We start from the raw sequence: 144,179 nt of genomic DNA, 5'->3' as shown, positions 1-144,179 counted from the left end.
GAAGAGCAGCTCTTCACCTCTCCTGTACAGTGATTCATAGAGTCACAGAGGCTCACACTAGAACCACTCACTCTACACTCACTTATTTGCTATATCTGCATTTCATATTGTAATGTAATAGCATTACAGTATGGGATACAGATATTGCAAGTAAGAGTAATGCATGCAGCAACTCACAAGCATTTAATAGAGCCCAAACATGAAACACTTTCTTGTAATTCTAATACCTATCCTATCAATACTAACATGGGTGGTGGGTGGAGCCCCCCCTTTGGAGATGCTAGCCCCTGGCCCCGCCCCTTTCACCTGCACCCTCCCCGTGGCTGAGGAGCCCTTACCCCCGTGGCTGGAGCCACAAGCCCCTGCCCGGAGAGCCCCCCTCCCCAGTCACAGAAGCCCCAGGCCAGCAGAAACCCTGGCTCTCCCCACCACCATGAACACTAACCCACAAGTGAATGAGACAGATTCTAGCTATGTATCTGTCAGTGTCCAGCTGAGACATGGGGACCTGGGCATGATCTACCAGTGTCACACACATCGGTAATATTAGTACCAGACATATTCCAGAATTGCTTTGTGTTAAAGATTCTCAGCATCAACTGGCCTGACTTTCTCCAGGACCGAAGTTCTGTTAAAAGTACTAGTTGCTGCTGTTATCCTGAAAGATGTGATTTGGATGAGACCCTGCATAAAAAAAAAAAGAAAAGAAAGGGAGACCACAAAGCTCTAATGACTTTTGAAAGCTGGTAGATTATGTAGCACAGTAATATGTGGTTAACTGCAATACAAACAATGACAGATTTTGTCAGATTTAATATCCCAAAAAGTCAGTGTATGTCTGATACCTTGTTCTGAGAAAACCAGTGTAATCAGTTTGAGGACATGGGGTGGAATCCTGGCCTCACTGAATTCAATGGCCAAACTTCTATAGACTTCTAGGGGGCTTGAATTTCACCTATGGATTTTAAGATAATTGGATCAAACCAAGGGTATTAAGGACACAGGAATTGCTATATTGGATTGTCTAGCTAGTCATGTACCCTGTCCCTCACAATGGCTAGTACCATAGGCACTGATCCATAGGTGCTCTAGGAGTCAAGCACCCACCAAAAAAAAAAAATAGGGGGTGCTCAGCACCCGCACGGCCGGTTTAATCTTTTGTGGGCTCCCACACCTGGACCATGGCCTTACCCCCTGCTCCGCCAACATGCTGCCCCCAAAGCCCCCCCTCAGCTTCTTTGCCCCAAGGCCCCACCTGCTACTCCACCCCAAGGCCCTGCCCCCACTAGACCACTTCCCCCTAGGCCCTGCCCACAGGGCTGGATTAATTTTGTGGGCCCCAACACCCTGACCATGGCCCTGCCCCCCATTCCATGCATGCTCTGCCTAAGGCCCTGCCCCCAACTGGTCTCTTTCCCCTGAAGCTCTGCCTGCAGCTTGCACGGGGGAGGAGGAATGGAGGGGAGCCCCCTCTGGCAAAACAAAAGTCAGCACCTGTGGCCAGTACCAAATATTTCCAGGGAAAGTTCAAGAAACACCTGCCTCAGCGTGATAGGGTGTCCACCCCAGCCCCTGAAGGGGTTACGGTGGTGAGCTGGGCCAATAAACCACCTAGGCTACACCTGGAGGAGGAGCCCAGGTGCAATGAGGGCTAATTAAAGGATGAAGCTCACCTGGACAGCAGCAGGTAGGGCTTGGATAAAACCAGGTAGCTGAGGGCAGAAATAGGTTCTAGAGAGGCAGTCTATAGTTATTCTCTCTGAGGCTAGGAAGTAAGAGTATGCTCAGAGGTGAATAGAGCAGTAATCTGATAGAGGTAATGTAGGAAGTGGTTTGGGGAAACAGTAGCAAGCTGTGGGGCAGTGCAGACCTTAACTGCTGGTTGTAGAGTACCTGGGCTGGAACCTGGAGAAGAGAGTGGGCCTAGGTTCCCCTACCAGCAGTACTACTGAGGGGGAGTGAATTGACAAACTGCCTGAGATGGCTGGTATAGAGAGACTTTGGTATGTGAACCCTCTTGGAGGGGAAAACTACAGTGATCTGGCTAGAGGGCCAAGCCACAAAGAGGAGGCAGTTGAGGTGTATGTGAGAGAGACACACACACATGTAGTGAACACAGGCAGAAAAGGGTGTCACACTAACAGAACTAATCCCCAGTTGTAGTCACAAGGAGGTGCTCCAGGGGTGAATAGAGCACCCTGTGACACTAGGGGAAGTTTCTTTTTAACCCCTGTGAATTAGAAACTGGCTTATGCTTTTAACCTGGAAGCCTTATATACTTCTAAAGGTCTTGGGTGTTTTTTATCCTACTATTATAACTACTTATAGTTTTGTTCATAAAAATGTCCAGTTTTTATTTGAATCCTGATTAAAAATGAAGTCAGGAACTTACCTTGTGACCATGAATTCCACAGGCTAATTGTTTGTCATGCAGAAGTACGTCTAGTGCTATCCCACTGATGCAATTACCAACGGTTTAATTCTTTGCTATAGAGGACTGATTGATTTTTATGCAGTCAATCTGGGTATTACTAATCACCACTTACCTTTCTGACTAATGTACAACATGACTAGAAGCTAATTTTATGCTTATTAAGAGAGTTTTTAATAAGCCAGGAATGATATCTTAAAAGTTCCATTATTGAAAATGTTTTAACTCTTAATAAGTGAGTAATCCTATTGATTTAAATCAAACTACCTATATGCATAAAGTTACTCCATGTAGGATGGAATTCACAAAATATTTAGGTACCTAAACATCAGACAGTGCTAAACCTGAAGTTTTAGATGCCTAAGTCCTGGTGTTAGGCTCTACTGTGATCCAGGAATCTCCCACAGAATATTTTAGGTGCCTAAACTCACTTAAAGCTTCAATTTTCAGGGTAAAAGTGGCCTAGGTTTCCACCTCTGAGCATGTGCACTGGTGCCTCACTCCAGCCATCTAGATGTCCTATCACCTGCCTAAGCCCCAGAGCAATTCACAAATGGAGGGAAGATAGGTGTCAACCTGCCTAACTTGCATGCAGGGCCTGATCTGGTAGGCAACCCCTAAGCACACCTATCAGAGTGAGTCCCATTCAAAATCTGAATGCTGCAGGAGAATAGGCATTACCACTCATTTTATAACTTGCAATTCAGTGGTTAGAGCATGTACCTGGAATGTGGGAGACCTAGGTTCAATCCCCCCACTGTCCAGGTGGAGAAAGGATTTGAACAGGTGTCTCCTACTTCTTAAAGTGCTGTCACTGTGACCTATTGTGAGGTGGGGCTCTCCATCTTTCCTGTTAAAGTTGTTTTGCTTTGGATTAAATATTTAGTCAGTGGGCTAGAGAGAGTTGCCGTACCCTAGTGGTTAGGGCACCCACCTTGGGGAGACAGGGTCCAGATCCCTGTGTTCCAATGACTCTTGAATTATTTATCCAAACTGGAACAGCTTCAACAGCATTGATTGTGAGGGAGCCACATCAGAATATCCCGGTGATTAGAGCATCCACCCGAGAGATGGGACACTTGGTGAAATCCCTTCCCCTCAGGCAGGGGTGGGAACTGAACCTGCATCCCCCACATCCCGGGTAAATGCTCTAACTACTAGGCTACAAGTTATAAGCAGCAGCTCCTCCTCTGGCTGTTTTGTGTGGCAGCAGGCACCTTTCTAACTCATTATCACATGAAATACCTTAGATGCCTAAGCGGCCTGACTCCAGGAGGGGGGTCCTGGTTGTGGATCACTAACAGAGATAGTATCAGGGGTAGCCGTGTTAGTCTGTATCCACAAAAACAAGGAGTCCGGTGGCACCTTAAAGACTAACAGATTTATTTGGGCATAAGCTTTCGTGGGTAAAAAACCCACTTCTTCAGATGCATGGAGTGAAAATTACAGATGCAGACATTATTATACTGTCACATGAAGGGAAGGGAGAACCAGTGTTGACAGGGCCAATTCGATCAGGGTGGATGTAGTCCACTCCCAATAATTGATGAGGAGGTGTCAATTCCAGGAGAGGCAAAGCTGCTTTTGTAGTGAGCCAGCCACTCTCAGTCCCTGTTCAAGCCAAAATTAATGTTAAATTTGCAAATGAATTTTAGTTCTGCAGTTTCGCTTTGAAGTCTGTTTTTTGAAGTTTTTTTGTTTAAGTATGGCTACTTTTCAATCTTCCTGGACATTCTATAACAGATTGAAGTGTTCTCCTACTGGCTTTTGTATGTTACCATTCCTGATGTCCGATTTGTGTCCATTTATTCTTTTACGTAGAGACTGTCCGGTTTGGCCAATGTACATACCAGCAATGCCCCTCTGCCATGTACATTGGCCAAACCGGACAGTCTCTACGTAAAAGAATAAATGGACACATCGGACATCAGAGAGAGGTGCTTAAATCCAGGTTACAGGAAGATGCCTATCTCTGTCAGTGTGGCAGGATTTAGCATACATGCCTGTCATTGGCATCTCCCATTGACCAGTTTAGGTAGCATTCTGGCTTTTGTGGGCTGCAGTCTAAGGCCCCTATCTCTCCCCATTCACTGTATAGGCTTTGTGAATCAGTCTTTTTTTTTTTTCCAGTGATTTTTCTAAGTGCCTGAAAGTTAGGTACTGACACTGAACGTCAAATGTCCTAAGATCATTTGTGAATCTAGCTTGTAGATAAGTGTTTACAGGAGTGGGTCATTTGTTTCACTTTGTAAAAACCATAGCAAATTGACTAATTTCATTTCAAGTTTTTCAGTGTTGGGTGACTGGGCAACTTAATTTGGATGAGTGAAATGTGTGATGGGGTAGAGGTAGCTAACAGCTGGTCAGGTAAGGTTAGATAGTGCTCGGGCTCCCACTAAACTCCAGCTGAGGCTCATAAAGCAGTAGACTGAAGACGGACATAAGTGGTAAGTTGGAATGAGTTGAGTTTTTCTGTGGCAGGAATAGCTTCCTTCTCCCTGACTTGTAAAAATAAGAAATCCTACAAGAGCAGGCAGACTATTTTGGAACAAGATCAAATCAACTGAAACTGCTCTTTATGCATGCTTGGAGAGTGCAGGGTTTGTTAAGCCCCAAATCTGGACATATGGTGTATGAAAAGATGGAAGACAGTATATGCTGCTAGCATAGACAAATTGGAAGTGGAAGTAAGCTGGGAGAAGACCACATCTCCTGTAATTGCACTGAAGAGAACATATACAGGATGGTGAAAGTTGTAGGGGGAAATGGACATGCTACCTAATTTCCCCTGCACTGGCTGTGTTTGTCAGTAATCAAACGTAACCTGTAAGGATACTTTTTTCTTTTTTTAAAGCCTGTTAGTCTCAAGCCTGCATAGGCCCTGAAACTTGATAGAGAAGGAATCCCTGAGATCAGTACCGGGAAGGAGGAAATTCTTGTGTCATGTCCAAGATGCATAGATTTTTGTTTGTTAAATACTAAAGCAAAGTACTAAGGCAATTACTCTGAAACTATAAAGTTCCTTCTCATTGGGAAGGAAGGATATAATGTTGGCTCATTTCACAGTAGGAGAGTATTGAAGCACTCCAAATGGTTACTGAAGACTGAATAGGGGCTTGGCGATTTTTGAAGACTCAGCTGGCTGAAATATGCTGCTGCCTGACAAAGTTCTAACATAAGGTAACTGTATAAAATTTTCATATAGTGGGATGGGCACTGAATTTGAGGAAAGATGAGAGCATTACTGGGTAGCATGGTAAAGATAAGAGCATGATAGACGTCTGCCCAGTATGCCAGAACAGGTAAAACAAGCTAATAGAATTTTGAGCTGTATTAAAAGGGGATCGAAAAATACCTTAATCCAGAATACATTTCAGTGACTTTGGGTATATGTAAAAAACTGAACACTCTTATATGGAGTCTTTTATTCTGTCATGATTAGCTTTTGTAGCAGCCGTACCCTTTAAAGGAAGAAGGCAGTTAACCACACTTAACTCATGATAGTTAAGTGTGGTTGCTCTTAATTCTTACACTTAAAAATCACTTCCCCAGTGCTTCACCAACACATAGCCCCTAGGTGCTTCAGAGCAGGGAATGCATCCAAGGGCAAGATCCTACAAGAAGCCCTGTGTATGAGACACCTACTTCTGTGTGAAACCCCACTGACATCAGAAAGGCTCCACAAGGGGGCAAAGTTCCATCTTTGTGGATCCATTTGCAAGGCCAGGGCCGAAGACAAGACACAATGCAATCATTCAGGTAAAAGAGGCCATGGGAAGCAATAATTGATGACTGGGATTCATGTAAGAAAAGTTTGCAGCAATGACTTGAATGCTTAGTGTGTGAGACTGCAAAACCCACAATTATTTAGCTCTGAAAAGGAAAGAGCTAGAAGGGATTTAACTAGGATGTAAGATTATGAAGGGTATAGTATAAATAATACTATCTTCTTTCCTGTTGGGCCCACCAAAGCTATTGGCAGGTAAAATAAATAAGAAGAAATGCTACTTAACACAATGCATTACTAGCCTGTGGAACTCAAACAAAAGTTGTAGGTGGCAATAAAAAAAAAAAAAAGGTTGATAATGCTATGACTGTAGGGATGTTTTGAATCACCTTAAGCGGTGGGAAGTCTTAAGTAAACTGCCTTCCCTGGATCCCACCATGCTGGCTTGTAGATCCTTGAATCTTTAATGGGCTAGAGCTTGATCCACAAAGGTTACAACACTTAGGTGCCTGCTGTCTACTGAAATCCTCCACCCTGAGTTAGGCATTCAGTCTCTCTGTACAAAGCAAGATAAGAGTTAGGCATCTAAGAAAGGGATTCACAGATGCCAGCAAGCTGAGTAGGGGCAGCCCAAGGGTATGTCTCCACTTCAAGTTGGGGGCGTGATTACCAGCTCAGAGATGTGCTCATGGTAGCTCTGACTGGGCTAAAAATAAAATGTAGCCACCCTGACAGTAGGGGCTAGCCATCCCAATATATGCCTCTTGTCTCATAGACATAAACCCTAAGCTAGTCAAGAGGAAATGCCAGGGAAAGGGCTCTGACATAAGCATTGCCCCTCAAAGGGAGGAAGGAATCTAATTCTGGGTGGGAGGGAAGTACCTCTCTCTCTACATCCATGAACCCTCTCCTGGTGTCAGACATTTAAGTCAGGTCATGCTGCTCCCATGAAACATCAGAACGAAAGAGAGACCCCCACACATTATAGCACTGTAGTTGGGGAATTCACCTGGCATGTGAGCCCCCAAGTTAGAGTCCCTGCTCTAAATCAGGAAGAGTGGAGATTTGAAGACCAGACCCGCCACATCCCAGGTGAATGGCCTAACCACTGGGCTATTGGGTATTCAAGGACACAGCCCCAGCCCACAAAAATCCCCAATCTGGCTGCCTCTGGCTATCCTTTCGGCAGGTTAGGCATGCTCTGAACACACCTACCAGACAGGGCTCTGCAGGGAGGAGAGGCAGGGGAACACCTGGTTTGAAAATACCACTGGGATTTAGGCATGCATGAGGGCTCTGAGCAGTTTAGTGACATTAGGACTTAGGTTTCAGAGTGGTAGCTGTGTTAGTCTGTATCATCAGAAAGAATGAGGAGTACTTGTGGCACCTTAAAGACTAACACATTTATTTGAGCATCAGCTTTCGTGGGCTAAAGCCCACTTCATCAGATGCATACCGTGGAAAATACAGTAGGAAGATACACACACAGAGAACATGAAAAAATGGGGGTTACCATACCAACTCTTAACGAGAACAATCAATTAAGGTGGGCTATTATCAGCAGGAGAAAAAAAACCCCACCTTTTGTAGTAATAATCAGGATGACCCATTTCAAACAGTTCACAAGAAGGTGTGAGTAACAGTAGGAGGAAAATTAGCATGGGGAAATAGTTTTTAGTTTGTGTATTGACTCATCCACTCCCAGTCTTTATTCAAGCCTAATTTAATGGTGTCCAGTTTGCAGATTAATTCCAGTTCTGCTGATTCTCGTTGGAGTCTATTTTTGAAGTTTTTTTGTTGAATAATTGTGACTTTTAGGTCTGTAATTGAGTGTCCAGGGAGGTTGAAGTGTTCTACTGGTTTTTGAATATTATAATTCTTGACATCTGATTTGTGTCCATTTATTCTTTTGCATTGAGACTGTCCAGTTTGGCCACTGTACATGGCAGAGGGGCATTGCTGGTGACTTTTGTGCATGCCCACCAGCAGAATCTTAAGTGCCAGGGGAATTTAGGCACCTATAGGATTAGTTGACAAGTGAGTGGGGGTTTTGAGGATCTCAGTGGTCTCTAACTGCTGGACTTGAGTGCCTAAGTGCCTTTGTGGATCCTAGCCCATAGTCTGAGGCCATGCAGTAGCTTTCCATTTGTTGGTTTTTTTTCTTTTGTCTGGACAGAGTTGCCTGCCAGTTCTTTCTGAAGCTGAAAGTGGCTTTTTAAAAATCTAAATCAAAATACATTTCCTGAAGTGTTTTGAATGGCAGCATGTTAATCTGTTTCAAATACCCTGTAGTTTCACTGTCAGTTCAGAAATACAGCACTTGGCAGTTTAGCAACATATCCCCAAGAAGCAGAATCTTATAAAAATGGAAATTGCAATAGGTTTTATTCATCTGCTTCAGTATTTTTCCAATAGATTTGCAGATTATGTGGTTTAAACTAAATTCTTGACTTCCTCTAATCACAACTTCTGCTGAAGGCTAGGAGGCTTATAACAATTACCTAGTGTTACCCATAATGTTCTACCTGGCCAAATGCAGATAGTTAAAACACTTGATGGCATTGTGATGATTCTTGGGGTCCCCAGGACTGAGTCGCTTTGTTACCCCGCCTCTACCCCCAGTGAGAAGACTTGTTTGAGCGTACATGGATGCCAGCTCCCTAACACCTCCAGTCTATTAGCCACCCATTCTCTTCTGAGCAATCCCAGACCTTCTCAGCTGGCATTGAGGGTGTGGCACTGTGGGCTTTCACCTGCCTGCCCTGTAACCCGGGGTGCTTCTGTGCTACGCAGCTTTGGTTCAGTGCGCTGACAGACTGCTCCCAGCAAAATGGCCTCACCCTGTTTTCCACTAGCCTAGTTACTCCTTGCAGGGCATCCTCCAGTCTGGAGTCTCCCCTGCAGTGTCCAGTCTCTCTCACCGGGCCCTCTCAGAAGTTAAGTTGGCTGCCTCTGCAGAGACAGAATGCACACCAGCCTGCTAGGTTACCTGAGGACTTTACCTTTCAGTTTAATACACAGCACTGAGATGGTTCTACAATAAAACTCAAATCCATTTATTAACAAAACAGATATTTAAGTGATACAAATAGATGAGACAGATATGCTTACAAGTTAAACAAAATACACTTTCTAGTGACAAACTTAATTTTAGCAAGTTACAATCTTTATCTACACCTGTAGTCTGTTTTCATCTCTCTTGCCTCCTGGGCCAAAAGGATCCATTTGTCATGAACTCTAGGAGACAAAGGAGAGCAGCACCCTCTGGTGAAGGATGCCACCGAAGTCTTCCAGCAGTTCATCTTTCTTTTCAAAATCAGGAAGTCTTTGTGGGTGTCCACCAGGGAACTGATACCATGTTAATTTTGACAGTCTCCTGTGAATATTTTTTTTTTGCAGTGCAAATGATCTTTCTATGATCCTCAGTGCAAATATATTCCATTGTTCTTGGCCACAGCTGGCTTTGTTTGTGATTCAGTCCAAAACTCAATGTGTTGGCTGTTCTTCTTTGTCTGGAAAAAACCTGTTTTGCCTTCTCTGTCTGTTTATAGACTCCAAAACATAATATCAGAGAGTAGCCATAATTTCACATGTAGCACACATGTCACACTGATACTAATGATAAGCTTGTTATTAGCTTTCAAATGATATTACAAGACACTATGTTTACAAGGTGAGTAACTGGTTGGGGGGTGATGTTGTATTGAGTATGAATGTTAAGGAGAGCATTATAGCTGTTGGCTCTACTTTTGGGATGGAGAAAGATTGTCTGTCTGTCATTGCATTCTAGATAATATAGACTATGGACAGAAAAGGGACCCTCTGTACATGGATAATGTAAACAAGAAAACATTGTATGAAACACCCTTAGCAGTGTTCATTCCGTGAGAAAGTCTGTCATATCAAAGTAAGCAGGAAGAATACACTGAGGCCCAGTGATGGTCATGAGAGGTGGTTGATTTTATAGCTCTTTTAATTCTTTTTACAACCTTCATAGGTTATTTACATTCAGTAAAGATTGCTTATATTGGCCAACAGGAAATTAGACTGAAAGCTGACCTTTTGGTTAAGGCTAACCTCATGTCAATCCCAGTGGCCTGTCAGGAAGGTTAACTGAGCAGCTACATTTTGTACAGATTGGTGAGAGTAATCAGCAAGGCCTGAGAGGAGGAGGCTATTGTAATCAAGAAAGGAGATAGCTAGAGCTATCATTCAGGCTCTCTTTGAGTGGCCAGAATGAAAGGATCAGATTTTAGAAATATTATGGAGGAAGGAATGGCAAGATTTGGACAAAGCCCAGATGTGCCAGATGAGGGACTGGGAGGAGTCAAAGATAATCCCCATGTTATGGGTATGAGTGCCCCAGAAAAGGGTGGTGGTGTTGACAGTGATAGAGGATGGGGGAATGTGGGACAAATTGGGAGCCTAGTTTTGCCTGTGTGAAGTTTAAAGCTGATTGAGACATCAAGAGGAGATGTTTAGAGACAGGAGGGAATTGTTAATTTCTTTAATGTACTAGGCCACTGCTTGCTAGAGTGACTGGTATGAGGATTTGTCAGGGGCCTATTTTTAAAACTATTTTCCTGGCTGGATCAGAGTGCAGTTAAAGTGTAGTCTTGCCAAGAAACCAAATGAAATTGTTTCTGATGCCCTGGACTGACCAACCATCATCATATGGGACCAGATCAGTGAGTCATAGGACTTGCCCTTTCTCCTTGATATATCCGCAGTGGTGAAAGTAAACCAGTTCGGTCAGGTATGCTATACAATTAAGACATTTATTGCTGGTACACCATACTGGAAAAAGACACTTTCAAGAATGAATTGTAGAGCCATCCATGGATACAAATGTCTATTGGTGGATGCAGATATCTGTGGATAGAAATCAGTATCCACTGAACTGCAGGGCTCTCCTGCTCCTTTTGTCGCTGCAGTTCCGAGAACCTGGGGCTGCCACTCCCAGGAGCCAGTCCCCCATGCCCGCAGCTCCTCCTACTGCCCCCAGCACTTCCATGCAGCCACATCTCCTGTCTGGGATCTGTGCAGCCCCGCTGGAGGACAGGGCTGGGGGCAGGGCTGAGGGCGGTACTGCAATGCCAGAGGAGCTGCCGGCACAGGGCACTGGCTCCTGGGAGCGGTGGCTCCACATTCTGCTTCTTTTGCAGCTGTGGTTCCTGGGACAGCTCTGTGGTTCAGCAGATACCAATTTAGATTCATAGATATTAAGGTTAGAAGGGACCATTATGATCATCTAGTCTGACCTCCTGCACAATGCAGGCCACAAATCTCACCCACCCACTCCTGCAATAAACCTCTTGCCCATGTCTGAGCTATTGAAGTCCTCAAATCATGGTTTAAAGACTTCAAAGAGCAGAGAATCCTCCAGCAAGTGACCCGTTCCCCATGCTACAGAGGAAGGCAAAAAACTCCAGGGCCTCTTCCAATCTGCCCTGGAGGAAAATTTCTTCCCGACCCCAAATATGGTGATCAGCTGAACCCTGAGCATGTGGGCAAGATTCACCAGCCAGATACCCAGGAAAGAATTCTCTGCAGTAACTCAGATCCCACCCCATCTAACATCCCATCACAGGCCATTGGGCCTATTTACCATGAATATTTGAAGATCAATTAATTGCCAAAATCATGTTATCCCATCATACCATCTCCTCCATAAATTTATCGAGTTTAATCTTAAAGCCAGATAGGTCTTTTGCCCCCACTGCTTCCCTCGGAAGGCTATTCCAAAATTTCACTCCTCTGATGGTTAGAAACCTTCATCTAATTTCAAGTCTAAACTTCCCGATGACCAGTTTATATCCATTTGTTCTTGTGTCCACATTGGTATTGAGCTTAAATAATTCTTCTCCCTCTCCGGTATTTATTCCTCTGATATATTTATAGAGAGCAATCACATCTCCCCTCAACCTTCTTTTGATTAGGCTAAACAAGCCAAGCTCCTTGAGTCTCCTTTCATAAGACAGGTTTTCCATTCCTTGGATCATCCTAGTAGCCCTTCTCTGTACCTGTCTCAGTTTGAATTCATCCTTCTTAAACCTGGGAGACCAGAACTGCACACAGTAGTCCAGGTGAGGTCTCACCAGTGCCTTGTATAACGGTACTAACACCTCCTTATCTCCACTGGAAAAACCTCGCCTGATGCATCCCAAGACCACATTAGCTTTTTTTCATGGCCATATCACATTGGCGGCTCATAGTCATCCTGTGGTCAACCAATACTCCAAGGTCCTTCTCCTCCTCTGTTACTTCTAATTGATGCGTCCCCAGCTTATAACTAAAATTCTTGTTGTTAATTCCTAAATGCATGACCTTGCACCTCTCGCTATTAAATTCCATCCTATTACTATTACTCCAATTTACAAGGTCATCTAGATCTTCCTGTATGATATCCCAGTCTCTCTCTAAATTGGCAATACCTCCCAGATTGGATCATCTGCAAACTTTATTAGCACACTCCCACTTTTTGTGCTGAGGTCAGTAATAAAAAGATTAAATAAGATTGGTCCCAAAATTGATCCCCGAGGAACTCCACTGGTAACCTCCCTCCAGCCTGACCGTTCACCTTTCAGTATGACCCGCTGTAGTCTCCCTGTTAACCAATTCCTTATCCATCTTTCAATTTTCATATTGATCCCCATCTTTTCCAATTTAACTAATTCCCCATGTGGCACCGTATCAAATGCCTTACTGAAATTGAGGTAAATTAGATCCACTGTGCTTCCTTTGTCTAAAAAAATCAGTTCCTTTCTCAAAGGAGGAGATCAGGTTGGTTTGGCATGATCTACTTTTTGTAAAACCATGTTGTATTTTGTCCCATTTACCATTGACCTCAATGTCCTTAACTACTTTCTCCTTCAAAAATTTTTCCAAGACCTTGCATACTACAGATGTCAAACTAACAGGCTTGTAGTTACCCGGATCACGTTCCTTTTAAGAAAGGAAAAAAGAACTATGTTAGCAATTCTCCAACCATACGGTACAACCCCTGAGTTTACAGATTCATTAAAAATTCTTGCTAATGGACTTGCAATTTCATGTGCCAATTCCTTTAATATTCTTGGATGAAGATTATCTGGGCCCCCTGATTTAGTCCCATTAAGCTGTTTGAGTTTTGCTTCTACCTCAGATGTGGTAATATCTACCTCCATGTCCTCATTCCCATTTGTCATGCTACTATTATCCCTAAGATCCTCATTAGCCTTATTAAAGACTGAAGCAAAGTATTTGTTTAGATATTGGACCATGCCTAGATTATCCTTAACCTCCCCTCCATCCTCAGTGTTTAGCGGTCCCACTTCTTCTTTCTTTGTTTTCTTCTTATTTATATGGCTATAGAACCTTTTACTATTGCTTTTAATTCCCTTTGCAAGGTCAAACTCTACATGGCTTTTGGCCTTTCTCACTTTTTCCCTACATGTTCTGACCTCAATAAGGTAGCTTTCCTTGCTGATCCCTCCCATCTTCCACGCCCTGTATGCTTTCTGCTTTTTCTTAATCACCTCTCTGAGATGCTTGCTCATCCATCTTGGTCTACAACTGCTGCCTATGAATTTTTTGCCCTTTCTTGGGATGCAGGCTTCCGATAGCTTCTGCAGCTTTGACTTAAAGTAATCCCAGGCCTCCTCTGTCTTTAGATCCATAAGTTCTTCAGTCCAAACCACTTCCCTAACTAATTTCCTTAATTTTTGAAAGTCAGCCCTTTTGAAATCAAAAATCCTACTCGCAGATTTGTTTGTCCTTCCATTCAGTTTGAACTGAATTAGCTCATAATCACTTGAACCAAAATTGTCCCCTACAGCCATTTCTTCTATGAGGTCCTCACTGCTCACCAAAACCAAATCTAAAATGGCATCCCCTCTAGTCGGTTCAGCAACTACTTGATGAAGGAATCGATCAGCTATCGCATCTAGGAAAATCTGAGCCCTATTATTACTAGCACTTGTCCTCCAGTCTATACCTGGGAAGTTAGTCTCCCATGATCACACAATTCCCATTAGTATTTACATCATAAAAAACATTAAAGAGGGCTCTATCCATGTCCAAATTAGATCCCGGCAGTCTATAGCACACCCCAAGCACTATCACAAGGGAGGCTCTAGTTTTCTTCCCCAATGTGATTTTTGCCCAGATGGACTCTATCTTATCCATTCCATTGCTTCTTATTTCTTTACATTCTACCTCATCATTGATATACAATGCTACTCTACCACCTTTACCTTTATTTCTGTCTTTCCTAAACAGCTCATACCCTTCAATACCTGTAGTCCAGTCATGACTACTATTCCACCATGTTTCTGTTATCCCAATAATATCTGGTTTCACTTCCTGCACCAGTAGCTCTAGTTCCTCCATTTTGTTACCTAGGCTCCTCGCATTGGTGTACAAACATCTTAATTTTTGGTGTTTAGCCTCGCTCACATTCTGTACCTGATTAGGCACAGTCATTCTACAGCCAGTATGACCTATTAGACAGGTATCCACACTGCCCTTCCTCCTTCTGTCCATTCTCCTACCCACGGCTGTATCTTTTCTTACTTTTTCTTCCCTCTCAATGCTAAAATCAGTCTTGGAGATTACCTGGACATCTCCCAACCATCTCCCCCAAATTCCTAGTTTAAAGCTCTCTTAATCAGTTGTGCCAGCCTCCATCCTAGAAGTCTATTTCCTTCCCTACTCAGATGAAGTCCATCCCGAGAGAACTGTCCTCTGTCCATGAATGCCTCCCAGTGGCCATACATCCCAAAGCCCTCCTTATAGCACCACTGCCTAAGCCATCTGTTGATAGTCATAATCTTGTCACACCTTTGTTGCCCTTCTCTAGGAACAGGCAGAATCCCACTAAAGATCACCTGAGCCTCGATTTCCTTAAGCGTCTTCCCCAGCCTAGTATAGTCTCCCTTGATACATTCCAGCGAGAATCTACTGGTATCGTTTGTTCCCACATGAAGGATAATTAGGGGATTCTTTCCTGCTCCCTTTAGGATCCTTTTCAACCTCAGGTCTACATCCCATATCTTAGCACCTGGAAGACAGCACACCCTTCTATTCTCTGGATCAGCTCTGGTTACAGGCCTGTCTATTCTTCTCAGTAAAGAGTCCCCGATCACGTAGACCTGCCTTTTTCTGGTGACTGTGCTATTCTCCAGTCTATCCCCTGTTCCCTCTGGGTGCAAGTTCTTTCTATTCCTATTCTCCCTTGTAATTCTCTTCAACCTATCCTGTATCCTCCTGGGGCTCATATTTGGTGTAATCCCCTTTTCCTATAGGACTAGCTGCTCTTCTCTTCTTCCTTGCCCTTCCACTTTCAGTGACCACCAGCTGAGCCCTTTCTTCATTTTCAAACTCTGCAAACCTATTCTTGAGCTCTATTTCTCCTTCACTAGCCCGTCTCTTCCTCTGCCTGGTTCTTTTAGTCACATGCTTCCACTGTCCACTTTCCTCACCCAGCAGTCTCCCCTCAGAATTCCTCAGTCCTGCTTCCATCTGCAAGTCTGAGCTTTTCCCTTCAGCCTCCTCATATCTTTGCTCCGTCATCCACTCAAAACCCCTTCAAATCTCAACCAGACTTTCCACCTACATCTCCAGTCCTTGGATCTTTTCCTCCATCAGCTCTATCAGATGGCATTTCAGGCAGACAAAACTCTTACCAGATACCCCTCCAGGATCATGTACATACCGCAGCTTCCACATCCAGTCATCTTCATTGTGTCTTCCACTACATGGGTCACTCCCACTGCTGCCTCTGTATCTGTCATCGCCTTCCCACCTAAATCCTGTTAATCTGGGAAACACAAACCACACCAAAACACCACCACCCACAGCAAAACCAAACCCCAAACAAGCACCACAAGACAAACTCCCCTTTCAAACTCCCCACTGAAACTTCCCTGTTTACAGCTCTGTTTACTAGCTCCTGTGCCGCTGCCTGACTGGCTGGCTACCTTTATAGGACCCCTAGTCAGAGAAGCCCTGTCCCCTAATCAGGGCTCAGCTTCCCTCCCAGCACAAAGCCCCTACAAGCCTCGACACATACAAATACAAAACCAAATACAAATACCTTCTCCTCCAACAGAACTCCCACTCAAACTCCCCTGTTTCCAGCTCTGTTTGCTGGCTCCTGTGCCGCTGCAGCTGTCTGGATTTCTACCCATGGATATCCATGGATATCCACCTCCGTAGGTATAAATTTGTGTCCGTGCAGGACTCTAGTCACGGAACACTTCTTGTGAGGGGGAGGCCGGGTTGTGGGGTCAGTATCATACTGGTAACAGTTAAAATCTACTTGTACCACTGTATATCAACCTTATTCTACTGTCAGAATGCACCATAAAAGCAGCCTGATAAAGCATGAGGTCATCTACATAGAACAAGTAAGTTAACAAATAGTTTCAACAAATATTTTGTTGGCATAAGCAAAATCTGAACAAGCAGTTAAATCTCAGAAGACCAATGGGAGTACTTTGCTGGCTGGAATATTCTGCTTGTAACTTTCTTTGACAAATTTACCTTTCCTAGAAACCAAAAACGTTTGTGAAAAGCTCTACATTTTCCAGTTCTTTGTCAACTGAAAATGTCTAATTCCCCTTGCAAAAAACCCCTAAACTATAAATAAGCAATCATTTCCTGTGAGAGGAAATAACCTCTTTTTTTTTGGTTGGGGGGTTTTTGTTTTTGTGTGTGCCATTTTTGACAAGCCCTAGTAGAGGGAGAGAAAAGAAATACTGAACATATTGGGGACCCATTTCCTTGCTGCTGCTTTGTATTCTTTTTCTCTGTACACTGCCTCTATCTGCAAGTGCATCCCTGCTTATCCAAGACTGATTCCTAGATTACTTTGTATATCCAGCTCCCATTTCAAGATCCATCTCTTCTCCCTTTCCTACCCTCTCTAATACACAAATCTTCTGTGTATCTACTTTTCTCAGTATTCATTAACCCATTCTCCTAACTCTTCTAATTAGTTAGGAACACTAGCTTCACATTTTAAATGCTGTAAATGTCTGTCAGTCTATTTTTCATGTTAACAACACATCTACCTTGTTTTGCTAAATGCTGTTGGAATCTTTCATAGATTTTTTTTTTTAATTAAATGCTTGGAGACTTGGTCTTTAGCTTTTGATCTTAATAAAAACAATCATTTCCAACTTCAAACTGTTTGCATTAAGAAAGCCCTTATCCATTTTTCTCACAACAACTTGACCCAATATTCTTTATACTCCCTCCAGAATTCATCTGTGCTGCTGCAGGTGGTATTGGCATAAATCTGTCTATTGTCATTCCACAATCACTGACTTACATGGCTTTATTAAACTTTCATCATGTTTAACATTGTTTAAATCAAACTGGCATTAGAAATTTGACTTTGGTTAGTCACCTGGGTTGTAATCCATGAAGGCACTAAATCACTTTTAGGCACAAACCACAAAACTTCTGCTCTGCTGTTGTCTAATTCTGTAGGCACTTAAACTCATTCAGTGCCTAAGTTTTTCCACTCTGGGCACATGAACTGCAACCTCATGATAGGTGTCTGGCTGCCTATCTCTTGCCTAAACCTCAGAGCAATTCACAAACTGGGAAAATAGGCATTTGGTTGCCTAAATTGTGTGTCGGTGTCTGGATCAAGTTTGTGGCCTGTAGGTGGAAGAATGGAGGGAGGGGGAGCCCAGAACATGGAGGACAACCTCTGGTTAAAGTCCACCTCCTTCTGAGGGGGAGAATGGATTTGAAGAGGGATCAGCCAGCTCTCAGGTGAATGCCCTAAACACTGGGCTACAGAATCATTCTAACTGTCATTGGTCCAATTAGTGTTTGTTTAAAGTGGAATAACTTCAACAGAATTCAGAGTAACTTCAACAGAAGAGACTGAGGGAGACCCATACCAGGATATTCCATAGCTCAGTGGTTAGAATATTCCCCTGAGAGGTGGCCCATTCCTTTTCAAATCCGTTCTCCTGCCTCAGGAGGCGGGGGAACTCACTGGCAGTCACCTACTCCCACCTCCATCTGCTAGGCTAAAAGTTTTACAAGGGAAGTCTTCTGCCTTCCTGTGCCTCCAGCTGGTTTGTATCAGGCCCTGAATGCAATTTAGGCAGCCAAACACCCATCTTCCCCTGGTTCATGGATTGTTGGCAGAGAGAGAGGTGCCTCCCTGCAGAACAGACTTGCGCATCAATCTCTGTGAGAGGGATGGGGCTTACCATGCACACCTTTGGTAGCATCTCCCATTGATGAGTTTAGACAGCTCCCTGCCTACCCTGCTGGTTTTGTGGATTGCACTCTAAGGTGTCTATCTCTCCCCATTCATTGTAAAGGGATCCTGGGCACCTAACTCAAGCTTTGTAGATTGCAGTGTTCCTTCTGTGATTTTTTTTTCTAGGTGCCTGAAAGTTGGGCACTGCAATGCTTAGTGGCAACTCCCATGTCCCTTTGTGGAAATGACCCCCTGAATGCCACTCCTGCTTCAATAGATTGATGGATTCCAAGGCCAGAAGGGACTATTATGGTCATGTAGTCTGACCAACTGTAATAACGCAGGCCATATCATTTCCTCCCAAAAATTCCTAGAGCAGAGCTATGCTCTCAGGCATATTATAGGATATAATAGTGCATCTCATTTCCAAAGACCCTTTAGAAAGTGCTTTGTAAAAATTCTGAAACACCAATATTTCCTCAAGAAAACTTGAACCTGGTTTAAAATGATCTTGCCTAGTCTCGTCACTGCAGTCACAATTCCTGTGAAAGCTTCATTATGTGTCCTATAAAATCACTCTAAACTGTTCTTGACTACCTTAAAGATAATTTGCCAGATTATTTTAGTTGCCTAACTGCCATCAGAGACGTGAACAGTCTATATATCAGATTGAACATCTAGATTATAAATCACTCCCTGAAAACCCCCAGATATCCCTGTTTTCTTGTATATATGCAAATATTCTAAGCAAGTTCTGAGACCCCAAAACCCCCAAAGTACAAAAAGCGTTCACTGTATTTTCAGCCACTATGGCTTCAGTTTAGTTTGTTTGAAGCAGGAAGTTATATTACATTTTACATGAAGCAACTTCAGAGACTTGCAAACAGGACTAATCAAGGTTTCTACTTACCATTTGGTATCAGATCTTGTCATGCTTTCCCTCTTCAATAGCGTTATGAGGCTTTGTAATTCAGCAGATAGAGTAGATCATCCCCATGAAAGGACCTGATTTCCCTGGAACAAGGCTTTCCCAAGCAGGGGCGGAGAGTTGTATGGGCCTGTGTTGCCCAGGCTCCAGCAAATTCAGGGCCTGGCTTCACCAATATTCAGGGCTGGGTTTCTTCCCCCGGCCTCACCTGCTGCCCCTGCATGCCTCTTCCCGCCCCAAGCGTCCCTGCCTTCCCTGTGCAGCGGTGGCTGTCCCCTGCAGCTCTATACTGCCCTCCCTTGCAGGCCACTACCGTGGCCGGCTACACGGGAGTGGCACCGGAGGTAGTCTGAGGCAGCTGCTGCAACTGCAGAGGAAGGAGGTGCTTGGCAGCCCCCCCGGCAGGTGACTCTGAGTTGACTCTGGTGGGAGGGGGCTTATCCTGGCTGGACCACCTGAGCAGCAGCCTGGGGGGCTTGGGTGAGTGTTGTTCCAGAGGGGCCCCTTCTCCCCTCTCCCTTGGAGCTCGCTGCTGCCGGCAGGGAGAGGGCTGGGATGAGTCCTATTCTCTGGCCCCTAGCCCCGGGACAGCCTGCCTGCACCCCAACCCTCTGTTCTAGCCCAGAGCCATCACCCAGCACCCAAACTCCCTCCCAGAGCCCACATCCCCTTCTGCACTTCAACGCCCAGCCCAGAGCCTGTACCCAGCACCCAAACTCCATCCCAGAGCCCGCACCCCTCCTGTGCACACATTCCCTCCCAGAGCCTTAGGCGGGGGCAGGGGACTTGGACCTGTTGTGAGCACCACCAAAAATTATATAAACCTGCTGCCCCTGTTCCCAAGCACAGCTTCCATGGGTCCTAAAAAGAGAGTTCTCAATGTATACCTTCCAAAAGGCCAAAATGGCTGTAAGCTACAGTTTTCAAATGTTCTTTGTAAATCTAACCACTTGTCCCTATAATTTTTTCAACCAATGTCTGAAATTCCTTGTCTCCTTGTGATTTTTCTTTCATTCCTGATGATCACCTAAAAATATGCTACTTGACTTCAAAACCCCATCTCTTCCTTCTGCTGAGCATATGATCTGTTCTGAAATTGTTCCTGAAAACAGTTTAAGAAAAAGTGCTACAAGATTTAACTAAATATTGTCCTACACTAAATAGGTAATGCCTGGACAAATGCACTGAAATGTGTCTACTTTATGAGAAACTCTTTCCCCCGGTGATATTTGATCAACTGGTTTTTAATATCATACAACCATTTGTCTCCATGTTTGTGTTTAGAAATCCGTTACATGAGGAAACAGCAGCTCTCTGACTCTTGCAAAATGAGATGAAGTTCCTTATGCCAGAAAGGCTGGAGGTATTCTTTACCTGTTACAAAAAAAATCACTGACTTAATTCTCCAATGCAGTGCTGCAATATATAAGAAGCCATTGTTCCAGAGCTCGGTAAGGGAGAGCAAGAAGGGGACCTGCAGACTTTTTAAACTATATTACAAAAAGGCAATTGGGAAAGGTTTCAGAGTAGCAGCCGTATTAGTTTGTATCCGCAGAAAGAAAAGGAGTACTTGTGGCACCTTAGAGACTAACAAATTTATCTGAGCATGAGCTTTCGTGAGCTAGAGCTCACTTCATCGGATGCATGCAGTGGAAAATACAGTGGGGAGATTTTATATACACCCATTGTTTCATGTTCTCTGTGTATATAAAATCTCCCCACTGTATTTTCCACTGCATGCATCCTATGAAGTGAGCTCTGGCTCACTAAAGCTTATGCTCAAATAAATTTGTTAGTCTCTAACGTGCCACAAGTACTCCTTTTCTTTTTGCGGATACAGACTAATACGGCTGCTACTCTGAAACCTAAAATTCTTGATGTGTCTCTGGTGACATCATGTGGCATATCTGAGCGTAGTGTTTTTTTGTGTTAGGGGAACAGTTCTGTCTCAAATAAAAATTACCTCGTAGAAGAAACCTACTCAGTGGTTTATTTGAGCAGCAGTATATTTTAGCTAACTCAGTCCTCTAAATCACCAAAGTTTATTTCACAGAGGAAATGCTTTTCAGACTTGATCTCACTTTAAAAACAAGCAGTTTGAGTTACTAGAAGTGAGGAATAAAATATGTTTAGTTTGAGGTGCTTTTTAGCATCCATTGAATAAAAACAGGATTGAAAGATGACAATGCACTTCTTCATAGTGACTTAAATGGAGCCAGAAGAGTACCCAGAAGTTACCTACTCCAGGGCAGGCTGAACAGAGAAAATAACAGAACGCCACTAGCCGTCACCTTCAGCCCCCAACTAAAACCTCTCCAGCGCATCATCAAGGATCTACAACCTATCCTGTAGGACGACCCATCACTCACAGATCTTGAGAGACAGGTCAGTCCTTGCTTATAGACAGACCCCCAACCTGAAGCAAATACTCACCAGCAACCACACAACGAAAACACTAACCCAGGAACGTAACCTTGCAACAAAGCCCATTGCCAACTGTGTCCCCATATCTATTCAGGGGACACCATCATTGGGCCTAATCACATCAGCCATACTCTCAGAGGCTTGTTCACCTGCACATCTACCAATGTGATATATGCCATCATGTGCCAGTAATGCCCCTCTACCGTGTACATTGGCCAAACTGGACAATCTCAGTGTAAAAGAATAAATGGACACAAATTAGTTGTCAAGAATTATGACATTCAAAAACCAATTGGAGAACACTTCAATCTCTCTGGTCACTTGATTACAGACCTAAAAGTCGCAATATTACAACAAAAAAACTTCAGAAACAAACTCCAGCAAGAGACTACTGAATTGGAATTAATTTTCAAACTGAACACCATTAAATTAGGCTTGAATAAAGGCCGGGAGTGAATGGGACATTATACAAAGTAAAACCATTTCCCCATGTTTATTTTTCCCCCTACTGTTCCTCAACTGCTGGAAATGGCCCACCTTGATTATCACTACAAAAGGTTTTCTTCTCTCCTGCTGGTAATAGCTCACCTCACCTGATCACTCGTTACAGTGTGTATGGTAACACCCATTGTTTTATGTTCTCTTTGTATATAAAATCCCCCTACTGTATTTTCCAGTGTATGCATCCAATTAAGTGAGCTGTAGCTCATGAAAGCTTATGCTCAAATAAATTTGTTAGTCTCTAAGGTGCCACAAGTACTCCTTTTCTTTAAATGGAAAAAGGCTTTCTGTTTTTATTTCCACTTTCAGGTTCTTTCAGCAAAACTTGTAGAATGATCACTTTAGGAGACAAATATCCATATACAGGATTCAGGTTTAATTATTAACAAATACAAAATAATATCAAATGATCTAAACACATTCTCTTAAAAGAAAACACCTTACATTTTCTATTGCAGTAAAAAGTCTATTGCCTTGCACATTATGCTCCAATAATCCTGGACAGTATGCCATCCCTATCTATTTGAGCGTCGGTTTGTCACTGATGTATCTGTGTTTTTGACCAACACATGATATATGCCCCTGCACCCAACATAAAACCTCTCTTGACAGTTTACCATTGAGAATATTGAAGAGGCAACGAATAAGGATATTGAAGGGGCAATTGGATTCTCTCCTGCTCAGTCTTTCGGGTATAGAGGTGGTCTATTTTTTTTTCTAGTGCTTTCCCCACTGGAAATGGCCTTGCTCTTAAATAGAAAATCTTGAAGGGAAAAAACTGCATGTTATATTTTTGCAATGGTGTTGTAGAGATGTTGGTCCCAGGACACCTGAAGACAAGCTCCACGTAGTTTGAAAACTTGTCTCTTCCCAACAGAAGTTGGTCCAAAAAAAAAAAAAAAAAAAGATGAGAGATTGGGTGGGTGAGGTGATATTTTTTTAAAATATATGTATGTATATTAAATTTATTTTTTTAAAGCTTCCTTTCCCCCCCCCCCACCTTTTTCAGCCATTTTTGAAAATCATTTTTTCCCCCAAAGTGACTGGTGCCTTAAGAACAGGAAAAGTAGGAGGGAAGGAGGTGAAGTAGAGTGAGGGGTGGGGGGACTAAAATGTGATCAGTGAGAACTTGTTTTCATCCAGCAGGGTTAAAACAACTTTTTGACCCAGCTTTTTGTAAAGGCTTTCCTTACATTCTTTAAAAAGAACAGGAGGACTGTGGCACCTTAGATTAGGTGGCATGTTCCATTCTGTGCATCCAATGAAATGGCTGTAGCCCACGAAAGCTTATGCTCTAATAAATGTGTTTAGTCTCTAAGGTGCCACAAGTACTCCTTTTCTTTTTGCGGATATAGACTAACACGGCTGCTACTCTGAAACCTACATCCTTTAGATACCTTAATCTGTATCAAAACTGTTCTCCATATTTCTTAAATGGTACTTTCTTCTTTTAGTCAGTGCTACAAAAGAGTTATTGAAGTGAGTTACTGAAGTGAAATAACTTTGATACAATAAACTGGATATGGGTACAAGCTGTAGAAAATGAATTCTGACTTAGAACTAAGCTTGGCTAAAGTGCAGACCCATTAATGGCATATATGGTGAAGTGCATGTGCTGTATACTCTCAGAAAACAGGAAAATATTTGAGTATGAATCACTTTCAATATAAAAACACTGAGTCAGACAATTTACTAAATGAATAAACTTGAGAGTTTGGTTTCTGTGGACATGACTTCCACCTTTCAGTACCATTTTCTTCATTCATGTTAACAAAATTGCTTTTGGGCTTTGATCATGAAAATAAAAATTAGCTTAATACTACATTAGCCCCCAACTAAAACTCAGGGGCCAGATTCTCCACTGGTGTAACTAAACCTTGTTTTACTGACTGCAATGGAGTTGGGCTGGTTTGCATAACACAGCATCTGGTCCGCTGTTCGTACTAAAATTAACTTATGACCTAATTCAGTCCTGGCATGGATGAATTTGACCCATTATGTGTCTTTTTAAAAAAACAAAACACATTCTTAGTTAATAAAGGCTGGCTAGCTTCAAAATAAACTTGTTTTCCTGATGTACTTTTAAAGAACCCCTAATGCAGTGGTACCCACATTTTTTACCTCATTCTTCCCCCCCCCCCAGCTATGGCCGGGAGAGGGGATGCAGCTCTTGGTGCAGGGGAGGTGGATAGGGGTAAGGGGGCCCCGGGTGCGGGGCTGGGAGCCGGGGCCCCGGGTGCGGGGCTGGGAGCCGGGGCCCCGGGTGCGGGGCTGGGAGCCGGGGCCCCGGGTGCGGGGCTGGGAGCCGGGGCCCCGGGTGCGGGGCTGGGAGCCGGGGCCCCGGGTGCGGGGCTGGGAGCCGGGGCCCCGGGTGCGGGGCTGGGAGCCGGGGCCCCGGGTGCGGGGCTGGGAGCCGGGGCCCCAGGTGGAGCTGGGTGGTGCTCCCTCCCTGACCCTTGGGGGGGCTGGCCCTGACCCTTGGGGGGGCTGGCCCAGACCCCATCCACGCCCCCTCCCAATATTCAGCATGCCCCACAGTTTGGGGACCTCTGCCCTAATGCTTTCTTTAACATAATTATGGAAAACATGTTTTTCAGGTAGTGAATCTCAACCTTTTTGAGACTTGAAGGCCTAGTCCTTCTAGTTACTCAACTGTTCTCCCCTAAACACAGGAATAATACCTTTTGGCCACTACTTCAAATGACTCAAATCTTGTCCTTTGCTATTTTTGTTGTATAAAGAGCAGGGAGTTTTTTCTAACTCTATTAAAGTTTTAACTTCTCTGCCCTGAGTCATTTGACAGATCACTAATTTTCCAGAAGTAAATGAGACAGGTTTGTGTAGGACCAAAATAATACTGGTTCTAAAAGATTGGGTGTCTCTCCAACAGAAGTTGTTCTAATAAAAGATATTAACTCACCCACCTTGTCTCTCTAGACTTCGTCATCAGAATGTAAGAGGTATGCTAGAAATAATAGTCATAGACTTAGTAGATTTCATTTATAATACTGACTTCAGCATTGCTTATGTCCAATAACACATAACATACGTGATAATGTACCCAGTAAGAGCTTAGTATGTAAATAGTAAACTTAATCAGTAAAAAGCTCAGGCAGGCAAACAACTGCTTCCTTTCTGTGTCCTTTCTGATGTGATAAGTGGGCTGAAAAACTTATTCTCATTGAAAGCTCAACTGTAAAAAGTATGTAAAAATGCAAAAGATGTCACAATAACCTATAAAATCAAATGTTGATGGGGAAAAGGTGTGAAAGTGAGACAGGCTAAATTAGTCTAAACAAAAAGGCCTGCAGCTATAACTCAAGGACTGTTATGATCATGGTTTGTATAATAAGAAAATGTGGGTCCAAAAATTAATGAACCAGAATTGGTGGACAAAAATGAGGGGATGGGATATTCTACCCATCCCTCCCTTGTTTTGGGTCCATAGACTTTTTTTGTTTTTGTTTTTTGAAAGGGGAAGAACCAGATGAAGGCTACTGAAGCGAGCTTCACCATCATGGGTGTCATGCCCACCATATCCTGGGACCATGGATCTTCTTCATTCTGATCCTAAGAGAAACTAATACAACAGTCCGCAAAGGTGTCAGGTACTCTGCGATGAGCAGGCAAAAGGTAGGGGCAATGGCCCTGTTTGTCATCCCAACCCCACCTGGCCCATGGTACTGGCTGGTTACAGGTAAGGTAACAGTATGCCCCATCTTGAGGTTCAGTGCAGTATGAACACATCCCTTTGTTCAGGGATGGTCCAGCAGTAGCTGTGCTTCCAGAAGCACAATCCCTACCAAAGCTATGTGGCTTTACATTGCTCCCTATTTGTGGCTGTGCCTAAATGGCATCAACTAACTCATAGTCATTTGGGTAAGTCAGGTACAGTGAGACACAGAATGCTTTTCAGAAGCACTATCAGTGCAGCTAGGTAACTGGGAGGGAGATCAAAACTCCATAACCCATGTAGCTGTAACAGTAGATTCAGGATGTAGCAACGTGGAGTTTGGAGGAGCTACCAAGAAGTCAGTCTGTGTGCACATTGCTGGAATGCCAGCTGCAGTTGCAGCATCTCAGTAAATAGTTTTTAATAAAGAGCCAGTTTAGTTTAAGGAACGTGGAGCCCTCACATTATTGTTTAGCACATGGTATATGAACCATGGTGACAGCAGTCATTTTAGTGAGGCCCACAGCAAGGGAAGACAGTATGATTAACAGGCATGGAGGGACACTCACCACCAGGAATGCTGGATTTCCAGATGAAAAACCTTGCACCAGCAGGGAAACGGTGGAAGCAAGAATTAAGTCTGTATACGTATCTGTCCATGGGGGGGGATAAAGATGTGAAAATGAAAGTAATGCTTTTTTTATCATCACATTGTGGGGGGAAAGGATGAGAGATGAGTTAGACACTGTTGCCTGGAGTAATAAAGGTGTTTGAGTATTGTGATCCCAGGCAGAAAGAGATTGTAGACGGATACTGTTACTTCATCCAAATCCAAGAATCAGAAGAGGGAATAGATACTTAAATTACAGAGCTGAGAACTGACATCCACATGTAACTTTGGAGACATTAAAGATAGGATTGTTTGTGCACCATGTCATTCCAGTTCACAGGACAGACTGTTAGAAACAAAACTACCCCTAGAGAGATGCTGCCAAATAGCCAGGGCAGCTCAACTGTCTTGAAGAAAGGATCAAAATAACAGCCACTAGTGCAGAACACGCACAGAAGCTCAAACTAATTAATTTGAAATATCTTCATGTATTACTACTACTCTAAAGTCAGCTGCTCACCTCTGGATACCCCAGCTCTACCACTCAACAGTGATCTATCCAAATTATTTCATTCTGCCAACCCAATAGAAGAGGAATGGCAGGCTGACTTACTGATACCTGTGATCTCACCCTCCCATCTCTCCACAATGAGCTATTTATGGGGGAAGTAGAAGGTTGGGGAGGAAGAAAAGAGGGAATGGAGAGGAGAGAGTGGTAGGTAAACTCCATCTTGCTGAATCTACTGATTTTCCCTCTTCCCCAGCCCCACCCCCATAGAACTAGTAAGATGTAAAAATCACTAATTTTCTTTACTAGTCTATATCTAAATTCAGTATAAATCTCAAACCTAATATGCTAGTACTCCACCTTCTATAGTATGTTTTGTGTGAGGCTCTCAAAGGACTTTGCAAATAGAAATGAACATAATATCCTTGTGCAGTCTCATCTTGTATTGAGGTACAGAAAGGTCACACAACACTTGCCCAAGGTGGCAAGTGGCAGAACAAGGAACTGATCTTGAAACTCCCAATTCTGTGCTCTGACCACTAGAGTGTTCCCTATCAATAGTACAAAATAACTTTTTGCAGTTGTTCAGATGTTTCCTAACCCAATACTCTGGAAACATCACCCAGCTGTATGTTGGAAGCGAAAAGTAGTTACCTAATTACTAATATACTTACAGAAGCTCATTCTTAAACCATAAAGAGTCCCACATTGACACAGCCTACAGCTGAAGCTTCCCACATAGATCGTAACCTCCCTCCCACCTTCACTGTACGTGGGAGTGCATCTTTACTAGAAACAGTAATTACAAAAATGACCTTCATACTTACTGAAATTTGTGGATGGTGTCGCTGACTCATGGATTTGAGCCCAAATATTGGGTAATGGCAAGGTTCTTTGGTATGGCCTTCTCTACCACCTTATGCAACTGCAGCAATGAAAGCCATTTTCATGTCAGAACATCTTATGTGAAATACCTGTCTGGTTAATCTAGGATTTCTTTTATGCCAGAACCTAGGGAGCTCCAAAGACTGTGAAGAATCCCTGCCCTAGCTCTCCCCTGGCAAAGGCTGCCACAGCTCAGTTAAGTTAGGCATTAGAATGATGGCCAGCTTTATGGGGATGCTTTTGGTTTTAGAATAGCAGAGCTCGTATCTGTTTGAAATAGAAGTTGCCACCTATGTTCTGTAAAGATTTTTTGCCTCCACAAAGAATATTAAGGATCTTCTCTAGCCTTTTTTTATTAGCTGTAAATGCTTTACTTTTATTGTTCATCTGTGTTGTACTTAAATAGGAAATCCCCTTCTCTAACCCACTTGTGATGAGTCAGTGATGCTGCTCAGTTTGAACTAAAGTTTGAACTATCTCCTAAATTGCAATAATTGCTAAATATAATCCTGTTTCTTTGCTTTGGGTGTATTCCGCAACTGGAAAGAGACTTTAGCATTTGTCGGGTAAGTAATTGGTGTTCTCACTAGATTTGTATATTAAGTCTGGGATATTGATTATTGCCTCAAGGAGTTAACAGCTTTATAAGGGTTCAAATAACAATTGGGATTAAAATATTACTCTGAATGTATGTAGCACTTGAATATAAATTTCTGTATAAACATGAATTGTTAATGTATTCCTAGTAATGGTCATCATTATAAGCCAACAAAAGGCACATTTAAAAGCCAAATATTTTTAAAATATCTAATATTGGCATGGAGCAACTTGCATATTTTTAGTCTCTCCCCACATTTCTCTTGTCCATAAATATGCCTATCATCACCTCTGCAGAACTGCTCCTACAAGCCACCACCTCTTCTCAGAGCTTCCTGCATCATTTTTCCTCCATCTTGATTGCTAACTCCCTTCCCTACAAACTCCCAAATTCACCCTCTCCAGCATGTGCAGAAAATCAGTGCTTGCTAGAGCTGGTCAGGAATTTTTTGATTGAATGTTTTTTGACTATATACCAATTCATCAAAGCCAAAACTTTTTGCAGAACTGTATCTGTTTCGATTAAACTTTTGTCGGGAATCTCAGTTGCAGGATGGGGGAAAAGAAAGAAACTCCCACCCTAGAATAATCAATATTGTAGTGGTTAGGACACTCATAAGGGATGTGGGATATCTAAGTTCACAGCCCTGCCATGCCTGATTTGGAGCAGGGTTTAAATCTGTCTCCTACATCTGAAGCCAGTGTCTTAACCACCAGGCTACTGGCTATTCTGGGGTTTCTCTGGCCCAATGTGTCCTAAACCAGCAGGCTGCAGAGTCAGTCCTAATCTCTCTCTCTTTGGCCAAATTAACATTTAAATAGTATATAAATTGGAATAGAGGCAAGAGTGAGAGACCCCCACTGCAGGTCAGTGTGTTGACCACTGGGCTACTGGCTATTCTGGGACAAGGAACTCTCTGGCTGTATGTTTTCAAGTTTTCAACATCTGGTTCCAATGCAAGTTTTTCACTAAATAGAAAATCCATTTTTGACAGGCTCTAGTTCAAGCCTTCTCTCACACATGGAGAAGTATAGACACTTCACCGCGATCATTAAACAGCTTCACATGCTCATTGATTTCAAGATTTTTCCCTTCTCATTTGCAAAATTCTCCATGGACCTGCTTGTGACTCTCATCCTCATTTCCTCCATTCATCTACCACCCGCTTCATTTTGTATCATTGGCAGACTTTGCCACCTCACTGTTTACACCTTTTTCTAGATCATTTAGGAATATGTTGAACAGCGCTGGTTCCAATATAGATCTGTGGGGGATCCCGCTACTCATAGGTGCTGACTTCCCCTCTGTTCGGTGGGTGCTCGATCCATGCCCCTGCCCCATCCTCACCCCACCCCCTTTCCGTCCTCTTTCCTCAAGTCCTTGCCCCTGCCCTGCCTCTTCTTCACCTCCTCCCCTGAGCGCGCCATGTCCCCACTGCTCCCCCTCCCTCCTGGAAAGTCCTAAGTGCCACCAAACAGCTGTTGGGCAGCAGAGGAGCAGGAAGCGCTGGGAGGGTGGGAGAGGAGCGGAGATGCGGCACACTTGGAGAGCTTCGCTGCCAGTGGGTGTGGAGCACCCGCTAATTTTTCCCCGTGGGTGAGCCAGCCCCAGAGAATCCACGGAGTTGGCGCCTATGCTGCTGTTACTTCTCTCTATTGTGAAAACTGAAAGTTTATTCCAGTCCTTTGTTTCCTATCTTTTAACCAGTTACTGATTCATGAGAGAATGTACCCTCTTATCCCACGACTGCTTACTTTGCTTAAGAGCCTTTGGTGAGAGATCTTGTCAAAAGCTTTCGGCAAGTACAAAATACAGTATATACAGTGGGTCACCCTTATCCACCTGTTTTAGACCCTCTCAAGGAATTCTAATAGATTAGTGATGCATTATTTTCTTCTACAAAAGTTGTGTTGGCTCTTCCCCAGCAAATCATGTTCATCTGTGTCTGGTCAATCTGTTCTTTACTATAGTTTCAACCAATATTCCTAGTACTGAAATTAGGCAAACTGCCCTGTAATTGCCAGGATTGCCTCCGGAGCATCTTTTTTTTTTTTTTTTTTAAATCAGTATTACAGTCATCTAATACGGAGGCTGATTTAAGCAATAGGTTACATACCACAGTTAGTAGTTGTGCAACTTAATATTTGAGTTCCTTCAGAACTCTTGGGTGACTTTGTCTTGGTGATTTTATTACTCTTTAATTTATCAATTTGTTTTAAAACCTCCTCTGACACATCAGTCTGGGACAGTTCCTCGGATTTGTAAACTGTAAAAGAATGGCTCAGGTGTAGGAATCTCCATCCCATTCTCCTCACTGATTGTTTGGCAGGGTTTCTGCTTCTGATGTACTAACAAAGCTAACGGCTTTTTTTTTTTTTTTTTTTTTTTGGCCTTTTGTTAGTTGCTCTTCAAATTTCTTTTTTAGCCAGCCTAATTATATCTTTACACCTGACTGGTCAGAGTTTGGTCCTTTCTATTTTCCTCAGTAGAATTTGATTTCCAATGTCTAAAAGATGCGTTTTTTGCTTCTAACTGACTCTTTTACACTGTGTAGCCATTGTAGCATGTTTCTGGTCCTCTTACTGATGTTGTTTTGTTTTTATTTGGGGTATAGATTTCATTTGAGTTTCTATTATGGTGTTTTTAAAAGGTTTCCATGCGGTTTTCAGGTATTTCACTCCTGTGACTGTTCCTTTTCGTTTCCATTTAACTAGCTTCCTCACTTTTGTATAGTTCCCCTTTTTGAAGTTAAATGCGACTATGGTGGGCTTCTTTTGGCTTTTTCCTCAATAATGTTAAATTTAATTACAGTATGGTTGCTATTACCAAGCAGTTCAGCTATAATCACCTCTTGGACCAGATCCTATAAGCCACTTAAGACAAAATCAGGAATTGCCTCTCTCCTTGTATGTTCCAGGACTAGCTGCACCAGAAGCAGTCATTTGAAAATTCAGCAGCAGACTAAATTATTTTGCATTTACTCTGTAAGGTATATTGGGGTGCAATGTATGTGAAAGACACTGTAGTAAAGCAAGTTGTATCTGCATTCTTTTCCTTGTTGAGTTGTGGCAGTGGGAAACGGTGGAACTCAAGTCTACTTAGGTAGGATCCTGGGGTTTAGAACACCCCAAAGTTAGGGCCTGAGTTTAAAAAGAATCCCACTACTGATTTTACAAGTGTATTGCTGCAAAGGAAGTTGTCATTAAAAGCCACAGAGATGTACAACTTCCCATACTCTTTGACTAATCCTTTTTTCTAAAAGAGCATTTTTTAAAAAAATCTGTGACTGCACAGGGGATTTCCTTAGATATATAGATATATATATTCTTAAGGGGCCTATTATGAACCATAGAAGTCAATGGGTGTTTTGCTTCTGAAGACTTTGCGCTGATAAACACAATCAATATTGGTTGTAAACATGAGAGGCTAGTAAAGACAACAGGCAGTATTACAACAATCCAGATACATGGCACAGCATCTGCATTTGTTTATTTGTAAAGAACTCACTTAATATTTTAAAAACAATTCTAATGGCATCATCCTGTATGTAGAATGAGCCTGTAACAAGCTAACTTTAAATGCTGTGGATCATTTATTAAGAGGAGCTACACCCAGGCTGCTCATGACCCTGATATTCTGTAACCTACACTTGCTGCTTATCAGCTACTGCATTATTGAGGGGAATTGGTGCCCTCAAGAAAGGAAGCTGCTAAGGATAGGAGCTTCCAGGAAATCTCACCAGATCAAGGAAGCTGGAAGGTGTGCTCCTGTGGGGAGGAGCTCCCAGAGATAGCAGCAGGACAGAAGCCTGCAGAGCTTCAGCTGGCTGGAGGAAGTGGCTGCAGGAAATAAAGTCAGGGCAAGTCTACACAATGGTGCTACATCGGTACAGCTGTGCTGCTGTAGTGCGTCTGCAGGCTTCAAGCTGAAGTCTGAGAAATTTGTGTATAGACAGACAGAAGTGGGGTGGAGGGTTGGGCTCAAGCATGAGTCCGAGTCTGGGCTTATATTGCAGCGTAAACATACTCTGAAACCCTGCAAGGTGGGAAGGTCTCAGGGCCAGGTTCCAGCCTAAGCCTAAGTCTACACTGCTATTTTTAGCCCACAGCCTTAGTCCCATGGGCCCGAGTTAATTGACTCTGGACTCTGAGACTCGGTTCTATGGATTTTTTTTTATTGTCGTGTAGACATACCCTCTGAGGCAGCTGGGTGGGAGTGGGTCTCAACCCCCTGACAATTGGTCTTTATAGTTTTATTTGGTCTGAATAGTCACATGGACATTTCATTTGGGTTCAATCTGTTATTACTTTTGTGTGTTTCATTTTTACAAAGCCCTGAGAGATGCCCTATAAATCAAAATAATTAAATTATGCTGAACAAAATTAAGAAGGTTGTTACCAGATGCTGTTGAGAAGAATTCTGGGTTCTAAGGGAAAGATTACCAGACTACTGTATTTCCTAGTGTAGTTAAATACTGCCTTATAAATAAAATGGATGGATAGATACAGTAATCATTTAAGAGCCTAATTGAGAGAGACTTATTCCTAGTGTGTAAAATAACTTGCAGTACTTAAAAAATATTTTTTGTGGTTTTTAAAGGTCGTGGAAGTATAAAAATCTTTGCTATGCTTTTTAGTACTCCAACCAGTAGTAAAGAAATGGGAGCCCCCTATCCAAAACTCAGTGAATGTGTTTTCCTTACAATGTGCATAAAAATTAATCATTTTACAGCCTATTTTACAGTTCTAAGTATTTATACATTTTTCCTAATTGTTCCCCAGTGCTTAAACACTGCCCCCTGTAGATTTTTTTATTAGTAAAATCTAAAGTTCACATGGGTGCTATTCCCATTAAATGAGGGTCATGTGAGGTGGAAATAAGAGCCAAAGATCAGGAGTTATTTCACTTTTATAGTTCTTTCTAGAGGAAACAGGAGCTTTAAGGCAGTTCTGTCAAAAAATGTACACAGACATTTGAATTTTAGACCAGTTTTCTAGTGAAGAGGAGGAGCTATATTGGAAATACTGCATCTTTTAAATTATTTAACAGCCAGATCCAATGATTGAGAGTTTTCTTATGATGTGGTTTTTAACATTACCACACAGATCTTGTGCAGATATACTGTAATGTTGTAAACTGGTATTATCCTTGATTCAGAAAGAAGGAAAAATAGATTCATATGTATTACCAACAGGGTGGAAGCACTGCTTATTATGGTAATATTAGTGGCTAAGAAGGGAAAGTCTCTAAAGGTTCCACAAAGTCATCTGGCAAAGTCTTAGAGATTACAGTTCTCATCCGAACTTTTGTGGAGAAGCCTGTTTTTTCAGTTTCCTTCCTTCCTTTCCTCTGCTCGCAAATGGCTCCTTTCTTGTTGCTATCCAGCCAACTGCTTCACCAGCAGTCACACAACCTTCCCCAAGTGCTTTCTCCATTCCCATTCCTCTTCTTCAGTCAACTTTACATCCTGTTCAGTGTACTGTCTTCCTACTTCATCCCACTGTCTGCGCCTGCATCAGACACCAGACCCTACCTCTTTTCTGCTTTGAGCCTAGGCTCCTGCATTCTGAATTCTGCAGTATTTCCTTTCTCCATTATTGGATGTGTATACACAGGATGATAGTGATAGCAATAGCAGACCGGAGCAACAGCTGGTTCAACCACTTATAACAAGGATATGCCATGTAAGGACACTCAGCATGACATCGTTTGGGCTGCTTTAATGATCTGCCTGTAATAGAACAGGTTCAAAATCAAGGGATCTCTCAAACCAAATAGTACTTTTCTTCTAATACAGACTATTTTGGTAAGGAGTCCCCTGAATTCTTTGTACAGAAATGTTATAGTACTAGTAAGTGCGTAAGGCACAAGAGCAGGTAAAGTGAAATGTGAATGTTTACACTAAGGAAACAATGAGTAGCTGGATTTGGGAGACAAATTATTTCTTTTGGAATTTACTTCCATTTTCTCCTCACCTTTTGTCAATACACTCTAATTTTGGTATGTATTCTGGCCCCAAGTGGATTCATGAGTCTGGACTTGTGTGTTGCCAGGAAAATCTCTGAAAATTACAAAATACCTTTTCTTATTGCTAAAGATTTTAAAGTTGCAGACTCAGGGCTTCCCAAGGCTAGAAGCAATGCTGTATCCTGCTGGAAATCTAGCATTCTTGTTTCTTGCTCTGCAGAGACACTAGATAACACTTTAATATGTCAGCAATTTGAAGTGCAGAAAAGTAGTCATGGATACAAGACTGATTTATTTCTCCATCCTGGGTGTAATGTATGTATGTTTGTTTATTGGCAGGAGGTAATTCTATATTTGGGGGCACGAAGAAACATTCTAGAGCTGTGTGGAGAAAGGGAATTCATTTTATGAAGGATTTTGATATTTCAAAACTTGATTTCATTCTGATTTGAAATGAAAACCGAAAATTTCAAAATTCTCAGTGAAAGAGAGTGGAGTCCTAGCTCCTGGGCAATTTGTCTGGCAGGAAGTTCCAGAACCACAGATCCTGAGAACCAAGGGGTTGCCAACTCTGAGGGAGTCTTGCAGGCAGGCTGCTTAGGAGCCAGGCAGGGTCACATTGACCCCATATGCAGTGTTTTCCCCAGGAACTGAAATTAAGCGGGGTGTTCAAATTTACAGGGGAGGAGTCAGGGCCGATGGGAGGTGAAGGTGGGCTGTATGGCACCATAGTAAAAACTGAAAAATGTTTCATGACCATTTTATTAGATTTTTTAAATCATCACACAAATTAAAGTTGGCTACTCAAGCCTTCTATGAAATGCTACAACTACATCCTTCTTGGTTTCTTCTTATAATTTTGCACAGCTCTGTTAATGAACTTCTTGAATGCAATGCATTCATCTTTGGTGGCTTCTCTTGTGTCCGGTATTTCCATTCCTTCAACTAATATACTCATAAGTTCATTCACATGATCAGGCAGAAGGCGACTTCTTTCAAAACACAAAATTCTATTCAATGATGAAAAAGAATGTTCAACTGTAGCTGCTGTGACTGGGAGTAGCAAGAGAAGAATTCCTACTTCTTTCAGCCCAGGAAACATAGCAGAAAGATGTAGTCGAGCCACTATTGATGATAAAAAAGAAGTTGAAGTCAAATCTTCATTCATTCATCATATGATATGCCACTCTGTGTTCAAATTCTCTATTCTGTCCTGTTTAATGACCCAAGTGGTTTCAACAGTAGACTTATGAGAGAGAATGGCAATAGTCTTCTCTGAATGTAGTAGCAAAAGTAATCCACCAGGCTCGCTACTTAGATCTATCCTATCTTGGTAGATACTTTCCAAAGCCAGTAATAATGGCTGGAGTAATTTTAAGACAATAGCCAAGGATTGCTCATGAGAAAGCCAGAGGGTTTTCCCAGGTTGGACTAATTTGAACGTCAGTCCCAGTATATCTTCTATATTTTCCAAGATATTCAGTCTTTTTGGACTTTTGCTGAAAAAAGAATATAATGAAGACATTAAATTTATAGCTTTTGTAATGTCTTTTGAAGAGTCTGCAGCTCGTACTAGCGCTAGTTGGAGTAGATGGCCTCTGCAGTGTGTATAGGAGAGACTAGGGTTACACTTTTTTTTCTGAGCAAAGCTTGTGCTCCACCATGTCTTCCAGAGAAGTTTGCAGCTCCATCAAATGCACAAGCAACCATCTGTTTGGGGTCCCACTGACAAGCATTTAACTCTTCTAAGATGTGGGTTGTCACAGATGCAGCCAATGTGTCTTCTATAACTTGAACATCTAGAAATGCATCTACTGGCCTACCACTGACATCAAAATAATGTACACAATGACTTAATACTTGGTGACCATTTGCATTGGTGCATTCATCAGCCATGTATGCAAATTTTTTTAATGTGGTGAGAGAGTTCTTCACTTTTTCAACTGTTGAGTCTTTCACTGTTGCACCACATACCTCTAGCCAGTCAGTTGAGTTTCTTGCAGAAAGATAGTGAGTGTTTGCTGGTCTTGTCCAGAACCAGTGTTCAGCTTCAGGATAAACAAGTGACAATGCACTTACCACACACTACAAACTGGAGGCCAATGTTATCTCTTGCTTAAATAGAAAGTGTGATGCCACGGACATGTTTGTTCACATGAACTGTGTTGTGTAACAGCCTCATTAACACTCACTGGTGTTGTCCTTGGTCAGTGGAGACTCGGAGTTCAGAGGTGCTTTCACATGAGTTCATCTCCCAGGTGGGGGGTAAGAAGACACCTTGCTTGTTCCTCCAGCTGCTCACTGTTCGCTCTGACCACTGTTGTTCATTGTGCCACTGTTCACTCCATTGCTCTGTTGCCGATGGCCCTGCGCTGTCACCTTCTGCTACCACCTGCCACTCTGACCTCTGCAAGTTGGTCTCTTGAGGTTCCACCCAGCTCTCAGTGATTTTAGCTGAGCTCTCAGTGGGGGAACCTCACTGCTAGTGCAGACTGGGCCATCTCTTCCACAGAAACACTGTCCCACAGCAGGTCTAAGCACTTAGACCTGATTCTCAGTGATTTCAGCTGTAGTGGTCACTTAACAAAACAAAGACTGACTATGGAGCCTAATCAGCTCTGTCTTTAAACAGAGGAGAGGGGCAAGTCTAATAGTACTTGTGACTCAGGCAGACCATCAAGCAAAACACCTGTCCCTACCCTCTCTCTTGATGCCCTCAATCAGCCCAGGCTAAGTACAGTTCTACTGCCCTTTACTCATACAATAAGAATAACAACACTTCACTACACCTTCCTCCCCGCACCCTGCATTCAAGTGATTTGTAACCCAACCCCAGCCAAAATCTATCACTTGGGCAATGCAGCTCTGTTTGCTGGATACCTAGGTAGATTAGGTGTGAATGTAAATACAATCTGGTCCTGAAGCCTTTCCCCCCAGCTCATCACTAGCTGTCAGGGAGAGCTAATTTAGACTTTGCTTACAAATCATAATTTGAAATTATTAGGTTGACCAACATCACTGAAATGAATGCACTGACACTGTCATAAACAGCTGTACAAGGAAGCTAGTCTGTTCATACTTTTCAAATCTATTATACTTTTTCAGATACATGTATTTTATCATACACTTTGTATGCTTTTAAAGTATGTATTAATGTTTCAATTTCAATTCAATTTTCCAAACAATCACTAAATTGGCAACACTGCATGTAACTAGTTCACAAAACTGGGGGCAGGGCGGGTGTTGGGGAAATTCAGGAGGGGTAAACACCCCCGGGGGGGTGTGTGTGTAGGGAAATCCCCACCCCATAGCCGGCGAATTATGAGCCTGTGGTGCCCATGCTCCATCAACATTCATGAGGGTGTGCCCAGCTCCACCAATGTTTGGGCTCCAGGCCCCGTGCTTTCGAGGGCCCCGCACTATGGGTCAGCAATGTGGGGCGCGCTCACCTCGAGGGTGGCTCCCCCGCCTCCCCACAAGCAGCTCCCCCAGTCCCTGGAGTCGCTGTGTGCTGCAGAGAGACCCCCCCCAGCACTGACCCAGCTCACAGCCCATTGGCTGGGAACCCCGGCCAATGGGAGCTGCAGGGGCTGGTGCCAGAGCTGTTGGGCCATGCCTGCACAGCAGGGAGGGGGAGGGAGCCACAGGCAGAGAGAGCAGCCGGAATCTGTCACTGTCAGACACACAGACACAGCCGGGGGGTTGTGGGGACAGATAGATGGAGCTGTGGGGAGGGGAAAGGAGCAGCGATGGGCACTCTGGGGCTGGCATAAAATATACAGTACATAGGGGGCTTCCTGAGGGGGGTATAGCAATACCCCCTGCAGAGCAGACCTGGGCTGTGGCTGGCTCCATCCATCACTTCCCCCCACCCCACAGAGACCCACACAACCCTCTGCCTCTTCCCGAGAAACCGCCAACGGCCCCTGTGCCCCTGTCAGCCCTCTCAAGTAATTCAATCTACTCTTCCTTTCCAAGCAGTTTGTGGCTTTTCTTGTAAGAAAACTTACAATTTCTTTGCAAAGAAGTCCATTTATAGTTTTTTCACTTAAGAAGTATATTTTCTGGTTGTTCATAAGTTCATTTATTTTGTTAACTTGGTTTCATAGGCAATTTAAAAAGTCACTTGAATTGTACCTGCTTTTTTCCATTGATCCAAAAACACATGGAAGAGGTGCAGATTTTTATTTCTGTGGGCCAAACCACCCTGTGTAGAAATGTAAATGTCAGAGCTAGAATAGCTCTGCAAGGGTAAGGGTCCCTTCAGGAAATTGTCCTCAAGTGATTCATTCTTCTGGGCATTCCATTCTATTGTTCCCTCCTATAGCGATAGTGATCAGTGTTTCCACCCACGGGGTCTTCTTTCTCTGGAGCTTCTCATGAAGTAAAGTCTGTCATTACAGGTTCTTATCTCTGTAATATATTTAATTTTGATGTATTGTTAATTAATGCACTATGGGACTCCCCTGTAGCCCTCTGTATAAATTGATCCTCTTCTTTCCATATGTTTTGCCTGTAGGGTTTTCTGCAGCCCTAGGGCAGCCAACAATAACCCCTGTGCCTTTGCAATGGAGTGAGGGACGGGGATCATGGGTTCCCTATTTATGTGATTTGCAAGAAGTGTTATCATTACTCAAGGTACCAAAAGTGTTTAAATGATAATTGCCTTGTAAAATCCCAAAGCAAGCTCATTTTCATTTCTCATATCATCTCATATACAGTACACACATTTTCATTAATTATGAGTTGAATTTATTATTATTATTTTATTTATTAGCTAGGTTACTGGGTTTTTTTTTTCAGTGTGGCAAAATGTGTGCTATTTTATGGGTTGAATGATTGAATGACATAATACCCCACACCCACCGCCAACGTCCATCACTAAGTCCGGTAATTTTGTCAAGTGTTCGTCGCACAACATGGTGGTTCCTACCCCTGCCTTGTGCTTCAGGGGGTCATGGGGTCCAAGGCGGCCTGGGGAGTTAGTGGGGGGCTTGGCACTGGCAGCAGCAAGTGACCTGGCCCCAGCCCACTCCACTCTACCTCGCTGGCTCCCGGCATTGCTCAGGGGCGGGGGCTTCAGGGAAGAGGTGGAGTGGGGGCAGGGTGGGAAGAGGCGAGGCGGAGCAGGGTTGCTCACTGCTGTCGGCGCCAGGCACCACGCTAACCCCCCAGGCCACCCTGGACCCCGCGTCCCCCTGAAGTGCAGGGACCGGGGCGATTGCCCTGGTCCATTCTATGGATGGGACAGATCCACTTGGCACCACCAAAAATTATACAAACCTGCCACCCATGATTGACCCCTGGGTTCTATCGCAACTTTATAGAAGTGAACAGTCTCCACAAAGCTGTTTAAATTTCAACAAATCAGTAGTTGTTTTGTTGGAAGTTTTCTGGCCAGCTCTAAAACAAATTTTGACAGACTGACATGAGTTTTTAAATAACAAGTTCCTGAAGCTGCTGATTTTTTGGTGTCCTAGACAAGGCCCAGAGATTTTTTTTCAACCTTCCTTTTGGCAGAACCAACTTCATCACACTACGTCCTCCCAACATGATTAGTCGTGGTTGAAGTCCACGGCAAAACTCCTAATGATTTCCAATCGGGCTAGGATTTCATTCTTAGTTTACAAGTTTGGTGAGTTTGGAGGATGTAGTATGGGAAAGTGGGTGCCTGAAGGCTGGAATCCTTAGGTGGGGCAGAGTTAAGGTTGCAATGCATGGTCTCTGTTTCAGTAATTGAATTAATGGTGAGATCTGTAGGTCGAGGACTAGAAGGTATCTTAATTTTTCTTTCCCTTCCTTTTGTGTCATGCTTGTTACATGTGTAGCAATCTTAAATTATTTCACAATGTCATATTTGTATATTAAGAGTTGTTATAAACTGAAATGTCTGAAGATCTGGGGGGAGAAAATAAGAACTGAATGGAACCTTCATCCACATTTCAAGTAAGTAGTTATAGCCTTTAACTTGCTAGTTTTAAGTAAGGAACAGAACTTCTGATGTGGGTGGGGGCTGCAGAGGAAGTCACCAACAACCTCTCCCCTTCATGTATGGGTGCAGAGTAAGCCAGTGCAGCCCACAAAAAGATTGGCTGGGAGATGCATTGGTTTTAGTACAACTCATAGCAGCCTCTTTTGAGAGGCCTTTATGGAGCCCAAACTGTGGCTTAACATTGTCCTCTTATGGTGGAACTGTGGGTGAAGTCGAAAAGTGGAATCGCCTACCTTCCCTCCCTTGAGGGTGAATCACCATTCTAGTACAGCTGCCTGTGCAAGGACAGCAGATGTTATTTGCACTCCCTTTTGTCTGGCCCCTGTTCTTTAAAGACCCCAAAATGCCACCATCCGTTTGGTAACTTATGTGAAATATGTTTGTCCCATTCCTAGTAAGCTTGTGTCCATACCACAATTTACACCCTTATGAGCAGTTGCTGTCTCAACATAGTCTGTCATAGGGGTTGTATACTTCTATCTATCAGTGTTGTATCTGAGTGCCTTCACTGCACTATTTGAGCACTTGAGGTCAATAAGAGGATGGCCAGGGAGATTGATGCACTCTGTAGGGCAAGACTAGGGCACATTGGAGAGGCAGTGCAGAGAGGCTTCTGCTGTGACTCTTGTGTGGATGGATACAATAGAGGCCTCAGTCCTGCAACAAAGTCTACAAACAGAGACTCTTGCACCCACAGTTATGTCTGTCAAACTCCTTGTAGGCGCCAGGGTCTTCTTTCAGATCCTATTGCAGAATTGGGTCCTAAGACATCAATCTTCAGTACTATTATAAATATTTATATTCAATAATAAAAGTTAAAAACCAAACACATAATTATGCCAACAAATTAAAGTCCATATACTGCATATGCCTGTAATTGTTAAAAGTGCATATGCCAAGGATTATAGAGGGGCATGGTTTCAGAGGCATGGCAGCTGGACTGGCTGTTGCCCACCATTACTTCTTGATTTGGGGCATGTGAATTTGTAAAAAGAGCCAACCTATCTATGATAGAGGCAAGCAGTTCTTTGCAGCATGACAAAAATGGAAGTGTGTGGGAGTAGTTCTCCTCAACCCACTGAAAACGGGACAGCTGTCGACAGCTTGTATATAACAGTTATGCTGGAGAATGGGAAGCAACAGGCGTCCTTGTTACCGAAGAAAGAATTTTTGATACAAAAAGTGCAGGATCAAAGTTTTAACTTTTCCAGAGCTAAACTGGAAACTTCCTGAGCTGCAAATCCTTCTCCTTCAGCTTTCTTTCCAGAATGCATGGGTCCCAATCTGTTTTTAAACACAGTTTCTGAATTGTTCTGTTTTTCTTCCCAATTTCTTTTCCTCATAGTGGTCTCTTCTCCCTACTCTAACACTTAAATTGCAATTAAGTCATTTGCAAGCCACTCAGGATCAAGTATTTAAGCTGTTATCTTCAAGCTGTATTAAATTTTCTCTAACTCGTTTCCTTATTTTTCCCTGATGGAAAATCTCCAAACAAAAAGCTCTTCAGTGAGCAGTAAAATAATTTGGATGGCAGACATCCAGTCTGTGCTTTCTGAAGATAAGTGGCTTGGCTATGTCCAAAAAACCATGAAATGTTTTATTGTCCAATTATAGTTTACAGTGGTGTAGCCAAAGGGGTTTTCCTTTTTTAACTATATGGATGGGAGACCCAGGATAGCAAGATGCATATGTGAATTCTGATGGATCCCCACAGCTATTCCCCTTTAAGTCAGGAGAAAGCATTCCTCCTTCAGTTTCATGAGTTACTATTCTCTACCTCTGCAAAATGTTTTGCTCTGCCTTCTTTTCTGTGATGAAAATGTTATTACTTTCCTATTACCAATGTTTAGAGAAGCTTACAATGAAATAAAGTAATTGTTTGAATCAGGATGGCTGTTAAAACTCAATTTTAATCGGAAGGAAGGAGAATACATTTTCACTTTCTCTTCATAGGACTTAACAAGGCCCATGTTCTGTACTGGGAATTTTAGGGAGAAACTGCTGTTCATGACTGATGCTCAGTGGACGGAATATCTGCTCCTCAGGGCAACCCTTTGTGCATGCATTGTGAAGTGCCTTAGGGTGTGTCTACACTGCAGTGGTAAGCCCAGAGTTCAAACTCAGGCACAAATCTAACCCCCCTTCTGTATACGCACAAATTGTGCTTACCTAGGGTGCCAGGACCCCATGGGAGTGAAGGGTCAAATCCTGAGTTAAGCTGGGACTCAGGGTTCAAGCCCACACTGGATTCATGCTTTGGGAGTCCACCAAAAGTATTCCACAATCCCATGGGATGACTTCCTTTGTCCTCTGGACAGTCAGATTTTGTTGGGAACCAGGTTTCAACAATTCCTAACCTGGGCTTACAAATGAGTGTAGACACTCAAGTCCTAGGTTAACAAACCCAGGGTCTGCTAACTCAAGTTCTACTAACCCTGGACTTATATTGCTGTGTAGACATACCATTAGGTAGCTGGCAGTAGTTGGTTCTGTAGCCTGCAATGTGCAGGAGGTCAGACTAGATGATCACAATGGTCCCTTCTGACCTTAAAGACTATGAGAAGATGTATATTGCAAAAACGGTTTCTGCATATTTGTTCAGATTCCAAATGGTTGTTCAGTTCAGACATTTTGGTGGTGATTTAGCTGTGCTCTGCCAATATTTTCTAGCAGAAACTGGAATATTGATTCATTTCTAGTCATGGGGAAAAAATCCATTGTTCTAATAGGAACAGTAACTAAAATTTGTCAGCAATCCCCATTTCTTTACTTGCTAGCTGGACCTCCTTTCACACAAACACTCAGACACAGAGATGACATTCTGGCCTTGTTGAACTCAATGGCCAAACTCCCACTGATTTTTAGGGTCAGGATTTCATGCACTGTACATCTCAATTAAGTAATAAGGGGTCTAACTCAGAAGCATGTATGGGTAGCAACTGCTACTCTCAAGTTTACAAACTAGTTTCCATCCTTGCACACTGTTTTCACAGGCACATAACTTTCCAAACTATTTGCCTTCCTTGCTTTGCATTTGTCTTAAAAATGAAGTTTATTTTTAATTCATCTTTTGTGAAGACTTGAACACAATCCCTGTACCTATTTTAAAGTTAGGGAAGGAGAAACACATTTAGACTAGGTCCTTTGAGGCAGTCCATTTTTTCATTATATGTTTTACACAGTGTTTAGACTAAAGCACCAGGTCCTCAAGGAACTATAGCAAAGAAATGATATGGGAAAATAATACATTCCGTATTGTAAAACCTGACCTTTTTATTTAAAGTGAATAACTCCTGAAATGACTGACTTTTGAAATGTTTAAGTCTGTTTATATAGGCCTTTCTAGTTATAAAATAACACAATTATGGTCACTTGCAAATACAGGATTGAGCAGCTGTAAGGGGTTTTTTTTTGGGGGGGGGAAGGAGGGGGAAGTGAGGAGGGTGAAAATCTTATTAGAACAGTGAGGCCAATAATAATCACACCATTAAAGATGGCAAAAATCTCCTCAAAGGTCAGGATAATTTATCCCATTTGGAGCTAAATTTGTAAAAACTTGTTTGTGAGATTTTGGTGTCATCGAAACTGAAACCTGTGCCTGAAACAGGCTTAACCCTGAACCTCAACCTAATTCAGGGGTTACTATCTCCTTAACCCATCTCTAGTTAACAGCATGACTGTGCTACCTTTTATCAGCAGCTGAGAGACTTATTAACCAGCCCGTGTTCAGGGAGTTATATCCTAAAATGAATTACTATAACTGAAAAGAATATCACATCACTTCTTGTCAAGCGTAATGAACCTGTGCAATGGCTGCCTTTTCACACCCGTCTTCCCCTCAGAAATAAAGGAATAAATCAGCAGCTTTAAAGTGCCATTTATTCATCAGCGAGTGGGTGTTGTATATCCTTTTTGATAGAGACCATATGAATGATAGAATCTAGCTCTATCTCTTTAGAGAAACCAATAATGAGATGAAACCAAAGTAAAGTGCATTCTTAGAAATGGTTCGATGACCTATGTGGTCCTTACAGTAAATCGTACCACTTCTAGATTAATATTTGTGTTTATACCTTTATTGGGCTGATATAACTTTTCCACTGTGTAGGCTGTTGCTTTTCCCACAGAGCTCCCTCCGGCTGAGTAGGTGTATTATTGTGTCACTGTTCCATGGTACCCTGAAGAACGAGGGAATCCTCTGTGGTCTTTCATCAGCACTGCTTTCAAGTAGATTTACGTGGGTTGTATTTATATGAGAGATTAATATGTTCTCAGTGGGAGAATGACTTTAAGAAAGGGGTTTCCCTGAGCATGGGTGGATTCAATGTTGAGATATATATGTGTCTCCAAACCACTTACTTATCATTTGATTCAGAGAGTATTCTTGAGCCTTTGAGACTATAGCATTCTAACTTAGCAGCACCCAGAGGCAACTCGCATAAAGAATGGTGAGTAATCAGTGCTTTATTTTTAATCGTATACATGTCTAGCCTCCAAAAGAAATCAGCCAGATTTATCCCATTTCCTTTCCCTCCCCTCCCCCACCCCAAAAGTCTCACTTTGTATTTAAAACTTTCAAGAAAATTTATAACTTTTTCATTTCTTAGTAATTTGCAGATCACCTTTCTCCACACAGGGCTGCATAGCAAAAAGATATAGTTAGGTGTATTGCCAGCTAAAGCATTTATTCAATATCCACCAATATAAGATGCCACAATCTGTATAATGTATCCATTCTGTGTCCCAGCATATACTCCTTAACAGGGTAGAACTCTTATTGAAGTAAATGAGCTGGATGGTGCTCATGCTTCTGGCCCTTTTGGATTCAATTGTAAAAGTTCATTGACTTTAACAGCAGCAGAAACCATGTCTTTGTGTTTAACTATGGTCTACCATTACTATCAAGTGGGGCTTTTTATCCTTGTCTGCTGGTGTTTATGGCACTTGAGGATGTACCAGGACTTTGGGGCTCATTATTTCACTGCAGTGATAATGTTGAATTCATTTTATTCATCTTATTTAAAGATGTTATGCCTGGTGGTGGTAAGAAATGTACAATCAGGTTATGTACACCTCACCTCTGAATATGGGAACATTTCAGAGCCATAATGTCTTTAATTCACAGTGATACATACAGTGTTAGTAGTATAAACGCAACCAGCTGTGAGTAATGTTGAGTTACACTGTGTAGGGGGGAAGGGAAATAATCCACCAAATACTTTTTCTGACTGTTTTTCTTTTGAATAACTACTAATTTGATTAAATTGTTAAGTTGCCCCAGTTAATACAGTTTAAGTGCTACAGTATTTGTAATATTACCCCCATTGACTCTGAGAACGAGTATTTCCTGATGTGAGGTGAAAATGCTTTTTGCATTAGGGTTAACGGTAGGAACTCCAGACCCAACTAGCTCCATATTGTTAAAATTAAGTAATAGCCACCAAGACACCTGTGAGGGTTAACAAGCAAACAGGCTAGATGCAGTGGGTGGCAGACATTCCTCAAAGGTCATCCTTTCTCTTATTCCCAGACCTGGCTGCACCCTGGGGTCCTGATTAGTATGCAGCTTGGTTCTGGCAGAATTCAAATCTTTAGCAACAGTGGTCAAACATCATATATAATCCCGGTGTGTCTGTTTATATTCCTATATATACTTATATGGAAAGTAACAGTTTTCAATCTAGTTGAGAGAGATTTAAAATTGGAGCTCCTCCCTGCAGCCATGCAATAGGATCTGTGCTAAGCTTATCTCAAATGATCATGTCAGCCATGCCCTCTGCCCCCTCCCACCCCGCCTGTCTGCAGTCTTGCCATTGCTTCCTCAGCCTACACTCGGATATCAAGGTGTTAAATATAGTGCACTAAAAACAAGTGAAAGAGAACTGAGTTCCTCATCAAACTCAGGCTCTTCAGCCTTGCCCTTAAGGCTCTGCACAGTGCTGAGCTTGTCTACATCTTACCCCTTATCTCCGACTGTACCCTCTTTTGTGCATTACTCTTTGCAAAGTATGCCCACCTTTTTTCTCCTCTCCCAAATCCAGTGTGTGTGTTTTGTTTTTTGTTTTACTTGCATCCCTCCCAGTCCCTATACCTGGAACAACCTCCTTTCCCCTCATATGCTGAACAAACTCCTTATGCCCCAAGTGTCTGCTCCAAAACCCCTTGAAGTCAATGGGTTCCAAGTCCCCTCTAAAATCTTGCTCTATTTTTGATTAGCATTCCACCAGCCACTTCCCATTTCTGCTCTCTCCCGTCACATCATGGCTCTTTTAATGTAGCTCTCCTTATAATTTGAAAAGTAAAACCACCTTGTGCTAAAACGGCATCTACTAAACTTGACTGACCACCTTGCTTCTACATTGCTTCTCTTTCCCTTTCCACTGTCTGTCTTTTATTACTGACATTGTAAAGAGCTATGCTGCCCGTTGACCTTGTGGTGCTTTATAAATAATAAAGCACAAGTTGTTCATTGCATAACCTGAAGTTTACAAAGCACTAAACAGTTACTTCCTCCTTCCCTCCACCCCACCCTAAAAAAAAAAAGCCCTAACGGTTTTTTATATGCTAATGAATATTAAATATAAAGTATCTTGGCAATGCCGTTGGAAAGATTGTTCTCACAGTACTAATCCAACTGGAAATACAGAATACGCTCAGAGTAAGGTCCAGTAGAATTCTAGGCAACATCACCAGAACTGGAATGTTTGTGGTTGCAAAAAAGAAACAGTTTGTATAGTCCTAAAATAGAGTGTGTATTCATGTTTTTAGAGGTTTATTGAACTTTATTAAACAAGTTAACCAAATTATGTGCTCGAACATTGTTCCAGCCTCATAAAAAACAGTATGAAATGCATGGGCCTAAAGTGCTGCTGGCTCAGCCCCCAAATCTGCACATCAGCATTGGCTTAATTAAAACATAGCATGCTCTAGTAAACAAGTGAGCTCTTGTAAAACTATCAAGCACATGAGAGGATTTTGCTACAATATATAAAATGGACTGATAAAATGATTGGTTTGGGGAGTCTCCTCAGGTCTAAGGGAAGGATTATTAGTAGACATGCATGCAATATTTGCAGAGAAAGGGGGAACTCATCTAAATTTGAGGGTATTTGTAATTTGTTTCTAACTTAATGGGATCTATGACTTCTGTTTTATTTTGGCTTCTGAATTTTAAAAAAGTTTCCTGTGACTGTTGTATTTTTATGGAGAGATGAAAAGTTGGGGTACTTATTTGAAGGTGAAAGGAAAGGGCTGGGTGCTCTTGTCAGAGGGGCATTGTAAGTGGGTTAGACAGCTTGGCGATACTTGTTTGTACCTTTTTTTCAGTCGAACCGAAAGTATAGGGCTGATACTTCTTGCACTGGACTCACATTTTAACCACACAAATTAAAGGCCTGAGGCTGCATTAGGATTCACTCATACAAAGCTCCATCCAAATATGGAATCCCACTCACTTCAATGGAGTTTTGCACGGGCACCGTGATCTGTGTGAGCAGATCCCTATGTGGGCCTGGAGCCTACGTTTGGTGACACTTCTACTGTAACCCCTTGTTTATTTCTGAGGAAGAGGGTTTGTAATCACACATCTAGAAATAGTTGTTGTAAGTTTAAATTTGGCTCTCCAGGAGAGCCAGGCAAATAACTGATTTTTTTTCGTGGGGTGTGGGAGCTGTGGGAGAGAAAATTCAGATAACCTCAAATGACTTTTTATATTTTTTCCCCCACAGAACTGCAGAAGTGGAAAATAAATGTGATTTGGGTTGAACACATTTTGTTTGGTTTTTTAGTTTAATTTTTTTAATGAAAAATCATTTTGACCCAAACTTATGAAATGTTTCAGTCAACCTGAAACTGTATGTTTTCTGCCAAAAGAAGTTTTCCCTGAATAATTTCGCCCATCTCTACTCTTGAGAGCTCAGATGTGAAACAAATGAAAAACAAATCAGTTAAATTAATTCAATTTTTAAACTAATTATGTATGTGCCTAAAACTCCAGTTTGGTCCCCCCCCTTTATTATAGTCTATTTCTAATGAGATTCTTTGATTTTAAAATATAGTTACACCGATAATGCTACCTGGACAAAGTATATAACAGTATTAAGAGTAAATGCTGAATAAATGCAAGCTTTAAGTTCCATTATTAAACATTCCCAGACAACCTACTACTGGGCTTAAAGGCCCCAATCCTGCAAAGAAAACCATGCAGTGGCCTCCTTGTGTCCATCCAAACCCCAGTGCCTTCAGTGGGTTAGGATGCCCAGAAATCGTGTGAAAAATCGGGACAGGGAGTGCGATGTAATAGGCGCCTATACAAGACACAGCCCCAATACGAGGACTGTCCCTATAAAATCGAGACATCTGGTTACCCTAGTGCAGTGCTACTCAAAGTGGTGGTCTGCGGACCGGTGCTGGTCCGTGAGCCATCGGCTGCCAGTCTGCATGCACATTGGAAAAAAAAATGTCAGTCCCCCACATCAGATAGCTTGAGAAGCACTGCCCTATGGGTATCTGTGCGAGTGTTGAGAGGATTAGTGCATTTCCTTTTGCTGGATTAGAATCAAAGGACTTGTATAGTACAAAACCGCAGCTTCTGCTCCTCATCCTATGTGCTATAATCCTTCCACACTATTCCATAGTGGGGACTGCAGGATTGGGGCTTTAATTAACCTTCTGTCTGGTGTCTAAACAAGTGTGTTTCTTTTCTGCATGGTCTGTTGAAAAGATTTGTGTCTCTCTAAACAGCTCATCTATTCGCTTTTAGATTCAAGTGCTCTGTGATTGCAGGATCTTCAAGGAGGGATTTTTGTATTTTGTTTTTTTTTCTTGTACATCTTTCAATGCACTGTTACCATAACAAATGATAAAGAATCATACTCTATATAAGATTAATAGTGAGATCAGTTAAATTTTATTCCAGTACCTTAACACCATTCAGGAAAAAGAAAAGGAGTACTCGTGGCACCTTAGAGACTAACAAATTTATTTGAGCATAAGCTTTTGTGAGGTACAACTCACTTCACCTGTAGCTCACAAAAGTTTATGCTCAAATAAATTTGTTAGTCTCTAAGGTGCCACAAGTACTCCTTTTCTTTTTGTGGGTACAGACTAACATGGCTGCTATTCTGAAACCATACAGGAAGTGTATCAAATATCTTTTTACATGTATCAAGTTGGGTAACAAAATGTTCAGGTGTCTATAATCACTATTCACTTCTGAAAATCTTGACCTCAAGTTTTAAAATGTTAATCAAGGACTCTACATAATATGGCATTTTGAGCACTGGATCAGGAAGAAACAAAAGCAGATCCAGAAGAGTCCCAAGATTTGGTAGTTCGTGTGCATTTCGGTGTGATCTTTCTACTGCATTTAAATGACTATGCTGAGTCTTCAGTGAAGAGAGGCTGATATAAAAGCAGACAGACACTTATGGCTAGTTCAAGGCTAGTCTTGTAAAACACTTGTGGAAATATTACTATGATGAAAAAGCCAAACCTGGAAATGACTTTCTAGATGGAAATAGATCACTGAAGTATTAGTCTTTAAAATATGACTTCCCCTGAAACATGACGGGGAAAGAGTCTTGAAGGCTTTATTTCCCCATCAATTAGTTTCGGTATGTGTAGCTTAGAACTTTTTTCTCACAATACGCTCTACTCTATTGCTTTTATATTTTGATCACATTTACAGTAACAGCCTATCTCTTCCTCCCTCTCCTCCAACTCCTCCCACAGAACACCCACACACCACTTACACTTACCATGACCTACAGGCTTGTTTACCAATGGCATTCGTGACTACAAGAGTTCCACTAAGTTTGGGGCTGTGTTGTAATATGTGTACTACTTAGACATGTGTCTCTCTTATCTCATCATTATATGAATCTGTGTTGTTTAACACCTGTGTCTAGGCTGAAAAATGTGCGACACTGAATAGCTTCTTTCTGAGTTAATACATTTTGCATAATTTGGTAACCTTATATTCAAGTTTCACTCACTCACATATTTTCTCCCTAAAAAAAGCCACAATGTCCCTTCTATTACCCCGTGCTTTTTCTCAGTTTTGTTGGTGAAACATGATGGTAATTTCATATTAACTTCCTGAACTTGGTAACTGAGTTAAACAGCTAGGTGACTGAGAGGAAGAGTACAGTTTCTCCTGTCTTTTTTTGTAATGGTGGGTTGCCTGATCTTTACAATAACAACTACCTGTTTAATGATGAGAATACATAGTTTAAGGCAGTGGCTCTCAAACTGCTATAAACTGTAAACCTCTGGTGATCTGCAGAATAAAACATTTGGGAAAAGAAATGGTTTGAGGGTGTTTGGGTAGAATGTGTCCTATGAGAGAATCTCTATCGTCACATGGTATGTAGTTTGGAAAAGCTGGAGTATCGTTGATCTAGGGTCTAAATCTGCATTTTATGTTAACTCTAGCATTAATAAATTAGTCTGAAAACATCTGCTTTAAAAAAGAAAAAACCTCCCTGTCTTAATAATGTGACGTATCACCCCTTGTGTCGCTGCTGGTACAGACACTTACTGCAAGCATTTTATTTCTGTAACCTTTCTATTGGGGATCAGACTCTTCTGGTAGGCTAGATTCAGTGTGGTATCCAGAGTCCCTTGTTAAAATTTGTTTGCCTTGAGCCCCCACCAAGAGCTGTACTCAAACTAAGCCCATTTAAATCGAAGTGGCCCCTCAATATTTTTCCCCTCACAAACATGTGCAGGGGGCTTGGTAACCTAGGGTCATAGCCAAATTGATTTAGAAACCAGAATAAGTTGCCTGTTGGTTAGAGCCCACCCACTCCAAACTGGGCATCTCAGGAGAAGCCTCACTAATTGCATTCACAAATACAGTCCCATCCCAACTCAGTCACTAGGCAATTTATGCCTACTAAATTCTAGATCAGAGTGGCCCACTCTCCCCGCACTGAATAACCCCCATGAATTCTCACACACGCACATTCTTTCACATCTCCATAGTTACACAGCACATTTAATGGAGTATATGAGTTTGGAATATGGGGAAACCTCAAATGGTATAGCTCTCAGCACCTTTTGAAACTCTTCTAAGTTGTATGCAAGTTATATCTGTCAGCAGATAGGGAGCACCCTCCGTTTTCCCTTTTTGCCCACAGGAGAAGCCATAAAGCAGCATATGCAAATTCATTCCCCCCACAATTATCTCATTTACCTACAGAGAGAGAGAGAGACAAAGAGCTTCTATTCCCATAAGCCTGAAAGCCCTGTGGCTTTCATTTCTGTATGATTACCTGTTTCTGTTCTTGTGACTTTTATGTGTATGCAGTAGGGGCAAATGCATACAAATGCAGGATTTGCATTAGAAAGATGCACATACATAGAAATTTGGTGGCGGAAAGAGTAAGAAGGAAGAACTAACATTTCTGATCTTCTAAAATTGCACTGCACATTCCTAATCCAATTTCTAGATTTTACCACTGTGGCACACTAAACAATACCATTCTTAATGGATTGTTGCAGAGCAGTATTTTGTCTGAAGGAAATAAAATGAAAACTTCATAGGAATTAATTTACATAATATAGAAACTTGCTAACAATATAAGAACTTTTCTGGGCTTCTTAACTTGATGAATACAGGGCTGGCTAGTGTCATTCAACTTTCTGAATGACAATTTATTAGAGATGGTCAAATTTTGTCAGTATCTTTTCAATGAAAAATGCCTCTTTAACCAAAATGAAATCTTTTGAGAAAAATTCTCATGTTTGGTCAATTTTCTAGCTTTTTCAATAATTAAAACAAGGAAAAACTGTTTTTTTTTTCTGAAAACATCTTTCAAAAACTGAAATATTTTTGGTCATTTATTGGAAAAATAGATTTTTTCTGTATGTGAGAAATTCTGGAAAAAATTGAAAAATGCTAATTTATGGGAATTTTTTTCTTTTAACTGGCTCTACACTTTATAAATATGTGTCAAATTCATCATTGTAACTCTGTTGTTGTCTTTAAAAGCCCTGGAAATAGCCAGACACTTTCTGTAACTCTCAGTAGTTTTCTACCTGAACATTACAAACCCATATCCTTCAGAGACTCCATGACTTTTTTTTATTTAAAGTAGCTGATTTCTCCAGTATCTTAAGTTTAATTTTCACAATTAATAATGAAAAGCCCTGTAAATAAATGATATTGTGCTGTAAAAATCAGTTATTACTAGAAAAATATTAGTACCGTGCACAAATACCATAAACATATTTGTCATAATTGGCTTAATCATTTAGATTCGAACTTAGCACTCTGTTGGGCTGTTTGTGTGAATGAGACTCAATGTGGCAATTTCCTTGAAATGATGCCTTAAAATAGCTTCTCACTTGCTGTATCCAGAAACTGAAGATCTGAAAAATAAGGCTGCCAGTGCTACTCTCTACAACATCCCCCGATACCGAAGAGTTGAAGTTGGTTTAACGTTTACCTCCTTCCAGAATGCCCTCCACATGTGTGGCTTTAGTGCACTCACCAATGTGTAATGTAGAACACATCTCTCATACACATCATTCTGAATTTGGCTCACTGAGTCTGTGAAACAGCTAACAGACATGTATAAAAAGGTGTCAAACTTTATTTCCCAGTTCCTGAGTATCTAGAGTACATCCACTTTGACTCCTTTACACGTCAATAAGTAAATGTAATGAGGTTGAATGAATTTAACAAGTACCATCTATATTTGGCCCATTATGTCTAGATATTTTGACACATGCCATAATACACAACATTGCAGTAGTCTCAGCTCAACATGCTGTACCTAGGTCCAGCAGGATGAATTAGAGTTGGAGTGGCAATCTGAACTCTGGATTTTCTTTCCTTGAACCACTAAGGCCAAGTTTCTTTAATTTCGTGGATTTTTGTTTTTGTTACATCTGGGTCCAAATTTTCAATCTTGATATCTAAAATTAGGCACCTTAACCTAAATTCAGGCACCTACGTAAGTGGCCTAATTTTCAGAGATACTGAGCACCCACAGCTCCCATTGAAGCCAAACTACTACAACTTTAAGCATTTCAACACATTTTTGTTACAATTAAAGACATTTGTAAAACTCGGGAAAGCTGGAATCAAGTTTCACCTGAAACTGAATTGCCATTCTTTTCTAATGGGATGCTTGTAATTAGTGATTACCAGATGCATTTAAAATGTGTGAAGTGCCTGAGGATATGGGAATTTAAGGGAAAAAAAGCCGAACACCTCAGATCTTACCCTGGTAACCTTTTATTTTAAGATTTTTGTGTGCACAGGTGTCTATTAAATGTTTTGCTGTGGTTTGAATTTGTTGATGTTACTAATACATATAGTTACCGCTAATTAAAAACTCATTTGGTTTCTAACAATCTTTTTTTGGTCGTGGTGACTTCCCACTTTATTTCATTGTTCACACTGTTATCCTTCCATTTGATATTCTGAAATCACATAAGTCACAATAGGTAGGTGGAGATAAAGCTAGTGTTCTAAGAGCAGCAATTACAGTGATGCAATTGTTCTCCAGTAGTTAGATCAAAGTAGTGAGAATGAGGATTTCTGGGTTTCATTCCTGGATGAACCAGTGACTCCCCACAGGGCATGGAACCTGAGCCAACACACAATGCCATCAATAGAAAGAATCTCATGAATTTCAATGGGCATGGGATCAGGCTCTTAACAGTTTAGTGTCTTAGTTTCCCCATGTGTGTAATGGGAATAATACTTCATACGGGTGTTGTGAGACTTAATAAATGTATGTTTGTTGAGGTTTTTTTAGTTCTTTGGCTGCATCTATTTAAATGTAATTTTTCCCCCAGGTAGTAGTGGTTGTTGTTCTTGATGGAATCTTTGCTTGAGAAGGTTTTTCTTGGGTTCCACTCCATTTAGTTTCTTTTTTTCTGCTTTTGCACATTGGAGACACACAGCCATATGGTGGCTGACCCATACGCAGGGAAAGGGAAGAGTATAAGGAGGCTGCCCCATCCTTGTATCTCCTACACATCTCCTGTTGGAACTGCACTTGTTCAGCACCAGTGAAGGCAGGAACTGTCGACTCTCTCTATCCTGTGATTGCCCAACTCCTCTCCTCTGAGCCACCTTGCCCAGACATGCAACCCCTATTCATTTAGAAGCCTGAGGGGAGCAGACTTGGTCCTTCAGAAAGAATCTCTCACAAGCCACTCTTCCACTCCTGCCACCATCCTGCATTCAGAGTTCTGTCACAAGGAACAATTCCTATAGAATATAATAGAAAATAGTTTTTGAACTATGCTATGGAATTTACTAGGGATTTCTAGTCCTGAAACAGAATTCTGTAGAATGGTTCAATAAACCTATAGACTGTCATTCTGTGTAAACTTCTGTAGTACTTTTTTAGAGTAACTCTGTCAAACATTACTGCATTTCTAGAGACCCTTAATGAGTGATTTAGGTCATAGTTTGATGTTCTAAATTACTTCCACTTGTCTTATTAAAGAATACAAATAATCTCCAAATATATCTTCAGTGTGTCAAATTCAGTTCTCCTGCTCTGGGCACAAACACTGCTTTGTGCTTGGACTCAGCTCTAAACACATGAGATAATATTTGGATCCTTGAGGGAGGCCTGGGATTGCTGGAGCTCTGCTACTGCCCCCTCTCACCACCAAATCTGGTGCTATTTATGGCGCGGGGGGTTGGGGGTGGGGCATGGGTTGGAGGTAGTGTCATCCTTATGTCTCTGCATAGAATATCTGTATTTAGGGTCCAAATTTCTGCATAAACTATGGTGGTCTTACAGTCCACCAGCCAGCTGCAGCTAATGATAGAGGAAAAGGAGCAAGATAGAGAACCAAGTGCTGAAAAGTATCTTTCAAACTGTTCTTTTCCTCAGTGTAACTTTTTTCCTTCCATTTCTGACAGATTCATTGTGGACTGCTCAAAAAGAAGAAGGAAGATGCGGAGAATGCTCTAGAGCTGTGCACCAATGAATCTGCTGAGAATGAAAGGTATTAATTAATTCATCACAGAAAATTTCTCCTTTTTAAGGCAGCAGACACATTCTGTAAATACTGAAAACTTACGTATAAACAGCACTTTCCATGCCATAGAACTGAACACCACTCTTTCTCTTGTTGTTCAATCAAAATTTTGTATGCCAATCTGTGTTCCCCAAAGTTGGAATTTATCCATCTCCATAGCTCTCATTCCTAACTTCCAGCCATCCCTCAGAAAAACCATATCTGCAAATTTGATCAACAGAAATAGGTTAAATTGCTGAGGTTACATATAGACCTTGCTCACACTAGAGGGAAAGATTTATAACTGACTACAATTGCAGCTCTACTAATGGCAGAGCTTATAGTGCAGGTTGGACTCAAGTATTTCCCTCCTCCCCTCCCCCATCTGACTCTGCTCGGTGTAAAACAGGGTGAGTAGCGGCTCCTAAAGTTCCTAGATTTGCCAGTACAGCTATAAAGTGCCATAAAGAACCATGCTGCATGTTCCAGTGAATCCTGTAATACCTAATCAACATGTTAAACTTTTGACAAATGTATCTCTCTAGCTAGAGGTTAACAAATTAAAAGTGGCTTTAAAAAGAACTGAGTATGCTATCTTTGTCGGAGAGAGAATGCAAGGAGACAACATTCAAAAGCTAATTGTTGGTTGGATTTCTGAGAGGATTTAAAAAAAAAATAAAAAGGCATTTTTCTCCTTAGTGACTTTAATCCTTGTGAATTGCTGGGTTGGATATCCCTGGAAATGGGAGTTCGCTGTTTATCCAAAATGTAGCTACAGCACGAGCAGCCAAATTCCAAGCTTGCCCATATCATCCTGCTAATGTAGCTCAACTGTGACCTGGAAGAACTACTTCTATGGATCTGAAAGGAGTTCAACTTCCATGACATATGCTGATGATGGCACTCCTTTTGAGACAAGAAGCCAGTTAATGGCAGTATGTGGTGGTGGTTCTGTGATGTGAAATCCTGACCAACAAGATTCCAACTTGTCTTGTGCAGGCACTGAAATATAATAACTTGACCAGCCACTACTGAGCTGGATTTGAATTGGTAGCATAAGGTGAAAGAGTGTATTGCATTGCCAAACTTCCCTTTACCAACCACTCTAAATTTCCTAGACTAACTCTAAATTGTCTCTTCTTTGTTGTATTTTATTTATATTAGAGATGGCTAAATCTGAACTTGTCTGGTTCATATGGGAAAAACAGACCAAGACATTTTGGGCTAGATCATTAGTTGGTGTAAAGCAGCATAATCACACTTACTTCCATGGAGCTACACCAATTTACACTAGCTGAGGTGCTGGAGCACTGTTCAGAAGGCACCAATAAGGGTTAAAGCTGGTAATAAATCTAAATATGGTCTTGGAGTGACCTAACATGTAAAAGGGAGAATAAATATTCATTGTGTGTTTCTTATTTCATTTATTATGCTAATTCAGAAAAAGAGAGAATGCCAACTGGCGTTATCAAGTTGAAAAAAGAAAGCTGTCAACTCCCAGTTGGGTGCTTTCAGAATTATTCAGGCAATTAATTTAAACGTTCAGACAGTTGAGCACAGGTAGAGCGGCAATTTTAAGAGCAGTTGGGTAGTGTCTGAGCATTTTTGAGGCTTTCAGAATGCTATTTTTGTGCTTTCAAACATAGATTTCTAGCCTATCAGAAAGCGATTTTATATTCTTACTGTATTGTACTATGGACTCCTCCTTTCCTTGTCCCACATAACCATTTCATTTCTTTCCCTTGATTCTTCCTGCTTGGGTGGCATATAAGAAGAGATCACACTTTGTGCATTCCTTGCCCATCAGGATTAATTATAAATATCCAGCCATACTTCTTCTGATGGCTGGTAAGACTGCTGAAATGCAAGTACCAAAGTTTATCTTTTGATAGAAATGTGTATACATATATATGTGTGTGAGCGCATGATCACGCGCTCTCTCTCTTTCTCTCTTGGGCCATCGCAGCCCCACCCAGCAGTGAGAATACAACATCTTCTAGAAAGATGCCGAGTGAAATGACAGGTTATTCCACCTATGTTTTCAGCTACCCTACTGATAATAGAGTGTTTAGGAGTTACTCCTGTGGCTGTGATGTCCGAGAGAATACCTATGTTTTACTGGTGCAAATTGGTTTCTGCAAATGGGTCAATCGTGCCACACTTGTTTGAAAAGGAAGTAATTCTTGGTCTGCTTTGAATTTCTGTATCTCTTTTACTGTCTCCGGTTTCACTTCCATTTTCACTGTCTCCTGCCCCCTCCCCTCTCATTAGCTTTCTGCATTTGGATTTTTAAGGAGACCATAATTTGCCGATTCCGAAACTTGCATGCTGTTTGAGGGTTCCATTTGGTTGAGCTTGCCGGTCAACTGAGTAATCATTGATTTGCATGGCAAAATGTCGACCCTCTTTCAACCAGTAATCAACATGCAGATAAAAGATTGCTGAGTCATGGTTCTGGGTGAGTGTTCACTTTTTCCCATATGGGTAGCGTTCATAATTCTCGCTCTGACTGTTCCAAAGTCCAGTGTGGTTAGTGAGTCCATTGACTTCACTGGATCCAGTCTCATTCTTGCTCAACAGGAATGTTGGATCAGGCTCTTTCTGCGTTATTCAGGCAACTATGTCAAGCAAACAAAGGAGACATTTTATTGTCCTATCTGCAGGTGATATGATATAGAGGTAAGCAGGAGCTATATGTCACTACAGAGATTCAAGAGAAAAGGAACCCCGAGAAAAGGGAAAAGCAGAACATAATGGGGCCAAGCCCCTTAGCACTTGACATGTATTGGCAGTCTTCTTTTTTCCTCTTCTTTCACACATATGCTATAAGGCTAATGTAAGGACTGTATGTGATATTGTATATTTCTAAATGCCACCAGGCTGATAGGCTTACTCATGTATCATTTAGCAAAATGCAATGGATTATAGGTGTGGCTTCAGTTAATTATTGGGATCTTTTTAGATGTGTTTCTATCAAGAACATGCATCTCTCATTGTTATGATTTGTATAATTCTGAAAATTAAGCAAACGTATTAAAGAGCAATTGTTTCTGTTCACGTTAGCAGCACACTGCTTCTCCAGATGTGGCATTTGACAGCCAAACAGCTGCTGGCTATTAAATGTGCCTTAAAAGCTCCACTCCTTTGTCATAAAGGGAACAGAAATATAGTGACATTTATGGGGTGACAGGCAGATGTTTTGGCTGGAACAATATAGAGTGAAAGTTGAAGTGATTTCTCTATTAGTCTCAATACACACACATTTTAACCCCCATCATCTACTTTGCACTGTGAAGCCCTCTTCTCAAGAAGGAAAAAGGATTATTTCAAAACATTTTACCTAGAGACCTTAGGCATCCAAGTTGAAAGACTCTGCATTTGTTTGGATGTCATTTTTGAATGGATCTTACTTAACTTCTGTGAATTTAGGCTGGATCTTCCAGCAATGTTTTCAAAACAACTGTGGTAAATTTCTATTGTTTTTCTTTGTACTTCTGAATTTGCAAAGCTTAATGAAGTAAAGTGAATTACGTTGGAAGTCATTTACAATATTTATTCTTTTCAAATGAAAAATATTGGGGGTGAAAAAGGGTTATTTTTTTTATGTCAAACTATAGATTTAATCTACCAGATAGGCTGGTTATTTATGTGTAATAGAGTGTATTGCATAGACATATGTACGGTAGAACAGACGTGAATTAGTGGAGTTGAAGTTCAAAACATTCAACCAAGAATCTCATGAGGGCCAAATACCCATGTGCTGTAATCTTGTACAGCTTCATTGACTTCACTGGAGCTGCACTCTAGAAGAGCTGCACAGCTCAGGATCTGGCCACTGATATTAATTAAAACTATCAGAACCTCTTAAGGCTGCAAAATTAGACTGGAAATTCATGCAAAAACAGGTTTTCTTGCAAGATTCCTGGTTCTTCCTGCTTCCAGTTGGGTTGGAAATTCCCCATGTAAAGTCTTTGTCATGGTATTTTGTCAGTTTCACATCTGGTCTTGGTTGGATCAACCTGTAATACAAAGGTCCTAATATCAGAGAGTGAAATCAAAGGTTTTATAGAAATTAAATAGTATTATATCAGATTCCTGTAGAACCCTATGGAATTTAAGAGAATAATATAGTTTCTTCTACAGAATTAAATAGAGGATATTGCTTTTGTATATATTTTTTTAAACAACATGTAGCATTTAATCACCACTACAAATTTATTCCTGCTGCAGATAGGGTTAAAAGTTCTGGAGAAAGAGCCTATTCTCTATCAAATTATATAGACCATTTCCATAAGGGAATGAAGCACTGAGGCACATAGAGTGATAAATAATAGCAGGAAATGTTAACTAACCTTTTCAAATATATAAAATGGTTTGTTTTGGGATGTGGCAGTTTTCATTTTATCTGAGACACTGCATCCATCCCTAATACAATACATAAATCTATTTCTTTATATGGCTCTTTCCTCCACAGAAGATGTAGCCAAGCAGGATTCTCATGTCCAAAATGGCCACCCATGGGGAAGAAGCATGTGATTTAACCCCTAGACTCTTGGATTCATTTCCATTCAGAATATGGCTCTGTGCTGGGATCTGGCTGTAAATCCTCTCTATAAAGCCCCTTGTTTACAATTGCTTATGGTGTATTTCATAGTTTCAGTAATCATACCTGTGACACAAGCATGGTTGACATGTTAAAATTACACTGAATAGCATCATGTGAATTAGAGATAAAATTAATCATTTAGAGACAGTTAATGCACTGAGAAACATAGAGAACAGCCCCCAAAGACCTGTGACTATGCTAATTTCTCTGAGTCCCATATTCCACTTACATAGAAAACCACTTACAGGGAGCCAAGAGCTGGCAAATGGTGTGCTAGGATGGCCAAGAGGAAGAAGCAGTGTGCCCTCCCATCTCATAATCACATAACCCCAGACTTCAATGGAGCTATGACCATTTTCAATTATAGATGACCTGCCCCCGGTCTCTGTTTCCTTCCAATGTCCAGCAGAAGCTTGGTTGTGAAGTTGTCCTTGAGACTTTACTGCTAGTTTCAGAGTTTCCATGTCTCGTATGTCCATTCTGGCTTTCCTCACAGGCACAGGATTTGCCCGATAGCACCAATCCTGCCACAAGGTGATTTCACACTAGCTTGCTAGTTGTTTGTCCAGAACTCTCTCTTTATAAAATTCAGCTTGCTTTATTGGATACAGTAGTGGCACTCCAGAATAACCATATGAAGAGGAAGCAATGTGCTGTGTAACCAAAGTAAGCTTTAGTTAATCCTGGCTCATTGATTTGCACAGCTGTTTATAAAAGAAAAGAGGGACTGGATGTCATTACATTCTGTCTCCAAGTTAGAACAACATAATTTAATTGGAAAAATTGGCAAAGATTAGGCAAAAATGTGTAAATAAAGAGCATCAAAGGGCCATTTAACCCTATAGTTTCTTAACAGTTTGGGTGTTAAAGCCAAGTGCTTAGAGAAAAATGTGAAAATAATTTTTTGAAGAAGCCTATCTGCAGTTGACATTTTTACAACTTGACCATACATGAGCATATGGGAGAAAGTGATATGATCTTTATCCAGGCACGTAGTTAACCATTAGAATTGAAAAGAACAAATGACGTGGCTACATGCAGCAGTGAATGTAGAGACACAAGCAGTTTTCTTGATATTAAGGATGATATGACTGAGTCAGAATTACTCTGATAGCTAGCTTTAAGTTCTCAAATGTATTCTTTTTAGATGTAAGATGCGAATGAAATTTTTGTCCTCAACCGGGTACAGCTCTGGATAAATGGCTAACTTCTTTTCCACGTTTGTACGTGTGTGTGTGTGTGATTAGTTTTGTTTTGTTATTTATTTCCACAATAAAAAAGCATTTAAAATGCTAGGCACAATTCAAAGTCTTTCCCTTATGCAGGTGGGAGGGGAGATTGATTGAGCTCTCTTCATCCTGATGGTTCCCTAAGCCCCATACTGTCTCTGGGCTGCTACATGTACTTGTCCCTTCACAGTACACCTGGAAAAAGTTAAGAAATGTCTTTTTCCCCCCCCCCCCCATTTTGGTGAGGGAAAATGGAAAATACTCAATTTTGCTTCAAACCAAACCGATCTTTTTTTGTTCTATTTTTCTTGTTCAGCCTCCAAACTGAAAAATGAATTATTCTCTCAATTCTTCTTTACAGCAGGGTCTGGGTAGCCCCAAGGGCCAGTATAGAATTTGCGGGCTGTGACAGAGTAGTGGGGTGTTTATCTTAGGACTTTAAAATTCTTCCTTTTGTATTCTACCTCTCGCCAACCTTTTCCAAGGACCAGAGTCCTGACAGTCTTTCCATTTAATTCAACAGGCTGTGGATCAGGACTCATTCTTGCTCAGCAGGAATATTGTCCACCCATCACAAGATCCTGTGTTGTAAAAGTATTAAGTGTAGCCCACTGCTTATAAAAACAAAAAAGGGTTTGCCAAACCTCTCTTCCAGAGACTTGTAAGAATTACATCCATGATTCTCCTGTTACATGCTGGCTTGGAAATCAAGAGACCAAAAGTAAATCAAACTCAGATCTCACCCCTCATAATACTCATGATGTGCTACTATTAGGCTATTGCACAAAACCAGTGGAAGACTTGTGCAAATACATTTAAACCTATAGCATGTTGTGGTGGGGATGTGAGGGTGGGTATAATGTGATAAAATTTTCTAAATTTGTGTTCATCTTCCACTTTTACTTAGCAAGCAGAACTGCTCAGGCAGCATAGCTCTAGCCCAGAATTTCCTCTGTGATTCAGTTTTATGACTCCCCAGCTAGGGTAAGTAGTCTTCTAATTGCATCTAGGCTGTTTGGTGAAGAGATGTTCTTGCACACATCACTGATTTACCTCACCCACCTTGTCTTTGTCACTAAATATAGCTTGTCAATCTCCTTCATATATTTGGTGATATGTGTATATATACTATGGCAGTGTTGCCTGGTGAATACAGCACTGGACTAAAACTCAGACGACCTGAATTCTGTTCCTGGCTCTGTCACAGGCCTGCTGGGTGACCTTGAGCAAGTCATTTCACCGTTCTGTGCCCCAGTTTCCCCATCTGTAAAATGGGGTTAATGATACCCACCTCCTTTGCACAGTGCTTTAGGATCTACTGATGAAAAGCACTAGATAAGAGCTAGGTCTTCTTATTTGTTGGGTGTGTACGTACACACATAACCTCTGAGGTTATACATGTATAATTAAACCTCTGAAGCAGCACCACATTAGAGTAGCATTGGGCCATTCCAAGTCATAGGATATTACAGTATGAAAATTGGTCACCGTTTCTATAAAAGAGCAATATGGGTCTAGCACTGTGCATTAACTAAATCTCAACATTAAGTTTATCTGGTGCCTAGATTGTATTTGAGATGATGACGAGGGATGTATTATATCTCAAGATAGAGCTGACAACCTAATTTAATGTAAATATCCCATTGATGCTCTGTGTGCTTTCTTGTTTATCGTGGAAAAATCAGATGGGTCAGGGTTGTGGAGCATAGAAGTTTTTACCTCTAGGCCACCTAGGATCAATCATGATTGGAAGTTAGCATCTGTTGGATGTTCACTATCCTATATGAAATAAATTGGTGGTCTTAGTCCGTTTTCAAGATGCCAGATGTCAGATATTACTGGAGCAACAGGGCACTCATGTGGGAAGCCTCAGTAAAAGGAGTAAGAACAGAATAGCCATGGAGACTAAGCTGCTTTCTCACCCCTACCCTGATTCAGGATGAAACACTGGCAGAGAGGTTTGGGGGAAAATATTGCTGCCTTTGGTGTACCTGGTCAGTGGATAATTTGAGTCTCCAGGTCTGCCCTTCTTCTAGAGCAGTTACATGGTCACTAAACTCACTCTGGAAAAAATGGACTGAGAGTCAAGCAGCAATCTGAGTCAGAACTATAAAAGCCTAACTCAAAGTGAAAGTACTCAAATCATTCTCTTTCACACACCATTTTTTTTTATTTTTGTTGTTGTTAATGCTCCAGCTCTCCTGTGATCTCTGGACATGAATTATTTGCACTGTATGGGGCTCTACAAAAAAACTGATATTTTCAAGCTTTTTGCGATGCATGTTGAGATTCAAGCTGGGTTGGCTGGTGGTATTTCTCACATGGCCAATGTCACATCGCACTTTTCCTGGTTTCTTGATTAGCTGAATCTATTCTTTGTGTTCACAAAAGCGCATAGAAGCCATTTTCAGTCTGTCTTCGTTACAGAGTTAACATGAGTGATCTGCACCCACGTTAGCCTAGCCTGGGTGTGAGCAGCCACACTGCAAAGCTGTACCTGAGTTGTTGTGTCCTTGCTAGTGCTGTGCTACCTGCATGTGTCACTATGACCTGTGGGGGCATGTCCCATGGTTCTTTGTGCTGGAGTAAAGTTGAGACACTCTGATTCTTTCCAGTTAATTGTGAGAAGGCATTGGAGAGCTACTAGTGCTCAAGTGATTTACACTGCAAAGTGCATGTGCGAAAGCAGCACCTGGGCTTTAGGCTTTATTCCAGGATGGGCTAGTTATCTTGGAGTGAAAGCATCACTAAACTGGGGTCAGAAGTTTTTGTGTGTGGATAGGAGGAGGTTTGGGGAAACATCTGCATCATAAACTGGGTGAACTGTGAAGTAAAGACATACCCTTTGACAGGGGGAGAGACTATATTTTTGGGGTTTTCTCAAAACCAGTCCAAAAAACCTAGTGTCTGTCTATCTGATACAGGTCTCCACAAGCCTATGCTGCTAATTCCTGTAATTCCATCACTGCATAGGCTGTGAAGAGATTCATTTTTTAGACATTTGAGAATTTTCAAATATTGATTCCATTTTAACAAGGGCACTGCCGTATGAGACACATGAAAATTCTGTTCTGTTGTTGCATCAGAGGGCAAGTAGCTCCATGTATTTGGAGCCTGATCTCCTGTAAATTACTATCCCTAAATATTTCTTCATATATTAGGCCTGGGAACTGGTTTGTTTGTTTTTCTTCATTATTTTGAGATTCTTTATAAATACCTCATTAATATACTGTTCTATAAAGACTTGATCCTATATCCGTGGAAGTCTATGGCAAAGAGCCTGTTGACTTCAGTGATACAGGATCAGGCTCTAAGTGAACAAAGTAGTCAAACAATTGCTAGGTTGTATAAGTGAGGGAATATCAAAGGCAGTGTGCAGACCTAGGCAAACGGGCACTAGATGCAACAAAAGAACAGTCTTGATCTTTCTCAGAGGACTGTTGCCTTGCAAAACAAAGTCAGGATGATAATAAAATGGTGATTATTTGGAATCCCATATCTTTCCCTCCCCCACTTTTTATAAGGTAAGGCTGGCTTTTGATAAAAAAAAAATGGAAAAAAACATTTTTCTTCTAAAAAATATTTCCCAATATAGAATTTCAGCAAAATTTCAAACTAAAGTGACATTTAAGAACATAGTTTCCTGCAGGTAAGTGATGAAATTTTAACAAGCACCACCTCAAAATGTACAAGAGATTTGTCCATTTTTTGACAGCTCTAATCAGATTTTTTTGCTTATAAAAGTAACACTTAAATTACAAGAAGGAAGTACTATGCTCATCTTACCTTTGTTTGCTTCTGCGTTCAGCCTGCTATATATTCATAATCTGGATATCTTTCTCACATCACAGATGTTGATATGCTTGCATTGTGAAGATATGGAAAGCAAAGACTTTGTCCCATTAAAAAAAATACAAGCATTTCCAATTTTTTCTTATCAATTTTTACAAAAGGGAAAAGCATAATATGAACTATCAGAACCTCTAATAGAAACTTGCCACTTCAGTAAATGTAGATGTCATCTTTTCATTGTAGAGCCAATACAGTGATATCTGCCAGTTATTTTAGTAACAAAAGCACAGCTTAAATAGTCCAGAACACGATGCCTTAATTTATTAACGTTTTTCGTTCAGTACAACTTTTAAGTTAAGATTGTACAAAATGCACCTTTAAACTTTGTAAAATCTAATGTGGTTTGTGTGTTTGGGAACATTACTTTCTATGACAGCTAAATTCTGAGTGCCGTCCAGAGGTCAATAGGAAGAACTGCTTCATTAGGGCTGTCTAAAATTACAAGAAACTTGTCGCACAGAAACCTTCTGCACTCTTCAACAGAGCAGAACATTACATTTGCTTATTTTCATGCCAAATGCAATGAATTTCTATGGTTTAATGTTTTATATACTTCACAGTAAGTTCCATATACTGAATTAACAAAACTTGACTTCACTCCTTTAATGAACAGGAGCATAACATAATGAAATGGGTCAAGAACAAGCAATCCAAGGCAATGTATTATAAGACTGTGATTGGCTAAAGTTCAGTAAAAGGGAGGCTTAGGAAATGGACTGAAGTCCAAACCTGTATTAGTTCTTTCTGAAGGGTGGGAAATACTGTACTGCACGTCAATTAGTTTTATACTATCCACTTTCAAAATAATATGTTAGTAGAATGAAATGAGGAGTTAAGTTTGTCCTCATGAAAGTCACCTCCCTCCCCTCCAATTTCCCATATGAATCCTCTGGGAAATCAGTTAGGAAATGCACCCAGAGTATTTGTATAAAAAGGAGGGAAGGCACTAGGAAGCTTTTAAATATATTTTATGGGATTTCCAGTGAGAATCTATGTGTTATCCCAGTGCCTGCCTTCCTGCCTGCTATCTTGTTATGTAAATAACCTGTACAGTGCAACCTGCATTGTCTAAATCTCATTTATGCAAAGCTCTGTATCTGAACCAGTCATGCTTAATTTTACTCCCTTCCCATCAGTGCAGTAGTCCTTCCTATGGCTGGTTCAGGTCCTACAGGCTGGAGTCTCTGGCATTTACATTAGTTATGTGAATCATGACATTTACATTAATTATTAAAATAATATTCAGTATACCTTTCCCTAACTGTGCCAAAATGACTGCTTTGATGTTGTAATTTCTGAATACTTCCAGATGTTATCAAATGCATTTAATTTTACTGCATAATGTGTAATAAATTTTGTCATGTGGTATAAATATATTTCATACAGTAGGCATATTTGCAGGCCATCTGGAGGAGCTGAAACAAATGTTTTTTGGAGGGATGTGGATAAGAGAGCATGGGTATGTAATAATGCATGTTACGGAGTCATTAAAAAGTCCTAATTATGTGTTTGTTTAAAAACAGAGCATACAAATTAATGCACTTATGAATAATGCTGTGCAACAATACACATTTCAAGTATCTTACAAACATATGTTGCTAACATGCAGCTTGTAATGTCTACAGTGTTTTTGAAGTTTTATAATAAGAAAAGTTAAGGAAAAGGTAGAATTTCTTTTTTCCTTTTTAAATTTTTTCTTTGTGTATAACTTAGCAATGTTAAAGGGATCAGGGTAGTCTAGTGACATTGTTTACTACCCTTTTTGTAGTAATTTGCCTGTCATAGCTGAAGGCACTGTATTTTGTGTAGTTAGCATATAATCCTCGCTTTGCATTCATATTTGTTGAAATGGCTTGCTTCTGCTCATTTTAGGTGAAACTCACCCTGTACAGAAGGCCAGCCCATGCATCACTTAATTCCTATTTATAGTCTGAAAATAGGGCTTAAATGGAAGTTAAGAAGCATAGGTCTTTATGCTGGCACTGTGCACAGGGTTAAATTTCATTTTCTGAGTCCAATCCAGCAAGGGGCCAAATACTTCCCCAAACTGGGCCCTTTGTGATTAAACTCAACCACACACCAACTCATGTACATCCTAAATTGTCACTGGAATGCCTGTTGCCATTATTTGTGGCACCTTCAGTGTTGTTAGGGTATCTGCAGTGGCATAATTTAGTGCAGAGTCTTTGTCGGGAGGCATTGCAATTTGGATTGTTTCACTAGGAGATCTGGAGCTCCATAGTGCAACAAGCCATGTTGTATAATTTTGATAGTCAGCTTTTTAACCTAATTGGTGAGTGATAAGTTACCATACCATGTTAGTAGCAGTTCCCTACTCAGTTTTCAATAACCCACCTTCGTGCCAATCTTTGTTATGCAGTGCCATGTAATCACTCTGGACTTAGATGCCTAACTAAACCAGTACTGTTTCTCATTCTGGAGCACTGTATAACTTGAACTTTATCCAAAGTGGCAAGGGATTTAGACATTGTCTATAACATCATTTCACTGTCCAAAGCATCAAAGAGACTGAACATTTCTAGTTGAAAGTTACAGTAATTTATATAAAACCTCTCCCAGTTCATACATTTTGTGAATGACATACAGTTAGTGTTAGCTCCAGAATTAGTGGTAGCTCTGGGATCAGAACTCAAGAATGTCTGTCTCATAATCATGGGGTCTGACTACTGGACAATAAACCAAATAAAAAACTTTACCCTTCCTTATTGCCAACTTTTTTATTTAGTACACAGGGGAAAGAACAAATGCTGATGGAAAGAGAAATACACACAGTCCCTGTCTGTAAAAGCACAAAATAGAATGAACTGTTCTGTTGTCTGCCAAATTTTCGCTTGCCTAATTATAGCCTTTATTTTTATGGGGGAGACTGATGGATTTGCTATATGGATGAACTATGTTCTTAAATACATTTTTAAATTGCCTGGAATAGGCCCCTTTCTGGATTGTTTATATAAACTGAAATAAGTAAAGCTCATAGATAAAATATTCTCACTGCCTATGATTTTCCTGATAGCTTCAAATGGAGAAATTATTAACTAGATCTAGAGGAAAAATGAACACCTATTGTGGTTTAAAATAAATAAATAAGTTCAAACAGACCTTTTTTAAAAAAAGTGTTTTTAAAAAAATCTGTTTTTAGTGATCAGAAATGTTATTGTAAACATTACCGGAGCCAGGTTTTCAGTCAACCGTTTTGATAAAATTTTTGCTCATGTTTGATATAAAATATCTGAAAAAAATGGGAAAAGGCACATTTTTCACAAACTCCCAAAAATGACTCATGATTTTTATGCAAAAAAATTTTCATTTTAAGGAAAAAAGCCATTTTACAAAAAAAACTTCTTGTTAGAAAAATCTTATACCAACTCTAACACAAACTCTTTATTGTTCCATTTTGGGGATTCTGAAATTCTGTGATTCTGCTTTACTCTTCTGTGCCTGTGTGCAAGGGTGAAGCCTGTGATAGGTACAGAATTAGCTCTTCCACATATTGTGCCACATAAGGAAATGGTTGACCAGAAAAACAGCTCCCTAAATTCTTTCCTGTATGCTTTGGCAATATAACCCTACCATTTCCTTCTAAGCAGGTGTGAAAGCGTAGAGCTTGATGATGAAATAAGAAATCTGATAGAGAAGAACAGTATTTCACAGTGCCATGAGAACTCTGAGTTCATTGCCCAAGAACTTGTGCTCAAACAGATGACTTCTTGTTCCCTGAAGGTAAGCAAATGTTTCTTTTGCAACAGTTTGTCTGCAAGGGAAGAAAACTGAGGGGATATCTCCTGTTGTATTAACAACTGTGCACAAACTTCCTTGATTGATGAACACATCATATGCTGAACACACTGTAAATTCTCTCACAAAGCCACTTCCTGTGACTAGGGAAACTGTTTAAGTGAGGTTTCAGAGTCAAAGCCGTGTTAGTCTGTATCCCTGAAAAGAACAGGAGTACTTGTGGCACCCTAGAGACTAACAAATTTATGTGAGCATAAGCTTTCGTGGGCTACAGCCCACTTCATTGGATGCATAGAATGGAACATATAGTAAGAAGATATATATATATAGATATATACACATACAGAGAACATGAAAAGGTGGAAGTAGCCTTACCAACTGTAAGAGGCTAATTAAGATGAGCTCTTATCAGCAGGAGAAAAAAAAACCTTTGTAGGGATAATCAAGATGGCCCATTTAGACAGTTGACAAGAAGGTGTGAGGATACTTAAGATGGGGAAATAGATTCAATATGTGTAATGACGCAGCCACTCCCAGTCTCTATTCAAACCCAAGTTAATGGTATCGAGTTTGCACATTAATTCAAGCTCCGCAGTTTCTCGTTGGAGTCTGTTTTTGAAGCTTTTCTGTTGCAAAATTGCCACCTTTAAGTCTGTTACTGAGTGACCAGAGAGGTTGAAGTGTTCTATTATTCTAAATGGACACAAATCTGACATCAGGAATCATAACATTCAAAAACCGGTAGGAGAACACTATATGTATGTGTGTGTGTGTGTGTATAAATATATATATCTTCTTCCTATATGTTCCATTCTATGCAGCTGATGAAATGGGCTGTAGCCCACAAAAGCTTATGCTCAAATAAATTTGTTAGTCTCTAAGGTGCCACAGGTACTCCTGTTTTTTGTTTGTTTTGTTTAAGTGAGAAGACATTTTTCTTCAGCAGTTTCCAAAGCCCAGCTAGAGACACTGAGAGTACATCTATACAGGGATAAAAACCATCAGCTGGCCTGGGTCAGCTGACTCAGGCTCATGGGGCTCAAGCTCCAGATCTGAAAAATTGCTGTGTAGATGTCTGGACTTGGACTGGAGCTCAAGCTCTGGGAATCTGCGAAAGTGGAAGGTCCCAGAGCTTGGGCTCCAGCTCAAGCCAGAATGTCTACACAATTTTTAGCCTCGCAGCCTATGCCTTTTGATCCAGGCCAGCTGCCGTGGCTCCCCTTTTATCTCTGTGTAGACATATCTGTATTGTCCAAAGCAGCATTCTGATTGGCCAGTTGGACCTTTTGGATAGTGATATCTAGAGATGCATGGCTGTGACCTTAAACAAACACAAACATCTCTAGACCCATTGTGTTCAACAGTTTAACGGTGAAAGGGGAAGAAGGGAAACAAAAATATAGCTCCAGGTGAAACAAATCCCTGCTACCAGGATAAGTTAAATGGCAGCTGCTCCAGGTCAATTAAGACACCTGGGGCCAATTAAGAACTTTCCAGAAGGCAGAGAGAATGCTAGGTCCCCTTGTGCAGATGGGAGGGGAAGTTGGTGAAGTGGGAATGAGGGTATGAAGAAGAAAAAGTGATGGTTTAGATGCAACTCTCCGTCTGGTAGTGAGAGGAGAGGAAATTCCTCTTTCCTGCAATGAGGAAAGGAAGGGAAAACAGAATAGTGCACCCAGGCTGGGGAGAGATACTGTTAAATTATTCATTCCACCACCTAAAAGGAACAAAGTGGAGACCCAATTCCCTTCCTTTATGACATCATCATGAGGAAAAGGATGTGGCTGAAAAGCACAACTCTAAGTATGTTTCAAGGAATTACCAGGAAAATGAAAGAAGATGTTACTATGATGAATCAATTTACAGGTATTTCACAAGTAAACCATCACCTCCAGAATGACTTGCTGCTACAACTGCTAAGGAATTTTTCAATGAAATGTTTTTTGTCAGAAAATTCCCATTTGTTGAAACTGAAACTTCTTCGAGAGTTCCACACCTGGGCAGAAAAAAACAGTTATCCCCAGAGACAGCTGATAGTCTAGAAAAGCAGGAATACCAGAACATGTTAGGCCTGTCTATTAGCTCACTGCAGATCCACCTAGCAGCAATCACTGCCTTCCACTCTTGGGTAGAGAGCTATTCTATTTTCACACACCCAATAATAATCAAATTCCTGAAGGGTCTCACTCGGACATTCCCACCAGTAGTGAAGCCAACACCTCAATGAAACCTCAGTCTTGCACTGTCAATACTTATCAGGCCACCCTTTGAACATCTAACCATGTGCTCAATTCCCTCCTGTCTATGAAGGTCACCATCACATTGGTCAGGAGGTTGAGCAAGCTGAGGCCACTCATGGCCAACCTGCCATATATGCTACTTTTCAAAAAGAAAAGGTATCCCTTTGCTTCCACCCAAAATTCATTCCCAAGGTAATTTTTGAATTCCACATAGATCAATCAATTCACATACTGGTATTCTTTCTAAAACATCATGTCTCTAGTGAAAAGCAGAGGCTTTGCTCTCTTGACATCAGAGGAGCTTTGGTGTTCTACCCACAAAGAATGAAACCAATTCGAAAAATGTCTACACTATGTGTTGCTACAGCAGAATGAACGTGGGGTTAAGCAATATCTATGCAGATCCTCTCCAAGAGAATTCCTGGCTGCTGTCAGTTACGACACATCACTCCTTGGACAGGATGAGGGCCCATCCACTGGAACACAGGCAACCTCAATAAGCATCTCTCCAAGAAGTACCTGTGTGGGATATTTGTAAAGCATCAACCTAGAGTTCCATCCACACCTTCATGAAGCATTAAGCTTTAATCTAAGCCTCTTCTGCAGACACAGCCTTTGAACAACATCAGTACTGCCTGCACCCTCATACCACCATCTTCTTTGACTACTGTTTACCAGTCACCCCCATTTGGAATATATATAGGGACCAGCACTTGAATAGGAAATGGAGTTTACTTACCTGTAATGTGACAGGTCCTGAGATGTATGATCCCTATCTGCATTCCTCTACCTGCCCTCCTTCCCTCTGCCACGGATCATGACACTATTAGTGGTAGAAAACAGTCTGCACCTCCCCATATACCGTGGTGCTGAGCACGACAGGCTTCAGGGCACAGACATGGACCAATGGACACCACTTGAAAGATTTTTCCATTCTCCCGCATGTAGTGTGCGTGTGTACCCATGCATGGAATGCACATAGCGACCACACATCTCAAAGTAAGCTGTTTTGTGTGCGTGTGTGGAAATGCATCTGTTTTGACCAAAGCTTCGCTGGAAAAAATTTCAGATCCCGGATGGAATTTCCGGGGGGAGAGGAAGAGACCCCAGAATAGCCCATCAGTTTCCCAGTGATTTGGACACTGGGCAATGCAGGAGAGCCAGGATTAAATCTCTTCTCTGACTCAGGCAGAGCAGGAACTTGAACCTGGGTCTCCTACTGTGTACCACGTGAGTGTCCTAATAGCATTACTCTCTCTCCCTTTCCAGTGGAAGAGCTATTCCACTTTGTATAAATAATTAAATATTCACTGGAGCAGAAAGAGAGAGACTGACTTTGTAGCCCTGTGGTTAGGTGTGAGTCCAGACCAGTTAGAGTCCAGACCATTTGAACCTGGGTCTCCCATATCTCAGGTGAGTGCCCTAATCACAGGGGTATTGGCTATTTTAAGGTGGATCTCTCGCTCTCTTTGTAAAAATATTCAAATCGTCTAGTTTTTATTCTGATGCGGACTGAACACAAATGTCAAAACCTTGGATATTTTTCAAGGAATTCTTGTTTTTTACTACTACTTGCTGCCTACAATAAGATTACAAAACAATAAGATTAAGGGAAAATGTCACAATTAGAACAATGGGATCAGATCTGTCACAAAAGGGAAAAAATTCTAGATGGATTTCACATTACCATTGAAATCCACAAAAATCTCTCCCTCTCCTCCCCTCCCAAAAGTGGCGAAACAAAAGCAGCATCAAGACCACAAAAGCAAGTAGCATTAAACTTCTCACTTAATACACAAATCAGCAAAACAAAAGTTGGTGATTGTTTCAGTCAGCCACTAGATGTGATCTTCTTTCCAACAGAAAGTTGGGAATGTAGACAGGGATTACTAGGGAAGAGAACAGAGAGAGGGTCGTTTTTAAAAGGAGTGGCTCTTTTACTTGGTCAACTATTTACTTGGATTTTCAGTAAATGCCAGCTGTGATAAAATCCAACAATTTTCAGTGCAGGTGGCTTAAAATTAATGTGTTGGGTTGTATAAGTTGAATATCATCAGGGTATCCTTGCTATGCTAAAGAATACTCTTCAGATGTAAGTGATTTACAATGGTAAAGAAAACAGCCACGAATGTCGGTTTGAGTAGACTCAGAAGCTGGTTTGAGGGGAAATCTTTTACTTAGTTTACACCTCTTCCTCTATCCCTATCTTATGCTTCCTCCGTGGCTTTGTGCGTCCTTTCAGACAAGTCAGGCACAGACTTGTTCAGGTACAGAATGTTTGTCAGATTTTTACAATGTTTGAGGTAGCAGTATTGCCAACCCCAGATGTTCAAAAATCCTGTCAGACACCAAAAATCATGAGATTATGTAAAAATAATAGATTTGGTATTCTTTTTATTTGCCTTCTGCTGTTTGAGCCTTTAGAGTGCCCTGGGGTCACATTTTGAAGCTTTCTCCACAGCCACAAGGGCTAGAAACTTAAAGAAACGGTAAGAATGAAGGCTGAAATCATCACATATCCATTTGACTCCAGGGGCTTTAAGAAAAAGTCATAATCATGAGACCAATAACAAAATCTTGAGAGTTGGCCACACACAATATCACCAACAGCAAACTGGCATATTCTAACTACAAGGCTCTAGTAAGACTGTGTTTCTGGAATATTAATGTAAAAAAATTCCCCTTGCTTCCTTCCCTTTTTTTCTTTATGTAAGCTAAGTTCTTAATAAATTAAAAAACATCTAAGGGCTGAAAGAGGCCATTTGATAGAGGTAACCTGGATATCCGGAGTGAATAGACTGGACTCCAAGCATCAACTTCATGCCCTGATCACTGCACGTATTATAGTTTTTAAATTATGGAATGTCGTCATGCTGTGTTACCCACAGTCCTGGGGCATCTTGGTACTAAACCATGGTGGCCCTGCATGGAAAGTCTCATTTTTAATCTTCACCATGTTGTGTGAGAAGAACATAGTGCTTGACTGGCTTCAAAGAGAGTTTGAAGGCACAAGAAATGCATGAAATGGACTTATTTCCATCTGACCATCTGATCAGTCCATATATGGGCAAATGGAAAGGGCTGAGTCCTTGTATTTGAATTGCACAAGTGAACTAAATACACATTTCATCTGTACATACAAAGGGACAAACTCAGAAGTGTCATGTGGTGTGAATTAGACTTCTTGCCCTAGCTCAGACTCCTTTCCATTTACTGTAATGGAAACTTTTCCAATGGACTAGAGCTGGGCAAATAATTTTCACTAACAAAAAATGGGAAACATATTATAAAAGTGGTTTCAAATTTAATCAAGTTTTTCAACCATCTCTAACTCAGACCTATGTTATTCTTCAAAAGGGTCAGAAGTCTAATTTGTGTAAGTTTCATATACTGAGGTATTCTAGCTAACACTTTCTTCCCCATTGTTGCAGTGTGTATAAAAAGTCTAAATGAGTCTAACATGCACTCCCCTACACACCACCTTTGAGTCTGACACAATCTCAATAAATTAGAATAATCCTCAATGTGTCCCCAGAGAGGTATCCCCTATTTTATAGAGGAGGAAACTGAGGCACAAGTCACTTGGCCAAAGTGACGCAGGAAGTCAAAGCAGCAAATAGAACCGATCTCCTAAATCCCAGTCCCCTGCTAGAACCACTAGCACAGCCTCTGTTCCCAAAAATTTACATAAAAAATTATTAAACATTCCTATTGTAACAAACTAGGCCAAATATTATTTGTCAAAATGATATATTTTCCACATTAAATAATTTTTTATATACAGAGTATTTTAAATATATCATATCCATGACATTCATATGAAATCTGATTCATTTATATTTTACATGCAAGTAGAAGGCAACTTTTCCATATAGGGAAGAATAGGCCCAAATAGGAAGGAACGAACAACAACTTAAAAATATTATTTACATTCCAGCAAAAAGGAAGAGCAAGGAAAACATTTGGTTCATGGACTATCACTCGTTCGACATATAGATCAAGAGTTACAATAACTGTTCTGTACATGAAAATATATTCCTGAGCAAACGGATCATAGCAGTTCTGGCACTGGATATAATTACAAGAAGATTATGATTCACCAGTGGGTACAGTGTGATATACACATACTAAGTTTCACAGTATCCTTGAATTTCCTCATTCCTATATTATTTTTCTTAGTGTTTCTTTCTAGTGCCTCCTTGCTCTCTTTTATTCCAGTTTAACTGTAGATTCATGAAGTAGGTATTTAAGTCCTGACGGCAACAGTTTGTAAACACTTACGCATATAAGCAACTTTGCTCACATGATTAGTCCTGCTGAAGTCAACAAAGAACAATAGAAGGAAAGCTTGAAGCAGAATATGTGTGTACAATATTGTTTACTCTGATGAAAATACATCTTATTTTATTCAGTGCCTAAGCTGCTATGGTTCAAATACTGAGGAACATACTCTCATCTGAACACATGTACATACAAGAATATTGCAAGTTTCTAGATGAACATTAATACATATGTCAAAAGGGTGTGTTTGACATACTCATTTTTTCAGGAAAATCCCCTCCTTACACATTTTTCTGTCTGGGTGAAGCTTCTATGCACAAAGATCAAATGTAGACAGGAAATAACACACTCTCTTTCCTGTTTAAAGACTGACTGTATTTCCCAGCTGTAATTACCTTGCTGTTCACTATTTTACTGCACCAGACTGGGAACAGAAAATAGCTGCCACTCTGTACCCCAAATGTCTCTTGCTATCATCACTCTTTTCATTATTTTGAAATGATCTTTTAAATTAAGACTGAAACAAGCCCTACTGGTACAATAACAGTTGGAGAAAAACATTCATATTATAGGTTTCAGAGTAGCAGCCGTGTTAGTCTGTATCCGCAAAGGAAAAGGAGGACTTGAGGCACCTTAGAGACTAACCAATTTATTTGAGCATAAGCTTTCGATGCACCCAATGAAGTGAGCTGTAGAAAAGTCCTCCTTTTCTTTTTATTCATATTATAAAACCCTATTCAAAGTGTTTGGGTGGAGAAAGTCTTCAGAGAGTCCGAGAGAGACAGAGAGAGGCGTGTGCGCACATACACACATATGCTACACACAAACCAGCAAATTCTTAGCCTAAATAATCTTATAGTGAATATGGCTTATACTATTCTGCCACTGAATAGTATAAGTTTATAAAGGCAATCTAACTGCAAACACCGGCTAAGTTAGGAGTCATAGAATGAAGTGATTCTATATTTTACCTGGTTTCAGAGTAGCAGCCATGTTAGTCTGTATTCGCAAAAAGAAAAGGAGGACTTGTGGCACCTTGGAGAAATTTGTTAGTCTCTGAGGTGCCACAAGTCCTCCTTATATTTTACCTGTTATCTGCATCATCAAAAAGAGATTGTTATCCAGCTCAGCATTTTAAAAGTCTTTAGTTTCATTAGAATTAAGGAAGATATAATGACCAAGATTTCCAAAAGTGATTGAGTACCTTAATTTCTGAATGCCCAATTTACAATACATAAAGGGGCCTGTCTTTCAAAGGAAGGGTGCTTAGCATTTTCTAAAAATCAAACCATTTAAGATATCTCGAGTTGGGCACCAAAAAAACAAGACATCCAAAATCACTATATGTGTTTGAAAAATTTGCCAGTTTTGTTAGATATTCACTAAAGCATAATTTCTGAAGTTACTGTAATTTTTATAATTTTAAGATGGAAAAATCATTCTTTTCTTTCATGAGTTATACCATCTAGCCACATATGAGGGTACATAGGGAACAAAGAAGATGAAAAGTGGGGAAGGAAAGGAATAAGGCATACTAGAGTAGATCTTGGTAATGAGTAAGTCTAAGATTTTGTCATGCAATTTGTGACTTCCAGAGACCTTTGTGACATTTTCTGCTTCAGCCCCAGGGCAGCAGGGCTGGAACTGTCAGTTGGTGGGGGCCCTGGAGTTCTGAGCCGCTGTTGGGGGAGCCCTGCAGCTCTCGGCTACCGTGGGCAGTAGGTGCTGGACCCCTCCTCCCCCCATCCTTTCCTGCAGCAGAGCTCAAGCTCTCATCTCCCCCCCCCCCCCCCATCAGCCCCATTTTGTCACAGTTATTTTGAATAAAAGTCACGGACAGGTCACGGGCTTCCGTGAATTTTTGTGTATTGCCCGTGACCTGTCCGTGACTTTTACTAAAACTAACTGTGACAAAATCTTAACTTTAGTAATGAGATATCATAAATGGTAACTGAATCTTAAAAAGAAAAGGAGTACTTGTGGCACCTTAGAGACTAACAAATTTATTTGAGCATAAGCTCTCGTGAGCTACAGCTCACTTCATCAAAAGCTTATGCTCAAATAAATTTGTTAGTCTCTAAGGTGCCACAAGTACTCCTTTTCTTTTTGCGAATACAGACTAACATGGCTGCTACTCTGAAACCTGTGAATCTTAGAAATTAGAAATGAAAAAGACCTACAATATTAAGTATACTAAACTATCTCTCTTCTGGTGCAGGATACTATCTTTTAATACACCTTTTCATACTTTGGGCAGTCTTTTTAAAAGGTCACACTGCAGCTGAATATTAAAAATGTTACAGCGGGAGAGAAGCAACAAAATAGTTTGTGCCAAACAAAGACAGAATACTGTGTGTGTGTGTAATATATATATATATATAAATTAAACAATAATGACCCAGCAGGGAACTCCTTTAGCAAATTTCCTGAAAAGAAATATCCAAAGCCCACCAATGCTCCAAAAAGAGAGTAAATGCTCTTGGTGATTATGTTGTGACTCAGACTGAGAAGGAAGTCTTCCCTTAAATTAGAAAGCTCTACTTAAGTCAGGACTGATTCCACATGGAGTTTGTCTGGTCAGTTTCCCATTGCTGCCACTATTGTGTTAAAATGAACAGAGAAATTAAATTATATTTAGGCTTGGCAGAAATAGACTTTTATTTTATCATTTTGACAGATACCCATATTTATTTTAAGCATTTTGAAGATATTGATTTTACATTTTCATGTGCAAAATTATGGGGTCTAAGCAATTTTAAAAAATAGTTATCAATGTAAAACGTTGACAGTTAAGGGAAATTAGGAGGCAGCACACAATGGGGTTGGGGGTCAGACAAGAATTTGACAGTAGCTGTTGAGATTCAAAAAGTTAAATCTTTATAACCATTAAAATATAACTTGCCAACTTCTTGTGCCAAAATATACCAATAAATATCCTTAAATCAAACACTAATAAGTTCCCAAGTAGTACTTTTCTTACTTAGCCTACCTATAAACTTTGATTATTATCAACGGAAATATTGTTTCATCAGTTTGTGTGTACAATGAAATCGCTTACCTGCATTTACCAATCAAATCAAATCCTTCCAAGCCTAATCACAGTCAATGTTGGTTTAGTGCCACAATTACATGTCAGAATCCAATACTAGGAGATGCAGCCTAAAGAGCAAAACGGGGTCCTGCTCTCATTGGAGGAAAGAGGGCACATGCATGGCAAGGGCAGGTCTGAAAATATGCTGGAAATAGAAGGAAGGGGTGTAATAATGAAAAGTAGGGCTTAGATGAATGAAGAAAAGGAGTGTTTGGGGGCATGTCCTACACAGTGTTAGGAGCACTGGTGCCATTTGGAAGACAGTTTGTTTTTATTTAAATAGATATTTAAAGAGAATATAAAACACATGAGTTCATTGTAGACTTTGATATGGCTGTGTGCGTTCATGTGAATGGCAGAAGTTAGTGGTGAAGCCCTGTAAGGTCATCAAGTCTGCATCCTCCCAATGCAAGATTGTTCCCTGAGGTATATTTTTCTGGTGACTTTTATAAGCACACCCAATAATGCAGAGCCTGTCATTGCACATATTTGTCCATTTAAAGAAAAAGAGAGAAATAAAATAAAGATGTGAGATCCCATGCAAGTTAGACAGCAATTTACAGCTCTTGCTGTGCTCGGCATTACTTTTTTTGGCCTTAGCAAAAAATGTTTTTGGAAATTTTGAAATAATAATTTCAGAGACAAATTAATCAACATCCAAATAGGCAGGGAAAGAGTTGGGGGGGGGGTCTGTGTTTTTTGTGTTGGGTTTTGTTTTTTTGTCTGAAGAGCAAAACGATACGCTTCACTCCCCCTTTAGTAAAGGAGGCAAAATAAATAAAATACTAGTGTAATGATGGAGAATTCCTTGAAGAATGGACTGAGGATTGCTCATTGTGTCCCAATGTGCTGAGGCTGCATTAGCATTATCCACCGAAGCTCCAGGCCTATGAGAGCTAGAGAGGGACTAGTGCCCAAAGTGGTTACTACGCTGTCATATCTTGGTAAAACCCCTGTAGAGAAGAGTGAAATTTAAAGTCAAGAAAGTGAAAGGAAATGCTTGGTGTGGTCTGTCCTGTGTGTTATGACACTGACTGCATTCTGAGTCTTGATACAGAGATCCCTCTTTGAATGTTCTTCTTTGATAGCAGAGCTGGCTGAATGCTAGAACAAAATAGAAGAATAATTATTCAATAAGTAATGGCAATATTAGTCAAATGTTGTATCTGATTAATAATAATATGAAACCAATATGAATTACAGAAATTGATATTGGGAAACAATGCACAAAAACATTATTCTAGAACTTTTCTTCGCGTTTTAATTATGAATTTAAGTTGCCATATTTAACAAGATCACAGTTTTAGCCCTTCAGGTGCTAAAATAGCCCTATGTGTATATGGAAATAACCCTCAGAATAACAATACTAATTCTGAGGGCTCTGAACTGAGGAACAGATACCCAGTAAACATAGCTCCTATCATTCTCTTCTGCTCCACTCTGAGCCTCACCTTCTTCCAGATTCCTTCCCCTCTCTTTAATAAGACCTTTCTATGACATTCTGGGATGTAATCCAGAACGGTGTCACCCTGGCCTGTAACCTCAGACGCCTCACAATGCTTTGCTGCTGTAGCTCCCACCTGGATCACTCATAAACAGCCTGTGAGCAGGCAGGTCAAACACACACACACGCTTAGTGTCTGTGTGTAGCCACAGCTCTGGGCCAGCACTTCTCATCCCAGCAGCCTGTCACCAAACACCAGCCACACACTGACTTCCAGAAGCCTTGGTTACCACTTGCCGGGTGACCCAAATATGGTCCCAGTCTCAATTTCCCCTCCAAAATGTGTGTGCTGCACTATCCAGCACTCTCCTGGACAATTCAGACATATTAGGTCCATTGTGCCTCTAAGGGGACCAATATACAACAGTTTGACACCCTAAATGAGTTACCCACACAGTTCACAACACTGGATTAGTTTTGATTAAAGAATAAAACAAGTTTATTTAACGACAAAGAGGTTTTAAGTGAGTACAGGTACGGGGCATGAAAGTCAGAAATGGTTACAAGAGAAATAAAGTTCCTAGGACTAAAACTTAACAAGCTAGGCTTGGTTCAAGATAAAATTCTTATCAATGCTCCCAGCAACAGGGCTGGGCAAATTTCAGGTCAGAATCTCTCTCAAAGTCAAATGGGCTGGTCTCTTTTGTCTTCGTAGGTTAAAGAGCAAGAAATGGATAGGGAGACATAACTTGGGGTGTTTTTGCTCCTCACTTTTATAGTTCAGTCACCCTTTGAAATTCATTTTCCGACAGTTTACCCCTAAAATAAATTCCTGCTGTGAGGTTGGAATCAAGGAGTCTGGTGGTGAAAGAGGTTCCAGACTGACTAGTGAGTTATTAGTTTTTAAATGATACCTCACAAGGCTTATTTTCACAAGGCATAGCTGATACCTCACAAGGCATATTTTGTACAAAGATTGTTACAATAGTGTGTAGAGTGTGAATGCCGAGATTCATTCGGTCTCACTTTCCTACCACTGTGATCTGCCAAATGTGGCTAGACCTCCCATCCCCACCCCATGAGGCCTGCTTTATTTTAGGTCAGGGATTAGAATTACCTCAAAGAACTGTCATGCTTGCCGTTACCTGATGATGGAATTTCATGCAACTCATATCTGTTTATCTATTCCTCTCCCCTGCCCCCCAACTGCAGACTTACCTCAGAGCCACCTTGGCAATTTCTCTCCTTTGACTGAGACAGTTGGTGGCTAACTTTACATGATGCCACTCTGCACTATATGCCAGTTCCTGCTTGCCCTAGCCTGTCTCCTTGACATGCTATCTGCCACTACCCCTGCTGGTTCCCAGACTGAAGAACTCACAGAACATAGAACTGGTTTAAATTAAAATAAGTTTGTTTTGTTTTTTAAGACAAGAACTTCACAAGAATTTTTTCAAATTTGAAATACTTAATATTGCACAAAAGTTGAAATCTGAAAGACTTTGACCAGTTTTAGCAGAAGAGGGAGTGGGGCATATCTGCAGGGTGCTGTTCTGAGCATGGGGGGAAGAGGTAGGGTCAGTTGAAACTCACTGCAGCCTCATCTTCCAGCTATGAGATAACACACCTACAGTACAGTGTACCCTAGAAGTCTCCCCAAAGCCCTAATTAAAATCCTCCAAAATGAGATTGACACAAATGTATTAAATACTAGGGGCTTAGTCAGCATCCTAAAGTTAACCCAACTTTCCTGGAAACTGGTTTGAGCGAAATGATGGTAACAATTGTATGAACTCCAGCATGTTAATTTCATTTCCTAGCTGAGTTTATTTCAGTGCTAATAGCATTAACATTGAGCTGGGGATTTTTCAATTGCACTATTATCACTATGAACATGCACTACCAGTGTGCTTAGCATTATATAACAGATAAAGACAGCCCCTATTTCCATGAACTTATAGTCCATAACAGGTATGAGAAGACACACTGGGAGATGATAAGATGATCTTATTAAGGGACTTTCCCAGTTATTTGTGTGTAGGGAGACTAGAGCTAGTTGGAAGAAAAATTCCAGTTAAATGACTACTTGTTTTGAAACTTAAGCTAACTAGACTGAAAAAGGCTCACAAAAAGATGGGGAAAAAACAAACCCCAAAAAGTTTTGATTAGTCCAAAATAAATATTTTATTCCCTTTTTTGGTTTGTGAAAATTTGAGATTTTGACCTTTTGTCGTGATCTGGGATTTTAACAACATTTGTGAGGCAGGAAAACAGTTTCCCACATAGCTCTGGTGGGACCTTCTCCCTACTCCTTGTCCCCTTCTTTCATCAAGAGATCTGTTTCTTGACTCTTTTTTTAAAAACTTGTCCATGAGGAAAACTACTACTTCCTTTCTACAGGAAGCCATCATGATTAATGCATCAATGCCATGGTAAGCATTCTGATGCCTTCTAACTATCTGTGATAGACAGACAGGCAGACCACAGGTCTACGGGACATGAGATTTATTCAGTAATATACTGTGTGACCTAAGATATTCAATCACTCTGTTGCTCTATGTGTAAAGAGGGGATATTACCTACTTTTGTAAAGAGCTTTGAGACCCTCAGATAAAAGAAGCCACAGAGGTACAAAGTCTGTGATTTACCTGGTGATTTACCATTTGATGTATGTCATCTTCATTTTGAGACCTGTGGGGGGTGTTTCCTTTTCACCACCACAGGAATCTCACAGTTAAATCATTGCTGTCGTCTTCTGTCCAACTTCAAACTGGTGTGAAATATTTTTGTGGAAAACCAATTGCATTTATGCATACTGCAATCCTGTAACTTCCTGTGATATATCTGCAGGAATGTCAAAACCAGTGGCACGTATTGCCAATTTTGTGTGGTTTTCCAATTTCCCTGGTATTACAGCTACTGACAATACAAGGCCAAATCCTGCTAGTCTTACTCATAGAAGTAATATTGTTGATTTCAATGGGACTACTTATGTGAGTAAACTGATCAGGAATTGAGCAAGCTGGGAATCTTCTTTGCTTCCTCCCTCTCCTCCTCATTTAGTCTGTGGCTGAATCCTATTTCTTCTTCCTCCACAACATCTCAAAAATCCACCCCTTCCTTTGTAGCCTGATGGCCAAATCCATAACCTAGTCATTTGCTGCCTTACCTACTGTAATCTCTACTAAGGTTCTGTTGTAGTTAAAATTAGAAATTGACCTAAAGCTGGCCCAGTGCCGTGGCTGGTGGAACAAATAATGTACTAATATCCTGGGATGCTAGGCTTAGAAACAATATGATGTTCACACTTGAACATAGGTGAAGTCTGAAGGTACTAACACAGAATTAGGAGGCTAAATTAGTTCTTCACTATAGCTTCACCAAAAAGTTGTAATTGTAATCCTAAGAACTGATCTTTGCCCAAAAGATTAAGTAAAAACGGCTCAGAATGAAGGAGGTCATCCCAATGTTAGCCTTTGATTGAGTCAATATTTCAAGTACCTTCTCCATCAAAGAGCTCTCAGGCCCCTTGAAATATTCTGTTCACGGGTCATAACCAGATGTCTAAAGCTCCATGCTACAAACAACAACATAATCCTGAGACAAAATTATTCTAAAATTGTGATCATTAATAGTGTGCGCACTGTAGCTCTAGGAGAATTACTCACTGACTTGAATTTTAAGCAAAAAAATATACTTTCACTGCTCCTCACTTTACAAAGTCCTTTTTGTCATTCTTGTCATTTCTATAAACCTCTATTTATTTATTTATTTATTTAATTTGGTGGTCAGAATAACTTTTGTGTACAATCCAAAATGTCCTTATCAAAATAAAATCTTTTTCCTAATACCTTGATTGTACCCTAATGGATCCCTGACCACTTTAACAAAGTTGGAAAACTAACCTGTTCAAATGGGCAAAACAAGGAAACAAACCAAGATTTCAGGAAAAATTGTTTTGCTGTTTCCTAGAAAGTCATTTTATTGGTGAAGATTTTAATCAAGAAACTTTGGTTAGCATGCAGAATTTTGTACATGGTTCAACATGTGCCAAGAAAAACTAGAGGGGGAAAAAAAGCCCTTGAGACATATTCCAGAGAATATAAAGTTTAATCCTGATGATTGGATCGTAACTGAAGTGCAGTTATTGTTTGTGGGAAGTTCCAAATGGAGCCTGAGATTCTACAATACAGAAATTGTTTCATCATAAATTACCAAGCTGATGTCTGGAGCTTAACTGTAAAAAGTCCACTGTTTCACCAAAAGTCTATAGTTCGTGTAAATCTTTTTTTTAGTTGCAGGTTTTTACAAGGAACTATGTTGTCTTAAATCAATTTTCATATGATTACATTTGTTCCTTTCCCTGAGAAAAACCTATTATCTTCCCACAAAAAGGAAAAGGGTTTTTTTTCTTTTAAATTTTCCCTCCAACACCATCATCATTCAGAATTTTTAGAAGAAAAAAAATTGTACTTTGTATTTGTCTAGTGCTTTCTATCTAAAAAACTCAAAATGCCATAGAAACACTTAATTGTGTGTCTCATTTGTGAGGTTAGTTATGTATAGTTATCCCCATTTGCAGATGGGAAACTAGACATAGAAGTTAACACTAAAATGATTAAACTTGTGTACCTTAAGCTAGGCATCTAAATCTATATTGAGACAACCTGATACATGACAAGAACTGGAAGGATCAGGCCCTTAAAGATAATAAGAAAAACAGCGTGTTGTAACTCTGTACTTTGCACAATTATAGAACTATTTCAAGGGGAAAAAACCTCACCCTCCGGCTGTAAAAGTGTGAAATGCTGCGTGTATATTTCACTGTACTTATTGTTCTTTTTGCGGGGTGTTTTCTTCCCTATAGTTTTTACAGGCATTATTGGTATTCTCCATTAAGTGACTCAATTTCTCTCTTACAAGGAAATACAGTAAGTCTTAATGTCATGTCAGAAAATGTTTATATTCAGGCAAGCCAAAGGGCTTGGTTCCAGTTGGAAACAGATCTCTCTGGTACTGGGGAAAAGAAAGCCATGTCCCTAGAGCTATTCACTGAAAGTTTATTTTTCCTTCCCTTATCTTTGCTAGTTCCTCACCCAGAGGAGAATCAACCAGTAAAGGAAGGGATTGCAATTTACATAACACACTAAACAAAGCCTTATCCTGTCTCATACATTAGTCACAGACAGCATGCTTGAGACATTCTGGGAAGCCCCTGTATAGAAGGCAAAAAAGGTTTAAATCAGAGTTCCATCACCTTTATCTTACTCTGTGGTGCTTCCACACACGCACAACTAGTTGGGAACATTTTCTGTGAAGTTTTTGAGACACATGTTTTAATAGAACTTTTTCCTTCCCCCTCCTTTGGACAACCCCACCTGCTTAAAGTACGTATTTTATTTGCCTTCTTTTAAAGACCTGCAGTAAAACAGACATCCAAAGCCACTGTCAACTGCCACAGCCAGGCATGAATGGCCCGGAAACTTCAGCAGACCAGTCACAGGTAAGTGAGCATCTCTGATGGGGAGCAGTATCAGTGGCATGTTGTTTAATTAATGGAAATGTGCAAACTAATTAGACATTTAGAGCTATGATTTTGTGGATGGATCATTATAGGCTTGTGCATTAAAATAGTCTTGTCAGAATGAATGTATTCTGTTTTAATGTACGAAGGTGATACTGGAATGCTATAGATCTTTAGCTCCTTTTTTTAATCTTTAATTTTTTTCTCTAAGAGGCTGATCTTGGGCGTGGCCAGTTGCCAGGGTAACAAGGCAGCTTCTTGAGGCACTGTTAGCTATTCCCAGATTTGAGCCACGGGCACCGGGGTGTTCTTTGAATTTACTAGCATTGTGTTTCTCGACTGGAAAGTGTGAGCTGTGACTTTTAAAGCCAATCACAATTTGTCCTTAAAGCTGTCTATATGTCTCTATTGAATAAAAAAGAATTTGCAAACTATATTTGATAGCTTTTGAGAATTCTGCGTTAGGCTGCGCTTTCCTTGCCTGGGCTGACACACTGTGCTGTGGGCTGACACGTAGCGCATGCAGTACAGCGGGACCGTAGCCGCTGGCAGGAGCGGAAAACTCCACCAGCGGGTCAACTCCATGGGCAGGAGGCAGCCAAAGACAGATTGCGGGCATGGGGAGCGGGAAGCTCCCCCAGGCCAACCTCCAAGGATGAGGCAGTGGCAGTGAGACACAGGTTAGGGAGGAGTGGCAAGGGATTGGGTCACAGAAGGGTGAGCAGGATTGGGGGGTAATTAGTCCTGGCAGCTCCACAGAGGAAACAAGGTAAAGAAAATGGAATCTGGGCCAGTAACTAGACCCTTGCAATCCAACTGGAACTTGACAGGGTCCGACTACAAGTGTCGGGATTGGGTCAGGAATGAAAACAACTTGATATGCCTGGACTTGAGTTCAGGTTTGCTGTGGTCTAGATGGATTCAGATCAGGCTTTAAAATTAGGTCCTAGCAGACCTCTAATTGACAGTACAGTTTTGGTCTGAAAACCAGGCTACTGACTGGATATTTGGTGGGGGTAGGGTGACCAGATACAACTGTGAAAAAATAGAACTGTGTGTGGAGGGGAGAGGGGTAATAGGCACCTATATAAGAAAAAGCTCCGAATATTGACACTGTCCCTATAAAAATGGGACATCTGGTCACCCTAGGTGGGGGAGGAATTAAAAACAACACTTTCAATTACCAAGCATTTGACATAGCCAATGTGCTTTTCTGTGTTATGTATATTTATTCCAATTACAATTCTGTTTCTACATACAGCTAGTGTGCATCATGGTTTGTTATGAGAATCTGTGACAGCTTCTTGGAAATTATGATCTATTGGGCTAATAATATAAAAATGAGGATTTGCCTGAAACTATACTGGCTACAAATTACCTATGAAGTATATTTGAACCCATTATGGGTCTAATTATGGGCCCACTCCTGAAAACACTTACTGCTGGAAATAATGCTTACTGTACTAGTGCCCATGAATGAATGGGACTATTCATGCCTGCTAGCATGCCTAGTGGTCAGTGTTTGAAGCACAGGACCTTTATTAGTTGTGAGACAGGCAAACAATTCTTTAATACACAGTATCTTTAAAATAAAAAGCAAAATATGAATGTAGAAAGCTGAAGAAAATCATTAGGCTTTTGCTGACTTTGCAAACTGCTTTTTTAAACAGTTGCACCCGTAACACAATATGATACACAATGGGCTAAAATCTCAGCTGGTGTAAATTGGCATATTTCCATTGACTTCAGTTGGCCACAATTCTCATTTTCGCCACAGAGTAAGCAAATGTTAAATTGAGTGTAAATTACATTTTTGTTCAATTTAAGGCCTTTTTGCCTTACCAGGGAGATTTCAAGGGACAGTAATATAAATATAGCACTTAAATAGAAATTTCCCTCTTCAAATTGCTTTATAAACATTAATATAATAGACATGTAGGGTAGATAAGTGCTGTATAGGATAATATTGAATTTGGGGGTATTAATTAGAAGGATTTATTTTAAATATTGTTTTTTTCTCTCCTTTGAAAGTGTACGTTACTGACAAAAAAGAACAACATACCAACAGATACCCTTGAACAACAGATCAGAATATTGGAAAGACAGAGACAAGAGGTAACTGATTATAGTATTATGTAATTATAAATTTTGGTCTCCCAAAGCAGGAAATCAAAGGGTTCAAATTGATACTGTTGCTCACACTGATTAATATTTACTTCTCTAGCCGTTCCTCTGCAGTCAGTGGCAGAATCAGGGCCATAATTTTCATGTGGAATGCTAGTCCTACATTCTGGAACCAAAATATTCTTGCCTCACAGTTTGTCACAAACAAAGGTCCCAATCCTTCAAACACTTATGTGTATGCTTAACTTTATGCATGTGACTAAAGCCATTGGCACGTTTCACATACATAAAGTTAAGGAAGAACATACATGTTTGCATAATTGGGACTGAAAACACAGTAATAATGTGCTGATATAAGGTGGTGTAGCCAAGCTGAAGGTTAATGATTTCTTGAACCCTGAGTAAGGATTTATAAGACATTAATGCAAACTTTATTAATGCTCATAGTAATTCCAAGGGGTAATGTTGAGCAGCAACAGATTGCTTATTGGGTGTCTGACTCCTAGCAAATTGGGAATGTTTCTTTTTGTGACCATCCTAAACAGTGATCCATGTGTGTCGGATCTCAGGGTGCTTCCAGGGGGCATATCTGAAGAGTGTAAACCATTTGTATTGGTTCACTGCTAACTTTTTATGTGCCAATTACATGTATGATTAGGGCCCTACCAAATTCACAGCTGTAAAAAATACATCACGGACCGTGAAATTTGGTCTCCCCCTTGAAATGTGGTCTTTTGTGTATTTTTACCCTATACTATTCAGACTTCACAGGGGAGGCCAGTGTTTCTCAAACTGGGGGTCTCAATCCAAAAGAGAGTTGCAAGGTTATTTTAGGGATGGTTGCAGTATTGCCACCTGTACTTCTGCACTGCTGCCTTCAGAACTGGGCAGCCGGAGAGTGGCAGCTGCTGGCTGAGGGCCCAGCTCTGAAGGCAGCAGCGCAGAAGTAAGGGTGGCAAACCCATACCATGGCCTCCTTACTTCTGCGCTGCTGCTGGCAGCGGCGCTGCCTTCAGAGCTGGGCTCCCGGTCAGCACTGCCGCTCTCCGGCTGCCCAGCTCTGAAGGCAGCAGTGCAGAAGTACGGGTGGCAATACTGCGACATCCCTACAATAACCTTGTGACACCCCCCTAGAATCCTTTTGGGTCAGGACCCCGACACTTACCAAATGGTGAAATTTCAGATTTAGATATCTGAAATCATGACAGTTATGATTTTTAAAATCCTAGGACCATAAAATTGACCAAAATGGACCCTGAATTTGGTAGGATCCTATTTTGATAAAAGCCAATCCCTTTTCACTTTATATATGGAAATAGTCTTGCTAAACTCAATGGCACTTTCATATGAGTAAGGCAAGTGGGGTTTGCAACATCTAAAACACCTATCATATGTACCTGGCAAGATATAGTGAACTGTAAACAAGGAAAAAAGTGTGTGTAACTTCAGAAAGAAATTGGGAGTGGTAGTTTATTTGCATTGCTACTGTGTTTAACATGAGTCACCTGCAATTTACTGCATATCAGAGAGATGTAAATGTCCCTCCTTGCCCAACTACTTTGTTGTGGATGGGGAAAGCTCAGTTTATATCTCCACCATTACTGTATTCCGGAATGCAAATAGCAAAGAAATGAAAGACATGCCACAAAGGTCGACAACCTTTGGACTTTCTCTTCTTGAATGTAAATTGGCCATAGATAATGAGGAGATTCTGAACACCTCTGTTACCTTCAGGATTAAAAAATTAGTCAGTTTAAACTATCTAATAATGCACTTCAGGCAAGTGTTGCTCACTGAGAATTACTGGTTGATAATTGCAGCTGCTGGAGGTGAACAAGCAATGGGATCAACAATTTAGAAGTATGAAACAGCACTATGAAAAAAAGGTAGGTTTGACTGTTTCTATCTGGCTCTAAAAGTGCCACCAGCTGACAGCAGCCCCATCCTTAAATACAAACTAGACTTACAGGTATAACTTGAAAAATAACATTAAAACATTTGCATTCTATGTCCACCCCCACCCCTCACGTAAAAGAAAAATTGAGAGTTTGAATATAAAATAGCAAGTAACATGCATATGGGTTTTCTGGCAATCAGTTACTGGAGCTGAGGTTCAAAGTGGTCTTTGAAGTCCTGTGAGGATTGTTGTGGTCATCAAAACAACGGTCCTCACACCCTTCACAAGATCATGAAAACTGTGCCCACTTTAAGCCATTCATCTACAGGTGGGCAGTATGTGCCAAAGCCACTGGAACTGCACAACCACAGCCCCAAATGCCCCTGTGCCATCCCCTATGCTCTGTTCTAGGTTGGTTTATGAATGACCAGCATGGAGATCCCCTTTTTGGTATGCAGGTAGGGGAAGCTGAAGTTGCTCCACTAGCCCTAATACGTGGGTGGATTTTACCCCATGAGAGGCTATACGGTATAAGGAGCTCCTGTTCTTTTATTTTAAATATATACTGTTACTACTTTTATTAAGAATTTTGTTAAAACAAGTGGTAGTCTCTTCCTCCCTCCTTTCACATTTCTTTTGAAAACACCATAATTAGTTAGTTAGCAAACTCAGCTGCCTGAGTGTGGTTTCTTCTTTTAAGTAAATAATCATAATTTCCATCAGTGTCTGCCTCTAACTGCCTTATAGGAAAAAGAAATTCCCATTTGTCTTTGGTAGAAAACAAAAATAAAATGTTAATTCCCCCCCCACCCAGCTCTATTAATAGACCACACGGTTCTTTTCTGAATTGCTTATACACAGAGAGAATACACATGACTTGTCTCCATCAGTGCATGATCATTTTACCCCCAGTTGGATTATGAGGCACATCTTTGCAGAAGGAGCCCATGATAGGGAAGAAAAAAGAGCATTAAATGTGGGAAAATCTTTAGAGGGACTGCTCCTTAACGGATGTAAATTGGCAGCTAAATCATTGGAGCTAATTGGATTTACAATAGCTGAGGATCTGGCCCAGGGCCAGAGTGCTTAAAAATTTCCATTAGAGAGAGACAAGTATGATTTAGGAAAGGGGGGGGGGTGTTATTTACGTACAAACGGTTCTGGCTCCTTCTCTGTGTCTAGCTGCGTGCTGAGAGCAGGAAGGTTTTGAAGGAGCCTTAGGGATACTACTCCATTCAAGTGTCCTCTGACTCAATCACGCCCCTGCTGTGAGTGTGTGTGATCATTTTACAGCTTGCAGAAGTGAAAGCGAAACTGGGTGCATCACAGAGGAGTGTCAGCGAGCTGGAGAAAGAAAGGCAGCAGAATCAGCAACAGTGTGAGAGGCTGCAAGCCTTGGCCAGAGATGGACTGCTTCAGGAAGCGGTAGGAGGATTGCACTTTACCTACTTGATTGTGTGTGTCCATAGAGTTGCATGGGGTTTGCTGTAGTAAGAGATACAGCGTGGGATGAATTACACCAGTGAGATAAGAATAGAGTATCGGGGTTCCTTGTCTGGTGGTGTTATGCTTCTGAGGAGGCGGTAGATCGGAGATCCATCTCTAGAAATGCAAGTGACTCCCAGTGGCTGTGTCACTCCAAAAGTTGGCAGAGGGCTGATGAATAGAGCAATAGAGCTGGGCGGGGGGAAGCATACTGATATGATTGTACGCCTGTCCCCTCTCAAACAGATCTGTAAGTGGGTGAATTTTCTTTATGCTCAATAAAAGAAAATGCTGAAAATATTCTCTCCAAACTGGGTGACTGGGCAACAAAATGGCAAATGAAATTCAGTGTTGATAAATGCAAAGTAATGCACATTGGAAAACATAATCCCAACTATACATACAAAATGATGGGGTCTAAATTGATTGTTATCACTCAAGAAAGAGATCCTGGAGTCATTGTGGATAGTTCTCTGAAAACATCCACGCAAAGTGCATCGGAAATCAAAAAAGCAAACAGAATGTTGGGAATCATTAAGAAAGGGATAGATAATAAGCCGGAAAATATCATATTGCCTCTATATAAATCCATGGTATGCCCCATCTTGAATACTGCCTGCAGATGTGGTCGTCCCATCTCAAAAAAAGATATATTGGAATTGGAAAAGGTTCAGAAAAGGGCAACAAAAATGATTAGGGGTATGGAATGGCTGCCATATGAGGAGAGATTAATAAGACTGGGACTTTTCAGCTTGGAAAAGACACGACTAAGGGGCGATATGATAGAGGTCTATAAAAATCATGATTGGTGTGGAGAAGGTAAATAGAAAGTGTTATTTACTCCTTCTAATAACACAAGAACTAGGGGTCACCAAATGAAATTAATAGGCAGCAGGTTTAAAACAAACAAAAGGAAGTATTTTTTCACACAATGCACAGTCAACCTGTGGAACTCCTAGCCAGAAGCTGTTGTGAAGGCCAAGACTATAACAGAGTTCAAAAAAGAGCTAGATAAGTTCATGGAGGTTAGGTCCATCAATGGCTATTAGCCAGCATGGACAGGAATGGTGTCCCTAGCCTCTATTTTCCAGAAGCTGGGAATGGGCATCAGGGGATGGATCACTTGATGATTACCTGTTCTGTTCATTCTTTCTGGGACACCTGCCAGTGGCCACTGTCAGAAGACAGGATACTGGGCTAGATGGACCATTGGTCTGACCCAGTATGGCCATTCTTATGTTCTTACTGTAGGAATTTAAAGGGGAGCCTTAACTGCTAGATACATACACAAAGTGCTTAAGGATAATTTAGGGTAGTAAATATATGTGTGTGTTTAACAGAGCACATGTTGTCAAATACATATATAAATATTTAAAGAGCTCTTTAACTTACTACTGTTAGGCCCAGTCCTGCAAACACTATCTGGTATAGTGCTGACTACTCTGAGTAGTTCAATAGTAAACACACTATGCCCTGTAATATGTGTTTCCTAGCTCAGGCTCTAAGGGTATGTCTACACTGGAAACTTCCAAGTGCTCCCGCGGCAGCGCTTTGAAGTGCGAGTGTGGTCACGCGCGAACGCTGGGAGAGAGCTTTCTCAGTGCTCCTGGTAATCCACCTCAATGAGGAGCCTGTTTACACTAGCACTTTAAAGCACTCAGACTTGCTGCGCTCAGGGTGGTGATTTTTCATGCCCCTGAGCCAGCACGTTAGAGCGCTATAAAATGTAAGTGTAGACATACCCTTAGACTTGAAGTCAGGTCACGGTTCTGTGTTCTTCATGCAAAACATGATGACATGAGACACTGACGCAGTTGGAGGAATGCATCACTTCCACTTCACCTGTATTAATGTTTGCTATTGGCTGCCATAAGATAAATTCACATCTTTGTATGTAAAGCTTTTCATCTCCTCTTCTAACGTTTCATTGGTAGTCTGTAGTCTTAGGCCCTGATTCAGGAAGGTCCATGAGAGGATCGTTCTCTGATGAAGTGGTCCAAAGAATGAAAGAGCTGGAGAACCATTGGATTAAAGGATGTACAACACAGTATGACAACTTGGCAGCATCCTTCATACAAACCTCAGATAGTCTGCAGAGTTAAAATAAAACATACATAAAGTTTTAAATAGATAGTGGAAGGAGAGTAGCATTAAAAGGGTGTTATCCAGGGACAAAAAGATATATTTTTCCAGTGGGATCTGAAAATGGATAGTTCAATAAGGCCAAGATTTGAAAGGCTTTCCTAGATAACCAACTGCTGCAGAAAAGGTTCTCAGAGCAACAGTGGTGAGGGTGAGTGAAGGGACAGAGAGGAGTTCTGTGTTTACATGAGAGAGAATGTGAGAAGAAGAGCAGGGAGAGGGGTAGGGGACAGTGAGTTGTTCTGGAGCAAGTCTATGGAGGGTTTTAAAACAAGGATGGCAGTTTTGAACTGGAATCCGAACTGACTAGAGAACTAGAGGAGGTTGGTTAAATGAGGTAGTGATATGGTTGTGTTCTTTTGTATGTATCAGAAGGGGAGACCCAGCATTTTGCATTTGTTGGGATTTAGGAATGGGTGAAGCCTTAGAAATAATAGTAATTGTCAAGGTAAGAAGAGATTAAAACATTTATAAGGATTTTTAGGAGTTTTATAACTTAAAAAAACCCAAGCTCCAAGTTTACTCATGTATCTGTAATCAGGAGATGCTCTGCTAAAATTTACACACTTTTTTGACGAACTAATTTGGAGTATGGTGATGGAATGTAGCCTCGTTATCAGGAAATGTAAGCCTGCAAAGTGCTTTTTCAGTGGGTGGATGTGCACATTAAGATTTATCCTTTTTTTGTGGGCATTTTAATACCATATAAAACACAGCAGCTGACTGCACTGAGGCACAGCTGTTGTACATAAGAATGGGTTTTATGGCCTGCAGTGTGCTTAAACACACTGGGTTTAGGTTTGTTGTAGTTTGTTTCATTATTGCCCAAAGCAGCAGACCTCAGAAAATCTCTTAATTTTATTTCTCCTTTTGTACAAGAAGTCCCAAGTTTTAAAATTAAATTAGAAAAATGTCAAAATGAGTCTGATCTAACTCAGTCTGACAGAAGCAGCTAGTGAGGAAAGTTTTAACCCTTCAGAGCAATGAGGAGAAGCTTGTACAGTACTGTCACTCTGGGAGTTGGATACTGATCTCACCTCCATTTAGCTGTAAATCCACACAGTAACTGCATTGAAGCCAGTGGTGTTTTACGGTCAGACATCAGCAAGACTGTAGATGTAATGTGAAAACAGAATTGGACTGTATGTTTAATGTGCCAGTCATGTTAATCCCTACAATGCTATCTTAAAAATAACATGGTAAAAGTGCTGTCTTAATTAGGGATACTTTCCTTAATTGAGTAATAGTTAAGTGTGGTCATGCTCCACTCTGCACAGCTGGGTTGGTGGTAAAGGTAACTTTAAGCTACTTTGATGGCTCCCTGATCCTGGAGCAGGCTGGGTGCTGATTCAGCCTCTCTTGCAATGTAGAGCAACCTCAAGTCTGCTCTTAATTGTCACCTGCTACAGGAACCATTTCATTAGCCAGGATTGCTGAAGCACTGCTGCACTCCAGCCTGTGCTGGGGATAGGGTTGCCAACTTTCTTCTTGCACAAAACTGAACACCCTTGCCCGGCCCACTTCCCTGCCCCTTCCTCACCCAGTCTCTGAGGCCCGGCCCCCCACTCTCTCCAGCTCCCTTCCCTCCGTCGCTTGCTCTCCCCCACCCTCACTCACTTTCACTGGGCTGGGGCAGGGGGTTGGGATGTGGGAGGGGATGAGGGCTCCAGCTGGGGGTGCTGGCTCCAGGGTGGGGCCAGAAATGAGGAGTTCAGAGTATGGGAGGGGGCTCCGGGTTGGGGTAGAGGGTTGGGATATGGGAGCGGGTGCGGGGTCTGGGAGGGTGTTTGGGTGCTGGAGGGGGTTCCAACCTGGAGCAGGATGTTGGGGTGCAGGGTCTGGGAGGGAGTTAGGGTGCAGGAGGGGGTTCCAACCTGGGGAGGGGGTTCAGGGTGTGGGCTCCGGCCGGGCAGCGCTTACCTCAGGCAGCACAGTGAGGCTAAGGCAAGCTCCCTGCCTTCCCTGGCTCCACGCTGCTCCTGGAAGCAGCCGCCATGTCCGGCCCCTAGGCGGAGGAACATCCAGGAGGCTCTGTATGGTACGTGCTGCCCATGCCTACAGGCGCTGCCCCCTGCAGCTCCCATTGGCCATAGTTCCCATCCAATGAGAGCTGCGGAGGCAGTGCTCGGGGCGGGGGCAGCATGTGGAGCTTCCTTGATCGCACCTGTGCCTGGGGGCTGCAGGGACATGCCGGTTGCGTAGCCAGGTCAGGCAGGGAGCCTGCCTTAGCCCCGCTGCGCCGCCAACAGTACTTTTAACGGCCCAGTCAGTGGTGCTGACTGGAGCCACCAGGGTCCCTTTTCGACCAGGCGTTTGGACGCCTGGCAACCCTAGCTGGGGACACCTCCTGTGCTGGGGACTATTATGGGGGACTATTATAACGTAGAGCTGGAGTAATAATCTCTCTGCAACCTCATCTGTTTTGATGCCTGGCTTCAAGGTCCCTTTGTGCAACCCGACTACATGAAGGGGTCAGGATCTGGGCTGGTATGTTGTCTTTTTTTCTCATCGTGTGAGTAGGCAGCACAGCGCAATCTCAGCACATTTTATAGCATCAGGCTCCAGCGACCTATTGTTTTTCCTGCTGCTTCTCCTTCCAGTAGTTTGGCACAATTGTTTGGGATAACAAAAGTGCAACACATCTGTCAGACAGCAGATAGTCTGAAAACATACTTGAAATTTTTTTTTGTCTGAACCTTATCAACATTTCTATATGTTTTTACATTTCAGAATGAAAAAGAAATCCTAAATGAAGCATTGAATGAACTGAAGGAAGAGAACAAGCTTCTGAAGGAACAAAAAGCTTCAGTGACCAAAAAGAAAGAGTACTATGAATGTGAAATAAGTCGCCTCAACAAGGTATAGACAGAGAAAGGTGTCAGATGGGAAACATTGCTTTAATATTTTTTGTATCTTTGACCTGAATTTATTTCAGGGGACTTTGCTGTTGGATAATGCCAAAGTGGAAGACCCTGAATGTTGAAAATCGGGCGCTCTTCTCTCCTCCCATATTGCTCATCTGCTGTGTTGCTGTGGGTGCACAGCAGTGGAACGCTTATCACTACTGTGGGGAGCTATGGTTAGTGGAGACAGGAAAGGGATTATCTAAGCCCACCCTTACAGCCAGCTGCTATTGACAGACAGTTGCACTAAGAAGGGGAATGTAAATTTTCTATAGGCCAGCTTTGGAGGAAGCTTCGGCTTCTCACACACAATCTTCTGTGCTTCAAATTCCAAACCTGACTCAAGCACATTGTGGGTTCCTAGTCATCCTCTTGCCTCAGCAATGTTCATTTCTCAAATTCTTCTATCTGACATCGGCAGTCTCTTCTCTCCGCTCTCTCCTCTGATCCCTAACCCATGTCGCCCCAGACATAATCCCATTCCCCCCCTTGCAACATTACTCCCTTCCCTGCTCAGCTTTATAGGGTAGAATCCTGGCTCCAGTTGAAGTCAATGGCAAAGCTCTTTTTTACTTTATTTCACCACAACCTTTCTCTCCTGGCACCCAACCACCTTCCTTCTCTTGCCTTACAGCTCAGAATCCAAATCCTTTACACCAGACAGCGCCCTGTGAAATGCTGTTTTTAAAAAGGGGGGAATGTAGTAAATGTTGAATTAAGAGAGCACAGAAAGCAAGATGTGTTTTCTAACAATGTACCTCTTGGTAAACCACAAAAGCTTCCTGAGGAAATATACTGCTCTTAAAAATTACTGTGACGTAACTTTGAGTGATGCATAGGCTAAATTCAAAGCAAGGAAAATGCATGTTGCCTTGTAAAAAAATTTGACTGAATTTGTGGTCTCTCTAGCTGTCTCCGAAATGCATTGACCGGACTCACACAGGAACTTTGTGTGACTTCAGCTCCGAAGGTCTATTCATAAAATAATTTACTGGAACATATTGTTCTGTTTTGCTAGGGTCTTGTAGTGTGGTTGGGACTGAGGAGGAGGGTGGGAAATATACTCATTTGGGAAGAGCTGTGCTGCCAGTGAGATACCTGTTGCTCTATAATACAGAACTCACTGAGTGAAAGAGAGAATTGTTCTTTCTGGCTTACCTTGTATTTGGGTTCTTCTATAACTATTTCACTAATGTACATAGAAACTGTTGTCCACAGTATTACCAGCCCAATGGATTCAAAAATTGAGTTAGACTGCCCCAAAATCATGAGATTTAAATAATAAATGTTCTTTTTATTCGCTTTATGTTTTTTCAAGCCTTTAGAGTTCACATTTTCCAGCTTTTTCTCCACACAATGATGTATAGAGACTTCAGGGGTGGGGGGAAGCTGAGATTCTCACATCATCTCGTGACTCCAGGAGCTGGGCCTTTAAGAAAAGCACCCAATATCATGAGATTTGTTCTAAAATCACAAGAATTGGCAACTGTTCATAATTAGAAATAAAGAAATTAATTGATAAACAGAGAAGCAGAGACTTGTTTTGCAGACAGCATAAAAACAATCCTTCCAGATGGCTTGAGAAGCAGTGTTGCCGCATATTTTAGATTGTAGCTTAATACATAAACAGTAGATTTCTTCCACCCTCCTCCTCCTCCAGGTACTATAAAAATGAGAACTGTTGAGGGCCACAGAATAATCTGTGAATTCTCCTAGTGGATCAGCACAAAATTATTTACAGCACACGTGTATAATTCTGATATACTAGGAAAATTCACAATGTTCTTCCAATTCATCTCCTCCCCTTCCACCTGTGTTTGTGGTGAGCTGATCTGGAGCTAGCACAGATCTGTGACATAAAGTATGTTGGAATTGTTGCCACCTAAAAAACTAATCAAAGTTTTTATTTTAAAGGTGTATATAAAGTCAGCAGAGTTAAAATGGATATGACAAATAAGCTTTATAAGCTTGGTGACTGATTTATAAAAGGAGACAGAATGCATAAAAGTCAGTGCAAAAAAATCAGAGAAATGGGGAAACAATACCTCATCAGGGAACAATGAAATAAGGTCATCTTTGAATCAGAGAGCCTGAACCACTGTGTGCAACAAGGCACAGGTGGATACCACATGCATAGGGGGGAAATAAAACCAGATTTCATTCACATTCATCCCAAGCATCTATGCTTAACAAATCATACGTAAAAGAACGGGTTTGACTAGGCACAGACCAGGAGAGTGTTTTAGCTTTCAAATGTGTTGTGATCCCATTAAGCTTTACGGAGTCTCTTTTCTGCCTCCCTCAATCCCACCCCCAACTTGTAATTAAATTTTATTTTAACAGGAGTATATCTTGCAGAGAATTAGGACATACTGCTCCGCTCAGGCTGGGAGTTGCCATAGATATTTGGCTCTCCATTAATTTTATTACTTGTACACAGCAGCGAAATATCATTGCAGAAATAGAATGGTCCAGAATAACACTAACTCAGAGGGGCAGGCTGCCCCATGAAGTGTGATACAATATAGAGAATCTACAAGTTGACCAGCTGCATATATTTTTATACTATCTCATCTTTACATCCAACCTTATTCACACAACCGTGCACATATATTGTAATGTGCTCCTCTCAAACGCCACAACTATTAGGACAGTACTCAAGGTAGCTCAACAGTTTGGATTAGATTAAAAGTCCTCTCTCCTCTTTCAGTTTCCTCCTTGGGAGGCTATAGGTTATAACTATAGTTTTACTCTCACTATTTCATGGAAGACAAGGCACATAATATTAACCTTTGGGTTACTATGGCCATATGTGCTTTTGGAATTCCTTGTAACTCCTGCTCTGCCCACCCTTTGTCTCTCTAAATCGGTCTTCCCTCCCTTATGACCTTGTATGGGAGCTGGCCAACAGGAGGTCACTTCAGATGGACTCTACTGAGCATTCTGAGAAAATTCAGACACATCCACATTAGGGAGTGGTTCCTCTGTGGACTCCTGGGGAGCCTTTTGATAGTTGGCTGTTTGATGGTCACTCTAAACAGTTCAGACAAGGAGAGAAGTCTGAAACAATTACCAGGAGTTATATATTTTAAAAATGCATAATGTTGAGCATGGTCTCCTCGACAGAGGTTGAGATGGGCCGACACCAAATGGCAAATGGCCATGTCAGCATAATAAAGCAATCTGACATTTGTTAGCTGGTGATAAGTCATAGAGAGTGAGGAGAAACAATAGTTTTAAGATGATTCCAAACCCATGAATAATTTGACTACAGTAATCTCAAAAAAACAATGTAAGGGAAGTAATACAAAGTATCATAGCAGGGTTGGACTGAAAAGCAGAGCAGCAGTAATATACTGGTGTAGTGTGTGTAATCATGACTCCCTCTAGTGGCTGGCCATAGGGACTACGCAACCTCCTGAATGCCAAGAGATAAAGGAGGTGGAACTCATGCTGTACAAATGTGTACTTTTAGTGCTTAAAGGTCTTTGGTTTAGTCCATGCTGTAGCCATTATTTGCTAAATACTGTAATGGCTAAATGTTTTTTAAAAAATGTTTAGTTTTGGGAACCCATCTTTAGGAACCTACATTTTTTTTTCCCCAAAATTTTCTCTAGGCTTTCTAAAACTCTGATTTTTCATTGGTAAATGTAAATTGGATAGACCTCCAATGGCTCGATTTGAAAGTGCAAATGCTACTTATGAATGAAATCGAAGCACCGAGTCTCCCAGAATGATAGTGTCCCAAACCTAGAAGCTGGAATGTAGTCGCTTTGAAAATTTGGGTAATTAAATATTAGTCGCACAGTTTATATACCACATGAACTCTGTGACAATTATAAATGCAGTCAAAAGCAATTCATGACTTGCTTGAACCTGTTCAGTCAGAGATGCCAACACTGTAATGATTAAAAAGGAATTAATCTGATGTGGTGAATCCAAGTCTGCAGTTACATGTTGTTGCAGGCCCTTCTGGATGCATTGCAAAAGCAGTGCCCGTCCTTTCTTGTGCCTCATTTGGATAAGGCTGACAGGAACTGCACCCATGAAGAGATGAGGACCCAATTGGAAGTTCTCAAACAGCAGGTGAGAATGCCTGGAAGTCAGTCTGAATGAGTTTAACACTGTACTATTTTCCCCCCTTTCTCCTAAGAACTGTGTTCTGGTTAACTTGTTATCCTTATTTTGAAAGGAGGAAGCAGTCTGCCTTTAGTCCAGATAAAATGATGCTTTTAAGATCCTGTTATCACAGTGGTATGCATTGTCATTGGATGAAATTCAGTCCTGAGGACGAGCACAAGGTCTATGACCATGTGGGGATGGGGATGTGGGCAGTTAGACCTACTGGTCAGAGCCAGGGTCAGAAGCCAGAAACAAAAGCCAGAGTCAGAGCTGGGATTTGGATCACGCCAAAAGTGGAGCCAGAATCAGTGTCAGGAGTCACACTGAGGGTCGTGACTGGAGTCATAGTCAGAGAGCTGTGCTAAGGGTCAAGCTGAAGCCAAAATCAGAGCATAGTATCGAGGATCAAACCAGAGTCAGGGAACAATGCCAGGGTCATACCAGAGTCAAGAGTTAGGATCCAGTTCAGCAGCAGATCAGGAGTTTTCTCAGTTGCTCAGACAACTTCCTGTGCTACTTCTGGCTTAAGTCATGTGTTTGGTCCAATTGCTGGAGCTGGACATCTGCTCCAGTCAGGAGCTTCATGAGCAGAGCCTCTAGTGGTCCAGGGTCCTGTTAGCCCCCATCCCTACTAGTTCTGGAGTGCTGTCAGTTAGCGGCCGCTATCTGGGCAGTGCTTGGGGACCTGCAGGCCCAGGTTTGAGATCTTCAATCCCTCACAGCATCACTTAAAACATCACATAAGGCTTATGTCAGATATAAGAAGGTCATAGGCATTGTGCTAGCTATCTGTACAGGACTGAATTTTACCATAATGAATTATATATTTTAAGAGTTATTGATTAGTCTGATATTGATCTCTTGCATTCTGCCTGTCCTCATTTCTTGTGAGCTGGCACTGTATTGAATTGTATAAGAATCCTGTTCTTGGAAAACCAGGATGTCGCACATCTTGGTATTCTAGTCTCTCAGAAGAATGATGCAGCACAAGCAGACATAAATCACAACCTGCATATTGGCTGCAGAGAAAACTCTGCTGTTGTTAGAGAATCTGGAGGTAATCAGTATTACAATCATCATTTTGAGAAATGGATATGATTTTCTTTGGTTTGTTTTCTCTCTATCTAGGAATAGGTCAGTTTAAACTCACCTGAAAAGTACCTAAATTTTTAAATTTTAGGTCTGTCATCCTGTACAGTGTTAGGCAAAGTTATTGAAACACAAATAGACGTGATCAGAAGATACATGGGATAAAATACTTGTTTCTGTCATGTTTGACCAGTTGAGCCAGACTTGACTCTCTAATATAGTGTATGCAACATGCTGGGGAGCAGAATCTTGTACTTCATTGTGCTGTAATGGGTTACTTCATTCTGCTAGACAATAAAATAGTGTACATCATTTCTCAAAATCCTCCTGGGGGAACTGAAATGTAGCCGGTCAGTTTTATTAATGTATGTTGCTAGTTGTCAGTATAGTCATTCTGGACTTTACACAACATGAAGGGGGACAGAAGAGTTGTGTGGAGGAGGATCGGGGATAGGCATCTATATGATATTATCATCTCCATTGCTTAGCCATCTTTGGCCCATCCCTGGCTGGGACAGAAGGGCTAAGCTCTGAACAAGAAGAGGGTAGGGGCAAAGGAAAAGGGAGAAGTGGGGTGTGGTGGGAATACACAGTCTATGTAACACCCCCTCTTCAGGGCATCAGAACTTATAATGCAAAGGGGTATCATAAGTCACTCCACTGTGAACTGTAGCACAATCTGCTCTCCCAGAGTTTTAACAGATCATGTGGTTACCTGGCTGTCAGGCTGAAGATGACAGGACCGACTGCTATACAGCTGGTGCTGTGGAGGGGTGATGGTTGATCGTAGATGGGCTGAAACATATAGGACATGGCTCTCTGCAGGAACGCCTGCTGTGTTCCCTCCCAAGGTGCTACAAGCTGACACTGGGCATGCCTCCTTGAGGGGACAATATGGTAGAGCTGCTACTCTGAAAAGGCCTTTTATGCATAGCTTTATGCAGGAAGAGAACCGATAGGCCTCCATGCACTGGCAGAAGTGTCTAAAGAGCATTGCTGGTGTTGCCAGCTATATGTAGGTAATGCAGATAGTGATTTACAAGTTATCTTGTTTCATTTTCTCTGGTTCAGTTGATGGCATTTCTTCACTGAACCAGAGAAACAGCAGTAATATTAACTTGTGACTTAAGTGCTGCATGTATAAAAATGCTGGCTGGTTAATAGCAAAAACATTTTTAATTCATGGTGCATCCGGTGAGGGATCATTGAGATGCTTCGTGGGTCCCAGCTTACCTCTGGCCTATCATTCTGTTTGAGTGATAAGCTCAGTTTTATATATCCTCATGTTAGCATTTCTGGGACTATCCCTTGCAAGGTCCTGAATACCGCCTGCATGGTAAGAACCAGCAGATCCAGCAGTGGAAGTTGAAGATGCTAATCATTAGAGCTCGTTGGAAAATTGGGAAACTTAAAATATTTGTCTCTTAAACCGGCATTTGAATCATCTTGAAGAATCCACGCCCTTAATATTTGGAATCTTAGTGCTAATCACGTCTAAGGCAGTTCCCAAGCAAGCCATTCAAATATAGCAATATTCCACAAATACTGAGATTGTGAATTATTTGTGAGTGGGATCACATGCAGATAAACAGAGTAAGCAAGTGTGACTAAAGCTAGGAAAAGCATGGAAAAAATGTTGAAGGTAGATATATAATAGAAGGGATCAGTCTAAAAAGTGCTCTGTAAATTAGCAGTTGCTTGTCGCTTAGTTTGTAAAAATGACACAGGAAATGTAGAATTCCAGTGAGAGTTCCCTCTTAGGATGAATTCTGTATGTGTTTGGAATGTGTGTTTAAAAAACAAAAAAGAGTAATGGAAACCTTGGATCACTGTAGCACTATCACAATACATTTCATAAATAACATTAATAATTTCAGGTACAGATATATGAAGAAGACTTTAAAAAGGAGAGATCTGACCGAGAAAGACTTAATGAAGAGAAAGAAGCACTGCAAAAACTTAATGAAAGATCACAGTCCCAACTGAACAAGCTGAATTCTCAGGTATGATTGAAAGAAAGTTGCCATTGCCAGCACATGTGCATTTTATTTTTATTTTCTGATTCTCCATACAGCCCAAGACTTTTTGACTTCCTTTAATTGACATTGGATTTTATTTGAGGTCACCACGTGGGATGAAATCATTCTGAAGCAATGTTGTAAAGAGATGAGAAATTATGAGAGACTTCTTCCAAATTAAGTGGATGGAGTGTCTTATTAAAAAGGCTGTTCAGTATCCTTAAACCACAGTCCTTTTGTCTCTCTCTTTTTATTTGTTTTGTTGGCATGCACTTGATATAAGAAATGCAGCCTCATCCCCAAACTTTGAAATAAAAAATGTGTGGCCCCAAGTCCTGCTCTATTACAGAGATCTGAGTGTCGAGACAGTGGTGTTACTCCAGAGTAACCGAGAGCAGAATTTGTCCTCATTCCGATTAATAGAGCAGTCTGAACTGAGTCGTTCCGTTTGCTGGGAAATCCTTTTTTATCTCCAGTGTGATGTCAGTGTTCTGAGACGGGAGAAGCTGAAATGAAATCATGGCACGTACAAAATATTGAGCTTTCACAATCTCCTCTAAAAATAATGAAACCGCAAGACTTCTCTGTGACAGAAGTTGAGCAACATTTTGCAATAAGTGGCAAGTCATTATGGAATGTACTCTGCTGTACTATCATCCCTCTGGACTTCCTTATTTAACCACAGAAGTATTAGCTGATTCTTAACCAACCCACGCAGCAGTACTGTAGACACTGGATTTTACTGGAGCATAAGAAGCAAGGGATTGATACCCGATAAGGTACTTGAGTGCATCCTGGAGAGGTGTTGAGTGCCCATGGCTCCCGTTAACTTCACTGGGAGTTGAGGGCATTTAGCCCTCCCAGCAGGTGTTCAGCATTGCACAGAATAAGGCCCCAAATGAGAGAATATTATTAAAGATGTATGGCACAGAAGGCAGCATTTCATTTTAATGCAAAATTGCTAGTGATGCTACAAGTAGTTTCAGAGTAGCAGCTGTGTTAGTCTGTATTCGCAAAAAGAAAAGGAGTTCTTGTGGCACCTTAGAGATGTATATAAATCTCCCTGCTGTATTTTCCACTGAATGCTTCCGATGAAGTGAGCTGTAGCTCACGAAAGCTTATGCTCAAATAAATTTGTTAGTCTCTAAGGTGCCACAAGTACTCCTCTTGCTACAAGTAGTGCCATCCGGGGCATTCAAGCACATGGGAATAGCATGGACATCCTTAGTATGCTACCCACCCAGTAGACATTGGGTATTTCTGTGGAGGAATGACATTTTAATCCGCTTGGGAATGTTTTAAAGAGTTCAGGTAATTTTAAAGCCATTTCTCTCATTGATATTTGTGCTATGGTAGATCCCAGCCGGGAGTAGAAATGGCTGCATAGAGCTTCCTTCCAATGGTCAGAGGAGGGTGTGCCAGCCCTTCACTTCAGTGTTGGGAGATCACTCTAAAACACCAATATGTGGGGGAGGGGGAACCACCTACTCCTCTCCAGTGATGTGATCAGGGATAGCAGAGGCATTCTTTGTCATGCACACACAAAGTAGTTTCTTGTAGATGGCCCATGAGCCAGTGAGGATCTCATCATAACATGCACATACATGAGAGTTGTTCCAGCCCCAGTGCTGTAGAAGCTCCAGTGTATGTGTAATGCGTGGTGTCTTCTGTGATTAACTGACAGTTGTGTTGGAAGCAGCTTTGGGACAGGCAGTCAAGATGGTTTATCAAAGTGAAAATTGTATTTCTCCACAGATAAAAGCATGTTGGCGAGAAAAAGAACTTCTAGAGAAGCAATTAAAGCAACAGGTGTGTGTGTGCCTCTTCAGTACTTTGTGTTTTGCATTTACATTAAATGTTTCAAGGCTTCTGTGAGCTAGTAGAGTAAATCCCTACTTCTAAACTACTCATCTTTCCTCGTTAAGGGCCAGATCCTTCAGCTTTTATCTGTGTTATACCACCAAAGTCACTGGGACGATACATGAGAGTAAGGGCTGCAGGATCAGCTCTGAAAGCATTCCATAATAATAAACTCTTTGCTCCCCATAGAAAACTTTCTCTACACATATGGCGGTTGCTACAGGCATGCTATCCATTGAGCAAGTTTCACTACATCAGAGTTCACTAGGGATTAAATTCACTCGTTTGCAGAGGCTCAGCACAATGCTTGTGTACCCTGAAAGCACCCTCTATAAACATGTTTCACTGTATTAACTCTGGCCCAAATTCACTCAATAAAGGGTCTGTGATTGATTTGATAATATTTGTGAGGGTGCCTGACGAGTGATAGGTATATCAGTGCAAAGTACTTATTTGATTGGGCCAATTTGTGAGGTGCTGACTCCAGCTTTTACTTTTTTTTTTTTTTTTGGCTCAGTCTTTACCAAAGCATATTTCCATTGACTTCATTGGGCTTCAGTAAAGCCTGAGCAACAACAGACCAAAAACTGTGAGGACCTCAAGATTTGGCTCATTACTATCTATATTATTTATTAACCAGGTTCCATGTTAAGCAAGTCTGCATGTGGTTAGTATTGGTTGAACAGTGAGTGCTACTACAAGAGATAAAAATGTCAGTTGGTGCCAGAAAACAATGTTTGCAAGGTAGGTATCAAATACTTGATCCAACTGAAAAATTTCAGTGGTGCTTGGCAGGGTGTGCGGAAGATGCTGTATCAGGAGAGATTTATTTGTTCATCAACATTCAGAATAGGTTAAATTAGAAGTCTTGTAGCCAATTATGGGTCTGGACCCTTCTTCGCTATTAGTGTTCAGTGGTTAATTTGTATTGGCATTCTGTTTGATCCACATGTGCGGCTAGTAGCATGGTTTAAAAAAAATGTTTTTCCTACAGACAAAAGACCTCCCTGTGCCATCTGAGAGGTGCTGCTTCCCACCTCAGATGTTCCTTCCATCTTGTGTTAATTATGGAAACTGTGGATTAGTTCTCCACTACCAAGACCCTCGAGTACACATGGCATCAAGGGGCATGTATGATCAGCAACAGCACCCTGTGAGTTGGACTTCTGTCAGTTATCATTTTGTAGATCTTAAAACATGGCAACCTTACATGAGTACTGTGATCCTTTCAGTGATTCATTCTACCCTCTTCTTCAATGAGCTTGATTGTCTCTCAATCCATTTCAGGATCCAGATGAAATTTTTCCTCTGTGTTTTCAAAGCTGTCCATGGACTTGAACCAGCCTTGTGCCTGATCTCTGCTCAATCTCTCTCCCTGCCTCTCTCCACACAAATCCCCAGTCTTCATTTAATAAGTCCTGCTCTGTCACCTTTTGTGAAATCTAGACTGGCCTTTGATTCCACACTTCTTTTCAACCCTCATCTGAAAAAGTCTTTTCTCTCCCTTTGATGTTTCTGTTTTCTCCTATAATTTTTCATGTTAAATTTGTAACTCTGGTCCCACTTTCCTGCCTCCTTGGGAAAATCTGCAGAAGTGGGCTAAAGGGAAGGGAAAGTCCTTGCAGGGATTTCTCTCCATTTCTTGAGTGTGCTCTGAATGGCGCTGAGGGCGAGATCAGTCTCTGCAGGACCCAAAGGCTAAAAGACATCTTTTCTCCCCTGCTTCTGCTTCGTCTCAAGTGCTTCCTGAGTAGATCTCTGACATACTTACATATCTCACCAACTAGATTTCAGTCTGAATTTTACCATTAAAACTGACCCTTATAGGTTTTGTACAATTTATGCTTTCTCTGAATAGAGAGAAATAATTAAAACCTTTATAAATGCATTTTATATATAATGTTCCTAAAGGGAAAGGGGATTATTTTACATGTGATTTAATTAGAAAATATCTAATATTATTGAAAATAAATTTTACGCAGGAAGTTTGATTAGAATTTCACTATCATTTAGATCAACTCAGAATCCCATCACAAGTCATGTCTCATTTCTACGGTGCAGCATGGTTTACCTGTATTCATAAACATGAATTGTTCTGTGAGATACGTAGCATGTCTCTGGGCATTCAAAATAAATAATAGTGACAACAAAAGTTCAAACGCTAGTCCTGTTGAAATCAATGTGATTATTTTCTTGACTTGTGTGAAAGCAAGAGTTGACCTAAATAAATATTTGTTGAATACAATGTCAAATTTTCCTGTCGTATGTAGTGAATCACCATATTTATCTGGACAACCTGCTTGACTCTTGTATGGTTTTGTCATTCAAGAGTAATGTAGCCATCCCATAATTGGGATGACTTTATACAGCACTGCACTATCATATCCTCTCTATATAGCATGCAAACATTTCTGTGCAAAGAGATGAACTAGTAGCAAGATACATAACTCTGCTATAAAGCCCTAAGAGCCAAATGCTGACATCTTGATGCATATTTAGTAATATCTTGCTCCAGGATAGCTGTGTTTTAAATGGGACTACCTGAGGACTAAGGTACTACTCAACATGAGTAAGGGTAGTAGAAGGTGGTCCTAAATTATTTTTGAAATATGTCATTTTTCAGGCAAGCTTATTTTATTGTAAAACAATATTACATTACACTTTAAACAAAAAAATAAAGAGCCTACTAATTTTAAAATCCTATATTTATGCATATAATGTTACATATTAAATGTATTAATTATTTCAGCAATTCTAGCTTAACTTTGCAAAATGTGTTTTTTATGCTTTCAAACTTCAGAAATCTGAGGAAAATTGTGGGCAAGCAGGTCATTTTTGTGTTAGAAATACACTAATCTGTGTGTTTATCAGAGTTTGAAATATTGTAAAATGTTTCTCACTGCAGTTTGGACTCGGTCCCAGATTATTTTGGCTTTCCTCCTTGAGCTTTCATCATCTGTGTTTCTAATTGTACCAGAAGGACTCTCTGGGTTTATAAATTTTGCCATTCCTAAAGGAGTGCTGAGAAGGTGCAGTCCGTTTCTGATTGTTGCTTTGAAGTTCCCATCCTTATTTTTTGAGGTTTCTATGAAATGTTTTTCTTATGTGAGCATAGTGTTGCTTTTTGCTATTTAGATCACTGAGAAATTTTCAGTGAAGAAGAAATGTGAGAGGATTTAATGAGCGTCTTGATTTAACAAATGTAATACTGTGCATTTTCTCTGTGTGCTTCTGAATGTTTACCTTTTCTGCATCTCATTTTTTGTTTCTATTGAAAATTTTTAAGGAAACTTTTATATTTAGTCTGACTCGAAATACCTCTCTCTTCTGTCCTTGGATTTCTTTCAAGACTGTAATATGAGAGAGAAAAGAAGTAGTAGTGAATTAGAGAATTGCATGTGCATTATGAACTGAATAGAGCAAAGCACTTAAGCACAAGCTTAACTTCTTGAAGTCGATGGCACTGTTCATGTGCTTAAAGTTAAGTGTGTACATACGTGCTTTGGCTCAAATTAGTAATTCTTGTGTAAAGTATAGAGCTTCCAATTGTAGTGAGACTTCATTTTCCTTAGGCTTATGGTCACTTCTTGAATAATGTTACATAATTGCAAAAGGATTTAGGTTTTACTGACCTTAGCCATCGTCCATAACAAGAGTCCAATCTTGCAGCTCTAACTTAGGCAAAACTCCTACTGAAATCAGTGAAGTGTCTTCCCAGTGAGGATGGATAAATTGGAATTCTTTAGGGGATAATGTGAATTTTCCCAGAGGTATTTCTGCAAAACAGGGACCATAGAATTTTCCCATCCAATTAATTAATTGAGAGTGGTGATGTATTGCATTTCACAGGCTTCCTTAGCTATCTGAAGCTAGATAGAAAGCCTGACACTACTCCAACTGAGGTTAAAAGGTTTTTTGAAAGTGCTCAGATGTATATAAGAGCTGAGTCCTAATGTAATTAGAAAACAAACAATTTTATAAAATGGTCTTTAAGACTCAAATAGACTGGTAGTTATTTACCACATTTTGCAATGTAAAATAAAGAAATGAATTTCCCTCTCCTATGAAAAATGTGGAGGAATTTCCAGGCAATATCACCATTGTCTTGTTTGTTTGTATTACCATAATGACTAGGAGCCCAAGTTATGGACCAGGACCCCATCTTGGTATCATCCTCTTGTAGAAAGAAGAAAAAGTCTTTTAAAAAAAAAAATTCCTGTCCTACAGCATATTCGAGGTGGCACATGATGCTATCTAATGCGATTGATACAGTCATCTAAGTCTATGGGAGGACAGGGGAATACACCTTTGAGATGAAGGGTGTTGAAAACGAATGCTGACAAACTGCACGCTTCACATTGGAACAGCTTCACCTGCTATGTCCAATGTACCATTCTCTTAGCTTCTCAACTGCTTGCATTGGTCCTAGTTAAAAATGGAAATGTTTATAATGTCTTTAGATCCATTTCGTTTGTCTCTGTCTTCTCACTCCCTATCTACAGTGTTCATAAGATTGTTGAAAATCTGATTGATGTTACTAATGTTGGCTTTGATTTGTGGCATTTAGAAAGGTTTATACTGTGCACAGCATTCAAACACATTTTAGAAAAAGAAAAGCTGAAAAGCTCAATCAATAGAAATTTAGAGTCAAATCTACGTTTGTTTTTTTTTTGGTTTTTGGTAAATTACTTTTGTATGACTAATAAAAAGCTTCACAGCATAATTATATTTTTAACATAGCACTATTCTTTTGTTTGAAGTGTCTATGAAGTCCATATTGCTGTAATAATGTTTTATTGTTCTGTGCAGCCAGAGTATCAGTGGTATGTTCCGGACCAGTTTCCGCCAGATGTGCAGCACAAGGCAAATGGTAAGACAACAGCTGTACTGAACATACTGTGAATTCACTTTTTTAATGAGGCCTTTTTAGTAAACTTTCATATGTAGATAGTGCATGCTTTACTTTAAGGCTCTACTTTATAAGGCTGCAAATGATACACAAAACCGAAGTTGCAGGTTCTACTGGGGTCCCATCTATGATATAAGTTTCAACTTCATTTTGATCCTTAAAATATCTCTTTTTTTATAATGTATGTTACAGAATTGTATAAGTGCCTCATTGAACTCCCAGTAATAATCTTTAAAGAAAGGCTATCCTCAGAGTTGGTCTTTAGAGCTTCGGGTGCCCCCGTTGAGACTAAATAAGAATAATGTTGAACAACAGGGTAAGAAATGGAACAGGTTTTAGCAGTTATCCCTGTTAACAAAATTTTTTCCCCACTCCATAGAATTTTTTTCCCACTCCATAGAAAAGATGCAAATTGAAATACCCTTCCCATTGGACTGAGTGACAGAGACAGTGTTAACATCAACTGATGCACAAAATCAGGAATCTAGAGGCCTAGAACTGTGGTCTGAATGGTTAAAGATGCTAGGTACTAAGGCAGTATCAATTATTAATGACTCTTGGAGACAAATGAGCATACAAATTATTTACAAAAGATTAGGCTTTCTATGCAAAATTAGGATCCAGATTTGAAATCACACAAAGTTGTGGGTGTATGAATTTTGGTTCCGACCACTATAGATACTAGGCTGGGGAGCAGGGGAAAGGATATTGTTTTGAATTCCAAGTCCCTTTTCCTTCCCCTTCTCTTTGGAAACTTCTCCTCCTCTCCAATTTGGGGATTTTGGTGTCATCCAGGGTTTTGGGTCTTGCTGTACTCTAATCCCCCATTCTTCTAGATGACCTCTCAAGTGACTTAAGCTATCCTGAATTGTGAAGTTAAATTTATAATGGTACTTATTGCATGGTATCACCATATATATTATTCTGTAGTATGTATGAATACTGTATATGATGATAAGGAGTCGTTGTTGAGGCTATCTTGCAACATCCAAATGGGAAGCTATATAGCCATTTCTTCTCCAGCAGTTATATGTAGAGATTCAGTACATGAAAATAGTACTATCCTTTAAAATGTATGGACTAGTCCCCTAAAGATGAGGCAGCCTGAGGTTCTGGTGGGGTGGGGTGGGAGAGAATGGAATGCTGGGCCCAGGGCAGACACCAGGAAGATGGAGTTATTTTATGGCTTCTTCCCTTTAAACCCATGGGAATTTGCTGCACAAAAGAATGCTGATGGTATCATACCCATGCCCTCCATGTTGTGAACACATGAGAACGGAGGTTGGGAGTAACTGGAGATGCAGTTCTATGGTAGTATGTCTCTATTAAAGGGTCTGAGGAATACACCTCTTGTGCCTACCTATTACTCCTTTTATATGTCTTTGAGTTTGCTTCTGACTTTCCCATGTCTAAAATGTTGTTTTAAAGCCACGCTCCCTGTATGTTCCACCACTGGTGGTGGACAGGGGCCGATGACATCCCCTTCAACAGGCAGTCAGTTGGAAACTCAATGAGTTGAAATGTACAAAGAGTTTTCACTTTCCCTCCTTTTCTACCCCCAGCTAAAGGAACACGTGCTACATCATTTTGGCCCATAGTATATAATTAATCTGTAACATAGAGAAATTATGTTGAGTTTAGAAAGGGCCACACTGAGCCTCTGAGGGTTATATTTTGTTTTTACAAGTCAAAAATTAGCCATTAATCTTAAGGAAGTCCCAAATTTTGAGTGCACTTAAGTAAAATCGGTTTTTAATAATAAAAAGAGTGACTAAAGTTAAAGTTAATTGACTTTTTTTGAGTTTTGGCAAGACTTTGAATTTTGAAATTCCAAAAGTAAATGGGGGTGGCGGGGAGAAGAAACCTGAGGAAACTAGGAAATGTTCACAACTTTCCCCTCTGTCTTCTCTCCATTTGGATCAGCTCTAATTACAATAATGTTTGTACAGTCAGTCATAGTGTAGTTAGAATTTGAGAAGGATCATTTATCTGAATATATGCCCAGTTAGGTAATAACCTGGCTATTAAATGTTAATGATTTTCTCCTGAATTAGTGCTTAAGCATGGCGCCGTAAAAAAAATAAACAAGACAACAAATCAGTCTGTGATATCACAAGGCAGGTTTTTTGTTTGTTTGTTTTGTTTCATAAAGAATCTATCACTGGATTGAAGTTATACAGCCAAATCCTCTAGTCTTCCCCTTAGTGACAATGGGAATATTGCTTCAGTAAGGAAGTTTATTCAAGCAACAACTACAGGATGTGACCCAGATATTTTAATGTCATGACTTTCACACAAGTAAAATGAAGCTGTGAATGAGTATTTATTGTAGCTACTGCTTCGATATCTGCACATAATTTGTACCTTACATGTGTGTGTTTGATAAACAAACTAAGGATTTCTGTCATATAGGTGAGTACTCTGTATAAATATGACTATAGGCAGTGTGATATGAAAGATACTATAAGATTCTGATCCACAAACCACCGAAATAGAGCTACATGAAGAATGGATTTTTCCATTCAGTGATGGTTCTGAAAAATGGAAAATAGAATAAGTTACAGGTTGATCCAAAACCAACATTTTTCACAATGTTTGGAAAATTGAAAAGTCTAAAAAATTTTACTTTGGGTCAGCCAAAAAGTTTTATTTAGATTTCGAGCTTGTTTTGGTTTTGTGTTTGTGGGGTTTTTTTAAATAAAATTGAAGGAAATGTCTAAACGAAAGGTGGTTTTGACCTGAAAAATCAAAACATTCCATTTTGAAAATGTTGATGTTTCTACTCTTTGGGATTTTTCTTTTCTTTTCTTTTTCTGGGGTGGGAGGAACAATGAAAACAAGAGAAGAGGGGAAATGCAAAGGGAATAGGAAAACAAGGAGTTAAAGAGGAAAAAAATTCTCCTACCCACTTCTCCTTGAAAAAGCTTTCCCTCCAAAACCAGACTAAAACAAACAATGGTAATGTTCAAGACAAACAATGTTCACATCTCTGTTTAACTAGAAAGTCTTACTTTTTTTGTTGCTAAACCTGAGTTGTAACACTAAAGGCAGTGGCATTTTAAAAAGCACAACAGCCCCAATGTCAGTTGTATTTCAAATTTCTGCAGAGATTACAGCAGTGAAATATGACTTTATGGTTGGGGATTTACAAACAGACAGAGCTTTGATTGTTGAACCGCACTTATCGTTAACGTCCTGTTTATTTAATGAGATTGTATTCCCCAACTGTTTCACATAACAAGGTGTTTCACATAACAGATTTGGCAATACTGTAAAGTGCCTGTTTCTCCTTAATGCTACTGCAGTCTGCTGAACTAGTTGGTTTTGGGTAAGCTGTCAGTCCGTCTGTATGCTCTGCAGTCCTTAAGGACTTCAGTACATAAAGCTTAGTCCTACTGAGCCAGCTGGCCTGGAGGAAGTTGGTTGGCTGGCTGGCTGTATATGCCTTAGTCCTTAAATGCTTAAGAGCTTCAGTGCATGAAGCTGTCTTGCCTAGCCAGTTGTCCCCAGAGCAGCCCCAAGCTGGCTGGCCATGATTGGGAGAGCTGTCGTCAGCCTTAGAAAGCTGAACTTAGTTGGGAGAACCTGAATGCAGATTTTGAAGTCTGCAGCAGCATACCTGATTATCTCCACCCTCAGTTATTCAAAGGACTTCACTTGTCTCATGAAAATTTGATCTGGACTAGAGTGCTGCAGATTCCCAAAACAGTGCCTGTGCGTTTATAAGGCGTATTTATGTGTAAGCATGTATAGTCAGTTTGTATTTTTTTTACTTCAGTCTACTTAATACTGAACATTCCAGTTACTTTATAAAATTGTGTCTGTAGCTTTAGGGAATTTAACTTAGATATTAACAAATAGTCACTCACCCAGAAATTGTTTTAGTAGGCCCCTAGAGGTTAGGAAAAATGTATCCTCCAGAAAAGCTTAGGAGCCAGGAGACCGCATAGGCTGCCTCTAGCTGCAGGCTATGGGAACAATTTAACCACTTGAAGCCTAATTTTAAAAATGTACATTAAATGTGTTTCCCCTTTTATGGTGTGTTTAATGAATCAGTGTATTCCAAGCCCTTGCACATTTGCAGGGTAGCATTTCTTAAAGGCACCCCTTATTGCTGCTAGTGGTCTGGTAAGAAACATCAGGCTGTACCCCAGGGTAAAGTCATGCGGCCATGCATGTGCCCTTTGGGAGGAAACATGCTCTATGTCCACAGGAACCTACGTGATTAACCTCCAAGGGTCTTACCAGTGGGATCCAAACTGAATCCAGGAGTATTAAAACAGCTAGTTGCAAGTGGAAAGGTCTGGGCTGCACTCATGTTTATTGGTTCTAAGACCGTAAGATTTTCTTCTTCCCATTCATAGCCATAAAGGTGCACATTGTATCTTATTAAAATGCCTTAGTGCAGCTCATTTTGTCTGAGGGCATAAATAAATGTGGGTGATTGCAGAGCACAGCTCTTCCTCTTTTGTGTGCTGTGTTCTGTGCCTGCAGAGACATGCCTTTAGCAGCCTATGCCCAGAAAGCGGGCAATACGAGATCAGGCTGCCAGCAAGAGACCATTTAATAAGAGCCTCTGATCCAAAAGCCAGTCTCCAGAGCAGAGTAAGAAAAGCAGGGTGACTAGACGAAAGTGGAAAGGATGGGGACTGGGAGTATTGGTAGGAAGAGAGAGCTGGCCTGCTCTGCAACTTACCTCCTCTTTAGGCCTGTGCATCTTTCTCCTCCTGATAATGCAGATGCCATAGATGGGGAAAAACTGGAGGGGAAATAAATTAGTTGGTTGAAAGAGGGAAAAGGGCAATATATAAAGGTGGAGGAGGGGACAGCTTTGAGTACAGGGAAGGACAGTGTGCAGGGGAGATGGAAGGGAGCAGAAACAACACACAATATTCATAGAATCATAGAATATCAGGGTTGGAAGGGACCTCAGGAGGTCATCTAGTCCAATCCCCAACTAAATCATCCCAGCCAGGGCTTTATCAAGCCTGACCTTAAAAACCTCAAAGGAAGGAGATTCCACCACCTCCCTAGGTAACGCATTCCAGTGATTCACCACCCTCCTAGTGAAAACGTTTTTTCCTAATATCCAACCTAAACCTCCCCCACTGCAACTTGAGACCATTACTTCTTGTTCTGTCATCTGCTACCACTGAGAACAGTCTAGATCCATCACCTTGGAACCCCCTTTCAGGTAGTTGAAAGCAGCTATCAAATCTCCCCTCATTCTTCTCTTCTGCACACTAAACAATCCCAGTTCCCTCAGCCTCTCCTCATAAGTCATGTGTTCAGTCCCCTAATCATTTTTGTTGCCCTCCGTTGGACGCTTTCCAATTTTTCCACATCCTTCTTGTAGTGGGGGGCCCAAAACTGGACACAGTACACTAGATGAGGCCTCACCAATGTCAAATAGAGGGGAACGATCACGTCCCTCGATCTGCTGGCAATGCCCCTACTTATACAGCCCAAAATGCCGTTAGCCTTCTTGGCAATAAGGGCACACTGTTGACTTATATCCAGCTTCTCGTCCACTGTAACCCCTAGGTCCTTTTCTGCAGAATTGCTGCCTAGCCATTCGGTCCCTAGTCTGTAGCAGTGCATGGGATTCTTCTGTCCTAAGTGCAGGACTCTGCACTTGTCTTTGTTGAACCTCAACTGATTTCTTTTGACCCAATCCTCGAATTTGTCTAGGTCCCTCTGTATCCTATCCCTACCCTGCAGCATATCTAGCACTCCTCTCAGTTTAGTGTCATCTGCAGACTTGCTGAGGATGCAGTCCACGCCGTCCTCCAGATCATTAATGAAGATACTGAACAAAACCAGCCCCAGGACTGACCCTTGGGGCACTCCGCTTGATACCGGCTGCCAGCTAGACATGAAGCCATTGATCGCTACCCGTTGAGCCTGATGATCTAGCCAGATTTCTATCCACCTTATAGTCCATTCATCCAGCCCATACTTCTTTAACTTGCTGGCAAGAATACTATGGGAGACCGTATCAAAACTTTGCTAAAGTCAAGGAATAACACGTCCACTGCTTTCCCCTCATCCACAGAGCCAGTTATCTCGTCATAGAAGGCAATTAGATTAGCCAGGCACGAGTTGCCCTTGGTGAATCCATGCTGACTGTTCCTGATCACTTTCCTCTCCTCTAAGTACTTCAGAATTGATTCCTTGAGGACCTGCTCCATGATTTTTTCAGGGATTGAGGTGAGGCTGACTGATCTGTAGTTCCCCAGATCCTCCTCCTCCCCTTTTTTAAAGATGGGCACTACATTAGCCTTTTTCCAGTCGTCCGGGACTTCCCCCGATCGCCATGAATTTTCAAAGATAATGGCCAGTGGCTCTGCAATCACATCCGCCAACTCCTTTAGCACTCTTGAATACAGCGCATCCGGCCTCATGGACTTGTGCTCAGCCAGCTTTTCTAAATAGTCCCGAATCACTTCTTTCTCCACAGAGGGCTGGTCGTCACCTCCCCATGCTGTGCTGCCCAGTGCAGTAGTCTGCGAGCTGACCTTGTTCGTGAAGACAGAGGCAAAAAATCATTGAGTACATTAGCTTTTTCCACATCCTCTGTCACTAGGTTGCCTCCCTTATTCAGTAAGGGGCCCACACTTTCCTTGACTTTCTTCTTGTTGCTAACATACCTGAAGAAACCCTTCTTGTTACTCTTAACATCTCTTGCTAGCTGCAACTCCAGGTGTGATTTGGCCTTCCTGATTTCACTCCTGCATGCCTGAGCAATATTTTTATACTCCTCCCTGGTCATTTGTCCAATCTTCCACTTCTTGTAAGCTTCTTTTGGGTGTTTAAGGTCAGCAAGGATTTCACTGTTAAGCCAAGCTGGTCACCTGCCATATTTACTATTCTTTCTACACATCGGGATGGTTTGTTCCTGTAACCTCAATAAGGATTCTTTAAAATACAGCCAGCTCTCCTGAACTCATTTCCCCCTCTTGTTATTCTCCCAGGGGATCCTGCTCATTAGTTCCCTGAGGGGGTCAAAGTCTGCTTTTCTGAAGTCCAGGGTCCGTATTCTGCGGCTCTCCTTTCTTCCTTGTGTCAGGATCCTGAACTCGACCATCTCATGGTCACTGCCTCCCAGGTTCCCATCCACTTTAGCTTCCCCAACTAATTCTTCCCGGTTTGTGAGCAGCAGGTCAAGAGGAGCTCTGCCCTTAGTTGGTTCCTCCAGCACTTGCACGAGGAAATTGTCCCTACACTTTCCAAAAACTTCTTGGATTGTCTGTGCACTGTTATATTGCTCTCCCAGCAGGTATCAGCGTGATTGAAGTCTCCCATGAGAACAAGGGCCTGCAAGCATAGCAGTGGCTTGACTCTAATGGAGCTGCACTTGCTTTCTGCAGGGCTGAACCTGGCCCCTCCTCTTTTACTTTGTGTCTGGATTTTTGCTAGATCTCAAGTCTGAGGCTTTCCTCACTTTCTTGCAATCTAGCCTTGCTCTCATGTTCATGCTTCCCTTGTGGGGCACCAGTTCCCAAACCTACTTTATGTGCTATAACACTCAGTGTTCTTGGAATTTGTTTTTATTTGCTTTAGGGGCAAAGGATAAAGAATTCCAGCAAGTGTACTTACTTTCAGTTTATTTAGCAGGTGGAACTGGCTTCTTTCCTCATCTAATTGTGCAAAATTGAAAAGATGGTTTGGAAAAAAAAATGGTTTTGGAGACTTTCCCTGCACCCTCTTTTCATAAAGATTTCTCTGGAAAAGAGATTTATTGCTCGGAGCTCACATGTCCTTGCTGCTGGCATGTGTTGTCTCTTTTGCTCCCAAGATGCATCTTGGGTTTCTTTTGATTTTGGCAGAAATAACTAGTGGTCCCCCAGCAGATATATTGAAGAAGCACACTTATCCCTTCAAAACCCCTGATCTAAGTACTGGAGCTCTTAGTCCTAATGTTTATATATTCATTATATATTTTAGTTTGGGGTCAAATGATGCCTGACTTAGTGCACAGGAAGAGGATAAAACAGTCCTTCCTCATCTAACTCCCTGCTCAACGGGCAGTACTGATTTAGTTGCAAGACCCTAGGAAGAATGGGAGTGGTTAGCTAATGCTGCTAAGTAGGCCAAGATGGGGTAAGCAGAGCTCAGCCTGTGGAACCATTTCACAAATGTGGCAGGACACCTGAACATCTCTCGAGGCAAGATGTGTCCAGGTACCCCTAGTGCAGTGCCACCTCTCATTCTCAGCAGCCAGTTTTGCCTTTAACATACACATTCTTCTGCAACTAATGTTATAATTAGAGCTGGTGGGAGAATGGATTTTTTTTCTGTTGAAAATTACAACTTTTCAGAGAAAAAATGAAAACCTGAAAACTCAACACTTTCCATGGAAAGTGCTGAAACCAGTTTTGATGGGAAATTATTGATGGGCCCAAGGTGTGTTTACATGCATGCATATTTGAAACTGCACAAGTATTTCAAAGTTGGCCTTTATAAAGCTTGAAGCTTTTTCAGCAAACCAGGATGTATTCATGAGCTGGTCTTCGCATGGGAAACTAAGGATTTGACAATTTAGCTCATGTTTAGCCCATGTTTAGTTCTTTCAAACATTTTTAGAAATTATGCTCAAATAATCCTTTCTCCCACTATAATGCAAACCATCAACACACTCAGGATGACCTACAATTTCTGTTCCCTGAAACAGCAGAAGTTTTCATTTTCTAATTTTGGTTTCAAAATCCACCTTCAACTTAAGATCATAGAAAATGCCATATTGTTTCAGCTGAATACCAGTTGGAGATGACCGCTGAGAAAATATGAGATGAAATTTAAACAGTAGTATGGCTTTAAACGCTAACAGCCTACCTCCGCAATAGGATGTTCCAGTATGTACTCATTTCCTGCTTTTGCTGTCAATAAATGGTCCCAGCTATTTTAAATAGCTTCAGATGCATTGATAAGCTAATATTAAATTAGATTGAAGACATTGGGAAGATATCAAGGCATTTTATAGTAACGTGGTTTTCTCTGGTTTACATTGTGAGTTCATATGGCAGTGGTAATTCTGGTACTGTCAATACACAGATGTTAATTAATTAGATTCTTTCCTGTTGGTTTCATGAAACGTTCATTTGCCATGGGGAAATTCCTTCTTTCTCATACATTATCTGAGGGAGATGCAAAATTAGTTCCATGGTATTTGTTCACTAATGTAGATGCAACAACTTTGAAAGTACTGTGTTTATTACTTGAGTCTATCAAAAACACGCTATTCGTGCTTAAGCGAGGGCCCAGTTCCCTTCGTCTGTTTTCACTGTAGTGCATTTTTGAAACACAAACTACTGTAGGCCAGATTTAAACTCCGATGCCAATTGCTTGGCACTGCTGCAAAGCAGCCAGAAAGCCAAATGAACCAGTTTATCAAGGGATTCTTCTTGTTTAAAGGTAATTCTTAAATTGTGGCAGCTGAATATCACCCCATCCCTGACCATCTGTGGAGGGAACTACCTGGAATGCCCTTGCACTTGGCTGATTCTCAACTGCTGGACTGTCCCTTTGGGGGACACCTCTATGCTGTTCTAATTTATGGCAGGAACTGAAGTGGTCCCCAACAGTTATTAGGATCTGGGGAGACCAAAGGTGGATTGAGGCCATCACCACCTCAATTCTGCATGAAGCACAGAGAATCTACCTCTCCCACTTTAATTTTTTCAATAACGTTTTAAAAAGTTACAGATACTGACACTTGACAGGCACCTTTGAAAAATCTTTTTTTTAGAAATAATTCTGCTTATAACATTATCTTGGTTTTTTACCCTTTCCTTTTTTATTACTGAGGATATTAACATGAAAACAGTAGACTGAACTCCTCATTGCCTTGTACCTTGTATAGTTATTTATACCTGTGCAAAATAGGTGTAAAATGCTACCATTCCGATTTGGTAGGGTTTTCCGTTCATTTGAATGGGTGTAAATGACTACAAAAGACCCCGGGCCATGGAGAATCGGTCCTACTGCTTGCTTCTTACCTGAAAATATCATTCCTTCTTGTGACACATTCATTTCTATAACAGTCAGTGCTGATGCTACAATGTTATGCCTTGGGATTCAGCTCTCTGTACAAATACAGATTTGGAGTAACACTGATTTACATCAGTGTAACTGAGATCAGAATCTAGCCACAGGATTGTATGTTTAGGCAAATGTCCGCAGTAAGAAAAAATAAGGGAAGAAAATATCTCTCTGGTCATGATCTTGCATTGTCAGGTGTGAGGAGGCCCCAGGCCAGCACAGCAGTCTACCTGCCTTCTAGACAATGTAGAATTAGGCCTAAGTAGACCTTTTTCAGAAACTTACCATGAGTCATTGATTGCATTGTAAATTCTGCTGCTATTTCTAATTGTGTGGGTGTGTCATTGTAATAGTACTATGATCAAAGGTGAGGTGATCCTTCCAGGTGTGAGGATGTGTAATCCACGTGGCATGTCAGCTGAATAGACACTACATATATACCTTCACAGATGGAGAAATATTCATCATCTAATTGTTAGCTATCTTATACTCATCACTTACTTTATGTCTCTGTAATAAATTGGCTTCTAGCTGTAGATGTTACAGACAAAGTTCTATTATGAAAACCTGGCATTCCAGCAATGTTGTCTCTTCATCTCCTGCCACAGATATGGACCTTTGGATTTAATTTCCTCTTCTCAGCATGTTCATCCAAATTCTTCCCTCAATTGGGAACCAAAGGGCTGGTAGGTTTTGTGATTGGCTTCTGAGTACAGGACTAACTGCATTTGGATGTCATTAGTACCGTAAATTTCAGAAGTAAATGACGGATGTAACATGTTGGAGCAGTACATTATTCCCTCTGATATAGTCAGAATGCAGAATACTCTTGGAAGTATTTCCTATTGTTGTTTTAATTATTTGCTTGTAAGTGATGTACTGCATGCTTTTTCACGGTCTTCCTAGCAACATGTTACAACATTTCAGGAACTTCTGCTGAAACTTCTTCAGAAAGGATGTATGTGTTTATAGTGGCAATCATGTATTTTCCTTTCTGTGGTGACATTTTGTCCACTCTCATTTGCGTTACTATCATAGACATATGCTTGAACCACAGATGTGCTAAGAGTTAATACTACTAGATTTGTCACTGCCTTGTACCTTGTGTAGTCTTTTACACTTCTGCAAAGTGGACGTAAACCTCTGCCGAATGAGAATTGACACATTTTATTCCCACTTTGCAGAAGTGTAAAAGACTACTCTAGGTGCAAGGCTGTGGCATATAGGTCCTAACATATACTTTTGCAGCTGGTATTTGAGAGAGGTTACAATTGACTCTGAGATGGTAACCACTGACCACTGTTTAAAATAATGGCATTCCTAACCCATCTTGTTTCTCTTTTCGTTTATTGTATACTTGTGGGGACTGTAAGCTTTTGATTATATGGAACTTCAATTCTTCAAGGGAAAAAATCAAGTAAGAAAAAGGGAAATTAATCACAAGCGGGTTAGTATTTTTAATTTTAAAACATTTTGTATTAATTTACTTGCAGATACTTCCTCAGAGAAAGAAGTCCATCACTGAAAGCATACGACCTAGAGAAGTGCAGATATATTACACATGCTCCCATACTGTGAAAGACTGGGAGCTAGCCTGATGTTTCCTTGTAACTTTATTGTTCATTGTTTTTTGCCTATAACTCCTTTTGTCTCCAGTGCATGTTATTTGTACCTGGTGAAATCCCTGTGGGGATGAGGGTGGGAGTGATGATGGAGACACAGATAGATCCTTCACAGATGTGATCTTCAAGAACTGGTTAAATTATCTGTGGAAACACCACTCCCTTCCCTTCCTTTTGTGGAAGATGCTGCACATACTGGCTACAGGGATCTATAGAAACATCTTATGATACAACATTTAACTACTGCTGTGGATTAAGAGGATGCTGCATCCGATTTGAATATAAAATGTTTAAGCACATTAATATTGTGATCTTGTGTGAGAATCACAATCCATTTTATTTAATTTCTGAAAATTATTTGTTCTGCCATTTTGAATTCTGCACTCATTTCGCTGCATATATATATTTATTGGACTGATAGCTCTTCAGCGAAGCGGCTGTCTGCTACTCTGTGTTTATACAGTGCCTAGTAGGAAGGAGCCGCATTTTTAGTGCACTTCTGTAATAAACATGATTATTATTAATAATAGGTTGATGAAAATGGCAACCCTACTTTTTAACAACATTTGCATAATAACTAATTGTGTCATATGTTGTTGAATTTTCCATGGTAGACACTGAACCTGCTCCCATTTAAGTTATGGTCAATTCTTCCATTTATTTCTATAGCAGAAAGCTTGGGCCTAAAGCCTGCAAAGGATATGATCATAATTCTGTGTTTGTGCATATATTTGTGTAAATGGAATATTAATGGACATATTCCACTGATTTATACTGATCGTGAAAACAAGTTTCTACTTATAGAGGATTTTAGTAATTAATAATGCTAAACATAATTGTCCGACCTTTAATTTGAGAACACAATTACATTTTAGATAGAATAGTTCTATTTAAACCATGAAACGTTATAGGAAATCAGCATGACAGATGTTTGGCAAATACTGCATGATGTAATCTGCTCACAGTATTACTGCTCTTTCCCTTCATATATTTAGTAGGACAGTTCTTGTAGGGATTCTGCCACAGCCTGTTGGGGCTCTGCCTTACATAGGGGTAAGTCTTGTGCCTTAAACATTAGGTCACATGAAAAGTCTAATGGATGTTCTTGCTAAATCAGTAGACATTTCTTAGTGTGAGTCTAATTTCACACCACACTTCCCTAAATTGTACCAAGGCAGAGTTTTCAAGTGGACCTACCAGCCCTCACAGCCATATGCAGGATAATTCCCACATTAATAACAATCCATTTTTATTCCCATTAATGTACAAAGACTTTTGCATTAAAATGATAACCTTCCTGGATTAAATGTTTTCAGCATTTGAATTCAGACCCAATGGAAAACAATCCCTGGGAAAGGATTTCTCTGCAATTAAATTAATTCCTCCAACCGCTTTGTTTTTTGCATTCAAGGAGACAAATCCCGCCCTTTTTGGTCACGCAGACCAAGAGGGACATGACCAAAATCCTAAATTAACCATTCTCTGGAGAATAACTATTTTTTCACGATTTTTTAGAAACCTGTGGCATAAAAGCCCAAGTGTCCATTGAAGCTGCTGTTTCTGCATGGGTATGAAGCTGGCTTACGGACACTGTAGCAGCAGATAATTTAACTAGCAGACAACTCCTGATTAATGATTTGGCTAATAAGGGTGAGATCATGGAAAATGCTAATGCAGTGCCTTAGGAAAATCCAATTATAATGTAACCTAATTCAATTCAGACTCTCAGCAGGTGACCAGTGTTGTGGGAAGAATACCCCACGCTCAGCTGTAGTGAATGTTCAAAACAGACAAGCTTCTGTATATCTGGTGTTATAGCCAACAAACCCCCATTTGATTCACTTCAGCCCTTCTGCTCAACTAACTATGAAGGTTGCGCCTTCTATTTGTGAAGCTTAACTCATTATATAGTTTGAGGAACCATTATCTGGCCTAAGCAGAGATGACTCAACATGAGTCATTCATGCTAAGAAAACAGAGTTTGCATTGCTACCTTTTTTTTTTCTTGGTATGGACACAGGGTTTTTAATGGTGAGTTGGCTAGAGCCTGATTCTGTAAATATTTACTTGCACAAATCTCAGTGACGCTAATTGTGAAGCTTTGCTTCTAATATGGTGGGAGTGGAAGGAAGAGGTCGGTTTACGTTTTATGTGATGCTACATTCCCCAAATCCAGGCACTGTCTTCTCTCTGATTTAGTGTTGTCACATTAGAACAGCACACACCAAAGAACTGGTTTATCTGTTTGACAGACAACTGGGGAGGGGTGGGGAAATCAATTAGATTAAACCTACTGTGATTCATTTCTACGGAATTGTTATCTCCAGTTCCAGTGTTTTGTCCAATCTGAATAATGGAGCTTCTTTCACGTTCTTTGGAAGATTATTCCACCTTTTATCGGATCTCCTGTTACTCCCCTATCTTCAGTCAATATTTTTCTTTCCCAAATATCATCCCATTTCTCCTTTGTAACCTTCTCATTTAGCTTTCTCCAATTTATTTGTATTGCAGCAGTGGATAAGGGGGACCAAATATGCAATCAAAGATGTAGCATACTTTCGTGGCAGGCTGGCTTTTTCATAAAGGTGTCTGTTGGAAGCTGTTTAAAGTTTTGGAGTGTTAAAATAAATTCTAGAGAAGGGAGATTAGTGGGCAGCATAAATCAAGCAGTCAGTGTTGACATATGACCATGATAAAGAATTGCTGAGTCATTTTTTAAAATACTGAAAACGGAACTTTATTAGAATAAGGAAAAGAGCTCCTTGGGGGATTGGGGCCTTAGACTGTAACCTCTTTGGAGAAGAGAATTGGGTGGTATTCTCCATTGTGTAAAGTGTTATGTTGCTATGTAAATGGTCATTAATTATAGCAAGAATGCTTTCAAGCAGCTCAGCAACAAAGACCTTATTTTCTGTGAAAACAGTAATTTATTATACCCAATTAATTAAAAAAGTGTTTAAACATGAGTTGTATAGGTGAAATATACTATTCTATTTGATGGCCCATGTTGTACGCCAGCCATGAGTCTGGGGTCCTCTTGATGATAAAATGCCTTGAGGTTCTAGGAGCATGAAAGGCCATGTAAAAGCCTTAGTCTTGTCTAAGCATTAGCAAGAGTTTGGCATCACATGACTACAATTTATGATAAGCTAAAGCTCAGCCTCCCTAGCTCCAGTTTGTTTGTCTTGTCTTACCTTGATAAACTGCAAGTTACATTGGCAACCCCACCCCTCGCATCACCTTTGCACTGCGTTTACAATGTACCTTTACTTTGGTTGAAATAATCCCCAAAATTCAAAAATACCTGTGAGGTTTATTTAAACCCGAACTTAGTATTTTAACTTTACATAAGAGATTTTTTTTCTTTCCTTGCTGTAAATGGTAGACAGTGTCTCTGATTTTGTAGATGCAAGTTGAAAGGTGTATAAGCACCATGGCAAAGTAATGTATTTTCTTGATTAATAAAACACACTCCCACCATAAACCTGGGTGCTGGTTAATTCTGTATTTTCACTTACAGCAGCCACTGACTCTGTTTCTTCTCCACCTGCCCCATAAATAGAGAACACCCAGGTGCTTCCTGTTTTGAGGATTGCTTCTGGGAGAGCAATGGGCCTATGCTAGTTACAGATCATGCAATAAGCTCGTGGGGAAAGTTGTGTCTATGGAGACGGAGAGGTCAGACAAATGAAGGCAAACAAGTCAGGTATGTGGTGAAGCACATTTATTAAAGCAATCTGTCAATCACTATGTGACACAAGACCTATGGGCTTGAAAATGTGGATCAGAACTGTGTTGGCCCAGTAAAAGGCAAGAGAACAGATTATCCAGCTTTTCCAGGACTGAAATGGCTGATGGCATTTCCCATTGCTGATGGAAATGCACTTGGGCAGGGAGAAGGGTGATGTCATGGAGTGGAAAGCAGGCTTCAGGGTAACCTGATAAAAGGAGAGGTGACATCTCCGGGGGAAGAATAAATCTGCTTTTTGGCACCTCTCTCCTCAGTCCATGATGTCACTCAGTTACTGGTATGGATTAGCTGGGCTAGGAAAGGAGATGTCCAGGAAATGTATTGGGGGGGGAAGTTTCTGTTCCAGCCTACAGGCGGTGTTCCTTCTGCGCAAACGATGGGCCTGATTATCCGCTCACAGGGGTTGTAAACCGAGTTAATCCATTCAAGTCAACGGCATTACACTGCTGTAACTGGTAACAGCACAATGCTTCTGCTGAGAGCTGTTGCCGGTGCCCACCCAGCTCACACTTACCCCCACTAACTGTGGCAGGGGCTTAAAGTCAGAGTGTAGCTCTAAGAATAGGCAAACTGGCATGGATTTCATAAACACCAACCTGACCGTTTCCCTAAGACTAGAACTTGCCCTGAAATGAATGCTTTTGGCGTCTAGAAAAAGTTCAGGTAACATCTTACAAAAATATTCATATTTGCTGGTTCTCATCCAGCCTGGAAGCTGCAACCCAGACCAGAAACTGGAGGTACTAGAAATATTGCTAGAAAGCATGTCCTAATATTCAGATAAAGCTCAGATGAGTTTCTGAACTTTTAGGTGCTATCTAAACTTAGCCTGAGATTTACCTAGGGGGTTTATTGATCAGGTGCTGGCTGGGTCACACAATACCAACACTACTTCTTTGCTGACCCATCTAAAACTGAAGGTACGTACTTGGGTTGCTAGTCTGCACACACAGACACACACACACACAGTCTGCTTGAGCTGGAAATTACATCTCCAGCTCCAGTGTAGATATACCCTGAATCTGCAGATCAAAATAATGGGCCAAATTTATCCCCGGTGTAACTCCACTGAGGACATGGTCACACTGACTAGGATGCTACGGGGATGCACATGGTATATGAATCTATATGGAAGAGCATAGAACAGACATTCAAATAGAGATGTTAATTCCACAGAAGTCAGTTGATTTATACCAGGAATGAATGTGGTCCAAGCGTGCAAGAGATGTGACTTGCCCAACCATATTCTCTCCAGTGCTTAATGTCAACAATTTCAATAGCAGCATTGTTAAATATTTCACTATGGATAATTTCAGCAGATACAGCCGGGTGTTTTGGGACCATGGGTGAGGCTGAGTATTAGTGCTGTGTATCTATTTTAGCCTGGTAGACAATTGATTTAGGACATGTCTTTGACCCCCCAAAAAAAGTCTCCAGTATAGGAATATCCCTGTTAACCAGGGTTTTGTATTAACATATACCTGTCGAGCCATAAAAAATATATTGCCAGAAAAGTGCCAGTTAATCTGAATGTGCTATTAATTTAATAGTGCTCCCATGGAGAGGCTTTGATAGGGCTACTACTGACAAACTTTCCATAAATTCCCACTGTTCCACAGATGCTTATGACAGTGTCCAGTTTTCTCACTCCTTTCTCCAAAGTCTTTTACTTTGTAGTCACAGCAAACCATGCCTCTACATTTTATGAGCCAGTTGAGAGTTGTGAGAAGTAGAATTCCCATGTGCAGGGGGCTTGGAATGCTATTACTGTGCTGACAGAAATCTTTCTTCCCCCCCCCCCCCCAAAAAAAAAAATAACTGAACCCTGATTAATAAAAGTTTTCTCTTTAGTGAGTGCAAACTTTGAAGCCCTAAAGCACTTGCAACCCATTTGTAGTCAAGTGTTACCATTAAAGCATAGATAAAAGACACATAGGAAAAGCAACCAAAAAACTTTCTGTGGTGGACGGGGTGAAGGGTGCTGGTAGGAAAGTGAACTTCCTTACAGTTTTCAAGTTTAGTGTGAACCAAAATCCATGTTATGAAAATCTAATTAGCTCAGCAGCTCTAGTTAGTTTCTCCCCATCATTGTGGTCTGGGTATTTTTAATAGCTTGCCTAACTTTTGGACATGCTGGGTCTTTCCATCATCATTTTAAAAGAAAATGACAAATATATAATGTACATTGATTCATACAAATTAGATGATACGTCAATACTATGGATTGTATTTATAATACTGAGGACCTTCAGGACCACTAAATAAATGCTATTCATTCTGGCTAACCTTTGTTTAGAATATTTGACCAAGTCTATACATTTCTATTGAAGGGATATTCATTTCTATTAAATTCCATAGGCTGTTTAAAATAATTTATTACTTATTCTCTTAAATTCTGTAGTCTTTTAGAATACATTCTATAGACACCTATTGAAGTTCTATACAGTTCTATTGGTTTTGTCACTATTAAATTCTACATGACTTCTCTGTAGTCATATGCAAAAAATGCATGCACATAGCTCAAGTACTCAGATAGCACTGTGTGTGTATGCAAATTGTGGGTTGCATACACATTTGAGCGAAATCCCCATTTGTGCACACACTGGATACTTGCATGTCTAAATTATGTCCATTCAAGTGTGTATATACCCTTACGAAGATTTGAGCCTTACAGACAAACACAAAGTATAACACATGCTCTTTTCCCAATGTATGTGTTGTATTTCCTTAACACACAACTTTTCATGGTCCTTAATTTGAGTAGATGCAACTGTCCTGTAGTGCACTATGGAATAAGACTAACACATAGGAAAGTGTTGGTAAGAGGCTGCTCTTTGTTTACTGCCCCCCGTCACAGCACGTGGTTACTAAAAGTTTTAACTGTCATATGTCAAGGGTCAGAGTCCACTGCCTCCAGGGGCTAGTGTAATACAGAAAGTGAATAAGATTTGTTTAATGACATTGAGCTCCAGCTTCATCAGGCCTCACCCAAAGCACTGCCGGTCCAAAAACTCCCCCCCCCCCCCTCAGAATATTTTCTTTTCTAGGCTAATAGTGTCTCTATAGCCAGAACTTCAAAGTACTGGCCATGAGCTTTTCTTTTTCAGCTGCAGTTTGCTTTACAATAATTATACATCAGTGAAGGGGAAGGACTCAGCCACAAACTGGTCTCCATACTAGGGTACATCAGTCTCACTTCCATGACTGATTAGCCCCAGGAGGCCTACTGCAAGCATAACGCTAACAGACCCCAGTCATTGGCGGGCAGTATGGAACCAGGGACCTCTGGAGCTTAGTGCATGAGCTAAAAGCCAACTGGCTGTTAGCAGACTCATTTTATATATCTCTCTCAATGATCTCGGTGCCACTAGATGGAAGAGAACACCACACTCAGAAGGTGGGTGGGTTACATACTTCCCCTAGCTGAGGAAGCACGTCCGGAGCTTCAGAGTCTTCCCAGCTGAAACCCCAGAGGAGTCACCACTTGTAACGCTGCTGACAACCACCCTCGTCAGTGAGCGGGATTGAACCAGAGACCTCAGGAGCTTAGTGCATGAGTCTCTACTGCATGAGCTAAAAGCCAACTGCCTGTTACCTAAGGCTGTAGAGCAGATTTATTTAATTCTCTCTCTTTAAGTGGTCCCGGTGCCACCAGCTGGGACAGAACACCACACCCAGACGGTATGTGGGTTACACAAGCTTTGTCTGATGACTTCTTTCCAGCACCCTTTTGCCGCTCAGATCCAAAGTTATAGAACGTCTCCTATGGGTAACAGGAGATTCCTATATACTATGTTTATTTGACCCTGCCTTGTCTCAGGTTTGATTTTGTAGACCAGAAGAGTTCCTTATGTTTCCACTATCAGAAGGCCTTGTCTCATCTCATCGGGTCCCAAAGGATTTCCAGGGCTCATAATGTTTCTGTTCAAGAAGTAGGGTTGCCAGGTATCCAGTTTTCAACTGAACACCTGGTCGAAAAGGGACCCTCCCCAGCCCGGTGAAAATGAATGAATGAGGGAGGGAAGGTGGGGGAGAGAGAGGGAGGGAGGGATTGGGGGTAGAGTGAGCAGGGCCTCAGAGAAGGTTTGGGGCAAGGGTGTTCGGTTTTATTCAGTCAGAAAGTTGGCAACCCTATCAAGAAGCTTTGTGGACTTCTTAGTTTTTGACTTGCATTTCCTTTTCTCTGTACTGCATTGGTATTGCCTGGTATTCATTCAATGGCTTTACACTAATAGCATAATTCTTCACAGATCTTCAGAAGTAGCCACTAAATCATAGAAAGGTCTTGAGGTCTATGTAATGTTGTGGGCATGGCCATATAAGCGTGTGCCTCTATTTTATCAGGATCTGTACCTTCACCTTTTTAAGACACAATATGACCCATCTATTTGACTGATCTCCGGCAGAACTGGCATTTATCAATTAATAGCTTCAGTCTATAGGCTTCTAACCAGACTAATGCTTTTAGAAATCTTTCTTCAACTTTCTCCAGAGTTCTTCCAAACACAATCAGGATATCCAAATAAAATGATACTTGTAGCAAATTCCGGTCTCCCACAACTTTCTTTGTGAAGGGTTAAACTTGGCAGGAAAGAAGTAAACTTCAGATCCTACCTTTGCTGGGAAGAAAGCTCTCATTCTTGTATTACATTGATTCAGTTAGTATCAGAATCAGAGCCAGCCCCTACCACACAACTTGATTTACAATAGAACCTCAGAGTTACAAACACCTCAGGAATGGGGGTTGTTCGTAACTATGAACAAAACATTATGGTTGTTCTTCCAAAAGTTTATGACTGAAAGTTGACTTAATGCAGTTTTGAAACTTTACTATGCAGAAGAAAAATGCTGTTTTTACCATGTTAATTTAATGAAACAAGCATGGAAAGTTTCCTTACCTTGTCAAATATTTTTTTAAACTTTCCCTTTATTTTTTAGAACTTTACATTTGACACAGTACTGTACTGTATTTTTATTTTATTTGTCTCTGCTGTTGCCTGATTGTATATTTGCAGTTCCAAATGAGGTGTGTGGTTGACCAGTTAGCTCATAATTCTGAGCTTCTACTGTACCTGGAAATGTTAGAGCCATTCTCAGTTTTCCATTATTTTTACTTTAAAGGATATTTGTTGCAGGCAGAAGGTGAGAAGCTCTCAAAGCTCCTTGAAAATGTAACCCGTGCAAACCTTTAGCTGAGGATGAAAGCTGGTTGCTGATTTTTGATATATAAAGACCTTGTTTTAATTCACGATCCCTCTTACAGCCTGTGATGCAGTGCCCACCCCACACTTGCCCTGACAGGGTTAAGGCAGGCCAAAGGGGCCAATTAGCCTATTAGGCAGCAAGCTGGGGGGAATTAAGACTGCAAGAGAATACTTAATTAGAAGAAAGTCATCTGGCAGGAACATTTGGGACCTATATAAGCCAGGAAGCTGGTAACAGATGGAAGTGCTGGGAAAGGCTGTATTCGCTCCCTAGAAAGAGGGAGGAGTGTTTGGGAGGCTGCGGAAATGTGCAGGCTGCAGTTGCTCCCTGGGAGGAGGGAGCAGTGAAGCTGGCAGATCCAGAGAAGGAAAGGAGAGCAGGTAGGTTAGGAAAGGGTTCGGAGAAATACAGCAAGGTACAGGGTGGAACAGACCTTGACTGCTGACTAGAGATCCCTGTGATGGAACCTGGAGTAGAGGGCAGGCAGGCCAGGGTTCCCCAACCACCCGTGGGGCAGTCCATAGGCAGGCTGAGTCACAAAGAGGCCACAGCAGCTCCTGGAGCAAGAGAGGGCTGAAGACAAAGAGACTGAGGTGGAGGGATGGCTTTCAGCCATGGGGACAGGTGTTATCCTGGTGAGCTATTCTCCAGAATGCCCAGGAGGAGGTGCCATAACTGTGGTGAGTACAGCACTCCGTCATACAGCCCCGCAGGGCTGCCCCTTGGGGACTGTTGAATCTATGGATGTGAGTCCCTTGATTTGGGTGAAGAACCTCGCTCCTGTGAGGAGCACTGCTGCCCAGGCTGCCATCAGTGGGACTAAGGTCACTGAAAGCCTGTTACAAGAAGGGCAGCTCAACAACATGAGGGTTGGTGTGGTCTCCTGAACAGAACATCAGCCGAAAAACAAAAGGATGCCTGCATTTTAATCCCCCCCAGCTTTGACATGTACTCTATCTACAGTCTTGTTCATGGAGTTTAATCTTTCCTACACTATAAAATGGTACTATAATAATAATGCTTCCTCACTGCCTAGTTTTAGCAGTGTATGTTTGCATACAGCTGTATAAGTGATCATAGTCCCGACAAGGCACGCACACACCTACAGTGGCCTCCCGGACTCGGCTTATTTGGATAGTTCTCCCTTGCAAAAATTCTTAAAAGACTGGCATATTTGTGCAGACCCTAGCCCTATCTGCCTGGACTCCAATTCTCCTGTATTAGGCAGTTTGGGGCTTATGAAAATTCTTGCATGGATATTTTTATATTAAAATAGATTAAGTGTCGGGGTGTCCCAAAGAATCTTGATAACCATCTTCAAAATCCTCAGGCCTAGTGGTGCTTACAATGGACGAATGTTGGTTATATTTGCTGGGTGTGAAAACCGGGAGGCAAACTGATCAGGCATGAAAAATTGCTTCACTGGCCTGTCCAAAAACGCTTACAGTGACTCTACATAGAGTAACCTGTCTTTAAGTAGATGATACCAGTTTTCCAGGCTTTTAGTTCAAGGATGCTCTTTCCATCCCATATATCTGGTTTACCTGATTTTCTGTGCTTCTGCAATCGGTATTATAAAAATGAGGGGAAGGATTTAATAAGTTTATCCTGTCCGTTCCTTGCTGGTCTTTAGGACTTTGATTGTGAGCGTGTCTACACAGATTTCCTAATATCTTTAGGAATATCCATGGGTTCTCCATAAGACCATGCACACACACGTCTTCAGTTCCTTCTCCAGTGTTCTTTGCAACTGCCCATTTTCTAGAAATCCTCACTGTTGTTAGGATTTCCAAATAAATCTGTTTTGAATATCCTCTGGTGTGCTGCAGCGCTTTGCCCAGGGAAGTGTAAATAGAATTTCTTTCTGTTGTCTTTTGTTCTTTATGAAATATTAATATGGGAAAAACCCATTAATAATGTTTACTAACTATATATTAACATGCAAGGCTTAGCTATATGCATCTTGTTGCTCTGGCTGATTTCTGGTGGCTCCCATAACATAGAACACAGTGAACTCCACTAGAGGGCTCAGGAAACTCTTTGAAGGGCTACTGCTCTATTCCTATACACTACACTCTTTTTAACCAAGAAAAGATTGCTGGTGTGGTTGGTATCCATAGAGTCAAACTTTTCCAGTTGTTACGTGATTGTTTGTTCTTTGGATTTGCACATGTACTCAGGTACACTGTATTGGGCAAAAATAGGGGAAAAAATATTACAAGATCAAATATTAGTGACTGATTCCCTGGCCAATTAAATCAGTGAAGTGTTTTTTTCAATGTAGAATTCATTTGTAATCTTCTGCATTGGCTTTTAACTTCCATTCATTTAAGACAGGAAGCACAGATCCTTGAAGTAGCTTTTGTAAGTAGACTCAGTAAAATATCCGTAATAGTAACTAAACACTAACTCAATGTCCCATCACAGAATTCACAACTATAAGAACAGTCTTAAGAACAAATTTGGAAACTCTCTCTGGAATATCTGAGTAGCCTGTTTGTCCCATTAGGTGATTCTTAATTATACAAAGAGGCTGAATTTCTAGGCGCTAGAGTAGGCAACTGGGAATGGTTTCCCCTCCTGATTCTGTCACTGACTTGTGTTACCTGAAGCAAGTCACTTAATCTCTCTATGCCTCATTTTCCGCATCAGTAAAATGATGTAAAGTGTATTTAATATTTGCAAAATGCTTTAAGATCATTGCATAAATTATTTTTATGTTGCATAAAGAGGGAGACTTTCTCACTGAAGCCTATTTGTGACTTTGTCTTGTGAGACCTAAATGTTTAGGTGGTGGGAATGCTTTAATAATATCTATATCTATTATGCACACACAGCACAATCTCTGAAAAGAATACTTTAGTGTATGAAAATATAGTGAACAATTAAAATACGACTTAAAAATTGAAGATAGAGAGCTATTTGTTAGAATTGTTCTCATCACAAAATCCTGCTCTCAACAAATCAGATAGTAAAATAATCATCAACTGCATTGTGGCCCTTAGAAAAAAAGTTTCAGAGTAACAGCCGTGTTAGTCTGTATTCGCAAAAAGAAAAGGAGTACTTGTGGCACCTTAGAGACTAACCAATTTATTTGAGCATGAGCTTTCGTGAGCTACAGCTCACTTCATCGGATGCATACCACGGTATGCATAAATTGGTTAGTCTCTAAGGTGCCACAAGTACTCCTTTTCTTTTTAGAAAAAAAGTGCTACTCTGTGCTATTTTGACCTTTTTATGATAACCCACTAGATGGAGCTGTTGTTTTGATGGATAAAGCTCTTCCGAAGAGCTTGCTGGAAGAGCTGATCAAATAGGATGTAGAACAGATCTGCACTGAATTTTTCATGTCACAGAGCTAAGCTGAATGGCAGTTCTGACTTTTAGAGATGCTTGCCTTTAATGGAAAACGCCATTGGTGTTAAACTTTCATAATTGAAAAAGAAATGCTTTTTTGCAGCCATCCTTATTTGTCTGCTTCAACCCTCTTTGATTTTTTTTTAATCTCTAGTTTGGGGCTGCTGAAAAGTTTCTGTGTTCATTCTTTCTCAAACCTTCCCTTTCCCCTTCACCTCCGTTTCATGGGTTTAATGACAACAGTTTAAAACAACTTAAAACACCTCCGTTATAAAACATGTCTAAAATCAGTGCACTGAGAAGCTTGCTTAATGGGTTAGAGAGAAAAATATACCGTTGGGAAGGGGGAGAAGGAACCAACCCTAAGCTTACCGTGCTTAACAAAAAAGCTATTCAAACCTTTAAGTGTGGGAAAGAAAACAAGGATTAAGTGTGATTGTCTATTAAGCATGTTTGTCAACTTTTTCTAAAAGAATAATATTATTGTGTATTCAGAAACCACAGATACATTTGCACACCACTGTCACCGTGTACCTCCGCATATGCTATGCGGGTACCCGTGGCAGCTCACAGAACTGTCTCAACTTTTTCAGGAGCACATTTGTTCTCCAGATAACCAAACTACTAACTTAATACATTACTGAATAGTGTGAACAGTTTGCCTGCGAAGGCGTTATGCTTATCTTCAACATGGGTGGTGCAGGCAACAATGAGATTTCCCCCCCCAGAGTATAATGTGTAGTGACCTGTCCTAAGAATACTTCACCCTCTTCAGATAAGAGGAAATAAGTGTACACCAGTTATACAACATTATAATAGGATAGTCCAGAAATACTGGTTAAATTCTGTTCTATTACCCTTATGTAACCCTTCGAACATTAGTGGAGTTGCTCTAAGTACCTGAGAGCAGAATTTGGCCCATTAGTTCTTTTTAGTTAGTTCATTTTAGGCTTAGAGTTTAAGCAAGCAAACAATGTTTAATCTTTCCGTTTAACTATCTGATTCTATGGCAACAAATTTCCCTGGGACCTTGAACAGACCCAGTGCCATTCAGATTGGGATTGCAGCACTGGGAGTGTTTTATGGGAGAATTATTTGGTACCTATAAGTAGCTTCTGCCTCATTTGAATCTACCTAGAATGAGTTTGCTAAAACTGAAAGCTGTTAGACACAAATTCCAAAGTTCAAAAGTATCTTTCTGCAGCCCAAACTTCCAGAAGAGGCTTTCCAGAATCTGGAAACATCCAGAGCAGGCTTTGCATGAATCACCCAGGTTCTCTCAACAGTCCCAAGACACTCTTATACACTATACAGCAGCACTCCTTAGTTTATAACATTTGTCTCCACTTATTTTTCCTTTTTTAAATGTTGGATGTCAAAAAGGAACTAATATGCAATGTTTCAAAAGGAAAAATTGTAAATCCCTGTTTTTATAGGAACAGTCCCGATATTTGGAGCTTTTTCTTATATAGGCACCTATTACCCTCCACCCCTGTCCCGATCAGTCACCCTATCCCTGTTCTATGGGTAAAGTGTGATGCAAACCAACACCTCAGAGAGAAATGAAAAGTTTCAACCTTATGGTGAACTCTGCACAAAGCACCATGGTTTCAAAGGTACTTAGGGCCAGATTTTTAAAGGTATTTAGGCACCTAGTGGGATTTTCAAAAGCACCTAGGCACTAAAACTCATTGATTTCTTTGAGTGCTAGGCAACTAGATGCTTTTGAGAATAGGATATAAATATCTTTAAAAAACAGGCCCTTGCTGATCATCTACTATATTTGTGTGTCAAGTATCAGGGGGTAGCATGTTAGTCTATGCACAAAAACAACAAGGAGTCCGGTGGCACTTTAAAGACTAACAGATTTATTTGGGCATAAGCTTTTGAGGGTAAAAAACTCACTTCTTCAGATGCATCAAATCAGATACATTTGTGTGTAATGCTTTTCATTCTTATGTTTACTTCAGTTTGTCGAGATGTTAGTCAGATGCTGCTCATAGCCACCAGAAGAAGTATGTTCATTTGGCTCTGTATTTGTGCCTCTGAATTCAATCTTAAAGCAATAGCCTCTCTCTTCAACAATGCCTTCGCTGTAATTTGCTAACTGGTGTGTCCTATCTTTCTGACCTTTTCTGCATAAATGAATGTCTAGCACACATAAAATGTTGCAATTAGTTGTTACACCCACTGGGAGTGCTTGGGTGAGAAAAAAGAAGTAGGACATCTAAGTTAATATAGATGGATACACTCTTTGATCTAAGTGCTTTCTAGCTGCTAGTTATTATTTTATAGAAGCCACATGCTCTATCATGCCTCATTTAGTTGTGTTTTGTAGTTGCTAAAGTCAATAATGCAGAATTTGAATTAAAACAAATAAGGCTGAAGCCCAGGGGTCATTTTCTTTTATTTTCAGTCACTAGGATAACACCTAGTCATGATACCAGCTTGTCGTCTTCTATTGCTCCATGTCAATTGGGGAGAATCAAATATAATTTGAACTCTTCCAGACAAAGAAAATAACGTATCTTATTTTCCAGGATCCAGCCAATAACCAACTTCTTTCCTTTAAGTTCTTTTTTTTTGTTGTTGTTGTTCCCCATAAAATAAGCTGTTCCTATTCTGCATGTTCAGATTTTCTCAAACATTGTTGCTCATGAATTAAATAATCCTGCCATGTGAGCTTGATCAGTGTAGTTTCAGTGTTCTCTTATAAAGTGCTATATATAGTTATGGTGATATTATATACAAATGTTAATCCTCCAAATAATTCTGAATTTCATTACCTGTGGTCTAGGCAGTAAATGATCCCTTGTGGATCCTGTTTTTTCTGGGGCAATTATGAAAGAAAAAGGCTGTCACTAGTTAATTCCAGATACTTTTATGCAGTTCTGCTGAGGTCAGTTTGAAAACTGTTTTCCCAATGTCACTGGAGTTACCAAATGGTCTTAAAATGGCAGTTCAAGATGCCTAAGGACCATATAGTGCCTTGAGATCAATGGACATTCCATGCACAAACTGAAGGCAATATATAGCCTTTAATGCCATTAACAGGTACCAGATTGATATTTCTTGGCCTTGAGAGTGTCACAAATGCCTCTGCGGTGTCATAGGTTCTGTACAACAGCTATTCCTTCTGAGTCATAAAATATAAAATAAAATAAAATCCCCAGTAGTTAAAAACTATTCTGATTTTATGTTTGTTTTTTATCTATACATGTTAAGTTAAAATCATATATAGAGAGGGAGGGAAATGTTTAAGGGGGCCTTAGGCTGGGCCTCAGAACTGTAGATGTCATTTTAACATTTAGGATTTTTCATATGCAAAAAGTCAGACTTGTGTGTGCAAGATGCATTTGCACATCAGGTAACAAGTTTTGTGTACAAGTTCATAACTTGGGTTTTGGGTACACAAAAATTAGACAAAACAACTTAGGATACAATTTTAGAGGCCACGTCTGGCCCTTAGTGTCAAGAAATCAACTTGTTGGCCACTGCAAGAAAACATGATACAAAAACTTCAAATAATAACCTGCATAAACAGCTTCTGACAAAGGGCTTAAGAAGAAAATTAACGAAGGAGAAAGTACACTAGGAATCTTGGCCTGGAGTAGCTCTATGGGGGAACCTAGTTCCATCAAAACTAAAGAACAAGCGCTCAGGATCAAAGTGGCCTACACCTATTATTTAGAGCACTGAATTCTCACACCTTCTCACCGTTAACAAATTCGCATTTTTTAACTAGAGCAATACACATTCTTACATCAAATTTTAATGGGGCCATCGTGTACTTGAAATATTTTAAATGATTCATAGACAATTTATTATCCAGAAAACCGTTTAATCTTTTTTAAATAGCTTGATATAATGCAGTTCTCCCCCCCCCCTCCTCCTTCCCCCCCTCCCCTACCGAGTGTAATTAAGATTGAGAAACTGTGCTTGGAACATGCGGGAGCCCTGTTTCTCATTACCTTGCACATGCAGATTTTGGATTTTACAGTGAAGCCACTCATCTTTGATCTGGTTTTATACTATTATTCAGATTTGGCAAGCTAAAACAAATACCCACACTTTTTTCACAATAGATGTTTTTCAGTTAAGATCTGGCAGCCCTCTGTTAACTAGTCTGATTCAATAAACCATATTTTAGTGTTTATATTAATCCATTCATAATACAGTAGGATTTTTGGGTGAAAACTCTGTAGATATAAAAATAGCTGTATTAAGAGACTTTAAAAGGTGTCCCAAATAAATAAAACATTTTGTGTGTGAGATATATAGTCCACATTTTATTAACAGATTGGATAATGAGTCCAAAATCAGCCCCAGATAAAGAATCAAAAACAGCCCTTGTGTAAAGTGGTATAACTCCATTGATTTAAATGTTAATATGCCAGTTTAAACCACAGCTGGATGTGGCTTATTGGGTGTGTCTTAAATTTACATAAATCACTGTTTACTGCTGAATCTTCTCATTTCATCCTGACCTTAACTCACACCAGTGCATTTAAGTAATGCAGCATAAATATTCTGTTAAATCACAAGCTGTGCTCAAACTGCTGCATATGCTTTTGATTTGTTTTCTTGCTCTTGTGAGAGAAAATAAAATGTCTCTCATTAAAATCTATAAGAAACCATAATTGAAATGACAGTAGATCCAAGACAACATCTATAGAATTATGATCGTCCTGCCATTGATTGTAGTGGTTGCTGTGAAGCATTATGATCTGAGTGGAAGTGTGAGACACACTGCTTTATGCTTTTTGAGGATTTGAGTTGTCAAAGTGACCGTGCAACTAATGCAAAGATCCAAATAACTCAACGAATTTACCAATCTGATTAAAACTTATGCAGTGTATACAGAGGCCATCATTTCATCCATCTCTGAAATGCAACCACCTGTCAGGTGCATGCAAGTCATCATACTTCAAGCCGCACCCGCTTCAAGCCACACAACAGTTGAGAAAAGAAAGCTGATGTCTTGTGCAATTGAAACTACAGAACAGCCTTAAGTAAGCCAAATATAATTACCAAAGTAGAATGTATTTAGGACACTACCATTAACACTTCTATTCTAGTGAAAAGTGCCATCACAAGGTCTTTCAGCTTATGACTCATGGGAAAGACCCCAGTAGCCAGAAGGATGGTCCCACTAAGACATATTGAGGCACTAGTTCTCTGCTGAGTTAGAAAAGTGACAACTAGAGAATCTCAAACTCTGCTTCCTAGATTTCTATGGAGGCCTCCACTTAGACCTGCTTTGCTCATGTGATTGGGTGATCACAGCCTGAGGTGGTATGGCTGCAAACCTTGATGGTCCATGAAGCATTCCCAAAGCACCTCATAATGGACTGACAGGTACAGTTAAAATTCCTCTAATTGCCCATCATGCTCAGAATTTGTTAGTCTGCCAGCCCAATGGTTACTTGGGGAATCCTTAATTTGCCCAATATTGGCACACCAGGCTAACTGCTTCTGTTTTGTCAACATATATTTAGAAAATTTTAATCGATGGGTAATTGACATAATAGACCTTCAGTAGCTACTTAACTTTCATTGAGATGCTAGGCGACATATTTTGGGGGGGAAAAGTATTGTCGTCTGTACTGTTATGCATGCACTGCAAGCCTGGGTGTTAAATTTCTTTTGGAAAATGCCTTTAAGGTAAATTAGCACTGAGAAAACAATTTGCAATGAATTATTTAATGGATGAATTCAGCTTCTTTTTCTGCTTTTGGAATTGTCAAATGCTGATTTACATTTTCTCAAAGGTATTCAATTTTATTCAATAGATGTATTTCTGAACTCTTACTCCCCTTCTTTTGATAATTAATACATTTTTATGATGGCAGCATCTAAGAACTCTAGTAAAGTATCATGACCTAACTTAATAACAATAAAAAAGCTAGCTCCTATTTCAGAGAGCTTGCAGTCTACTCCATGGACTTACTGCAAATATTCAAGATTTGAGATATTTGTTTGCAGTTGGTCAGATAAGTCACATAGTATTTATTTTTCTGTTCCCTGGTTGAATGAATGCTCAACAGCTTCTAATGGCAGTAAATGTACATGTGAATGCATCATTTGATTTCCATGAATACTTGCATGTACAACTTTGACACTTTTACTGGCAAAAATACTCACAAAAACTTGATTGCTTTAAAATTCATAGTGAATACAAACAGGGAAGAAGAAACCTGGCCAAAGTAAATCAATTTAAAAGTTCAAAAAATATTCATAGAAAATGTTTTGCATTTACTCAGCTCTACTGCACATACATAAATAACTGCCTTTCAAACCTCCATTGCATTGCATACCATTAGATGCCATACTCTGACTCCAATCTTGCAAAGACTGTACTGTACTGGTGAGTCTTTGCAAGATCCAGGTGAATAACTGCCATGGTCACAGGTGCTTTAAAAGTCCCTAGAATCAACAGATTTTTGAAAATCTTTGTCCAATAGAAATATTCCTTTTTGTGGATTTAAAAAAAAATCAAAAGTGGGTATGCTTACTGGTAGATATCAAAACCCAAAATGTGTCTTTCGACTACAATTCTATATTTCTGCTTTCTTGTAAATTTAGGAAGCATAAACTTTTTTTTTTTTTAAGTATAATTGTTCTTTTGGCTGAGAAACTTTATGCCATCCTTTCAAACCCAGCAAACATAAATAGCATTGTTCATGTCTAAATATTGGAAACCTTGTTCTTCCCAGGAAATCACATCCCTTGTGTGTTATCTTGGTTCCACTGAAATCACAAATAGTCATACACTCAAAGAACAATAGCACTAAAAATTGTCCTCAGGTTAAAAATAGTCTGCTTGTTTGTGCATAAACATAATCTCATTAATTGTAGGTTTCAGAGTAACAGCCGTGTTAGTCTGTATTCGCAAAAAGAAAAGGAGTACTTGTGGCACCTTAGAGACTAACCAATTTATTTGAGCATGAGCTTTCGTGAGCTACAGCTCACTTCATCAGAAATGTATCTGATGAAGTGAGCTGTAGCTCACGAAAGCTCATGCTCAAATAAATTGGTTAGTCTCTAAGGTGCCACAAGTTCTCATTAATTGTGGTGGTTGTCCCCCCGTCCCGTCCCCCCAGCAATATTTTACTACTATTGACCTCAGAGAGGCAAAATCATAGCCAGCCTGAGCAATTTGGGCAGGCTCTAAAAATACGTTGCTGCTATCTTCCCAAATGTAACTGCTGCCCCTACTCTGATCACAGCTCACTCCAGTATGGTCAGGGCTGGCCTGACGGTCTATGAGAGGGTGAGTCGGATCATTCTTTATACACACTCCAAATTTACTGACTCATTTCACATAAAAAGTAAGTGTGCACACACACGTCCATAAGTGAGAGAGTGTTAGGTCACCTGAATCCCTGAGGCAGAAGTGAAGTCTGTCTGATTGAGCTGAGATTCTGGCAGAAAATACCATTATTTGAAAAGAGTTTTTTATTTTTTTTATTTTTTCAAGAGTAATTGTCAAAATAAGAGGGGGGTCTTAGAGTCCCTGCAGGGCTGTGTATGAAGTCTGGTGACTTTTTTAACTTTTCTACAGTCACTAATTATGAATGCCTATTGCCACCCACCATGTGAATCAGATAAATATTATCCCAGTTTTTAAAATAGGGAAACTAAGGGAGAAAAGCTCAATGATTTGACCAAAGCTCTCAGATGGGCCTTTTTCTTAATCCCGTGTTTTGTATTTTTGAGTTACCCCTTACCCGTAGAATTTTTGCAGTAGAAGAATTATCACCTTCAGGTAGCCAGGTGAGTAGAAGCTTGCAGCAGTCCTAGTGTCATTAGCAATTATCTGGTAGAATTGGCCCCCGGAGCATTGAATTTTCTATTTTTATTTAAATATATATTCCCAGGGAGGTGAGCTGGTGTAAATAATTTACACTCTGATCTGCCCCTAGATTTATATTCCAGTCCTCCCCGCAAAAATCCATGGCTTATGTACTCCAACAGCCAAAATGTGGGAGGGCATAGGAACGAGAGTGAATAAACTGATTTTTAGGAAAAATCAGTAGCAGATTTTTATTACTAGTGACTAGTTTAAATATTTGCAGCAGTTCATGTGTTCAAGAATAAATTACCAAGAAAAAGCAATACAGATTCTCTTTCACACTACTGCCTCCTCTAAATAATAGTGTGCCATGTCCTTCCTTTCACAAACCCCAAAGCTGTCTCTAGTTGTGACATCCATGTGAAAAATTTCATTTATCATGAACCCTTGACTACTTCACCTGCTCTTTTCTAACTCATCCATCTCTTCTGGGATTTTCCTAACATTCCAACAACCTGAGCAGCTTCAAACTGATCTCACTTTGTAAAAAAAAAAACAAAACAAACAAACAAAAAAACAACTAAAGCAATATTTCCTCTTTTACCCCAATTTGCAATTTACTCGCCAAGCAACACTGACCTGAGTTTCAGGATGAATAATAGTCCTTTTCAAGTCTAACATCTTGATATATAACAGGGATAGAAATGAGTTATATATAAGGCCCTACTTTTAAAGTGTGGGATGACTGTCAAAAAATTGCAGCTGAATTGTGGACAAGCCATGGAAAATTGCAGAAAAATAATAATTATGAACCTTATTGTTTGCAGTAATAAATTCCATTATTATTTTTCTGAGATTTTTTCTACGGTTGGCCACCCAGGGCTGAAAGTAGAGGCTCCCACTGTCAAAATGGAGATGGAAGCCTAATAAATCTGCAATATTGCAAGTAGGGGCTTAGTTATATACCATTGGAGAGTAGAGATTCATATTTCTAAAAGAGCTGTTGGGTTTTTTTCTCTGGCATATGCAGAACCCATGACAGTGCACTGTGGTATAATTTTTTTTTGGCACTCATTTGGGATAACCTGCATACCCATTCATTGTTTTGCCACTCTTGAGTAATGTTGCCATCCCAAGCTTTCATATCAATCTAGATCAATACAGCTCTTCAAGAGATGGGCCTGAGCCAAACCCCCAAACTGATCAACCCAGAATATTGGGAAGGGGATAAAAGAACTCAGATCAGAACCAAGGTCAACTTCACTGCTGGCCTCCATGTCTTTAGTAGACTGAAGCAAAAGCATGTCTCCAAACCCCCACAAACTTTAATAGAGTTGAATCCACTCCTCTTTTTCACAAATGAGGGCCTCCTTCAATCATTATTTATACAGTGCTATAAATGAAACATGGCTCCCTCAGTGACTTACAGTGTGACCTTGGGCAAATCACTTAACCTCTCTGTGCCTCAGTTCCCCATCTGTACAGTGGAGATCCTATTAATCACAACAGCTCATCATAATCTTTTACCAACCTGGGAGAGGTGCAGCAAGGATACATGTAACTATATATTAGTGAGACAGTGGGCTGCTCTATGGACAGGGAGCCTGGTCCTGCAAAGCTCTTCTCCTAGGAGCAGGCCTGTTGAAGCCAGTGGCATTATTCTTGCCCGTGGGCATTGAACCTAGGAGCAGGGGCCTGGAGGCTCAGCTCCTAGCTCAAATAGGTTCCCTGCCCTGCTCCTGTTGTTCTGCCAAGTGCGCTGCTCTGGCCGGAAAAGCGCGCACTCCCTAGACGAGTGAGGGCGACCTGGCTCCTCGCAGAGAAACGCGCGGGTGGGGAGGTGGTCTCTAGCCCCGGGCTCTCCAGCGGGGGGAAGCCCTGGCAGAGCCCCCACCCTTGTTCTCCAGACGGGTGGGCTGCGTTCCCTTCGGGCCGGGGCGGTGATAGGCTTTGCCTAGCGTTGGCGGAGCTCGGTGTCCCTGCGCTGTGTGTGTGGCAGGGAAGGGAGGAGGGAGGGGAGCGGGCTGGCTGGGGGAGCGGCTCTGCGCTGCACCAGCGACACTCGGTGCGAACACACTCCTCACCCAGCAGCCGGGGCGCCGCGCCGCGCCGAGAGCCTCGCCCAGCGCTTCGCCCAGCGCAGCTGCCGGCCGGCGGCCGGAGGACCCCGCTCGCCCAGCCTCCGCTGCCTCTGCCCGCGCCGCAGCATCCTCAGCCCCGCACCGCCGCCCGGCGCTGCCCCTCTCCGCCTCCGGCTGATGCTGCTCCAGCCGGGGGCTCGCCAGGAGTTGCAAAGACCCGGAAAAACACCTGGTCGCCGTCTGGGGCGATCCCGCCCGGGCCACTTGCGCACTTCTGCAAACTTTGGCCGCCCGCCTGCCCCCGCTGCT

At 40.9% G+C, this 144,179-nt stretch overlaps 1 protein-coding gene across 1 annotated transcript; it reads left to right on the top strand.

The window, feature by feature from the left end:
• The first annotated feature begins 48,705 nt into the window (after nt 1–48,705).
• Nucleotides 48,706–125,159, top strand: TNIP3 (TNFAIP3 interacting protein 3). Its single transcript, XM_077814770.1, has 14 exons — nt 48,706–48,747; nt 55,349–55,434; nt 68,742–68,874; nt 85,362–85,448; nt 87,501–87,584; nt 89,414–89,479; nt 90,784–90,915; nt 95,848–95,976; nt 99,987–100,106; nt 103,109–103,234; nt 105,005–105,058; nt 106,104–106,262; nt 109,919–109,979; nt 121,553–125,159. Exons 1-14 carry the CDS (start codon nt 48,706–48,708, stop codon nt 121,582–121,584), a joined length of 1,311 nt encoding a protein of 436 aa, XP_077670896.1. The 3' UTR covers nt 121,585–125,159.
• The last annotated feature ends 19,020 nt before the right edge of the window (nt 125,160–144,179 follow it).

This window comes from Eretmochelys imbricata, chromosome 4 (genome assembly GCF_965152235.1).
Source record: "Eretmochelys imbricata isolate rEreImb1 chromosome 4, rEreImb1.hap1, whole genome shotgun sequence".
In the NCBI taxonomy this organism is placed as follows: domain Eukaryota; kingdom Metazoa; phylum Chordata; order Testudines; family Cheloniidae; genus Eretmochelys; species Eretmochelys imbricata.
The sequence above is the reverse complement of the archived record's forward strand: the minus strand, read 5'-3'. Positions and strand labels throughout refer to the sequence as shown.

What these genes read in the sequence shown, in the direction of transcription:
- TNIP3 (XM_077814770.1), top strand. Translation starts at nt 48,706, where the DNA reads ATGCCCAGAAATCGTGTGAAAAATCGGGACAGGGAGTGCGAT. An exon ending in TGGAAAGACAGAGACAAGAG is followed by an intron (nt 87,585 to 89,413) that starts GTAACTGATTAT and finishes TGATAATTGCAG; the next exon opens with CTGCTGGAGGTGAACAAGCA. An exon ending in TGTGCAGCACAAGGCAAATG is followed by an intron (nt 109,980 to 121,552) that starts GTAAGACAACAG and finishes ATTTACTTGCAG; the next exon opens with ATACTTCCTCAGAGAAAGAA.